This window comes from Poromitra crassiceps (genome assembly GCF_964638095.1).
Source record: "Poromitra crassiceps genome assembly, chromosome: 18".
NCBI lineage: Eukaryota > Metazoa > Chordata > Actinopteri > Beryciformes > Melamphaidae > Poromitra > Poromitra crassiceps.
The window spans coordinates 31,047,963-31,170,462 of NC_139636.1; the positions used below are offsets into that span (position 1 = coordinate 31,047,963).

General features: G+C 45.3%; 2 protein-coding genes across 2 annotated transcripts; one reads left to right on the forward strand and one right to left on the reverse strand.

Moving 5' to 3' along the window:
* Window positions 1-14,295: 14,295 nt before the first annotated feature.
* zfpm1 (zinc finger protein, FOG family member 1) lies at window positions 14,296-78,919 on the forward strand (the record flags this gene model as incomplete). Its single annotated transcript, XM_083654825.1, has 8 exons — window positions 14,296-14,353; window positions 17,719-17,775; window positions 27,747-27,880; window positions 67,029-67,131; window positions 70,614-70,892; window positions 73,992-74,225; window positions 75,173-75,415; window positions 76,272-78,919. 8 exons carry the CDS (start codon window positions 14,296-14,298, stop codon window positions 78,917-78,919), a joined length of 3,756 nt encoding a protein of 1,251 aa, XP_083510951.1.
* A 10,383-nt stretch (window positions 78,920-89,302) lies between these two features.
* On the reverse strand, window positions 89,303-119,569 carry trhr2 (thyrotropin releasing hormone receptor 2; the record flags this gene model as incomplete). Its single annotated transcript, XM_083654826.1, has 6 exons — window positions 89,303-89,380; window positions 111,682-112,134; window positions 116,979-117,102; window positions 118,150-118,301; window positions 118,722-118,854; window positions 119,187-119,569. 6 exons carry the CDS (start codon window positions 119,567-119,569, stop codon window positions 89,303-89,305), a joined length of 1,323 nt encoding a protein of 440 aa, XP_083510952.1.
* Between the last annotated feature and the right edge of the window lie 2,931 nt (window positions 119,570-122,500).

The window sequence follows — 122,500 nt, forward strand, 5'->3', positions numbered from 1 at the left end:
TGCTAGCTTGTTAAGGGGGCTAAATAGAGCTCCAAATTTAGGCCAAATTTTGGCAAGGGAAAAACCATTTTGACGTCTCACCTCAAGATATCTAATATCAAGATATCTCCCCTTTACAGAGAGGTTAACACAAGGGCTGCTACTGTCTATAGTCTATAGTGACCATAGTCTGTCTTTTTCATCATTACAATGGAGACTAAAATCCCTGTCAAACCATGCGTTGAGTGGGTTGATAAATAGTAACTATGTATCCTGGTTTCTTGGTTGTATGCATCAGGGAAAGGGGAAGAGATATCGTGCGGCACGCAGACAATTCAACAGAAACGTAGTTCTCCCTTACAGGCCGTTCACACCATACGCCGAAGCACCGCTCAAGCTACGCTGAATCCACAAGTTTCATTCATTCACTGTTAACAGGCGAGGCCGTTCACACCAGCCGCGCGCGTGCCACGCTCAAGCCGCGCTGAAGTGATCGTTCAGGATTCTGTTCTATTTTCCAAGCGTGAAGCGTGAAGCTGCCAGGCATGAAGTCAATGGAAGTTTTGAGTGAGGCACTGGTCCTTCGCTCGGCTCTGCATGATGCAGAACCCTGTTGCATGCAGCATTATGTGTACAGAAATTCTGATTTCTTTTTACTTTCTTTCTTCTTCTTTTATACATTTTAGTAAAACATTTTTTAATCTATTATAGATAGCTTGGAATTCTGAATTTCCTTTTGACTGGATATGAAATGTCTCTTCCCACATAGCCGTTATCTTCTCTTGATCTCTTAATTTATTCACAGCAGGAATGATGTTTCATTGTCCTGCAGCCAGTGCTATTGTTCCCAGAGAAGACCTCCAAGTAAACGCCTGATATGAAGACAACAGTAACACAACAGTAACACAACATTAACACAACATTAACACAACAGCAACACAACATTAACACAACATTAACACAACATTAACACAACATTAACACAACATTAACGCAACAGCAACACAACAGCAACACAACAGCAACACAACAGCAACACAACATTAACACAACATTAACACAACAGTAACACAACATTAACACAACATTAACACAACATTAACACAACATTAACACAACATTAACACAACATTAACGCAACAGCAACACAACAGCAACACAACAGCAACACAACAGCAACACAACATTAACACAACATTAACACAACAGTAACACAACATTAACACAACATTAACACAACATTAACGCAACAGCAACACAACATTAACTCAACATTAACACAACATTAACACAACATTAACACAACATTAACGCAACAGCAACACAACATTAACTCAACATTAACACAACATTAACACAACAGCAACACAACATTAACACAACATTAACACCCCATTAACACAACATTAACACAACATTAACACAACATTAACACAACATTAACACAACATTAACACAACATTAACGCAACAGCAACACAACATTAACACAACATTAACGCAACAGCAACACAACATTAACACAACATTAACACAACATTAACACAACATTAACACAACAGCAACACAACAGCAACAACAACATTAACACAACATTAACACAACAGCAACACAACATTAACACAACATTAACACAACATTAACACAACATTAACGCAACAGCAACAACAACATTAACACAACATTAACACAACAGTAACACAACATTAACACAACATTAACACAACATTAACGCAACAGCAACACAACATTAACTCAACATTAACACAACAGCAACACAACAGCAACAGCAACAAAACATTTGACAGTATTTCATCCAGCCAACCCGCTCAAAGATCATCCAAGTCATTACCGGACCGGACACTAGGGCTGTCAAAATGGACCCAAAATCATATTTGAATATTCCCTCTAAACAAAACATATTCGTTCAAATATATTTGAATACTTTTTTCTTTCTTTCTTTCTTTTTGCGTGCGTGGCAAGGCAAACCAATACAACCAGAGAGCTTATATAACTACTTGGTATATTTATTTGAACATAGACGTCTTCTTTTTTTCAACATAAACATTTTTTTTTTTTTTCATATTCAGTCAGCATTAGTACAGTTGTAGTAGCCTACACTTTTGTAATGTTTTTAAATAACCAGGCAAAAGATGTATGTTTTTATGTTGCCCCCTTGGCCTTTTTTTTTACCTGGTTAAATGTAAAATAATAACAATAATACAATATAATATTATTTTTGATATTAGAATATTCTTTTCATTTTAATATTCAAATATATATTCGAATACAGAATATTCTTTGACAGCCGTACCGGACAGAGCATTTTTCAATCGTCACATTTGACACCGTCACCTCAGTTGTTTATATGTCCATCTGAATCATTTCCTTAGTCATAGATGACAGTCAAGCCAGTTCTCTCTTTTTTCTTTTTCGTTTCGTCCACAGCAGGCATGAAAACATCGGCTTTGTGGGGAAACACGGAAATTAAAGAGATGATTAGACTGAAAGTAAACTTGGAATAGATTAGAGGCTTCAGCAATTTTCCGTTTTTCTGTTCTCCTCGCATGTGTTCAACCCCAATGTGTACTTCCTCCTAAAGCAATCAGGAAGATGAGGTGTGTGTGTGTGCGTGTGTGTGTGTGCGCGTGTGTGTGTGCGTGTGTGTGTGTGTGTGTGTGTGTGTGCGCGCATGCGTGTGTGTGTGTGTGTTCAGTGAGTTCGATGAGGGTGTGGTGGCCTGGTGAGTGAAAGAGGCTAGGTGGTAGCTGGTCCCTATCAGGGATGGCATGATACGCCAAAGCTTGCCTTTGTAATCTACAATGTGTCCATACTGCATGATATGCAAAATAAATTACCAAGAGATGAGAAGAATTATCTTTTGAATGACCTTGCAGGCTGGAGGGTTCCATATATTCTCCCTCACTGCTTAAAATTCTTGATATGCAAATACGTGTCACAGTAATCCCTTGTCATTGGTGGCTGGCGGTCTCCTTCCAGTACTGTGTGTGAAGCCATTGTCACCGGGCAAAGAATGTATTGCTAAACAGCGAAAGCATTTTTTAAGGTGTTGGACAAAATATGGCAAACATGTAACAATGTATGAAGCAAACATGTAACAATGTATGAAGCAAACATGTAACAATGTATGAAGCAGGGATACATGTGTTGCTAAACAGTGAAAACATTTGATACGGTTAGGTGTTATATCAGATCTCATCGTAACGGCCGATAAAGGCTTTGAAATGAAATATCGACATCGGTCCGAAATTTCTATGACAGGCCGATGCTTTAATTATGTCCAAATGCTCCATGCTTGACTAAATGCTTCACTAAATAATAACAGTTTTGTTTGAACCACGATGTTCCTTAAATAAAATAAAAAATATGTCTTGTTTTACATAACCTAAGTTGAAGTAGTTTTCTTATTTTGCCCAGTGAATGTGTACGTTTTGAAAAGCATTGTACTGTCTCTGCATCTGCCAGCATGATAAGAGGAGGCATAATAATAATGTGTTAATTCCACTACAGGAGAGACTTGATGTTCTCTGAAATTAGGAGGGGGGAAATGTGTGCATATCTGTATCTGTATCAGCATCGGAAATCGGCCAAACGAGTTTGAAAATATCGACACAAATATCGACACATTATTATTATGCCTCCTCTTATCATGCTGGCAGATGCAGAGACAGTACAATGCTTTTCAAAACGTACACATTCACTGGGCAAAATAAGAAAACTACTTCAACTTAGATTATGTAAAAAGAATATCAGCAAAAAGAAAATCCAATGTTGTGCATTCCTTTTCAAATATTTAATTTTTCTGTTTTTTAAAAGACACACAGACAAAACAAAACAAAACAAACGATACACAGACAAAACAAAACAAACGATACACAGACAAAACAAAACAAAACAAACGATACACAGACAAAACAAAACAAAACAAACGATACACAGACAAAACAAAACAAAACAAACGATACACAGACAAAACAAAACAAAACACACGATACACAGACAAAACAAAACAGACGAACAGACTCAGACACAGGGAAAGAAAAGAAAGAAAAGACATACATACATCATCATCGACATTCAATATAACTTTTTTCACCTGTCCCTTTTTTACACACAGATTAACATGTAACCCCCCACGCACACACACACACACACACACACACACACGCACGCACACACACACACACACACACACACACACACACACACACACACACACACACACACACACACACACACACACACACACACAGACAGACACACACACTGACTGACACTCATACATGTGAAGTTAACATGTTTATAGGAAGGATACAAAATGATGCCTCAGTCAAATCTTTTCAATGTGTGTCAATAAAGTTTACTGGGGAAAAAAGTGCAAGAAAAATACACATTTCAGGATAAATGGCATGATATGGCATCACGATACGGGCGCCAATGTATCGATAATGTATCGCAAGAGGAAGTACGATATATATCAGGATATTTCGATATTTTGTCCCACTCCTAGTTTGCACCCACTCAAGTGTATTGCCTGGCCAATCATCAAACCTACCTCATGACAATCATCAGACCAGTAGACGACTGCCAATACCATTACCAATCAATACCATTACCAATCAATACCATTACAAATCAATACCATTACCAATCAATACCATTACCAATCAATACCATTACCAATCAATACCATTACAAATCAACGCCTTTAATAATTTAAATAATTTGTAATAATAATTTAACAATAATTTGTAATAATAATTTAACAATAATTTGTTCCCCAATAAGCCGATTGGCTTTATTGTGTTTTTAACTTTGATGATTTTTAATTGTATGTATTCCTGACATCTTTCTCCAAACATCAGCCTGTCTGTCTGTCTGGAGGAAAGTAGGCTGAAAGACAACTCACCTGATGTGTTTGTTCTGTGACTGTGTGTTTCCAGGTGACACCAGGCCATGTGTCTCTGTGTTTGCCTCGGTCCTAAGTGCTTTCTGAAGGGCACTCCTCTCCTGTCCTGTCCTCTCCTGTCCTTCCATAAATGCCAGCTTTGTGAAGCTAAACGTGTAGAGTTGTTTTGTTGAGGCCGTCACAGAGGTGTTGGTTCAATTCTGTGGTGAATGTTCAGGTCTTAGTTGTTGGCGTCTGGCAACTATCCTGTGAGTGTCCATCTGTTCTTCCTGGTGAGCTCCAGTTTTTTAACACTGTAGTATATATGGCTTATTATGCTCGCTGTTTTCTAATAATGGAGCAGTTTTGCGATACTTCTCACAGGAATTCACTCAGCGACTATCTGGTTTCTTTGGAACCGTTGTTGTTCGTTAAAAGTCAAAAGATAGGAAAGTGCTCTTTTCAATCATCTAACTGAACTGCGATTTCACGACTTCCAAGTCTCTTGTCACGTGCTGTTTCTGTTATTTTGTCCACCCCACGTATCATATCTCACCCCGTCTGTTGTAAACATTTTAAAACGCATGCTTTCAAAAAGCAGCACACACGTTATAAACAGCATTGGAAATAGCGTAACTGTAGCACTTTGTGCAAATCCCCTTTCTCTCACGTGTGAGATGGCCGTCAGCAGGTGCCTCCTCTCCTCCAGCCCTATAGGATGTGTCGTGACATGGATGCTCTCTGAGCTGTCCAATCACACTCTTTGACACTCGCTCTCCCCCCAGGGCCCCCCCCCCCCCCCCCTCCAGGGGCCCCGCCCCCCCCCTCACCAGGGCCCCCGCCCCCCCCCTCCAGGGACCCCGCCCCCGCCTGAGTCTGTTCCTGCTGGGACAGCACTTCTCTACCTGCTGAGCTGTTATCCTCGCCTACACACTTATTCAAATGACCTCCATTACAGCCTTATAATGGCAGGTTTAATAATGCTTATTATTATTTACCAGGCATGGTGTGTGTGTGTGTGTGTGTGTGTGTGTGTGTGTGTGTGTGTGTGTGTGTGTGTGTGTGTGCGCACGTGCACATGTGTGTGTGTGCGCGTGCGCGTGCACATGTGTGTGCGCATGTGTGTGTGTGTGTGTGTGTGTGTGTGCGTGTTGGGTTATCATACAGTAGTTAATTATAATGGAGCATGGAGGCACACTATATGCATATTATCGCGGCCGTGTGAGAGAGTCTAATTTATTTGGGGTGAGGAGAGGGAGATATTGGGGGTGTCACATTAGCATAACCGCGCGCGGCTACTTTCTCCTCATTGAAATGAGCGGGAGCGCTGCAAGGTGCACCCTCATCACTTCATCCACATGTGATAAGCTGCTGCTTTCTCAGGCTGATCCATCTTCTGCTCTGGATGGCTGGGCTGCAGTCTGGAGGAGGAGGAGATGTTTGCGTTAAGGCTTCCCGGGTGCTGGTTTGCTCATGGCTTTGTGGAGCTATTCAGGAGCCAAAGCTTCTAATCAGTTTGAGTTGATCTCATCAAAAGATTTGTATGTATGGGTTCCTTCCCACGTATCCTGGAAAACCTGGAAAACGGTTGACACATTTTCCAGTCATTGAAAACGCATGGGAAGTGAGAGAAAGGCCCAAAAGCAGCTCCCAAATAGTTGAGAACCTTTTAAGCAAGTTGGTTCTCAGGGACCTGAGTCTCTCCATCTGTATAACAGAGATCGTGTCCATCAGCCACACCTGAAAAGAGGGTGAAGAGGAGGACTTCCATTCCTTCAGAATGAGTTTTTTTGGGGACAGTTGTCCCCAGTGTCAGAGATTGTTACACAGCTTTATAGGGAAGTTCAGAGAGGACTCCGAGCAGCCGAAGATGGCGAGTTCTGCCTCCGGTTGCAGGGCTATTTTTGTAGGACTTAGGGTACCAGTCCAACATACTGAGTTGGTGTTGGCCTACAATTTTGCTCGACATATTAACAACCTTATAATTGAGTTTGTTCTTGTTCGCTATTGACAGTGAGAAAAACCAAGCAAACAAGCAAAAAGTGAGAATACTGTGAACGATATAAAAGAATCATGTGTCTGTCCACTCATCACTGGAAAAGGATCTGTATAAATCTATGTTTCTTCACTAAACATTATAGATACTTAGAGGTGATATTGGAGGCACAATCTAACAAAGCTTTATTAGAATACACATTATGATCAAGCTTACTAGTGTGTGTTGTTTCACAGGGTTAGTGTGTGCGTGTGTGTGTGTGTGTGCGTGTGTGTGTGTGTGTGTGTGTGTGTGTGTGCGTGTGTGTGTGTGTGTGTGTGCGTGTCTTATCTGTTATCTGGTAGAGCAGAGTGTAGACAGTTAACTCCCGGCGTTGAGACCAGATGCCATCTCCAGACCGGCCGAGGTGAAAGGGGGTGAGCTTAGGATAGAGGGATGAAGAGTGAGAGAGAGCTTAAGGAGGAGAGGCAGAGGATAACATGAGGAGGGAGAGAGAGAGAGAGAGAGAGAGAGAGGATAACATGAGGAGGGAGAGAGAGAGAGACAGAGGATAACATGAGGAGGGAGAGAGAGAGAGAGGGAGAGAGGATAACATGAGGAGAGAGAGAGAAAGAGAGGGAGAGGGAGAGAGGATAATATGAGGGATAGAGAGAGAGACAGAGGATAATATGAGAGAGAGAGAGAGAGACAGAGGATAATATGAGAGAGAGAGAGAGAGGCAGATGATAATATGAGGAGAGAGAGAGAGATGGAGAGAATAAAATGAGGTGAATGGAGAGGTAGAGTTAGAGGGATAAGGGAACACGGGGGAAGAGAGAGGGAGAGGATGAGAATGGGGTGAAAGAAGTCAATGAGTGAGTTTAGAAGAGTGAGAGGAGTGAGAGAGATTTGAAGTGGTGCAATATAGATAGTGATAATATACCCTGCAATTACCACCCACCGCCACAGGTGTCACCCAAGAGAACAAAGCTGAAATCTTAGAGATGATCACTCAGTAGCCTGTAGATATACATGTCAATTATTATTGATCATTTATTTAGAGACCTACATCAGGGAGGACAGGTAGCATGATGTTCTTGCTCATAGGCCCTCCAGTCAGCATACTTCACAGCACGTTAGCCCGGCCACTCGGGCAGGGCCTGTGGCCCCCATAGAGCCAGCACGTTAGCCCGGGCACTCGGCCAGGGCTTTTGGCCACTAGGGCTGTGAATCTTCACTGGCCTCACGATTCGATTCGATTACGATTCAGAGGGCTACGATTCGATTCGATTACGATTATCGATGCATCTCGATGCATCTTAAATCGATGCATCACTTTTTTCCGCAATACATGATTTATTTTTTCTCACTTTCTTTTTTCTCACTGTGTGGCTACTTTTAAAATAAAAGTGCATTTGGAATGGCATTGTATTATGATCCATAATTAAAATAAACAACTGCATGTACTTCCATTATATTTTATTTGATTATTTAATTATTATCTTTTTTTTTTCTTTTCTTTTTATAATCGATTTTTGACATTTGTGAATCGATGCAGAATCGTGCACGTCCGCATCGGGATGCATCTTATAATCGATTATTTTTGACACCCCTAGTGGCCACCATAGGGCCAGCGCGTTAGCCCGGACACTCGGGCAGGGCCTGTGGCCATCATAGGGCCAGCACGTTAGCCCGGGCACTCAGGCAGGGCCTGTGGCCATCATAGGGCCAGCACGTTAGCCCGGGCACTCAGGCAGGGCCTGTGGCCATCATAGGGCCAGCACGTTAGCCCGGGCACTTGGGCAGGGCCTGTGGCCATCATAGGGCCAGCACGTTAGCCCGGGCACTCGGGCAGGGCCTGTGGCCATCATAGGGCCAGCACGTTAGCCCGGGCACTTGGGCAGGGCCTGTGGCCATCATAGGGCCAGCACGTTAGCCCGGACACTCGGGCAGGGCCTGTGGCCACCATAGGGCCAGCACGTTAGCCCGGGCACTTGGGCAGGGCCTGTGGCCACCATAGGGCCAGCACGTTAGCCCGGGCACTTGGGCAGGGCCTGTGGCCACCATTGGCCCCTCATTACCGGCCCTATCAGATGCATGGCTTCTCCTGCAGCTGCATCACATCCTGCAGACCTTCCTCTCAGGCCACATGATGTTGGCAGTGTGATACTTGTCAGGACTTTCCACTGACTGCATTCACAACCCAGAAGCCCCAATTCTCCAAATGTGAGAGTGAAACTAACCCCATGTAGAAGTGAGGAGCAGCCAAGATGTCCCCACTTGACAACTTTTTACTTTACTTTTGACTTTACTACAACGCTTGTGAGGACGTTACAGAGTATAGAAGTGCACAAATACACACACTTCTCCCTCTTTCTGCCTTGCTTTCCTGTCCTCATGATCTCTCCCTCCACATGGCCAACATCCCTCTCTCTCTCTCTCTCTCTCTCTCTCTCTCTCTCTCTCTCTCTCCTCTCTCTATCTCTCTCTCTCCTCTCTCTCTCTCTCTCTCTCTCTCCTCTATCTCTTCCTCACCAGCTTCCTTCCCAGAGCTCTTGGACTCGAGCTGCTCCAGCACTTTACTGCACGTCTGCAGAGAGAGTGAGTCACAGTGCACAACCATAATAAAGAGTTCACTTACTCTTGTGAACACTATGAACTTTACCTACTAAAAACATACACCTACTGTATAATAACCTTATTCTTTCCAAAGAAACTTCTAGACTTCTAGGAAGTTCTAGAAACTTCTAAAAACACCAAATGAACCTTTTCACCGTTTGGGGAAAAAGTGACACTTGATCTTACAAAGTGAAAGGCCAGTACAAGAAGTATAGATCATTTCAACTTGAAAACATAAACCTTCTTAAAGCAGCTACGAGCAAGATTTTTGATTGTTATTAAACAGTCTAAATTTAATATCGATGCCTCACATCTTACCTCTAATAGTAGACGAGACCAACGCCGAGTAGTCTCGCTTGAACCCCGAGTGAATCGGCCAGTGTTGTCTTGATGATTAGTCTGTCTGCGGCCGGGGCAGAACAGGAAGTGAAATGAAACGGTTTGCGGCAGCCACTTCGGCCATAACCACAAAATAACAAAATAACTTCCAAACAAACTGTTAGAATATAACGAGAGATGTTCGCGAGAGTAGCAAGCTCCTGGATGTAACGAGCATGGCGTTCTCCTTGTTTATGGTCTGTTGCTAGGCAGAGTGAAACGGTTGAAGGCAGGCAGCTGCCGTAAACCGTTTCGTTTCACTTCCTGGTTTATCCGGCCCGCCGGAACACAGACACAGACTCTATAATCATCAAGAGAGCAATCTCCGATTCACACGGCTTTGGTCTCAGCTACTATTATAGGTAAGATGTGATGCATCAATATTATAATTATACTGTTTAATAACAATTGAAAATCTTACTCGTAGCTGCTTTAACTCATTGAGTGCCAATGACGACAGCTGTCGTCAATTCAAATACTGACGTAGAGTGCCAAAGACGACGATTGTCGTCAATTGCGTTTTTTGACGGGGGGGGGTCCATCGAAGCCAGATCTATGTCCTGTAAAATTTTGGGACATGTTGAATGTCTATAACCTATTTTACCGAGCCATTAGGTGGCGACAGTGCTCTCCAGATGACAGAAATGTCAGGAATACAGCCTGAAATAGCCGTGATCAAAGACAAACCGCGCTCATGCTGCAGCCCAGAGCCATCATGTAGATGGCTCTAGGCTGCTTGCCAACAGCAATCAATCCGCGCACACAACTGAGCTCCTCTGCCTGTCTGTCTGTCTGTCTGCAGTTTCTCCACACATTACCCACCAGAAAGGCAGCACCCGACGCCGAGGGGGCCAAACCTTTAGCGGCAGGCCCGCTTGGCATTTCCTTGTTGCGGCTGTGAGCTGCCCAGGAGCCGCGCGGCGCAAAAACGGAGAGAGGGTCCTGACTGGGTGCGTGTGGGGAGGAGTTTGCAGCTGACTCGGGGAGAGGGGGGGAGAGGCGGGTGGGGCACGCATGCACCACAGAACTAAACCAGGTCACATCATCAGAAAATATTAGCTAGAGTCAGTGAATGTGCTTGAAATGCTGCATTTCACAAAAGGGTGAATATCTCAGCTTCCTGATAGAAATGCATATTTTTGCTGTTTTTGACCTATCTTCTCCGGCTCATAACTAAAGAACGGAAAATGGTATCAATAAACTTTTTTTTGCTGATGATACAATAGAGTCTCCTTGTTCTTTTTCCGTGTTCGGTGTTTACATAGTAATATCACACAATATTCTGTGGGCCTCGAGAAATCACTGAAAACGCTCTGAAACTCTGGCACTGGGAGCGTCCGTTCTCCAAAAGTGGCTGGCACTCAATGAGTTAATGGACTCGAGTTTATTTCCTGTTGCACTGTTTGTTAATTCAGTAGCTGACAGGAAATGAACTAGGGACTAGGGTCCAAACTGTTCCCTAGCAACAGAATTCCAGTGAAACCATCAATAGTAGGCAATTTAATTGGTTGACAAAATAACTAGATGCTTTATATTTGTAATATTGATATTTGTAATATCGATCGATCTATCTTCCCTGTTCCCCTCTGCTGTTTTACCTCTGTGAAGCTTCCCTGTTCCCCTCTGCTGTTTTACCTCTGAAGCTTCCCTGTTCCCCTCTGCTGTTTTACCTCTGTGAAGCTTCCCTGTTCCCCTCTGCTGTTTTACCTCTGTGAAGCTTCCCTGTTCCCCTCTGCTGTTTTACCTCTGTGAAGCTTCCCTGTTCCCCTCTGCTGTTTTACCTCTGAAGCTTCCCTGTTCCCCTCTGCTGTTTTACCTCTGTCAAGCTTCCCTGTTCCCCTCTGCTGTGTTACCTCTGAAGCTTCCCTGTTCCCCTCTGCTGTTTTACCTCTGAAGCTTCCCTGTTCCCCTCTGCTGTTTTACCTCTGTGAAGCTTCCCTGTTCCCCTCTGCTGTTTTACCTCTGAAGCTTCCCTGTTCCCCTCTGCTGTTTTACCTCTGTCAAGCTTCCCTGTTCCCCTCTGCTGTGTTACCTCTGAAGCTTCCCTGTTCCCCTCTGCTGTTTTACCTCTGAAGCTTCCCTGTTCTCCTCTGCTGTTTTACCTCTGTGAAGCTTCCCTGTTCCCCTCTGCTGTTTTACCCCTGTGAAGCTTCCCTGTTCCCCTCTGCTGTTTTACCTCTGTGAAGCTTCCCTGTTCCCCTCTGCTGTTTTACCCCTGTGAAGCTTCCCTGTTCCCCTCTGCTGTTTTACCCCTGCCAAGCTTCCCTGTCCCTCTCTGCTGTTTTACCTCTGTGAAGCTTCCCTGTTCCCCTCTGCTGTTTTACCTCTGTCAAGCTTCCCTGTTCTCCTCTGCTGTTTTACCTCTGTGAAGCTTCCCTGTTCCCCTCTGCTGTTTTACCTCTATCAAGCTTCCCTGTTCTCCTCTGCTGTTTTACCTATGTGAAGCTTCCCTGTTCCCCTCTGCTGTTTTACCTCTGAAGCTTCCCTGTTCCCCTCTGCTGTGTTACCTCTGTGAAGCTTCCCTGTTCCCCTCTGCTGTTTTACCTCTGACGCTTCCCTGTTCCCCTCTGCTGTGTTACCTCTGTGAAGCTTCCCTGTTCCCCTCTGCTGTTTTACCTCTGACGCTTCCCTGTTCCCCTCTGCTGTTTTACCTCTGTGAAGCTTCCCTGTTCCCCTCTGCTGTTTTACCTCTGAAGCTTCCCTGTTCCCCTTTGTTAAGCTTCCCTGTTCCCCTCTGCTGTTTTACCTCTGTGAAGCTTCCCTGTTCCCCTCTGCTGTTTTACCTCTGAAGCTTCCCTGTTCCCCTTTGTTAAGCTTCCCTGTTCCCCTCTGCTGTTTTACCTCTGTGAAGCTTCCCTGTTCCCCTCTGCTGTTTTACCTCTGTCAAGCTTCCCTGTTCCCCTCTGCTGTTTTACCTCTGTGAAGCTTCCCTGTTCCTCTCTGCTGTTTTACCTCTGTGAAGCTTCCCTGTTCCTCTCTGCTGTTTTACCTCTGTGAAGCTTCCCTGTTCCCCTCTGCTGTTTTACCTCTGAAGCTTCCCTGTTCCCCTCTGCTGTTTTACCTCTGTGAAGCTTCCCTGTTCTCCTCTGTTAAGCTTCCCTGTTCCCCTCTGCTGTTTTACCTCTGTGAAGCTTCCCTGTTCTCCTCTGTTAAGCTTCCCTGTTCCTCTCTGCTGTTTTACCTCTGTGAAGCTTCCCTGTTCCCCTCTGCTGTTGCCATTCAACAGCCATATAACAGGAAGCAGCTTGAGTGAGGTGTCCTCTCTGTAGATATGGACATTGAGCACAGAGTAAGGAGACCAAAAATCCCGTGTTTTACAGTTCTTCTCATGTTCCTGCTGTTTGCTCGTTCTCCTCTGTTTAAAGTGAACCTCTGAACGACCCTGATTTGCCGAGCGCGTCTCTCGCTCTATCGCTCTCTTCACTTTTCCACGTCTTCTCCCCCTCTTCCCGCGCCGCCGCCGCGCCCCACGCCGCCGATACCGTCCTGATTGAAATGTCGTTTCCGCGAGGAGCCAGAAGCAGTTTGTTAAAGCAGACACGAATTAATGATTGAATTAATTATCGGAGTCACATACCGTACAATTAATTTTGTGGCTTTGCCTCAGTCTTTTTTCCCTCCCTGCCCGTCTGCGCGCCGAGAATGTCAAGAAACATTTTCTAATTAATTTATGTGTGATTATCAGGGATAGTTTCTGGAAGGTCTCCACTTTCAATTTGTGAAAGGCTATAGCAGCAGAGAGAGAGAGAGAGAGGGGGGGGGAGGAGAGAGAGAGAGGGAGAGGGGGGGGGAGGAGAGAGAGAGAGAGAGAGGGAGAGGGAGGAGAGAGAGAGAGGGGGGGGAGGAGAGAGCGGGGGGGGGGAGAGAGGGGGGGAGGCTGCGAGAGATGGAGGTGGGAGTGTGGATGGGAAAGGCTGGCGTGCACATACAGTACGTGCTCACACACACACACATACAGTACGTGCTCACACACACACATACAGTACAGTACGTGCTCACACACACACACACACACACACACACACACACACACACACACACTCGTTGAAGTGAGTGCATGGTACACATGCACTCACTTCCTGTCACTCAGATGACATAACTTCATATTTTACTATGATTTACTCACAGTTCCTCGAATTTGAATCTGAACACGTGAATAATCTAAACGGTTGAGAATAGGAGCAGCGTCATTTTGTCAAAACTAGAGATGCTGCAACCATTAATCGATTAGTCGATTGACAGAAAATTCATCGCTAACTATCTCACCACACTATCATTGGAGAGCGGATGTTGCAGCGGCAGGACACATCACCCAGTTGGGCGTGTGAGTGCGGGTGAGGCTGCGTCTGCGCCGGGCGAGGCTGCATCTGCGCCGGGCGAGCAAGGCTGTGTCTGCGAGCCACGCAAAGCGGACGAGACCTCGAGCGAAAACAAACATGAGCGATGATGAGGAGAAGGAGGACGATGACGAGGCACGGAAGGCTAGAATGGAACGTGTGCACATGCTCGCTTTCTAGTTTTTATAATCGATTCATCATTAATTTAGGCCAGTGGGTCTCAAACTTTTTTGGCTTCAGTACCCCCTTTCCCTAACTTCTGAACCCAAGTACCCCCTTTCCCTAACTTCTGAACCCAAGTACCCCCTTTCCCTAACTTCTGAACCCAAGTACCCCCTTTCCCTAACTTCAGAACCCAAGTACCCCCTTTCCCTAACTTCAGAACCCAAGTACCCCCTTTCCCTAACTTCAGAACCCAAGTACCCCCTTTCCCTAACTTCAGAACCCAAGTACCCCCTTTCCCTAACTTCAGAACCCAAGTACCCCCTTTACCTAACTTCAGAACCCAAGTACCCCCTTTACCTAACTTCAGAACCCAAGTACCCCCTTTACCTAACTTTAGAACCCAAGTACCCCCTTTCCCTAACTTCATAACCCAAGTACCCCCTTTCCCTAACTTCAGAACCCAAGTACCCCCTTTCCCTAACTTCAGAACCCAAGTACCCCCTTTCCCTAACTTCTGAACCCAAGTACCCCCTTTACCTAACTTCAAAACCCAAGTACCCCCTTTCCCTAACTTCAGAACCCAAGTACCCCCTTTCCCTAACTTCTGAACCCAAGTACCCCCTTTCTCTAACTTCAGAACCCAAGTACCCCCTTTCCCTGACTTCAGAACCCAAGTACCCCCTTTCCCTAACTTCAAAACCCAAGTACCCCCTTTCCCTAACTTCAGAACCCAAGTACCCCCTTTCCCTGACTTCAGAACCCAAGTACCCCCTTTCTCTAACTTCAAAACCCAAGTACCCCCTTTCCCTAACTTCTGAACCCAAGTACCCCCTTTCCCTAACTTCAAAACCCAAGTACCCCCTTTCCCTAACTTCAGAACCCAAGTACCCCCTTTCCCTGACTTCAGAACCCAAGTACCCCCTTTCTCTAACTTCAAAACCCAAGTACCCCCTTTCCCTAACTTCTGAACCCAAGTACCCCCTTTCCCTAACTTCTGAACCCAAGTACCCCCTTTCCCTGACTTCAGAACCCAAGTACCCCCTTTCCCTAACTTCAGAACCCAAGTACCCCCTTTCCCTAACTTCAGAACCCAAGTACCCCCTTTCCCTGACTTCAGAACCCAAGTACCCCCTTTCTCTAACTTCAAAACCCAAGTACCCCCTTTCCCTAACTTCTGAACCCAAGTACCCCCTTTCCCTAACTTCAAAACCCAAGTACCCCCTTTCCCTAACTTCAGAACCCAAGTACCCCCTTTCCCTGACTTCAGAACCCAAGTACCCCCTTTCTCTAACTTCAAAACCCAAGTACCCCCTTTCCCTAACTTCTGAACCCAAGTACCCCCTTTCCCTAACTTCAGAACCCAAGTACCCCCTTTACCCGACTACAACATTGAGCTTAGAAGACTGCAAGAGAAAACTATAGCATCATGATGCAATGAATGAATGATAACTTTTGAAGAATATATCATTACAAAATACGAAATTGAGTGAAAGAGTTGCAATTAGTGCCTCCTGGGCAGATTTATCGTTTCATTTATTTTCACAAGTACCCCTTGTAGTACCTCCATGTACCCCTATGGGTACGCGTACTCCAGTTTGGGAACCACTGGTTTAGACACACACAAAAAATAATTAAATACAAAAATTCTCTCATTCCAGCTGGAAATATGTTCTTGTGTCTTTAGTCTTCTATGACAGCAAAGGGATTCTCTTTGGGTTGTGGACTTTTGGACAGGACAAAAGAAGACTTGAGGATGTCATGATGAGCTTTTTAGACCAAACAACTAATATATTAATCGAGAAAATAATCGTCAGATTAATCGACAATGAAAATAATGAGTTAGTGTAGCGAGCAGTTGCAGCTCGCTACAGCCCTACTCTCCACCACGAGTCACCACCACCTCCACCTCCACCACCAGTCAGGTGTCTGAACTCCAAAATGAAGTTTTTGCAAGTGAACTTTACTTTCCTGTCTGTCTTTGGTGAGGAGGAGGAGATGTTCTGTTTTCACCTCTTCGTCCTCTGAACAAGAAAAAACGGCTTCAAGTTTTCCCCCCTTTATTTTTTCCATTATTTTATCTTTCTTGGCATATTTGTGAATTTGCATGTTTGCGTCTTGCTCTTTATGTATTCTGCAGATAAAAGTTCAGCAGTGCAGTTAAGAGAAATTAGTTGGGTAAACAGGTAAATGTCAATGATAAAGTTCTGTTGAAGCTCATCTGATTAGCGGAGCTAACGCAGGTGTCTTATCTCAGCCTGAAGCAACAGAGGGTAAAATGGTCCTGAGCAGGAGATCCTGTCTATCTGAGCTGAGCCCAGCACGCCGGAGTCCAGGCACCCAGGGGTGCTGTGTGGAAGATCAGGGAGAGAGAGAGAGAGAGAGAGAGGTGGAGGGAGAGAGAGGTGGAGGGAGAGAGAGGTGGAGAGGGAGGGAGCGAGGTGGAGAGAGAGAGAGAGAGGTGGAGAGAGAGAGAGAGGTGGAGAGAGAGAGAGAGAGAGAGAGAGAGGTGGAGGGAGAGAGAGAGGTGGAGGGAGAGAGAGAGAGAGAGAGGTGGAGAGGGAGAGAGAGAGAGGTGGAGGGAGACGGAGAGAGAGAGAGAGGTGTAGAGAGAGACAGGTGTAGAGAGAGAGAGGTGGAGATATAGCGAGGTGGAGAGGGAGAGAGAGGTGTGGAGAGGGAGAGAGAGAGGTGTGGAGAGAGAGAGGTGGAGAGTGAGAGAGGTGGAGAGTGAGAGAGAGGTGGAGAAGACAGGTGGAGATAGAGAGAGGTGTGGAGAGAGAGAGAGGTGGAGATACAGAGGTGTGGAGAGAGAGGTGGAGATGGAGAGAGAGGTGTGGAGAGAGAGAGGTGTGGAGAGAGAGAGGTGGAGAGTGAGAGAGAGAGGTGGAGATAGAGAGGTGTGGAGAGAGAGAGAGGTGGAGATAGAGAGGTGTGGGGAGAGAGAGAGGTGGAGATGGAGAGAGGTGGAGATAGAGAGAGGTGGAGGTGGAGATGGAGAGGTGGAGATGGAGAGGTGGAGAGAGAGAGAGAGAGGTGGAGAGAGACAGCCAATTGGCCGTGTCTGCGGGTGGGAAGCCGGACAAGAGGGTATGTATCCTGGTCGCTGCACTAGCGCCTCCTCTGGTTGGTCGGCGTACCTGTTCGGGGGGAGGGGACCTGGATGGAATAGTGTGATCCTCCCACCTGCTATGTCCTGCCGGTGAACCTCCTCGCTGTCAGGTGATTGTATTTAAACAGGAGGCGTTGCTTGAGAGTGAAAGGAAATGGACAGATGGGATTAGTCTCTCTGTGTAAACAGGTTCATGCAGCTTGTCTCTCCTCTGGTGTCTCTGTCCTTATTTGTCCTGTGTCTCCCAGGAGGACCAGAGGTTTGTCCTGTGTCTCCCAGGAGGACCAGAGGGGAGAAGAGAGGAGGCAAAGCGTTGGCTTTTGTCATTCAGCAGAGGTGAAACCCCAGCTATTAGCGCGGGGTCGGAGCGCCACGCAGATAAAGATTTCCTGTTGTACGCTGTCCCAAAATCAATATGGCCGCCGCGATGCGCTCATTTGATATCAACAATAGTCTTTTTAAAAATCAATTAGGCCGGTTAGAGGACGTCGTCAGTGTTGGGTTACACCTGTTTCTCTTCTTCTCCCCCTCCTCCCTCTTCCTCTGTGATATCCAATCAGGCCGGCCGGCGCTGAGGATGCTCTTCCCGTATTGGTCGATGAAGGTCCCTGTGTGTGTGTGTGTGTGTGTGTGTGTGTGTGTGTGTGTGTGTGTGTGTGTGTGTGTGTTTGACGACCTGCTACTAAGTTAGGTTGACCTACACGCTGATGGGGTTGAGTTGATCATTGCCTAGTGAGTGAAGTCTCTGTGACACAGTAGACAGATTCCCACTGCAGGACTGGAATAACATCATGTGACACTAGAAGTTCAGTAAAGGTTTTATTTGACGCAGTCCAGAAGTGACATCAACACTCCTGCTCTGTTCTTCTGAACATCTATCCTGCCAACTCAGCCTTCTGCTCTCTCTCTCTCCCTCTCTCTCTCTCTGTGGGTCTGCCCCCCCCCTCTCTCTCCCTCTCTCTGTCGGTCTGTCCCTCTCTCTCTCTCTCTCCCCCCTCTCTCTCTCTCTGTCGGTCTGTCCCTCTCTCTCTCCCCCTCTCTCTCTCTCTCTCTCCCTCTCTCTCTCTGTGGGTCTCTCTCTCTCTCCCTCTCTCTCTCTCTGTGGGTCTGTCTCTCTCTCTCCCTCTCTCTCTCTGTGGGTCTCTCTCTCTCTCTCTCTCTCTCTCTGTGGGTCTGTCTCTCTCTCTCTCTCTCTCTCTCCCTCTCTCTCTCTGTGGGTCTCTCTCTCTCTCTCTCTCTCTGTGGGTCTGTCTCTCTCTCTCTCTCTCTCTCTCCCTCTCTCTCTCTGTGGGTCTCTCTCTCTCTCCCCCCCCCTCTCTCTCTGTGGGTCTGTCCCTCTCTCTCCCTCTCTCTCTCTCTCCCCCTCTCTCTCTCTGTGGGTCTGTCCCTCTCTCTCCCTCTCTCTCTCTCCCCCTCTCTCTCTCTGTGGGTCTGTCCCTCTCTCTCTCCCCCCTCTCTCTCTCTCTGTGGGTCTGTCCCTCTCTCCCCCCCCCCCCCCCATCTCTCTCTCTCTCCCTCTCTCCCCCTCTCTCTCTGTGGGTCTGTCCCTCTCTCTCCCACTCATTGGTTAATTGTGTTAGTCATGTTATTAATGATGAACTGATTGTTTTATTGTGTTGGCTCGTCAAAGACGCCTGGACGCCCCAGTGACTGCTGAAGTGTCCGTATTGATAAGGCTGTGTGTGTGTGTGTGTGTGTGTGTGTGTGTGTGTGTGTGTGTGTGTGTGTGTGTGTGTGTGTGTGTGTGTGTGTGTGTGTGTGAGTGTGTGTGTATGTGCACACACACACACACACACACACACACACACACACACACACACAGAGCTAAATGAGTAGTGCAGTGTGTATTGTGTGGAGCTTGGTGAACCACCTCAACCTGCCTTGTGTTTTTGGGAGTGCAGCATCATCTAGCAGCATCAGACAGACGTGCTGTGCTGATTGCGACCTGGAAAAGCCATCGAATGTCAAAAACCTCATTTTCCAGGCCTGGAAAAGTCATGGAATTAGTCAACTCTTGGAAAGTTTTGGAAAACTAATGGCATGTTATTGTGTGTCATGAAATTAATTGTGACTGTAATTTTCCGTGGATAAGCTTCCACGTAATGTATCATGATGGCAAATTGTAGCTGTTGACGTAAATCCACGACGTGTCCTGTTTGTCCAGTGTCCTAATAAGTTCTGGTGCTGATTCAGAGTCACATCACATGACATGGAAATTCTATTATGGATGCTGGAAAATTCCTGGAAAAGTTTTGAAATGGTCTCCATGAGAATGATGGGCTGGTATTAGCAAGCAGCATTTATTAGCTAACCTGCTGGGATTAGCTAACCTGCTGGGCTTAGCAAACAGCACTCATTAGTTTAACCTGCTGGGATTAGCAAGCAGCACTCATTAGTTTAACCTGCTGGGATTAGCAAGCAGCACTCATTAGCTAACCTGCTGGGATTAGCTAACCTGCTGGGCTTAGCAAACAGCACTCATTAGTTTAACCTGCTGGGATTAGCAAGCAGCACTCATTAGTTTAACCTGCTGGGATTAGCAAACAGCACTCATTAGTTTAACCTGCTGGGATTAGCAAGCAGCACTCATTAGTTTAACCTGCTGGGATTAGCAAGCAGCACTCATTAGTTTAACCTGCTGGGATTAGCAAGCAGCACTCATTAGTTTAACCTGCTGGGATTTAGGGATGTCGAAAATCATAATTTTTCTTGACCGACAACCGACACTCATTAGCCGACAACTGTCGGTTAACTGAGAAGATTAAAATGCGCTATTTTACTGTCTGTGCCCCATTAAACCTTAGGCCTACCAAATGCTTGATTTTTTTTCAGTAGAAAGCGTTTATTTTTACATCTACAAGCAGAAAAAAACACATTAACAAAACGAGAAGACAAGTTAAATCCTCCAGCCATCTAAACAAAAACATTCCTCGGATAGGCTATGAGGAGCTGCACGCATTTGCAGAAGGGGGAAATACGGAGGGAAAAAACCCATACTCACGCTCACAATTCTTAAATGAATTATCTTACTGCATGTGTCGTAAATAGTCTAATAAAACCAGCAGAAACTAATTTTAAAAGCTCAGAACGAAACGTGTCGCTAATTGAACGAATTTCCACTTTGAATAGCACATCAAGACACCGCCCCAAGCCTTCACGCTGCAGGGCGCACTGACGAAGCGCTTATTGCTCTCTCCTTCTGACATTCTCACTAATTCAACAGTGGTTTACCTGCTTTTGAGATGTGCAAAAAAATAGTTTGCTTCTCTCTCCACGCTTCTCCCTCTCTCTCTTTATCTGCGACGAGGGCTGTATGCTCTCTGTGTGTCCGGCTGCACGACATGACGACGAGTGCAGCAAGTCCGCACGCTGACAGCTGTCAGCATTGCGGGACTCGGGAGGATGAACAAATGAGGCAGGCTGTCCAAACTTTTTACCGATCTAATATGAGATGCAGAGAAATAATTATATATTAATAGCCGATGTGTTTAGAAGAGCATTCTCACTCTTGCTGTAATCGTTGTGGGATTATTACACCTGAGAGACAGACAGACCCGGAGAGAACTCAATTTACGGTAAAAGTGTGGATTCCTCAGTGAATCGATGTGGAAGACGCAGCTTGTTTTGAAACGCGCCATTGAAAGTAACCTCATGGTCTCATGACAGCGGCTGAAACACAGAAGGAGCATGACTGACTGGCTCGCTGTAGTCTGACTCTGCACAGGGCAGGGCGTCTTCTCCCGTCTGGTCAAAGCAGAGGGGAGGCGGGGGTGTGGCGCATGTGTGGAGCTGAGTTTATCACAGAGCACATCTCGCACGCGGGGGGAGAGGCGGACAGTGGCAGTGCACACTGCTTTTCCATTTGGAAAAGCCTTTCTCTAAATGAATGTTGTTCTGGCAGTGGCAGGAGCTTTTAATTCCTATATAATGCTGCTACAGTAACTACTTAGGCTAGTTAACATTGTTGCTTACCGCGAAGGAGGGAAAAAAAAACACCATATTGGCAACACGTTGTATGCCAATTTAATATGCAAATTAACCGTTTGACCGACATGCTTAACCGACCAATGACGTTGTCGGCGGTTAACCGGTTAACGGTTAACCGTCGACATCCCTACTGGGATTAGCAAGCAGCACTCATTAGTTAACCTGCTGGGATTAGCAAACAGCACTCATTAGTTAACCTGCTGGGATTAGCAAACAGCACTCATTAGTTAACCTGCTGGGATTAGCAAGCAGCACTCATTAGTTAACCTGCTGGGATTAGCAAACAGCACTCATTAGTTAACCTGCTGGGATTAGCAAACAGCACTCATTAGTTTAACCTGCTGGGATTAGCAAACAGCACTCATTAGTTTAACCTGCTGGGATTAGCAAACAGCACTCATTAGTTAACCTGCTGGGATTAGCAAACAGCACTCATTAGTTTAACCTGCTGGGATTAGCAAGCAGCACTCATTAGTTAACCTGCTGGGATTAGCAAACAGCACTCATTAGTTAACCTGCTGGGATTAGCAAACAGCACTCATTAGTTAACCTGCTGGGATTAGCAAACAGCACTCATTAGTTTAACCTGCTGGGATTAGCAAACAGCACTCATTAGTTTAACCTGCTGGGATTAGCAAACAGCACTCATTAGTTAACCTGCTGGGATTAGCAAACAGCACTCATTAGTTTAACCTGCTGGGATTAGCAAGCAGCACTCATTAGTTTAACCTGCTGGGATTAGCAAGCAGCACTCATTAGTTAACCTGCTGGGATTAGCAAACAGCACTCATTAGTTTAACCTGCTGGGATTAGCAAGCAGCACTCATTAGTTAACCTGCTGGGATTAGCAAACAGCACTCATTAGTTAACCTGCTGGGATTAGCAAACAGCACTCATTAGTTAACCTGCTGGGATTAGCAAACAGCACTCATTAGTTTAACCTGCTGGGATTAGCAAACAGCACTCATTAGTTTAACCTGCTGGGATTAGCAAACAGCACTCATTAGTTAACCTGCTGGGATTAGCAAACAGCACTCATTAGTTTAACCTGCTGGGATTAGCAAGCAGCACTCATTAGTTTAACCTGCTGGGATTAGCAAGCAACACTGATTAGTTCAGGTGCACGATAGCACTTCATATGAACCCATGAGCAGCGAGGATTAATTTCTGTAGTAGATTGGCTGATACAAGCGCTCAGTTGAGTCATTCATGCTGCCCTATAACAGGAACAAGCTATTACATCATGTCATATGTCATTAATAACAATTCTCAATCACATAAGTAACAAAGATATATGACTATAATATGATAGAAAATAGGCTGCGACATTGATAGGTTATCTTTTTTTTTACACTGGGAAAACAGCTTCTTGATGAATAAGATAAAAACGTCGTATTCAGAAGGTTAACAGGTCGGGCTTCCGGGTAGAGCAGCGGTACATTCCCTGCCTACCAAACACAAGGGTCGCAGGTTACAGTAACACAGTCCTCTCTCCCTCTCTCCCTCTCTCTCTCTCTCTCTCTCTCTCTCTCTGTCTCACTTCTCTCTCTCTCTCTCTGTCTCACTTCTCTCTCTCTCTCTGTCTCTCTGTCCATCTCTCTCCCCTCTCTCTCTCCCCTCTCTCTCTGTCTCTCTGTCCATCTCTCTCCCCTCTCTCTCCCCCCCCCTCTCTCGATGACACAGAGGCTTCATCAGCAGATAACAATCAAGTCCTGTTTCCGTGTTTCATCTGTGGATTCATTTTGATGTGTTTTTTAATGTATGTTTCTGAAAGGAAAAAAAAACAAAAAAACATGAGGCTATGATGAGGCGACTTTTGCAATGTAGTCAAATCTAACATTTGAGGATGTGGTGCCGCTGATGCTAATAACAGCTCAGGGAAATATCTGCCCCCCCGGGCCCTTAGCTTTCTGACAATGTGGCCCCCTGAAGAATATAGCGTTGTTGAATGGACTATGGCATAATATGGAATTATTTTTAAAAGTGCTACGATTATCAACGTAAATCAAGCACACCTCAAACCACGGCTCAGGAAAGGTTGTGTGGTTGTTCAGGTTGTCCCCCTCCCCCTCCATGACCGTGAGCGCCCCCCTGGCCAGATGAAAGGATGTGATGCAACAGGTGGTGAAGGGAGCAGGAGAACACGCGTTTAGCCGTAATAACTGACAAAGTAAACCCGTGTGCTCAGCCTGTTTCTAAGTTAAGTAAACCCGTGTGCTCAGCCTGTTTCTAAGTTAATATCTGTGTTGGCTGACTGAGGTCAGATCCTCACAATGGGGGTCAGCGGAGCTGGTCAAGCTGATAAGAGTCCATGCGGAGAGGATTGGCCAATGAGACGGAGGAGGACTTGGACATTGATGGAGTGCCGAGATAAGCAGGTTCAGACTGAGTGGCCAAAACCCCAGTAGCCTGATGGGAGATAAGGTACTGGCCGGACAGACGCTGGACTGCAGACTCATAATGGTCAGCTTGTTAAACTGGCCAGACGCTGGACTGCAGACTCATAACGGTCAGCTTGTTAAACTGGCCAGACGGGCTGACCGGCTGGGGAGTTTGTGTTTGGGCTGGCGCTTGAACCCTAAAGAGTTGGAGGGCTATGGGGTTTGGTGAGGGCAGACCTGCTGGATATATTATGCTTATTAATTCAGCCATGTATCAACAACAACAACATGCTAATTAGGGATGCACGATATATCGGCAATCATATCGGTATCGGCCGATGTTAGTCATTTTTTAACATATCGGTCGTATCGGTATCGGTCGGATGTTGCAATGTTAATATCGGTTATCATTATCAGCCAAATTCTTCACATCGATATGAAATAATGCAGTAAATCTATGATTTATGGGCTTTTCCAAAGGCTTTGCAAATAAAGAAATGCATAACTTTCTCAAATTCAGTGTTAACATGTGTTTTTCAGTATGTACAAAATGTGATGATCATAAAAATGTGGTTTTATACAGATCATATCGACATCGGTAAATATCGGTTATCGGCAATAACAGCAATGTTAATATCGGTTATCGGCATCGGCCAAAATTTTCATATCGGTGAATCCCTAATGCTAATGGCCCCGCCCCTCAGGAATATGCGTGAACCCGAGCCCCGCCCCCCATGCCCGGCTCATCCAATGAAAGATTCAGCCCACTCTGACCCGAGAACAACAGATCAGGTCAGCTCTTGTTGCGTCTGGCATCGCTGTCCAGCTCTCATGTGCCAACAGGGCAGGGCCGGTTACAGTGTGAGATACCAGGAGCATATCAATACCAGTACCAGCCAGCAGGGCAGGGCGGGTTACAGTGTGAGATACCAGGAGCATATCAATACCAGTACCAGCCAGCAGGGCAGGGCCGGTTACAGTGTGAGATACTAGGAGCATATCAATACCAGTACCAGCCAGCAGGGCAGGTTACAGTGTGAGATACCAGGAGCATATCAATACCAGTACCAGCCAGCAGGGCAGGTTACAGTGTGAGATACCAGGAGCATATCAATACCAGTACCAGCCAGCAGGGCCGGTTACAGTGTGAGATACCAGGAGCATATCAATACCGGTACCAGCCAGCAGGGCAGGGCAGGTTACAGTGTGAGATACCAGGAGCATATCAATACCAGTACCAGCCAGCAGGGCCGGTTACAGTGTGAGATACCAGGAGCATATCAATACCGGTACCAGCCAGCAGGGCAGGGCCGGTTACAGTGTGAGATACCAGGAGCATATCAATACCAGTACCAGCCAGCAGGGCCGGTTACAGTGTGAGATACCAGGAGCATATCAATACCGGTACCAGCCAGCAGGGCCGGTTACAGTGTCAGATACCAGGAGCATATCAATACCAGTACCAGCCAGCAGGGCAGGTTACAGTGTGAGATACCAGGAGCATATCAATACCGGTACCAGCCAGCAGGGCAGGTTACAGTGTGAGATACCAGGAGCATATCAATACCAGTACCAGCCAGCAGGGCCGGTTACAGTGTGAGATACCAGGAGCATATCAATACCAGTACCAGCCAGCAGGGCCGGTTACAGTGTCAGATACCAGGAGCATATCAATACCAGTACCAGCCAGCAGGGCCGGTTACAGTGTGAGATACCAGGAGCATATCAATACCGGTACCAGCCAGCAGGGCAGGTTACAGTGTGAGATACCAGGAGCATATCAATACCGGTACCAGCCAGCAGGGCCGGTTACAGTGTCAGATACCAGGAGCATATCAATACCGGTACCAGCCAGCAGGGCAGGTTACAGTGTGAGATACCAGGAGCATATCAATACCAGTACCAGCCAGCAGGGCCGGTTACAGTGTGAGATACCAGGAGCATATCAATACCAGTACCAGCCAGCAGGGCAGGTTACAGTGTGAGATACGAGGAGCATATCAATACCGGTACCAGCCAGCAGGGCTGGTTACAGTGTGAGATATGAGGAGCATATCAATACCGGTACCAGCCAGCAGGGCAGGGCTGGTTACAGTGTGATTCGTAATATCGGTACCAGTTTTTCACCAATCAAGAACTTTGTCGGCTGGTCGCTGATTCCGATGCCGTGTACCGTATAACATCGGGTCACCTCCAGTCTCGCTCCTCTCTTGTCAAATTCGATAATTTAGCACAGTGTAGTGGGCAGGAGGCGTCACTGCAGCTCTAAAGAGAAATGCGGCGCTTCTGGTGTGACTCCTCCCCCTACAGTCTTTTCTGATGTGTGATTGGCCACTGATTGGCATTAAAGGACGCAGCCTCATACTTCTCACTGCCCCCCTGCCCCCCCCCCCCCCCCTCACCACCCTCCTTCCTGGTCCCCGCTCTTCCCCCCTCCTCACCACCCTCCTTCCTGGTCCCCGCTCGCTCGCTCGCACCCCCCGGCTGTGGGAAAGCCATTTTATCAGCGTGTGTCCGTTGTTCTCTGGTGGGGAAAGATACAGGGAAGATAGATGAGTGTTTTGACATGGAGAGTGTTAGACAAACAGTCTTATCGGCCACGCCACTTTAGAGCGACCCCCGCCAAACAACTCGCCTGAACCCACCGTGGAGGGGGCGGGGCAAGGCAGGGGCGAGGGGGGGGGGGGGCAGATTTGGTGCATGTGCGTCTATGAGAGAGAGAGAGAGAGACAGAGCGATAGAGAGTCATAGAGAAAGAGAGATTTAAGAGAAAGAGAGAGGGGGTATTGTTTTTGCACCATGTCCAGGAGCAAACCCCTTAAGGCACGCCATCTTAACTGAGGGAGTTGCTATTACTCCCGTCCAGTCGCTAAATATCACTCAAACTAGCTGATGTCTTCCCAGATGTGTACAGAGACTCTATAGACTCTATATATAGAGCGAGCGCAGGCCTGTCCTATGGTTTAAAATAGACGGATAAGTCTTCCCTGCCTGGCTCTATCTGGCTCTATCTGGCTCTATCTGCTCTGAGGCAGCCTCCGACCACAGCCTTCACTCCCATCCTTCTACAGTTATCACTTTGAGGAAGTGCACCAGAAGTTTCCCCCTGTTTGAACCGGGCCCTGCAGCTCAGCTGGCACCACACTCCCCCTGCTGGCCAGTCCAGAGGGTTCAGCTCATGCTCAGTTGTCTACTTTTGCTCTTTCTGTTCAGATTGTTGTGTGCTGTTCTGTGCTGTGATGTGCTGTGTGTGTGTGTGTGTGTGTGTGTGTGTGTGTGTGTGTGTGTGTGTGTGTGTGTGTGTGTGTGTGTGTGTGTGTGTGTGTGTGTGTGTGTGTGTGTGTGTGTGTGCTGTATGCTCTGCTGTGCTGTGTGTGTGTGTGTGTGTGTGTGTGTGTGTCATTTTCATTTTTTTATTTTTTTTTATCCTTTTATCTTTTTATTCTTTTAGTAGCTATTTTTATTTATTTTTATTTATCCTTGTTTGATTGCTTTTATCATGCATCTGTAAAGCACCTTGTGAAGTCCTTGGATTTTAAAGTGTGCTATATAAATAGAATTTTTTATTATTATTATTTAAGATATTGGTATCATATGAAACTAGAAGACCCAAAGTCTTATATGACCTAATATTTCATGCCGTTCAATTTATATTCTTGAAACTTGATGAGCAGCATATAGGCCCTAAAAACGCTTTAAATGGTATGTTTAAGTGGCAGGTTTAATGAGTCAAATCCTCCCACATCACACTGGAATGAGTTCTAATCACATACAGTAGGTGGTGGACCACAGCTACTTTTTGAATAAAAGGCCAGTATGGGCTGAATATGTCAAAGCCAGGTATGGGTCTGAGTCTCCTGTGGGCTCATTTCAGTATGCATCTCTTATCTCTCTCCCTGCCTGTCTAGATGACCTGGAGTTCAGTGAAGGAGGTAACGACGGCGCGCTGGTGGCTCGCACAGATCTGTGTCCAGACACAACGTGGGGCCCCTACCCGGGAACCATCCAATCAGACGACAGCACAGATGACGAGGAGACAGAGGTGAGAGGTCAAACGCAATGCAATTAACCAATTGCAAAGGTTTAGTCACTGTTACCATACCACTTTTAGGTGCTTTTTTTATGCCTCCGCCCGCAATAGCCAGGCCGGAGGCATTATGGATTCGGGTTGTGTTGTCCGTCCGATGTTCGTTAACGCGATATCTGAGGAAAGCCTTGACGGAATTTCAACAAATTTGCCTCAAACGTCGACTTCGATTCAAGGATGAACTGATTCGATTTTGGTGGTCAAAGGTCAAACTTCAGGGTCACTGTGACCTCACGAACGCAATTCCCAAGTTCGTCAACGCGATATCTCAGGAACGGCTTGACGGAATTTCGTCCAAATTTGGCTCAAACGTCGACTTGGATGCAAGGATGAGCTGATTAGATTTTGGTGATCAAAGGGCAAGGTCACTGTGACCTCTCGAATACCATTTTCAAGCTCGTTAACGCGATATCTCAGGAATGCCTTGACTGATTTTTTTTTATTTGCCTCAAAACGTCCACTTCGAATCAAGGATCAAGGATGAACTGATTAGATTTTGGTGGTCAAAGTTCAAGGTCACTGTGACCTCCCAGCCGCTCGTTTCATGCTCGTTAATGCAGTATCTCAGGAACGCCTTGACAGAATTTCATCAAATTTTCTTCAAACGTCCACTTGGACTGACGGTCCTGTAGTGTGTGTGTGAGGTCATACAGACGATCCTGTAGTGTGTGTGAGGTCATACAGACGATCCTGTAGCGTGTGTGAGGTCATACAGACGATCCTGTAGTGTGTGTGAGGTCATACAGACGATCCTGTAGTGTGTGTGAGGTCATACAGACGATCCTGTAGTGTGTGAGGTCATACAGACGATCCTGTAGTGTGTGTGAGGTCATACAGACGTTCCTGTAGTGTGTGTGAGGTCATACAGACGTTCCTGTAGTGTGTGTGAGGTCATACAGACGTTCCTGTAGTGTGTGTGAGGTCATACAGACGATCCTGTAGTGAGTGTGAGGTCATACAGACGATCCTGTAGCGTGTGTGAGGTCATACAGACGATCCTGTAGTGTGTGTGTGAGGTCATACAGACGATCCTGTAGTATGTGTGAGGTCATACAGATGATCCTGTAGTATGTGTGAGGTCATACAGACGATCCTGTAGTGTGTGTGAGGTCATACAGACGATCCTGTAGTGAGTGTGAGGTCATACAGACGTTCCTGTAGTGTGTGTGAGGTCATACAGACGATCCTGTAGTGAGTGTGAGGTCATACAGACGATCCTGTAGTGTGTGTGAGGTCATACAGACGATCCTGTAGTGTGTGTGAGGTCATACAGACGATCCTGTAGTGTGTGTGAGGTCATACAGACGATCCTGTAGTGTGTGTGAGGTCATACAGACGATCCTGTAGTGAGTGTGAGGTCATACAGACGATCCTGTAGTGTGTGTGAGGTCATACAGACGATCCTGTAGTATGTGTGAGGTCATACAGACGATCCTGTAGTGTGTGTGAGGTCATACAGACGATCCTGTAGTGTGTTTGAGGTCATACAGACGATCCTGTAGCGTGTGTGAGGTCATACAGACGATCCTGTAGCGTGTGTGAGGTCATACAGACGATCCTGTAGCGTGTGTGTGAGGTCATACAGACGATCCTGTAGTGTGTGTGAGGTCATACAGACGATCCTGTAGCGTGTCTGAGGTCATACAGACGATCCTGTAGCGTGTGTGAGGTCATACAGACGATCCTGTAGTGTGTGTGTGAGGTCATACAGACGATCCTGTAGTGTGTGTGAGGTCATACAGACGATCCTGTAGTGTGTGTGAGGTCATACAGACGATCCTGTAGCGTGTGTGAGGTCATACAGACGATCCTGTAGTGTGTGTGAGGTCATACAGACGATCCTGTAGCGTGTGTGAGGTCATACAGACGATCCTGTAGTGTGTGTGAGGTCATACAGACGATCCTGTAGTGTGTGTGAGGTCATACAGACGATCCTGTAGTGTGTGTGGGGGCTCAGGGCTTCAATCTCTCACCTCCTGTTCCAGTCAGGAGCACAGGTGTGTGTTACTGTATTATAATATTATATCATGGAAACAGGGTTCCCACGGCTCCTTGAAATGTCCTTGAACGCTTGTGAATTAAAAAGAAAGATCAAGGCCTTGAAAGTTTTTGAAAATCTACATAAATGGACATGGGTCATTGAAAGTGCTTGTATTGATATGTTTTGTGCAGGAATAGAAATTGAAGTGTTTCATAATTCCTTATAGTATATATTCTTTATAATCCCAATATACCTGTGATGGCTCATAACACCGTATGAATCATATATATTCGAAGTCTCTGTGTGTGTGTGTGTGTGTGTGTGTGTGTGTGTGTGTGTGTGTGTGAGCAGAAATTGTGTTCTGAATCGCGCTGAATCTTTCAGGAAGTATAAAGAGCGCCCCCTACAGGTGACCTAACGGAGCCGGATTTTTTAATTCGGTTGAATTAGGGCTGACTAAATGGGCAAAAATGGCTATTCAGCACCATGGAGAGCTCTAGAGTGGAGCGGCACAAATGTGAGCGTAGTTTGAATCAGTCGGTGATAGTGATGCGCGGGCCGCAGTTATCCCACCCCGCGGGCGGGCGGGCTGGATCATACAAATAAACATTCTGATTAGTAGCGGATGCGTTGCGGGCGGTTGAAACGATGTATCATTAATGAGGAAAAAGAATATGAATTACGTTCTCTAGTCTATGAACGTATTTTAAGCTACATTTTTCGTCAGGCACATTCTTAGTCGACTATTGTAGATCCCCCAAAGGACCCACGGCCGTAAACAAAACAATAGCCATGTCCTAGGTTGCTAGGCTCCACTTTTAGTCCATATATGGTCAATGATGTCACCCTCAAAAAGGAGTCCCCGCTATAGACGTGTTTGAAGAGAAGACGCGTTTGTATTTTCCCATACAATGAGGCAATCCAGTAAACTAAACTTAAAGCTATAGCGTTAGCCGAGTAAACTACATGAGGGCAAGTGGTGGACTGGACATAATACAGCATGGAAGTTTATTTGGAGTCTTGGACAGCAGCGATCGCACCAACGGCAGCAGAAACCGTAAGTTAGATCCTTTTATAGCGTTGTGAAATGGCGGGTGAATGGCGGGCGCAGATCTATAAATAGTATGAAATAATTTGTGCGGATTTATGGCGGGCGGACGGTTCATGCATACACGCGGATTAGGATGGCATAAAAGCTCATCCGCGCATCGCTAGTGGGTGAACTCTGGTGCAGGCTGCAGCACACAGGTGAGCAGGCTGCAGCACACAGGTGAGCAGACTGCAGCACACAGGTGAGCAGGCTGCAGCACACAGGTGTAGTCCAGTAAAAATGTCACTTGACCTCACACTAATTGCAACAAAACCAAACTCAACTGATTTTGTATCCTCAATATGTCCTCAATGAAGGAAAAAAAGTGTTAAGGAAATGTATGAAGGGAAAATTTTGAAAATTACCTAGATGATGCTACCAAAAACCTTTTTTTATTTATTTTTTAACATTTATTTTTATTTTATTTTTTATTTTTTTTATTTTCTCCTTGAAGCAAAAAACACATACAGGATATAAGTGATGAGATTTATGGCACATTAAAAAAAAAAAAAAAAAAAGGCTTCCATAGGCTTCCATAGGCTACCATCATATTTAGGTCATTTTCAAAACTTTCCCTTCATACATTTCCTTAACACTTTTTTTCCTTCATTGAGGACATATTGAGGATACAAAATCAGTTGAGTTTGGTTTTGTTGCAATTAGTGTGAGGTTGACCCACATATTTGCGTAAAATGCCTGAGGTGAGCAGGCTGCAGCACACAGGTGAGCAGGCTGCAGCACACAGCACACAGGTGAGCAGGCTGCAGCACACAGGTGAGCAGACTGCAGCACACAGGTGAGCAGGCTGCGGCACACAGGTGAGCAGGCTGCAGCACACAGGTGAGCAGGCTGCAGCACACAGGTGAGCAGGCTGCAGCACACAGGTGAGCAGGCTGCAGCACACAGGTGAGCAGGCTGCAGCACACAGGTGAGCAGGCTGCGGCTGATGTTGTGCTGCTGGCCGACTCAAGTGAGAGCTCAAAGTCACTGAAGGGATTTCAATTGGAAAGGTTAAAGGTCAGGGCCGGGTCACAGGGTCGGATAACACACAGACGATGAATAAACACCTTATCAGCTACATGTGTGTCAGTGGCTGGAAATGAACAACTGTGTGTGTGTGTGTGTGTGTGTGTGTGTGTGTGTGTGGGGTGGGGGGGGGGCCGGATGGAGGCCTATCATTTGGCTGCGTCTGGTGCATCATGTGCGAGTCCATCTAATCATATGATACTGATGCTGCAGGGACTGACTTCCTGTCAGAGAGCGTGGACTTGAACACACGCACGCGCGCACACACACACACCACACACACACCAACGCACGTGCGTGCACACACAGTCACACACACACACACACACACCACACACACACACACCAAACGCACGTGCGTGCACACACAGTCACACACACGTGCGTGCACACACAGTCACACACACACGCGCGCACACACACACACACACACACACACACACACACCACACACACACACACACACACACACACACACACACACACTATTAATTTACCTTGGCTGTCACTACCTGGCTCTCTTGTCTTATCCTCGTTCATCTTCTGCTGTGTTTTGTATCTCCAATTACTGAACGTAGTTCAACATAACACAGAGTCCAACTCCAGATCCTACCAGTCTAATCCAGTCCAACTCCAGATCCTCCCAGTCTAATCCAGTCCAACTCCAGATCCTCCCAGTCTAATCCAGTCCAACTCCAGATCCTCCCAGTCTAATCCAGTCCAACTCCAGATCCTCCCAGTCTAATCCAGTCCAACTCCAGATCCTACCAGTCTAATCCAGTCCAACTCCAGATCCTCCCAGTCTAATCCAGTCCAACTCCAGATCCTACCAGTCTAATCCAGTCCAACTCCAGATCCTCCCAGTCTAATCCAGTCCAACTCCAGATCCTCCCAGTCTAATCCAGTCCAACTCCAGATCCTCCCAGTCTAATCCAGTCCAACTCCAGATCCTCCCAGTCTAATCCAGTCCAACTCCAGATCCTACCAGTCTAATCCAGTCCAACTCCAGATCCTCCCAGTCTAATCCAGTCCAACTCCAGATCCTACCAGTCTAATCCAGTCCAACTCCAGATCCTCCCAGTCTAATCCAGTCCAACTCCAGATCCTACCAGTCTAATCCAGTCCAACTCCAGATCCTCCCAGTCTAATCCAGTCCAACTCCAGATCCTCCCAGTCTAATCCAGTCCAACTCCAGATCCTCCCAGTCTAATCCAGTCCAACTCCAGATCCTACCAGTCTAATCCAGTCCAACTCCAGATCCTCCCAGTCTAATCCAGTCCAACTCCAGATCCTACCAGTCTAATCCAGTCCAACTCCAGATCCTCCCAGTCTAATCCAGTCCAACTCCAGATCCTCCCAGTCTAATCCAGTCCAACTCCAGATCCTACCAGTCTAATCCAGTCCAACTCCAGATCCTACCAGTCTAATCCAGTCCAACTCCAGATCCTCCCAGTCTAATCCAGTCCAGCTCCAGATCCTACCAGTCTAATCCAGTCCAAACCCACTTCAACCCAGAGTCCATATCCACGTTAGTCCTATAGACTAGATACATATATGTTATTCCTATAGACTAGATACATATATGTTATTCCTATAGACTAGATACATATATGTTATTCCTATAGACTAGATACATATATGTTATTCCTATAGACTAGATACATATATGCACGGTGACGTCACCCATTGGTTTGTGAACTCCCGTTTTGAAGCCTGCAGTTTGGCATTTTGATGGTGGCCATCTTGGTTTATTTGGAGCCAGAAGCAGCATGATGAAACCAGGGGTTTCCCACAGAGCCACAGCGCCGCCTGCTCTCTGTCTGTGATCGGCGAGCTGCTTGATCACTGGACAGGCCACCTGTCAATCACACCCCAAAGCATCGTCTGCTTTACCGTCTATTTTACAATCAAATCAAATACAATCAAATCAACTTGACTTCAAATGGGACCATAATAAATTAACATTATGTGAGAAGTACTATGTAGGCTCATTTTCCCATTTACTTCCATACAATCAGACTTTTTTTTTTGCAGCCAGTGGAGTCACCCCCTGCAGGCCATTAGAAAGTATGCAGGTTTAAAACACTTCCGCATTGGCTTAAGTTTTTAGCCCCTTACGTTTTAGCCTGTCTGTCTCCTCTCTTCCCCTCCCCTCCCCTCTCCACTATCTTCTCTCCCCCTCCTCTTCCCTCCCCTCTCCTCTCCTCCCCTCTCCACTCCCTCCTCTCCTCCCCTCCTCTCCTCTCTCCTCCCCTGCTCTCCTCTTCCCTCCCCTCTCCACTCCCTCCTCTCCTCTTTCCTCCCCTCTCATCTCCTTTGCTCTCCCCTCTCATCTCCTCTGCTCTCCCCTCCCCTCCTCCTCTCCCCTCTCCTCCTCCTCTCCTGCCTCCCCAGACGTCCGCCTGTCTTTTATCTCAGCATGGCGCCATCCTCCTGGACAACAAACCCCACTGATTGATTCCTGCTTGATAGTCTCTCATTTCTAAGATTTCCTTTATTATCAGTGATGTCCTGAGTATACAGATTATGTGTGTGTGTGTGTGTGTGTGTGTGTGTGTGTGTGTGTGTGTGTGTGTGTGTGTGTGTGTGTGTGTGTGTGCACGCTCACGCGCCTGTGTGTGTATGTGTGTGGCAATGCACGGGCACACACACACACACACCTACACACATGCACACTCACCCCATCACCTTGTGTTCCTCCCCTCCCTTCCCTTGCTCTACTGTCCTCTTCCTCCTCTCCTCTAAACTATTTGATGCTCTCCTCTAGGGGGCGCTGTGATATCGGCACGGCATCGCTATCGGCTGGTAAAGGCTCTGAAAATGAAATATCGGCATTCGGGCCCCAAACGAACATTTCTGCCGATATGACACTTTAATTATGGCCACATGCTCCATGCTCCACGTAGTGAAGGTGTCCATTTTGAAAAGCCTTGTGTTTATCTCTGTGGGACATCATCATGATAAGAGCAGGCATGATGATGTCTTCATTCCACCACAGGAGAGACTTGATGTTCTCTGAAATTGTAGGCGGAGACAAATGTGCGTATATATATCGGCAATAACAATCGACCAGAAGAGTTTGAAAATATCGGCGTAGCGGATATCGGCAGAACATCCAATATGGTGCATCCCTGGTCTTACATCCACGTTTTCTCTCTTCCTCTTCATTGTCGGCTCCCTCTCCTCCTCTTCCTCTTCCTCCCCCTCCCCTCCCCTCCTATCTACGGGCTGAAGGAGTGAGGAGACGGACGGTCAGTATCTGCTGGAGATAGTGGCTGTAATCTCACATTCCTCCTGTGTCTCTCCCCCTGTCACTCCACCTCCTCCCTCTACCCCCGCCTCCCTCCCTCCCTCCCTCCCTCCCTCCCTCCCTCCCTCCCTCCCTCGCCTCCCTCCATCCCTCCCTCCCTCCCTCCCTCCCTCCCTCCCCCGCCTCCCTCCCTCCCTCCCTCCCTCCCTCCCTCCCCCGCCTCCATCCCTCCCTCCCTCCCCCCCTCCCCCCCTCCCCATAGGTCAACAGGGGTCAGGGCTCTCCTCTCTCTGTGTGCTGGAGAAAGAGGAGAAATCTGCTCATCTCCTGCCAGTCCACTAAAGCCCAAGCAACACACTGCCACTATTCCCTATGTGAAGGGTTGTCTTCCCAAAAGTAGTGGGAAGTCAATGGAAATGGAAGTCATCACTATTGACACGTATGATTATATATATATATATATATATATACCGTATTTCCTCTAATAGTAACCGGGGCCTGTATTTACTGAGCCGCAGAGAGCCCCCGTCCTATATTAGAGCAGATGCCAGTAATCGAGTGAGGCCTTTATTTCTTAATATTAAACTCTCATGGACATACTCCTTTATTTTCATGACTTTTATTGCAAAATATTGCATAAAACCAAACAACGCAAATAAATATTGGTGGTCACTCAGTCACTCAGTATCCTCCTCATCTAGTATGTCGGTATCCTCCGCGTGGAGGATCATCATCAACATCATTCAGAACAACAAGTTCATTGTTGACCAGTTCCTCTTCATCTTCCTCATCCTCGGCTGCCTGTCTGTTCTCCTGGTCCCGCTAACGCAGCTGGGCGAGAGCCTCAGCGGCGCAGGGCTGTCCCTGCTTGAAGCAGTGGATGAGGTTGTCTTGACTCCCGTTTGGTTTTCACAGACTGTCCACAAACTTGGAAGGACTTTTTGATCAGATTCTTGTCCAGCTTGTCCCAGGCGGCAATCACCCAGTCCACAAGCAGGCGTCGAGCAGGCGCTTTTAGGTTTCCACCTCCAGCTGTCTTATCTGCGTCCCCAGCTATCCACTCGTCGTAGGCATCGTGCAGGCTCTGCTTGAAGGGCTGATTCCACATCACACTGTACCAAATGTTCCGCTGCATATTGCACAACGCTCTCTTTAAACTTAACGTCAAACTTTCGTCTGGTTTGTTTGGTCTCTGCGTTACGTCCGGTTACGTCACACGGTAGATGCGTTGTGTTTTACAGTACCGTATTCACCGTAGTTTTTGCTCCTTTGTTTTTTTGTTTTTTTTTACCCGGCCTGTATTGAGGGAGGGGCCTTTATTTGCCCGAACAGGCCGTGCCCCCGGCCTATATTAGAGCAGAGGCCAGTAATGGAATAGAGGCCACTAATAGAGGAAATACGGTATATATATATATATATATATATATATATATATATATATATATATATACACACACTTGTGTCACTTACTACCTTTTATTATTGAATCTGGACAGACATGGATGTCAAATATATTTGATGAATCTGGACAGACATGGATGTAAACTGCAACTTGACTTTTTGGTGGAGGCACACAACTGTGAGGCGCTTATTCCTAGTTTTTCCCAAATGCTGGAGATCTCTATGTGAAATGTTTGAGAGAAGAAGTGAACACATGGTGGATGAGAGGAGAAGTGAACACATGGTGGATGAGAGAAGAAGTGAACACATGGTGGATGAGAGAAGAAGTGAACACATGGTGGATGAGAGAAGAAGTGAACACATGGTGGATGAGAGAAGAAGTGAACACATGGTGGATGAGAGAAGAAGTGAACACATGGTGGATGAGAGAAGAAGTGAACACATGGTGGATGAGAGAAGAAGTGAACACATGGTGGATGAGAGAAGAAGTGAACACATGGTGGATGAGAGAAGAACTGAACACATGGTGGATGAGAGAAGAAGTGAACACATGGTGGATGTGAGGAGAAGTGAACACATGGTGGATGTGAGGAGAAGTGAACACATGGTGGATGAGAGGAGAAGTGAACACATGGTGGATGAGAGAAGAAGTGAACACATGGTGGATGAGAGGAGAAGTGAACACATGGTGGATGAGAGAAGAAGTGAACACATGGTGGATGAGAGAAGAACTGAACACATGGTGGATGAGAGAAGAAGTGAACACATGGTGGATGAGAGAAGAAGTGAACACATGGTGGATGAGAGAAGAAGTGAACACATGGTGGATGAGAGAAGAAGTGAACACATGGTAGATGAGAGAAGAAGTGAACACATGGTGGATGAGAGAAGAAGTGAACACATGGTAGATGAGAGAAGAAGTGAACACATGGTGGATGAGAGAAGAAGTGAACACATGGTAGATGAGAGAAGAAGTGAACACATGGTAGATGAGAGAAGAAGTGAACACATGGTGGATGAGAGAAGAAGTGAACACATGGTGGATGAGAGAAGAAGTGAACACATGGTGGATGAGAGAAGAAGTGAACACATGGTAGATGAGAGAAGAAGTGAACACATGGTGGATGAGAGAAGAAGTGAACACATGGTGGATGAGAGAAGAAGTGAACACATGGTGGATGAGAGAAGAAGTGAACACATGGTGGATGAGAGAAGAAGTGAACACATGGTGGATGAGAGAAGAAGTGAACACATGGTGGATGAGAGAAGAAGTGAACACATGGTGGATGAGAGAAGAAGTGAACACATGGTGGATGAGAGAAGAAGTGAACACATGGTGGATGAGAGAAGAAGTGAACACATGGTGGATGAGAGAAGAACTGAACACATGGTAGATGAGAGAAGAAGTGAACACATGGTGGATGAGAGAAGAAGTGAACACATGGTAGATGAGAGAAGAAGTGAACACATGGTGGATGAGAGAAGAAGTGAACACATGGTAGATGAGAGAAGAAGTGAACACATGGTGGATGAGAGAAGAAGTGAACACATGGTAGATGAGAGAAGAAGTGAACACATGGTGGATGAGAGAAGAAGTGAACACATGGTGGATGAGAGAAGAAGTGAACACATGGTAGATGAGAGAAGAAGTGAACACATGGTGGATGAGAGAAGAAGTGAACACATGGTGGATGAGAGAAGAAGTGAACACATGGTGGATGAGAGAAGAAGTGAACACATGGTGGATGAGAGAAGAAGTGAACACATGGTGGATGAGAGAAGAACTGAACACATGGTGGATGAGAGAAGAAGTGAACACATGGTGGATGAGAGGAGAAGTGAACACATGGTGGATGAGAGAAGAAGTGAACACATGGTGGATGAGAGGAGAAGTGAACACATGGTGGATGAGAGAAGAAGTGAACACATGGTGGATGAGAGAAGAAGTGAACACATGGTGGATGAGAGAAGAACTGAACACATGGTAGATGAGAGGAGAAGTGAACACATGGTGGATGAGAGAAGAAGTGAACACATGGTGGATGAGAGAAGAAGTGAACACATGGTGGATGAGAGAAGAAGTGAACACATGGTGGATGAGAGAAGAAGTGAACACATGGTGGATGAGAGAAGAAGTGAACACATGGTGGATGAGAGAAGAAGTGAACACATGGTGGATGAGAGAAGAAGTGAACACATGGTGGATGAGAGAAGAAGTGAACACATGGTGGATGAGAGAAGAAGTGAACACATGGTAGATGAGAGAAGAAGTGAACACATGGTGGATGAGAGAAGAAGTGAACACATGGTGGATGAGAGAAGAAGTGAACACATGGTGGATGAGAGAAGAAGTGAACACATGGTGGATGAGAGAAGAAGTGAACACATGGTGGATGAGAGAAGAAGTGAACACATGGTGGATGAGAGAAGAAGTGAACACATGGTGGATGAGAGAAGAAGTGAACACATGGTGGATGAGAGAAGAAGTGAACACATGGTGGATGAGAGAAGAAGTGAACACATGGTGGATGAGAGAAGAAGTGAACACATGGTGGATGAGAGGAGAAGTGAACACATGGTGGATGAGAGAAGAAGTGAACACATGGTGGATGAGAGAAGAAGTGAACACATGGTAGATGAGAGGAGAAGTGAACACATGGTGGATGAGAGGAGAAGTGAACACATGGTGGATGAGAGAAGAAGTGAACACATGGTGGATGAGAGAAGAAGTGAACACATGGTAGATGAGAGAAGAAGTGAACACATGGTGGATGAGAGAAGAAGTGAACACATGGTGGATGAGAGGAGAAGTGAACACATGGTGGATGAGAGAAGAACTGAACACATGGTAGATGAGAGGAGAACTGAACACATGGTGGATGAGAGAAGAAGTGAACACATGGTGGATGAGAGAAGAAGTGAACACATGGTGGATGAGAGAAGAAGTGAACACATGGTGGATGAGAGAAGAAGTGAACACATGGTGGATGAGAGAAGAAGTGAACACATGGTGGATGAGAGAAGAAGTGAACACATGGTGGATGAGAGGAGAAGTGAACACATGGTGGATGAGAGAAGAAGTGAACACATGGTAGATGAGAGAAGAAGTGAACACATGGTGGATGAGAGAAGAAGTGAACACATGGTGGATGAGAGAAGAAGTGAACACATGGTGGATGAGAGAAGAAGTGAACACATGGTGGATGAGAGAAGAAGTGAACACATGGTGGATGAGAGAAGAACTGAACACATGGTGGATGAGAGAAGAAGTGAACACATGGTGGATGAGAGAAGAAGTGAACACATGGTAGATGAGAGAAGAAGTGAACACATGGTGGATGAGAGAAGAAGTGAACACATGGTGGATGAGAGAAGAAGTGAACACATGGTGGATGAGAGAAGAAGTGAACACATGGTAGATGAGAGAAGAAGTGAACACATGGTGGATGAGAGAAGAAGTGAACACATGGTGGATGAGAGGAGAAGTGAACACATGGTGGATGAGAGAAGAAGTGAACACATGGTGGATGAGAGAAGAAGTGAACACATGGTGGATGAGAGAAGAAGTGAACACATGGTGGATGAGAGAAGAAGTGAACACATGGTGGATGAGAGAAGAAGTGAACACATGGTGGATGAGAGAAGAAGTGAACACATGGTGGATGAGAGAAGAAGTGAACACATGGTGGATGAGAGAAGAAGTGAACACATGGTAGATGAGAGAAGAAGTGAACACATGGTGGATGAGAGAAGAAGTGAACACATGGTGGATGAGAGAAGAAGTGAACACATGGTGGATGAGAGAAGAAGTGAACACATGGTGGATGAGAGAAGAAGTGAACACATGGTGGATGAGAGAAGAAGTGAACACATGGTGGATGAGAGAAGAAGTGAACACATGGTGGATGAGAGAAGAAGTGAACACATGGTGGATGAGAGAAGAAGTGAACACATGGTGGATGAGAGAAGAAGTGAACACATGGTGGATGAGAGGAGAAGTGAACACATGGTGGATGAGAGAAGAAGTGAACACATGGTGGATGAGAGAAGAAGTGAACACATGGTGGATGAGAGAAGAAGTGAACACATGGTGGATGAGAGAAGAAGTGAACACATGGTGGATGAGAGAAGAAGTGAACACATGGTGGATGAGAGAAGAAGTGAACACATGGTGGATGAGAGAAGAAGTGAACACATGGTGGATGAGAGAAGAAGTGAACACATGGTGGATGAGAGAAGAAGTGAACACATGGTAGATGAGAGAAGAAGTGAACACATGGTGGATGAGAGAAGAAGTGAACACATGGTGGATGAGAGAAGAAGTGAACACATGGTGGATGAGAGAAGAAGTGAACACATGGTGGATGAGAGAAGAAGTGAACACATGGTGGATGAGAGAAGAAGTGAACACATGGTGGATGAGAGAAGAAGTGAACACATGGTGGATGAGAGAAGAAGTGAACACATGGTGGATGAGAGAAGAAGTGAACACATGGTGGATGAGAGAAGAAGTGAACACATGGTGGATGAGAGAAGAAGTGAACACATGGTAGATGAGAGGAGAACTGAACACATGGTGGATGAGAGAAGAACTGAACACATGGTGGATGAGAGAAGAAGTGAACACATGGTGGATGAGAGAAGAAGTGAACACATGGTAGATGAGAGAAGAACTGAACACATGGTGGATGAGAGAAGAAGTGAACACATGGTGGATGAGAGAAGAAGTGAACACATGGTGGATGAGAGAAGAAGTGAACACATGGTGGATGAGAGAAGAAGTGAACACATGGTGGATGTGAAAACAGCTCACAGTTACAGAAGGACATCATTGTTGAACATGAAGCACGAAGCCAAATCAACCAAGGAATGGCTGCAAAAGCCCCGACTCCAGATGTGCTCACTTGGTACAGACGTATCCAGACAGCAGAAGATGCCTCTTATCTTTTATTAATTGAAGGTTGTGCACATTAGTTGTCCAGTTCTGTTCTTCGTTTGACGTTGCCGGCTGCCGGCTGCCGTGTATGAATGAAAGTGATTGACTGGGTTCCCTCACAGGCCTTAAGGAAATGAAAACGAGGGAATCTGAGAGAGGGTGTAGACTTGATATCCACGCTATGTTATCTCCATAGAAAGATTTTCCTTGTGGCTGGACATTGGTCCCCTACCTCTCCTTCCTGACCTCTATCTTACCTGTGCCACCTGTCTCCCACAGCCTTCAGCCATATTGGATCTCTGAAGCCCCCCCCCCCCCCCCCACTTGGCAGTCCCGCCCCTTCCAGCGCTGCCTCCTCTCACTCAACTCCTCTCTCAACAAATGTGCTTCTTATTTGGCCCGAGCAGATAAGCTATCAGTTTAATACGAGGCCTACCCAGCAACACGACGAGACCAGGCAGCGTTTTGAATGTGCGTGCTCGCCCTCCAGCAGCACATGTACACTACCCGCACACAAATATACATGAGTGTCCACATACACGTACACACATATACTTGAGTCATTTGTTTCTTCATCTGACAATACAGTTATAAGCCTTTTTGATAAGTGCATCTTAGCATGGGAGTGTATCATTATGTGTATCATTATAAGCCTTTTTGATAAGTGCATCTTAGCATGGGAGTGTATCATTATGTGTATCATTATAAGCCTTTTTGATAAGTGTATCTTAGCATGGGAGTGTATCATTATGTGGGTGGGGATGAGTTTGTCAGTTCTAAGAAATCAGGGTGGGGCAACAGAGAGAGAGAGAGAGAGAGACTGGATCTCATCTCTCTTGTCTCTCTCTCTCTCTCTGTCAAACAGATCTCCTTCATTAGATTAGCAGCGTGTTAACTGGCCTGTGTCATATGGAAATCCTGCAATTTGCATCTCTTGAGAAAGAGGCATAAAACCATTTATCTATTTAAATATATATTCGGTCTGATATGGCTGTTGGACTTTAGTTGGCTGCCGATTCCTCCCAGTTTCTGGTCGAGTGAGCAACCAGGTCCTCCTCGGCGAGCCTCCCACGGCTCTCCACCGCTCTCGTTCTGATTGGATCGCACACACAAATCTGATATTATATCTCTCTTCTTTCTGATTGGATCCTGCTTTAATTAACTGATAATGGAAGCGAAGCGCGCGATTGGGCAAAAGTTGCGCGCGATTGTTGCGGGAATTCTTTGATGGGAGGATGAGGACTGTTAGGGGGGGTGTTGGGGTTTAAGCGTTTTGGGGGGTAACCAACAGTTTACAGGGGTGTTGGGGTTTAAGGGTTTTGGGGGGTAACCAACAGTTTACAGGACTGTTAGGGGGTGTTGGGGTTTAAGGGTTTTGGGGGGTAACCAACAGTTTACAATGCCGGTAGTTTAGGGAGGTCTAAAGTCTGCTTGAGCGTAGAAGATAGACTTCAAGCAACAGAGTTTTACATCTGTTGTTGCTTTGGTCTGAAAGAACCAAGCGGGTCCGTTTCTCGAAGGGTCCAAACCTGAGTCGTTCCCACTCGTACACCACAGGAGCAACTCCTCTATTGTTCTCCCTCCCTTCAACACTCTCATCCCCCGCCCGCCCTCCACCAACCCTCTCCCCCATCCTGCAGCCTGAAGGCAGGATCCTAGAAGGAGTGGGAGTAGCTGAGTTCAAAGCGTTATCACGCGCCCAACCTCTTTTCATCATGTTTTAGAAACAAGCGTTTGCACTAATCCCCCAATAATCTCTCCAGGAGAACGGGGGCGATAAGGCGTGCCACCCACGGCTTTTCAAACAGGCTTTTTGGGTAGTCTCTCTCTCCTCTCCTGTGTTCCCCCTCTTCTTCTCCTCCCCCCCCCCCCACAACGCTCCACTTCCTCGTTCTCTCGTTCACCCTGGAAGGACGAGTGAAGGTGATCGGCGACTCCTCCATCGTTTCCTCTCCTCTTTTTGTGCGCGCGTGTCTCCGAGCCTCTGTTTGTTTACATCCTGATTCAGATCTTACATTCAGATCAGAAGTCATCCACGGTGTTCCTCTGCCTCTCTGCCTCTCTGTTTCTCTGTCTCCTCCTCCACGGTGTTCCTCTGCCTCTCTGCCTCTCTGTTTCTCTGTCTCCTCCGCCCATCAAATTACAACGTTAATTAAAACGCTACTCCTTCTGAAGATGACAAATCGCCGATTACAGTAAGTGGTAGACACCTTCCTTGGTGTGCACCACACCCCCCCCCCCCCCCCACACACACACACACACACACACACACCCCTGAAAGAAAACGATATGCGAGGAATGTGAATAAAAAGGAGTAGCGAGTTCAACCACAAGTTGATGGCCCATTGCTGTTAGGGTTAGAGCAATATGGCTGTTTGATAGGGGTGGGAATCACCAGATGCCCACGATACGATGCTAAAACGATACTTGAGTCACGATACAATAGTATTGCGATATCGCCGATATTGCGATATATTGAATATTGCGATATATTGAATATTGCCATATTTCGATATATTGCGATTTCTTACCTTTTCAACTGCAAATTATGTCCCCAAAGGAAAACTTTGTCAACATCTGGTTTATATAAGAACAATTTTCCAGTCTGTACATCTGATCTGACTTCAACCATTTTATTGCAGCAACATTGTCAAGTAGACAGACCAACAGCTTTCATAAAGTCATGTCATAGTTGCATGCACCTGACAAACTGAACTGTTTGTTACAGTCTACTTACAGTCCACCTTAACTGGATGTGTGTGTGGACTACTGTACTTGGTGGCATGGCATGGCATGGCCTGCAAAAAAAATTTTTTTTTTTTTTTTTGCAATATCGATACTTGGCGTCCAAATATCGATACAATATCGTCAGGCAAAATATCGAGATACTATGGTGTATCGATTTTTCCCCCACCCCTACTGTTTGAAGGCAGATATTCAATCTTTCAATTTCATCATCATCATCATCATCAACCTTTATTTAATCAAGCAAGTTCATTAAGAACAAATTCTTATTTTCAATAATGGCCTGGACCACTTTTGATGACAGCAAATTGCAGTATTCACTGTTTCCCCCAGAACTGTCTTCTTTCCAGGGTAGAAGGGCCTTTGAAGCATTCTGACCATTATGGGACTAAAAGGTCTCCAATCATTTCTCTGCTCATCTGATGTAAAAAAAAAAATAGATAAAATAAAAACATATTGACGAGCTGTGATCAGGGAGGAACATCATCTCACCACACCCACTGACTTGAATCATCAATACAATGCTAATATCAGCCTGGTATTCTGGTCTAACCTAACTAATACAGCAGCATAACCAACCCATGTACTTTTTATTGTTTCATGAAGTTTTTGGTGGCCCAATGGTTAGAGAAGCAAGCTTGTGACCGGAAGGTCGTCGGTTCAATCCCCGGGACCGGCAGGATTAATCTGGGTGGGGAAAGTGAAAAGGCAGCGCTTGCCCCTCCCTCATTACCACCACTGAGGTGCCCTTGAGCAAGGCCCTTAACCCCTAACCGCTCCAGTGGAGCTGATCATTGGCAGCAGATCAGACTGTGGTTGTACTGGTCAGCTTCCAGGTATGAATGTGTGTGTGAATGTGAACAGGGCACTCCTGAAAAACAGAGCATTGCTCTCAGTGAGATTCCCCTGAATAAATGGCCAAAGCCCAATCCAGTCCCCAGAATTCTCAAATAAATTCATCGACATGATACTATGACCCGCCTCTCACCTGTCATCTCAGACAAGTTGTGTTTTCAGTCTGAAACGGACTGCGACCCACGTGACAAACAGGTTCAGTTCAACTTTAAGGAGAGCCAGCTTTTATCTGTGGCAATTGCATCTGTGTGCTCCATATAGGCTACCTCTACTCTCTAGCTGTCGTCTTAACCTGCCCACACCATGGCAGTCACTGTCTGTCTAACCAGTCTGTCAATCTGGCCCTGACAGAGGAGTCTGTCACCCTGAGAGAGAGAGAGAGAGAGAGAGAGAGAGAGAGAGAGAGAGAGAGAGAGAGAGAGGTAAGGAGTCTATCACCCTGAGAGAGAGAGAGGGAGAGATTGAGAGAGAGAGGTAAGGAGTCTATCACCCTGAGAGAGAGAGAGAGAGAGAGGTAAGGAGTCTATCACCCTGAGAGAGAGAGAGAGAGAGAGGTAAGGAGTCTATCACCCTGAGAGAGAGAGAGAGAGAGAGAGAGAGAGAGGTAAGGAGTCTATCACCCCTGAGAGAGAGACAGAGAGAGAGAGAGAGAGGTAAGGAATCTATCACCCTGAGAGAGAGAGAGAGAGAGAGGTAAGGAGTCTATCACCCTGAGAGAGAGAGAGAGAGAGAGGTAAGGAGTCTATCACCCTGAGAGAGAGAGAGGGAGAGATTGAGAGAGAGAGGTAAGGAGTCTATCACCCTGAGAGAGAGAGAGAGAGAGAGAGAGAGAGGTAAGGAGTCTATCACCCTGAGAGAGAGAGAGAGAGAGGTAAGGAGTCTATCACCCTGAGAGAGAGAGAGAGAGAGAGAGAGAGAGAGAGAGAGAATGAATGATTGGAAAGAAGGGAGAAAGATGGAGCCTCTGAGCCTCATCCTCCTCTCCTCCTCTCTACCTCTGAGCCTCATCCTCCTCTCCTCCTCTCTACCTCTGAGCCTCATCCACCTCTCCTCCTCTCTATCTCTGAGCCTCATCCACCTCTCCTCTCTATCTCTGAACCTCATCCTCCTCTCCTCCTCTCTACTCTGAGCCTCATCCACCTCTCCTCCTCTCTATCTCTGAGCCTCATCCTCCTCTCCTCCTCTCTATCTCTGAGCCTCATCTCCGCCAGTTCAGGAGCCCGGCTTCCAAGAGTGCCTCATTTTCAAATCTCTTATCTCGGCCCGCGTTTTAAGTATCGCAGTTTAATATTTTTACATGTCATTTGCATGCAGCTCATCAACCTGGCTCCCTCTCTCTCTCTCCCTCTCTCTCTCTCTCTCTCTCCCTCTCTCTCTCTCTCTCTCTCTCTCTCTCTCTCGCTCTGTCTTTTTCTTTTCTTCTCAGTGCTGTGTGCGCCCGATATGCACGGTCGTGCACCAGCACGCCTGCACAAGGGAATATAGGCTTTCTGTCACTCCACTGCTGCCCATGTACACCGTACTGTATCTGCTGCCCATGTACACCGTACTATACGGTACTGTATCTGCTGCCCATGTACACCGTACTGTATCTGCTGCCCATGTACACCGTACTGTATCTGCTGCCCATGTACACCGTACTGTATCTGCCATGTGTGCAGCGTGTGAGAGCAGAATGTCAAGGAGTTTCCTCCATCCTCATCTGGTTGTTGGAGAAATGCTTGTGTGAGTGCAGAAGAGGGAGAGTGTACGTGTGCACGCGCGTGTGTGTGCTGTGTGTGTGTGTGTGTGTGCGTGTGTGTGTGTGTGTGTGTGTGTGTGTGTGTGTGTGTGCGTGCGTTGTGTGTGTGTGTGTGTGTGTGTGTGTACAAGAGAAGCGGATGAGAGTAGGTTTCTGATGTTTATCTGCCTTCCTTTTCTTCTTTGTATTTGTGGAGGATTCACACAGTGACCTCTTTGTTTGGGACAGTGAGGAACCCCCTCCAACCCCCTGGATTTGGAAAAGAAACCATTTCCTGTAGCGGAGAGATAGAAGGAGAGAGAGAGAGAGAGAGAGAGAGAGAGAGAGAGAGAGAGAGAGAGAGAGAGAGAAGAGAGAGAGAGAGAGAGAGAGAGAGAGAGAGAGAGAGAGAGAGAGAAGAGAGAGAGAGAGAGAGAGAGATAGGATGGGGGGTGCAGGCATGAGAGGTGGAGAGGGGTGGTGGGCTGTGGGAGAGACAGTGAAAGAGGAGAAGGGAGGAAGAGGGTGAATTGGATGATTGAGTGAATGATGTTGTGAGGAGTGAGTGAGTGATGGTTGAAAAGGTCAGCAGAGGAGCAAGAGGGCTTACTAAGTTCCCAACTAGGGAAACACACTATTTGAAATACTAACACTACTGTATTACTGTATATATACTATATACTGTATATACTAACACTACTGTATTACTGTATATATACTATATACTGTATCTACTAACACTACTGTATTACTGTATATATACTGTATATACTATATACTGTATATACTAACACTACTGTATTACTGTATATATACTATATACTGTATCTACTAACACTACTGTATTACTGTATATATACTGTATATACTATATACTGTATATACTAACACTACTGTATTACTGTATATATACTATATACTGTATATACTAACACTACTGTATTACTGTATATATACTATATACTGTATCTACTAACACTACTGTATTACTGTATATATACTGTATATACTATATACTGTATATACTAACACTACTGTATTACTGTATATATACTATATACTGTATCTACTAACACTACTGTATTACTGTATATATACTGTATATACTATATACTGTATATACTAACACTACTGTATTACTGTATATATACTATATACTGTATCTACTAACACTACTGTATTACTGTATATATACTATATACTGTATCTACTAACACTACTGTATTACTGTATATATACTGTATATACTATATACTGTATATACTAACACTACTGTATTACTGTATATATACTATATACTGTATCTACTAACACTACTGTATTACTGTATATATACTGTATATACTGTATATACTAACACTACTGTATTACTGTATATATACTATATACTGTATCTACTAACACTACTGTATTACTGTATATATACTGTATATACTATATACTGTATATACTAACACTACTGTATTACTGTATATATACTATATACTGTATCTACTAACACTACTGTATTACTGTATATATACTATATACTGTATATACTAACACTACTGTAGATACTGTATTACGATATTGACGACACTTTGCCATGGAAGGCAACGATGGACAATAGGAGCATTGAACTAGTCCAATACAGCCTTATGGCACAATGAGTCGCATTGGCATTCAACAAACATGATAACGATTTGCTAAAACACATCATGTGCGTTAAGTCACACATATGAATCACTCCCACATTAAATAATAGAAGACACTCACCACGATGCATTTCCTCAAGTCTTTTTTATGGGGCTTTTAGGCGGCGTTCACACCAAAAGCATTTTTTTCAGAACGCTATGAAAATCATGTTGAGAGCGCTTCCATTGTGCACAAAACACAGCACACGGAGCGTTTTTTTTTGTGCTCCGTTTGTTTTCCCCTGTAGTCGCGTGCAGCACAGATCAGAACACAACGACCACACGGACGGTAACCAGCTGGTTTTGTCTGTTTGATGTTGTTCACTGTCAACATGAAAGCCAGATTATTGCTAATTCTGGCAGCAGCAGAGGTTGAAAATCCCTCGGGAGGAGAAAAGGTAGGACGAGTGGAAAACACGAGCAGGGAGCTTTTCCTCTAATGTTCAACTTTTTTCAGCTTTAAAACGCCCACAGCGCTCCTCCCAAAAACAACAGACGCCACAGCGCTGAAACGCCAGGTGCGTTCATTAAAAGAGGAGCACGTTTAGCGCGTCCTTACATAGAGAAATGAATTGCAGAAAGACGCTGGAAGCTCCAAAAACACTTTTGGTCTGAATGTAGCCTTACTGAGTTTTTATTCTGTAATCCAATCTGGAGCAGTTTATCACCATTCTGACTTCTGTGTCACTCTATTGGGTGGGAAATTAATTTAAACTTTAATCCTACAAAGCTAAATCAAGCCCGTTAGAAATAGACAGAATAGAGGAAGCTAGCGTTTTTACCTTCAAAATAAAAGGCGTAATTATAACTGGGTAAATAAAAATCAGGGCCGTCGACTCACTACGTGTTAAAATTGTCTTTTAGTTGTCTGTGTTCTATATGTCTTCTGTGTATTTCGGTTTCTGTTTCTAAATATATCTGTAGCGTTTGGTTTGAACCAGTAAAACTATTTTTATACCCATTTTACGAATGTGTATGGGAAAATAAATGGTGGATGAAAATCTCTGGTACAGTGCTGAAGCAGGAAGTAGGCGGTCACTTTGCCTCTCTATAGTGGTTGGAGATAAGGGTGGTGTTTGGGGGGCATAGGTACAGGAAGGTGCTATGACGCCAGGATTTGAGGGGTGGGTAGGATTAGGGCTACGTACAGCTTTAGTCATAGAAATAATAGTATTATTCAATATACTTACAGTTTCCGGGAAACGAAAATGTAACGGCGGTGTAGGTAAAGTTGTATATATTGTAATTTGCATATTTACGTATTGTATTGTTTCTTGCTTCTTTCTAGCAATATGTTGATACTGCTGTTTTGTGCTCTGCACCTTACCTACGGGAATTTGTCTAACTTTTTATTGTTTAATTAGTTGTTGCTGTCATTGATGCTACTGCTGCTGTAAACGCCAGAATTTCCCTACGGGGATGAATAAAGTACTCTATCTATCTATCTATCTATCTATCTATCTATCTATCTATCTATCTCTCTATCTATCTATCTATCTATCTACTGTATATACAGTATCTATCTATCTATCTCTATCTATCTATCTATCTATCAATCTATCTATATCTATCTATCTATCTATCTATCTATCAATCTATCTATATCTATCTAATCAATATCAGCAAACCGAAGTATCGGCACTGCAGCAGCGTAGCCCCCAATCTAGATGATTTGCTTCCGTGTTTGACATGTAATGAGCGTGCAGCTATCCAGCTCATGCCATCAACAGTAGGCTCTTTCACACACAGATCGCGGCAAAAAAGCAGTTTAGGAGTCCCGCAAAGCCCGCAGCCTCGCCACAGAAATTGCTTTCACACAGAGCCAAGCAGCAAGCACATTCCCGTGCTGCAGTGTACTTTCAGGTGAAATCCCCGCTCCCGGATTGAAAGGCGAGCACCACTCGCATGGTGGGCGGACTCGCCTTAATATCAAAACGCATGCATCTGCTCCTCAGACCAACTCGCCACAGACAGCTATAGCCCTCTGAAGCTTATTATTATATCCGTTAATTTTACCTACTAATGTCAACATCGTTTGAGCATAAAGCCTAACCGCACGGAGCATTCCTCCTGGCGTCCCTGCAGTCATGATTGTATAGGCTACTTTTTTTACTTTCACTCGTGCACTTTCTTGCTACATGAGGTGATTTCCCCTGTCATTTTTTATGAATGAGCAGACCATTCGCACCTTTTCCGGCTCGCTGCGACGACGCTTTCAAATGGAGGCGGGTTGCCAGGTAACCCGGCGTTGTGACTACCTACCGTCGCGGGACAAAAGGCGTAAAACAATTATCCACCAACGCGCGTTCACGACTTTCACATCGGAGGCGCGAATCCTATTTTCCGTGCATTTTTTGGCTTTCAAGGCCGGTGTGAAAGAGCCTAGTGTCAAGTGTAAAGCATATGAAACAAACATGTAATGAGCGTGCAGCTATCCAGCTCAGGCCATCAACAGTGTCAAGTGTAAAGCATATGAAACAGCATGAAACAGAACACAGCACTGAGACACAGATATGTGATTTACATAAACAAACACTTCTCCCCTAGTGGGAGCTGCTGCACAACTGTAGCCGTTGACAGCTGTACCGAGAAATCTTAATCTCCTCATCTGCAGCGTATGGCAGTTGTGGTGTGTGTGTGTGTGTGTGTGTGTGTGTGTGTGTGTGTGTGTGTGTCTGTGTCTGTGTTTGTGTGTGTGTGTGTGTGTGTGTGTGTTTGGGGGAAGGGGGGGTATCTTTAATTGAAGTGTATATAGTGTATATGGCACGAGGCTGTGAGGTGGGGGTTAGACGACGGGGTTAGTTCAGGGAAAGTTCTCTCCTCCCCGTCATCGCCATCTTTGTTGCTGTTTCACCCCCAGCCCAGAGAGAGAGAGGGGGAGAGAGAAAGAGAGAGAGAGAGAGTGGGGAGAGAGAGAGAGAGGGAGAGAGAGGGGGGGGGAGAGAGAGAGAGAGTGGGGAGAGAGAGAGAGAGAGAGTGGGGAGAGAGAGAGAGAGAGAGAGTGGGGAGAGAGAGAGAGAGAGTGGGGAGAGAGGGGAGGGAGAGAGAAAGGGAGAGAGAGGCAGAGGAACAGAGGAACTCCATCTATCCATTCTGATACTGAAATGAAGAAATGAAATCAGCCTGGCATCATTTGCATTCAAGTTTTATCGGCAGAGGAGGAGGGCGTTTTCGGGGCTGATAAGGCGAGGGCGTCGCAGGCTGCGCTGGGGGTGGGGGAGTGTGTGTGTGTGTGAGTGTGTGTGTGTGTGTGAGTGTGTGTGTGTGTGAGAGAGAGAGCTGTGTGTGTGTGTGTGTGTGTGTGTGTGTGTGTGTGTGTGTGTGTGTGTGTGTGTGTGTGTGTGTGTGTGTGTGTGTGTGGAGAGAGGTGTGTGTTATGTGATAGATTTTTTTTCTAAAAAAAAATTATATGTATTTTATTATGAGGAAATCCATCTACTCTGCAGTCTACTCTATGTATTCTAAGTCTATATCGTCTGTAGTATATGTATAGATGAGAGGGCCAGACTTTGTACTCAACACATTAATTGTACCTCATAATCTTATCTTATGTATATGGAAATGTCATATTTATATCCACTTTTGTATTGTAGAATTATATTGCATTTGTTATTGCCTATTGTTGACTTTTTTTTGCAGTGCATTTGCATTTGGGGAAAATGTGTAACTGTTGAATTCTCCACCAATCAGCACCTGATCCCACCTGATGGCAGATCTGATGCATCAACATGTGAAACACATAGTTCCCTCCTTCTTGTTTTGAATGTAATGTATGAATACAAAGTGTCGATAGTGTCCTGATGTGCGCTGGAATTTAGATCTTTCTTCTGCTTCACACGAGAATGCGTGAATGGACTCGGGTGTGTGTGTGTGTGTGTGTGTGTGTGTGTGTGTGTGGTGTGTGTGTGTGTGTGTGTGTGTGGTGTGTGCACGAGCGGATGAGTTCAGCTCGGCACGTGAGTGAACGGCGTGCAAAGTGCAGTGCGTCTGTGCGAGCGTTTCCACACATACACACACACACACACACAGCGATGGCGAGGGCGAGGGGTTGGAGTGGGCTGATGGGGAGTGTGTGTGTGTGTGTGTGTGTGTGTGTGTGTGGGGTGGTGGGAGGGTGGATGGGGTGGTGGGGGGGGGTTAATATCAGACCAAATAATTAGATTGGCTATCGTCTCAGCAGCAGCAGTGTGCGGATCAGGCAGATTAAAGGCGTGTGCTCGGGGCTGGTTAATATTCATGAGGAGAGTCTTAGCCTCCTCTGGCTGACGGGGCTTAACGCCGTGCTCTCCATGCTGCCTGCCAGCCCGCTGATAGACGGCCATTGACGGCTAGAGAGAGAGAGAGAGAGAGAGAGAGAGAGAGAGAGAGAGAGAGAGAGAGAGAGAGAGAGAGAGAGAGAGAGAGAGAGAGAGAGAGAGAGAGAGAGAGAGAGAGAGAGAGAGAGAGAGAGAGAGAGAGAGAGAGAGGGTGATTATTACCGTATAGGTGCAGGGAGGGAAGGTGTGGCGCCCGCCGCACCCTCGCCTAGAAGTGCCTCCACGTTGGCTCTTCTTAGCATCAGAATGGAGCATGAAGGTGGCAGGGATGTGTTTGGGAGATAGATAGACGTTAATGGGAAAAATTCACATCGTCGGCACATTCAGGAGCAAAGTTCACTAAGGTGATGGTTTGGTGGCCTGCGTCTGATAATGTGTCACATTGACCCAATGAAAATATCAAGTCGTCATCAAGTTCTGTCCTCTTCCCTGCTGCTATACATGTAGCTGCTAAGACGTCCCGTTTCAGTCTGTCTCTCCTTTCCTTTCCTTTCCTTTCCTTTCCTTTCCTTTCTGCTGCTTTCTAGTCCCTGCTGCCCTCTGTGTGGCCCGCGCTGGATTTGCATTTTTTTTTTTTTACAGTGCACCTAGTCTCAACGCCAGACCCATGAGAGTTCTTACGCTGATACACTACGTTACTGCATGCTGCAGATCTCTCCCTGGGTCTGATACACTACGTTACTGCATGCTGCAGATCTCTCTCTGGGTCTGATACACTATGTTACTGCATGCTGCAGATCTCTCTCTGGGTCTGATACACTATGTTACTGCATGCTGCAGAGCTCTCTCTGGGTCTCATACACTACGTTACTGCATGCTGCAGATCTCTCTCTGGGTCTCATACACTATGTTACTGCATGCTGCAGAGCTCTCTCTGGGTCTGATACACTATGTTACTGCATGCTGCAGATCTCTCTCTGGGTCTGATACACTATGTTACTGCATGCTGCAGAGCTCTCTCTGGGTCTGATACACTATGTTACTGCATGCTGCAGAGCTCTCTCTGGGTCTGATACACTACATTACTGCATGCTGCAGATCTCTCTCTGGGTCTGATACACTACGTTACTGCATGCTGCAGAGCTCTCTCTGGGTCTGATACACTACGTTACTGCATGCTGCAGATCTCTCTCTGGGTCTGATACACTACATTACTGCATGCTGCAGAGCTCTCTCTGTGTCTGATACACTATGTTACTGCATGCTGCAGAGCTCTCTCTGGGTCTGATACACTACGTTACTGCATGCTGCAGATCTCTCTGGGTCTGATACACTATGTTACTGCATGCTGCAGATCTCTCTCTGGGTCTGATACACTATGTTACTGCATGCTGCAGATCTCTCTCTGGGTCTGATACACTACGTTACTGCATGCTGCAGAGCTCTCTCTGGGTCTGATACACTATGTTACTGCATGCTGCAGAGCTCTCTCTGGGTCTGATAGACTATGTTACTGCATGCTGCATATCTCTCTCTGGGTCTGATACACTATGTTACTGCATGCTGCAGATCTCTCTGGGTCTGATACACTATGTTACTGCATGCTGCAGAGCTCTCTCTGGGTCTGATACACTATGTTACTGCATGCTGCAGATCTCTCTCTGGGTCTGATACACTATGTTACTGCATGCTGCAGATCTCTCTCTGGCTCTGATACACTACGTTACTGCATGCTGCAGATCTCTCTCTGGGTCTGATACACTATGTTACTGCATGCTGCAGAGCTCTCTCTGGGTCTGGGACACTTCCCCTCAGAGGGCTGGTTATGGGAGGGAACCGTTCACTTGGCCAGTCATATGCCAGTGATGGCTTCAGTCCTCTCCAATCAGTAACGACTTTGCGATCAGACAACACGGGGGGCGCAGCCCATTTTTCGAACCGCTCTCTCATCGGTGCTACGACCTGTCACTCATTCAATTTCAACCCGCCTTCAAAAACCAGCAGTGGCTGTGAACTGGCACAGACTAATTTATGTAGTATGCGGAGCGCAGCGATTCAACGTAATATTTGAGTCTGGGGAGAGACTAGTGTGCCCCTGAAGGCAACATGCAAGCTACCCACTGAATAAGTGTCCAGATGTTCATGTCATTCTGGCCAATACTCTCAATACACTTCTGTTATAACATTTCAGTCTGGAATATGGAATATCTTTCAATTAGGGCTGTGCAATAAAATCGATATGGCAATATATCGCGATAATTTTTTCCGCAATACTGTATCGATATTTCACCATATTTCACCATATTGATTTTTTTTTGCACAGCCGTCTGTTCAGTGACACAATAAGAATACTTTTTATTTCAGTGCGTTCAGTAACACACTCAACACTCAGTAGTTTTGACTCAATTTGTCCACTAAGTTATCAATATAAAGTGATGTACCGTAAATTTCGGACTATAAGCCGCGGCTTTTTCCCCGTTTTTTGGCCCTGCGGCTTATATAACGGTGCGGCTTATCTATGGATTTTTTCAGAAAAAAAAAAAAAAAAAAAAAAATCTCTCTTCTTTAGCACTCTTTCTAACTATAAATCCACTTCTGTTTTAATTTCCTCTCTTGCCCTCTTTTCACCACACCGCGGACACTGTGTGCACTGTAAAAAAAAACAAAGGTGGTGTTGTGTTATGTTGTTTTGTTGAAATGTTAATAAATTGGAGCTTCCTCAAACAGCCATCTCTTTCCCGACAATCCCCTCTGTGCATGAACCCTTACATATGGTAATTAAACATTAAAACACAATAAAAAAAAAAAAAAAAAACATTAAAACACCTGCGGCTTATAGTCCGGTGCGGCTTATATATGTAACAAACAGGCAATTTTGCTGCTGCGGCTTATACTCCGGTGCGGCTTATAGTGCGGAAATTACGGTACATATTATTACACTACCTGGGTGGTGCACAGCTTGTTGTATTTTTAGCTCTATTTTTAAATTTTCAGTAAATTATGTAGAATATTGCAATATATCGCAATATGTATTGTATCGCAATGTATCGTGATACGTATGGTATCGTGAGGTCCTTGCCAATACCCAGCCCTACTTTCAATAATCTTTATGACTAAAAGGCTCAAAGTAATCTCATGTGTAAGAAATTACTCTTCTACATTGAAGTAAAAAATGTAAATAATTAACTCGGGGCGGCTTTAGCTCAGGAGGTAGAGCGGGTCGGCCAATGACGCAAGGGTTGGCGGTTCGATCCCCGCTCCCTCCCAGCTGCTGTCGTTGTGTCCTTGGGCAAGACACTTAACCCTCCTTGCTCCCGATGGTGTGTAGGCACCCTGCGTGGCAGCCTGCCGCCATTGGTGTATGAATGGGTGAATGTAGACTATCTACTCATTGTAAAGCGCTTTGGATAAAAGCGCTATATAAATGCAGACCATTTACCATTTACCATTTAACTCATTGGTTTTGGATTTATTTAGCTTCAATAATGCATTTTTGTTCGTGTGACCCTCAACACAGGCTTTGAGAATCCCGGGCCACTTACTGATACTTATGCTTAAATTAACCCACTCATATTCTGGTTTATTTCAAGAAAAACATTTCGGCTAGTGGAAATTCTAATTGACTGGTAACTTTAAAATCTAGCAGCCATATTGGCAGGTGGTCAAAAAAGTTAATTTCAAGCCCTGCAGGGAGAGCAGGTGGTGACATAGGAGTGAGTGAGAAAAGGATCAAATATTGGTGGTTAAGACTGAATAATGACATCACAATTGTTAATTTAAAATGAGTTATTCCTCTAAACCTGCCTTCAAATGCCCCAAAGTCTGGCCCTCTGGTCACGAGGACATTTTTTTGTGGCCCTCTCTATCATCAAAGTTGCCCATCCCTGATATATTACATGGTACATACTGTATTAGACACATCAAGCAAATAATTCAAGATAAATTACTTCTGCATTCTGGATGCTCATAAAGTCAGAAGTTTTTTGTTGTTGTTGAGCGACTGTAGTCTGTTAGCTGGCCGTCCATCACGTTGGGCAAGGTGACAGTTTGTGATGTGATTCAGTGCGATCGGAGTGCGACCAAGACAAGTGAAAAGGGTTTCGATACCATCCTGCAGCCTCTCCGTTCCCCTTAACTCACCACCACATCTCTGGCATCTGCATTCTCTACTGGCTTTGTTAATTATGCACACACACACACACACACACACACACACACACACGCGCGCAGACACACACGCACGCGCACACACACACACACGCGCGCACACACACACAGACACACACACACACACACACACGTACACACACACAGACACACACACACACACACACACGCACGCACACGCGCACACACACACATACACACACACACACACACACAGACACACACACACACAGACACACACACACACACACACACACACACACCAAACTGTGATCTGGCCCTGTGCCTCTAGTAGCATAGCACCAACAGCACCAAACCATAACAAAAGGTATCTCATGACACTTTTCACAGTTGGACTCATTTAGTTGGACTGCTGGGCTGCAGAGGTACTGCAGTACCTTGCATGACTCATTTAGTTGGACTGCTGGGCTGCAGAGGTACTGCAGTACCTTGCACGGGGGCTTTTGTTATTCAACTGTTTTCTCTGTTCTTTATTTGTTCTTTACAAAAGACTTGCTAGATTTGCAAAAAGTGCAATATAAATCCAGCCCATAAATCCAAAATAATAATAATAATAATAATAAATACTTCTACTACTACTACTACTAATAATAATAATACAGTAGTAGCTGTGGGTCCCCTCCACTGGCATCAGGATGGGGATGGTGGAGGGTCCATCCTGCATCGGTGTCCACAGCCCCTGCAGGATGAGAGAAGAGCCTAAGTCAGTAACAGTGTGTTGGCAGTTGGCAGTTTGTTGGCGTTGCAGTTTCATTCAACTATTTCAATTGTCTAGATCAGGGGTGCCCACACTTTTTCAGCTTGGGAGCTACTTTTAAAATGACCAAGTCAAAGTGATCTACCAAACATATTTATTTATATATATATACACTGAGTATACAGTGGAAAACAGTGGAACAGTGGAAAAACAGTGGAAAAACAGTGGAAAAACAGTGGAAAAACAGTGGAAACAGTGGAAAAACAGTAAAAAAAAAAAATCTCCCTCAATGCCATGCGATCGACCACACTACCTTCGCGATCGACCGGTCGATCGACGTATTGGGCACCCCTGGTCTAGATGTTGCTTCCTGGTACCTGAAGGACAAAGTGTCTAGATGTTGCTTCCTGGTACCTGAAGGACAAAGTAGATGTTGCTTCGTGGTCCCTGAAGGACACAGGGCTTTGGCACCATCTGTGGATCTGGATGTGGAGGTGCTTCTTGCGATACAGAGAAACATGGTCTTCTCTTCTGTCTGTTTCTGCGGAGCACATTCTGATTCTGACAGATTCCCCAGTGATTTCAGACGTTCCTGTATATCTAAGTATATCCTGCTACTGGAGCTCCTAAAGTGGCTCCTGAATCCCATGGAGTCTGAAGGCCGGCTTCCAAACGGGTCAGAAGAACATTTCCCTTCGTTTCCTTCAGGCTTCCTCTCTTCCTCATCTGCCCTGAGCTTTCTCTCTGTTGGCTGCTGCTTCGGTTCTGCTTGGGTTTGACTCATATGAGCTTTTGGAAGCTGATCCTGATATTTTTGGATTGAAAGTTGATATTTTGTGCTGATATGAACATTTTAAAATATACCAGAAAATACTAAGTTTTCAGTGATCCCAGAGAATTGTGTTCTTCTCCCTCTCTCTCTCTCTGTGTGTGTGTGTGTGTGTGTGTGTGTGTGTGTGTGTGTGTGTGTGTGTGTGTGTGTGTGTGTGTGTGTGTGTGTGTGTGTGTGTGTGTGTGTGTGTGTGTGTGTGTGTGTGTGTGTGTCTCTATCATAGTGAGTTGTGAAGCCGTGTCCGTGATGAATGAGCCTGAAACAGATGATCAGTACTTAGAGCTCAGACGGCTCCAGCATCGGGTTACAAATTAAAACAAAAGCAGCCGTATCTCCACATCTGCGCAACTTCCCCATGAAATACAATCCAGCTACGCTGTGCCTCCATCTTCACTGTACAACACACTGAGAGTCTTACTTCTGTCCTCTCCTGTCCTTCCTCTCCTCTCTGTCCTCCAATGTCTTCTTCCTCTCCCCTCCTCTCTGTCATCCACTGTCTTCTTCCCTTCCTCTCCTCTCAGTCCTCCACTGTCTTCTTCCTCTCCTCTCCTCTCTGCCCTCCACTGTCTTCTTCCCTTCTTCTCCTCTCCTCTCCTCTCTCCACTGTCTTCTTCCTCTCCTCTCCTCTCCTCTCTCCACTGTCTTCTTCCCGCAGACAAAGTCGATCCACCTCAGGTATTTGAAGTTGCGGCTCCCGTGAGCCGGCTCTTATCATCAGCATCAGTCATATCCTAATGAAGCAAAGGTTTTCACGTGAGGCAAGCAGACAATTAGATGGAGTGGTCGGGTGCAGATGACTGATACCCCCTGTGGATCAGTGCAGCCCGTCCTCCTCTTTACAGGTACCATTTAGGGACCAAGGAGCTGGGAGGAGAAGTGAGCTTTCTTCTGCTGGATCATTGGTGGACAACAAAAAACGTCCAGATACGTGTGCGCGGTGAGGTTTCTCGTCGTCCCGATGTAAAATGGTGTTTATGGAGTATCATGGAATTCTGACAGGTGTATTCCAGACAGAGAAGGCCGGAAGCATCAAGGGATTTTATAAATGTTAGAGATGCATGAAGAGATCAGCTGCATGATGATCAGCTGCATGATGATCAGATGCATGATGAGATCAGATGCATGATGATCTCATGTATCATGTATGATGATCAGATGCATGATGATCAGATGCATGATGATCAGATGCATGATGATCAGATGCATGATGAGATCAGATGCATGATGATCTCATGTATCATGTATGATGATCAGATGTATGATGATCAGATGCATGATGATCAGATGCATGATGATTAGATGTATGATGATTAGATGCATGATGATTAGATGTATGATGATCAGATGTATGATGATTAGATGTATGATGATCAGATGTATGATGATCAGATGCATGATGATTAGATGCATGATGATTAGATGTATGATGATCAGATGTATGATGATCAGATGCATGATGATCAGATGCATGATGATTAGATGCATGATGATCAGATGCATGATGATTAGATGTATGATGATCAGATGCATGATGATCAGATGCATGATGATTAGATGCATGATGATCAGATGTATGATGATTAGATGTATGATGATCAGATGCATGATGATTAGATGCATGATGATCAGATGTATGATGATCAGCTGTATGATGATCAGATGTATGATGATTAGATGCATGATGATCAGATGCATGATGATCAGATGCATGATGATTAGATGTATGATGATCAGATGTATGATGATCAGCTGTATGATGATCAGATGTATGATGATCAGATGCATGATGATCAGATGTATGATGATTAGATGTATGATGATTAGATGTATGATGATTAGATGTATGATGATTAGATGCATGATGATTAGATGCATGATGATCAGATGCATGATGATCAGATGTATGATGATTAGATGTATGATGATCAGATGCATGATGATTAGATGTATGATGATCAGATGTATGATGATCAGATGTATGATGATCAGCTGCATGATGATCAGATGCATGATGATCAGATGTATGATGGTTAGATGCATGATGATCAGATGTATGATGATCAGCTGCATGATGATCAGATGCATGATGATTAGATGTATGATGATCAGATGCATGATGATCAGATGTATGATGATCAGATGCATGATGATCAGATGCATGATGATTAGATGCATGATGATTAGATGTATGATGATCAGATGTATGATGATCAGATGTATGATGATCAGCTGCATGATGATCAGATGCATGATGATCAGATGTATGATGATCAGCTGCATGATGATCAGATGCATGATGATCAGATGTATGATGGTTAGATGCATGATGATCAGATGCATGATGATTAGATGGATGATGATCAGCTGCATGATGATCAGATGCATGATGATTAGATGGATGATGATCAGATGCATGATGATCAGATGTATGATGATCAGCTGCATGATGATCAGATGTATGATGGTTAGATGCATGATGAGATCAGCTGCATGATGAGATCAGCTGCATGATGAGATCAGCTGCATGATGAGATCAGCTGCATGATGAGATCAGCTGCATGATGAGATCAGCTGCATGATGATCAGATGTATGATGATCAGCTGCATGATGATCAGATGCATGATGATCAGATGCATGATGAGATCAGCTGCATGATGAGATCAGCTGCATGATGATTAGATGTATGATGATTAGATGTATGATGATTAGATGCATGATGATCAGATGCATGATGATTAGATGCATGATGATCAGATGTATGATGGTTAGATGCATGATGAGATCAGCTGCATGATGAGATCAGCTGCACGATGATCAGATACATGATGAGATCAGCTGCATGATGATTAGATGCATGATGAGTTCAGTCAGTTGGCACGTCAGTGGTATCGGCCGATAAAATGAAATGAAAATGAAATATCGGCATCGGCCCCAAACAAACCTTTGTGAGGATATGACAGGCCGATAACATGATGCTTTAATTATGCCCAAATGCTCCATACTTACTAAATAACAACAAATATGGCATGTTTTACGTCTCCTAAGTTGAAGTAGTTTTCTTATTTTACCACAGTGAATGTGTCCATTTTGAAAAGCTTTGTATTTATGTCTGCCTCTGCCAGTGTTGCCATTGTTGCGCGCTTCAAAACACAAGAATAAAAGGCAGAACATGTTGAAGGACGGCAGACAAGGTTTGCAAACATAAGATAACACACGATTAGAGTCGGCATAATAATGTGTTAATTCCACTACAAGAGAGACTTGATGCTCGGTGGGAAAAAAATGTGTGCATAATCGGAAACAGCAATTGGCCAAAAGAGTTGGAAAATATGAGCAGATCGGATATCGGCAAAAAAAATTGCAATATCGTGCATCCCTAGTTTTCAGCCCAGCTGAAGTGTAAACTAGACTGTTCCGGCCCTTTAGAAAAACAACATCGACAAACCAGAAACGTTTTTCGGTCCTGAAGTCGCTCCAGCTTCTGGAAAGTCGTGGGAGAAGTTGACTTCAGGGACAGTGGGGACGCTGCTATTAAAGCAGACAGTTGAGTGAGAAGAAAAGACTGAAACAGAGTCATCCATCACGTCTACCTTTCAGCCTGCAGTTGCTGTTGGCTCAAGGACTCCCAGGTCTGCTACTGGGCAAATGCTGCCTCCTGGTGTACTTTCAGCAGTACTGCATCAGCCTCTCATCTGCAAAACCCTCAACAGCCCTGATGTGATGTACACTATTCTGCTGCATCTATCATTGTTGCCATACTGGTCGGCAGCGTCGGCAAACACCAGTAGCAAAATTCAGAACTTCAGCTATTCCATGTAGCCTACATCAATGCTGTGTGTGTGTGTGTGTGTGTGTGTGTGTGTGTGTGTGTGTGTGTGTGTGTGTGTGTGTGTGTGTGAGTGAGACTGTTTATTTTCAATGCCTCATTTCTTTTCCAAATTTATGATAGGTTACTTTTTGCCGAATTGATTAAAAGGCGAGATTACAGCAGACTGGAATAGCAATTAGAATGGAAATTAAGCTTCTGTGTTTTCTCAGCAAAAGTTTCTTTCCAGACTGTAAAACGTCCAGTATGTGCTTATTCATTCTTTTATCTTTATTGGAAGATCTGGAGCAATAAATGGATTGGCTGAGATATTTGAACACCTGGTTTGTCTTCAGTGCCATATTAGAAGGGCAAAGTTGGGAAAATTCAGCTTTTGCCGCCAAGTTGCATCTACAGAGCTAGTGGTCTACAGAGCTACTGTAGTAGTAGGTACAGAGCTAGTGGTACAGAGCTAGTGGTAGATACAGAGCTAGTGGTACAGAGCTAGTGGTAGTTACAGAGCTAGTGGTAGATACAGAGCTAGTGGTAGATACAGAGCTAGTGGTAGGTACAGAGCTAGTGGTAGATACAGAGCTAGTGGTAGATACAGAGCTAGTGGTAGATACAGAGCTAGTGGTAGGTACAGAGCTAGTGGTACAGAGCTAGTGGTAAGTACAGAGCTAGTGGTAGATACAGAGCTAGTGGTAGGTACAGAACTAGTGGTAGGTACAGAGCTAGTGGTAGATACAGAGCTAGTGGTAGATACAGAGCTAGTGGTACAGAGCTAGTGGTAGATACAGAGCTAGTGGTACAGAGCTAGTGGTAGATACAGAGCTAGTGGTAGATACAGAGCTAGTGGTACAGAGCTAGTGGTAGTAGGTACAGAGCTACAGTAGTGGTACAGAGCTAGTGGTAGATACAGAGCTAGTGGTACAGAGCTAGTGGTGGATACAGAGCTAGTGGTGGATACAGAGCTAGTGGTACAGAGCTAGTGGTACAGAGCTAGTGGTGGATACAGAGCTAGTACAGAGCTAGTACAGAGCTAGTGGTGGATACAGAGCTAGTACAGAGCTAGTGGTAGATACAGAGCTAGTACAGAGCTAGTGGTACAGAGCTAGTGGTAGATACAGAGCTAGTGGTCTACAGAGCTAGTGGTACAGAGCTAGTGGTCTACAGAGCTAGTGGTAGATACAGACCTAGTGGTAGATACAGAGCTAGTGGTACAGAGCTAGTGGTAGATACAGAGCTAGTGGTACAGAGCTAGTGGTAGATACAGAGCTAGTGGTAGATACAGAGCTAGTGGTACAGAGCTAGTGGTAGGTACAGAGCTACAGTAGTGGTACAGAGCTAGTGGTAGATACAGAGCTAGTGGTACAGAGCTAGTGGTGGATACAGAGCTAGTGGTGGATACAGAGCTAGTGGTACAGAGCTAGTGGTACAGAGCTAGTGGTGGATACAGAGCTAGTACAGAGCTAGTACAGAGCTAGTGGTGGATACAGAGCTAGTACAGAGCTAGTACAGAGCTAGTGGTAGATACAGAGCTAGTACAGAGCTAGTGGTACAGAGCTAGTGGTAGATACAGAGCTAGTGGTCTACAGAGCTAGTGGTACAGAGCTAGTGGTCTACAGAGCTAGTGGTAGATACAGACCTAGTGGTAGGTCTTGAATCTTGAATCTTGAATCTTGAATCTTGAGGTACAGAGCTAGTGGTAGATAGTGGTACTGTAGGTGGAACTGTACTTCTACTGGTCCTTCTCCCATTGAAAACCCTGAGCATCTGGTTCATCACTAATGTGGATATAATGTCTTAAGACAAACACGGTAACAGAACAGCTAGAACAGTCTGGTAAGTTCAGAAAATGACATCACTTTACTGTAATGCAGCCTTTAAAACCAGGAAAAGTTATTATTACGTATTTATTATGCCAGATTACAATATCCAAAATATAAGACTATGTCTAGTCTCATCAATCACGATATTGATATCATATCGATGTATTGCCCAGCTCATGTAGAGGCTGCCCAGTCCCGAGCATCTGTTGAGAAACATGGCTGCTTCACAGGCTTTTGGATGTTTGGGTGTTGATATTGGTGTTAAAGTTATAGTATTCATTTGATAAAGTTTAGTCGACACAGATTTGGAGTTAAAAAGTCATAGTTATGAGCCGACAATGGCTCCAGAAGAGAGAGAGAGAGTGTGTGTGTGTGTGTGTGTGTGTGTGTGTGTGTGTGTGTGTGTGTGTGTGTGTGTCCTGGGAGCGATGGTCGGAAGGAATGCTCTCGGATCCTCCGATGAACAAAGGCAAGATTGTACTCTAGATGCACGTGTGTGTATGTGTGTGTGTTATGTATTCACAGACTCCCTCTCTCTCTCTCTCTCTCTCTCTCTCTCTCTCTCTCTCTCTCTCTCTCTCTCTCACTCTGTCTGGCTGTCTCTCTCTATCTCTCTCTCTCTCTCTCTCTCTCTCTCTCTCTCTCTGTGTCTGGCTGTCTCTCTCTCATGCCTGCACACATGTGAGCAGTAGATGGAGTCTTCCCAGTCTTTGCTGGTGTATCCGGAGAGGATCTCACTGTGGCTGAATAGCAGCTCGCCGACCTCATCTGATCTCCTTACTCGCCCCCTTTCTTTGCCCTCTCTCTCTCTCTTCTCCCCCCTCTTCCTTTCTTCTGTCTTCTCATTTAGATCATCCCTTCTTTCAGCCTGGGCTCCCCTCATTTCCTCACTGGCTTGTGATAGTCTTTCTAAGCCAGTGTTTGTTTACCACCACTGGCCATAGCCTGGACAGCACTGTGTTGCTGTATAGATTCCTAATTGACTGAAATGACGCATACATTTTTGTAGTTCTTTCATACATTTTTGTAGTTCTTTCATACATTTTTGTAGTTCTTTCATGGTTGACTTACTGTAACGCAGGCCAGATGTAGTCAAGAATGAACTCTTTAAAGAAAACAGAGAGCTTTGAGGTTACACAACACCTCCGCCATATTGGCAACAGTAGCTGTGTCTAATGTACAGTACAACAGAACTGTATTTACAGGCTTCACTTCTGAGCTGTTTAGATCATGTCGGCGTGTTACCTAGCTAACCACAGTATCTGGTCAGCTAACCATGTTACCTAGCTAACCACAGTATCTGGTCAGCTAACCATGTTACCTAGCTAACCACAGTATCTGGTCAGCTAACCATGTTACCTAGCTAACCACAGTATCTGGTCAGCTAACCATGTTACCTAGCTAACCACAGTATCTGGTCAGCTAACCATGTTACCTAGCTAACCACAGTATCTGGTCAGCTAACCATGTTACCTAGCTAACCACAGTATCTGGTCAGCTAACCATGTTACCTAGCTAACCACAGTATCTGGTCAGCTAACCATGTTACCTAGCTAACCACAGTATCTGGTCAGCTAACCATGTGGGAGCGTACCTATGTTCCCCGGGTCCTATATTCCCCGGGTCCTATGTTCCCCGTTTTTGTGGGACCGGGGAACATAAAACCCTTCCTAACCTCCCCCAGACCCTAACCCAAAACCTAACCTCTCCCACCCCTCACGCCTAAACCTAAGGTCGGCATTGCGGGTGGTCGGCATAGCGGATAGACACCCCAAATGTTACGGAGAGTGTTAAAAACGGGGAACATAGGACCCGGGGAACATAGGGATGACCCCAACCATGTTACCTAGCTAACCACAGTATCTGGTCAGCTAACCATGTTACCTAGCTAACCACAGTATCTGGTCAGCTAACCATGTTACCTAGCTAACCACAGTATCTGGTCAGCTAACCATCACTGTTTTGTTGTAAACATGTTTGCTTAGCACACTAGCTAACATATCTAGTAGCGTGAGTAATGGCTCGTAGTCGCATGGTAACATTAACACCAGTTGTTTTGCTAAATTAGCCTGCTGGCTAGTTAGCTAACTGACAGTTAGTTCCGGTTAACTGAGCTGACTCTTGTCAAGCTACAACTCGGAGTGTTTTGGAGTAGAAACTAGAACTGAAGACGAGACAAGGCAGTTTACTGTGTCTGTGTCACGACAGTAACCTAACAAGAATATAACATCGAGATAAGCAACTGCCAATTTATACATAGCAGATAAACAGAGAAAAGTGAATCAAAACAATGACACACAAAAACAACAAATCAATAAATCAGTCTTTGGATTCTAAGATGTTATTTGCAGCAATATTCATCTAACTTTATCAGTTGCACGGCTCCCTTACCTAACAACACATTTCATCTTCTCTGGATCTGTTAGAATAGGATATAGCCCTAGCATAAAACCTACTTCAAATCAGAGAAGTCGGACTTGAAATGGTCATGTCATGTAAAGTCACAAGCACACATATCCTGTATGTTTGTATGTCTGTATGTTATCATATGCCTCATTCAGCTTCATGTGTTTGTTCTAACTGTTATGATTAGTTGTAACTTTGCACTAATTAGTCAATGTTCCTTCATTCCTCTGTGTGTGTGTGTGTGTGTGTGTGTGTGTGTGTGTGTGTGTGTCTGTGTGTGTGTGTGTGTGTGTGTGTGTGTGTGTGTGTGTGTGCGTGTCTGCGTGTGCGTGTGTGTGTGTGTGTGTGTGTGTGTGTGTGTGTGTGTGTGTGTGTGTGTGTGTGTGTGTGTGTGTGTGTGTGTGTGTAGTGCCCCAGGTTGACTCTGGTATGTGAAGATCCAGACTGTTGGTTCAGCCAAGTCCCGTTGGCCTGCGATGCGACAGCTGCCAACTGCACCATCTACAGCCAAGGTCAGTTAAGAACATAAGAACACACAAGGTCAGTTAAGGACACACAGGTGTCATTAGAGTCTCACAGCACATCTTCAGCTACAGTTACGCTATTACAGCAAAACAAGCAACATGTCCACCTGAATACATTTCCTTCAGGTGTGATAGAATACATTCTTGTAGACCAGCTTATATATATAAGTGGACTTATAGAAGGAGAATACAGACTATGTGAATCAGAGACCTTATAGAAGAAGAGTACAGACTGAATCAGAGACCTTATAGAAGAAGAATATAGACTGTATGTGAATCAGAAACCTTATAGAAGAAGAATACAGACTGAATGTGAATCAGAGACCTTATAGAAGAAGAATACAGACTGTATGTGAATCAGAGACCTTATAGAAGAAGAATACAGACTGTATGTGAATCAGAAACCTTATAGAAGAAGAATACAGACTGTATGTGAATCAGAGACCTTATAGAAGAAGAATACAGACTGTATGTGAATCAGAGACCTTATAGAAGAAGAATACAGACTGAATGTGAATCAGAGACCTTAGAAGAAGAATACAGACTGTATGTGAATCAGAGACCTTAGAAGAAGAATACAGACTGTATGTGAATCAGAGACCTTATAGAAGAAGAATACAGACTGTATGTGAATCAGAGACCTTATAGAAGAAGAATACAGACTGTATGTGAATCAGAGACCTTATAGAAGAAGAATACAGACTGTATGTGAATCAGAGACCTTATAGAAGAAGAATACAGACTGAATGTGAATCAGAGACCTTATAGAAGAAGAATACAGACTGTATGTGAATCAGAAACCTTAGAAGAAGAATACAGACTGTATGAGAATCAGAAACCTTAGAAGAAGAATACAGACTGTATGAGAATCAGAAACCTTAGAAGAAGAATACAGACTGTATGTGAATCAGAGACCTTATAGAAGAAGAATACAGACTGTATGTGAATCAGAGACCTTATAGAAGAAGAATACAGACTGTATGTGAATCAGAGACCTTATAGAAGAAGAATACAGACTGAATGTGAATCAGAGACCTTATCGAAGAAGAATATAGACTGTATGTGAATCAGATACCTTATAAAAGAAGAATACAGACTGAATGTGAATCAGAGACCTTATAGAAGAAGAATATAGACTGTATGTGAATCAGAGACCTTATAGAAGAAGAATACAGACTGTATGAGAATCAGAGACCTTATAGAAGAAGAATACAGACTGTATGTGAATCAGAAACCTTAGAAGAAGAATACAGACTGTATGTGAATCAGAGACCTTATAGAAGAAGAATACAGACTGTATGTGAATCAGAGACCTTATAGAAGAAGAGTACAGACTGAATCAGAGACCTTATAGAAGAAGAATACAGACTGTATGTGAATCAGAGACCTTATAGAAGAAGAATACAGACTGTATGTGAATCAGAGACCTTATAGAAGAAGAATACAGACTGTATGTGAATCAGAGACCTTATAGAAGAAGAATACAGACTGTATGTGAATCAGAGACCTTATAGAAGAAGAATACAGACTGTATGTGAATCAGAGACCTTATAGAAGAAGAATACAGACTGAATGTGAATCAGAGACCTTATCGAAGAAGAATACAGACTGTATGTGAATCAGAGACCTTATAGAAGAAGAGTACAGACTGAATCAGAGACCTTATAGAAGAAGAATACAGACTGTATGTGAATCAGAGACCTTATAGAAGAAGAATACAGACTGTATGTGAATCAGAAACCTTATAGAAGAAGAATACAGACTGAATCAGATACCTTATAGAAGAAGAATACAGACTGTATGTGAATCAGAGACCTTATAGAAGAAGAATACAGACTGAATGTGAATCAGATACCTTATAGAAGAAGAATACAGACTGAATCAGAGACCTTATAGAAGAAGAATACAGACTGTATGTGAATCAGAAACCTTATAGAAGAAGAATACAGACTGTATGTGAATCAGAAACCTTAGAAGAAGAATACAGACTGTATGTGAATCAGAGACCTTAGAAGAAGAATATAGACTGTATGTGAATCAGAAACCTTAGAAGAAGAATATAGACTGTATGTGAATCAGAGACCTTAGAAGAAGAATACAGACTGTATGTGAATCAGAAACCTTAGAAGAAGAATATAGACTGTATGTGAATCAGAGACCTTAGAAGAAGAATACAGACTGTATGTGAATCAGAAACCTTAGAAGAAGAATATAGACTGTATGTGAATCAGAAACCTTAGAAGAAGAATACAGACTGTATGTGAATCAGAAACCTTAGAAGAAGAATACAGACTGTATGTGAATCAGAAACCTTAGAAGAAGAATATAGACTGTATGTGAATCAGAGACCTTATAGAAGAAGAATACAGACTGTATGTGAATCAGAGACCTTATAGAAGAAGAATACAGACTGTATGTGAATCAGAAACCTTAGAAGAAGAATACAGACTGAATGTGAATCAGAGACCTTATAGAAGAAGAATACAGACTGAATGTGAATCAGAGACCTTATAGAAGAAGAATACAGACTGTATGTGAATCAGAGACCTTATAGAAGAAGAATACAGACTGTATGTGAATCAGAGACCTTATAGAAGAAGAATATAGACTGTATGTGAATCAGAGACCTTATAGAAGAAGAATACAGACTGTATGTGAATCAGAAACCTTATAGAAGAAGAATACAGACTGTATGTGAATCAGAGACCTTATAGAAGAAGAATACAGACTGTATGTGAATCAGAGACCTTATAGAAGAAGAATACAGACTGAATGTGAATCAGAGACCTTATAGAAGAAGAATACAGACTGAATGTGAATCAGAAACCTTATAGAAGAAGAATACAGACTGTATGTGAATCAGAGACCTTATAGAAGAAGAATACAGACTGTATGTGAATCAGAGACCTTATAGAAGAAGAATACAGACTGTATGTGAATCAGAGACCTTATAGAAGACAAATACAGACTGTATGTGAATCATGTATGTGAATGTTCCAAGCATTTCATCTGCTAGAGTTATTAAGCTATTAAGCTGAATTAGATCAGATATTTTAACTGATCAAAACTGTGATTAATCACTCCCCCAGAGTGAGTTTATCCCAAATTCTGCCCCCATAGTCCATGTTTCAGTCCATGTTCATTCTCTCAAATACATGGAAAGATCACCATCTTACTGCCCAGTCATATTACAGTCTCTCTCCAGCCTCTGTTCAGCTTCTCTCGGGTATGTTTTTGGTCGGCCATGGTTTCAGAGTTGTCCAGTAAAAGAGATTATTTTGCGGTGCACAGATCAGTCGCCTGCAGCACCATCACAGACACGCCCACTTTCCAACTCAAACTCCTCCACATGCTATGTCCCGCCTCTCTACCCTGTCTCACTTGGGAATACATCACGATAAGGAATCACATATCCTGGGCACATGCCATTTCAGCTCCACTTTAACCTATATCGGTTGTGTGTGTTTCAGGTGAGGAGCTGTTCTGTAAGCTGAGCAGAGAGCTCCAGGCTGGTGAGAGCCTCCTGGCCTGGCTGTCTCCTCCCTCCTCCCGCTCCCCACCGCTGCACCCCACTTCCCCCCCGCTCAGCCTGGTGACCCAGAAGCCCGGCGCCCCCCCCTCCCCCCCGCTCAGCCTGGTGACCCAGAAGCCCAGCGCCGTGAAGGAGGAGCCTCTGTACCCGGCCGCCATACAGCTCCTCCCACAGCAAGCCGGCATGGCCGCCATCCTGGCTACCGCTGTTGTCAATAGTGAGTGTTGTATTGAAGGCTTCTTCTTCACACACACGGTTCCCACAGGGTTCCCACAGGTCCTTGGAATCCTTGAAAGGTCATGAATTTGAGGGGGGGAATCAAAGCCTGGAACGTTTTTGAAAATAGACGTGGATCATTAAAAGTGTTTGAATTTATGTTTTGTGCAAGAATAGAAACAGAAAACCTGTTTTCTCTATTCACTGACATGCAAACTCCAGATTCAGACCACCGCGGTCCAATTGACCACTAGTTGTCTGATATAGTTGTAAAGTGCCATTTGAACCACTAGATGGCACTGCAACTCTTTCACAACCACTATCATCACTAGAGCCATTTGCCCTCTCTCCATCCACTCCTAAAGTTCCCTCTTGGCCTTGTGCTGTAGCGATGTCAGTGAAGAGACGCTTCATTATTCACACAGATGACACGACTCAGGGTTGGCGTGACTCCTCATAACCTTTTGTGTTCTGTTGCCATGGATACCCATGCTGCAATGCTGTGTGTGTGTGTGTGTGTGTGTGTGTGTGTGTGTGTGTGTGTGTGTGTGTGTGTGTGTGTGTGTGTGTGTGTGTGTGCTTGTTCCAACTGTTGGAGCTTTAGATTGACTTAGGGACCACGGGTGTTTCATTGTGTGGGTGTATGGCAGGCAGGCATGTCGAAAGTGCACAATCTTAAGTGGCCATCGGCTTGTCTCTCAAAATGGACTATATGTGGTCCTCCACACAGTGTTGGTTAATCAAGCAAGTTCATTTAGCATTTTTTCCATTCACCTAAATGATGACAACACTATCATACAGTTTGTACAACAAGCACCAAGTAGCAACAACACAGGCAGTAATAATGTTTTCAGATGATCAACAAAATCCTTAAAGTACAATTGTATTGTTTGTGATTGTTTCTTTTTTGTTTTTTTTATAACCCATATGATGCGAGAAGCAGCTGGCCGGCCCCCCGTTAACTTCACATGATCTAATCTGGCCCCCATTCAAAAAAGTTTGGACATCCCTGGTGTAGGCCTGGGTTAAAAAAATCGATTCTCCGATTTTGAATCGATTTTTATTTTAATCCTTTGATATCGATTCATATGTCCAGAGGTCGATTTCTTTTATTATTTTATTTATTTATTTATTTTTAATAAACAGGCTAAAATATTATGCTGTGTGTGGTAGTTGAAACATAGTTTCAAGTTGACGTTTATTTATGTTTGTAGTTTAAACAAAAACTAATTTTTGAATCGATTTTTATTTTAATCCTTTGATATCGATTAATATCGATAATATTTTATTTTTTTTCCTTTTTTTTTTTCCTTTTTTTTTTTAATAAACATAGGCTATAATATTATAGGCTGTGTGTGGTAGTTGAAACATAGTTTCAAGTTGACTTTATTTATGTTTGTAGTTGAAACAAAAACATAAATACTGTAGGCTACATAAATCATCTTCATTAATATCTACTTTTAGAAATTATATAGGCTGAAATCAAATCACTGCATAATTGTGAAAGTGTCTTTATTGACAGATGAAAAGGCTGTTATTTACCCTTTGTCACCACCTGGTGAGTAAATATATGTGTAACTAAAACCATTAAAATTGACAACCGGTCCGCAACTTTTTTTCCCCATGTATCTACTTGGCGCAAAAAAGGTTGGGAACCCCTGTGTTACATAACTGGACACAGGTTACAGCTCAAAAAACACGTTTTGGTATCACTAACCAAATCGATATTGAAATTAATCGGATCGAATCGGATCGAATCGGGATTAATCGATTCGCAACCTTGTGAATCGGAATCGAATCGATTCTTGAAATTTGAACCAATACCCAGCTCTACCCTGGTGTATGGGTATACATTATATATTAGAGAACACGGGGATCTGTACCAAACAAAGATGTTTTCTTGAGTATGCCATATATTATCATTTCGATTTTGCCCTATATTACGATTTTGATTCAAATTCTGATGAATGGTTCAGCCCTATACATGTATGTATTGTGTGGACTTTGGTAACGTGTGAGCGTGTGAAGATTTCACTGTTTTCTGGAAATATCATTTTGTGTTATTTATATATATTTGGATTCGACTGTCCCCTGCCCACAGCAGTAAAATGTGTATGTCAGACATACAAATTACTATAAAAATCTATGTCCCCATATCTAATATCGTTTACCATTAAAACGTTTAAAACAAGCTTATATGCAAGTTTCTTTAAGCAATGACTTGACAAGATTATTATTTAGATCTTAGAGCCCAGTTCCTCATTGCGCGGCTCGCGAGACGCTGGCGGCTCTCGAAGCTTTAGTTGGCGGCTAGATTTTATCCCCCTGCTCACCCCAAAATTTCAATAAACCTTTATGGCTATTATATTATTACAATACAACAATACTGGTGTTGACAGTAATAGAAGGTGCCAAATCATTCAAAACAATAAGCATTTTGCTTTTAGGAGTATTGTGCCAGCGTGCAGCGCTGTTCCAAAACGTGTCAACGTGTGTCGTTCCCTGGGAAACGCACATCCCATAATACAACTGTTCGCATCGCATCCCATAATAGTATGATGATACTTGGGATGCCATTGCGAACATAGATGTGAACAGGTTAGCTAAAACCTCAGCTTCGCCAGCGACGGCCCCCACCGTTGCGGTCGGGGTACGTTTCGAAATCCCTCCAGGCCTGAAAGATTTTCTAGGGGAAACTGGTATATATATATATGTGTGTGTGTGTGTGTGTGTGTGTGTGTGTGTGTGTGTGTGTGTGTGTGTGTGTGTGTGTGTGTGTGTGTGTGTGTGTGTAAAACAATAAAACACAAAAAAATGGTAGGCAGATGTGTTTGGTTGGGGTGGCTTTTGGTGTTTTGCGGTAAAAGTGGCTCTCCTATTGACTTTGTCCTGCCAGTGCGGCTCTCATCGAAGAAATAGTGAGGATCACTGTCTTAGAGGGAACTTTGGTCCTAAGTCCCCCCCCCCCCCCCCCCCAATTTGAATACTTGGTTGAATAACACTTGATGCATGATGATGATTTGAATACTTGGTTGAATAACACTTGACGCGTGTTTCCGACCAGTCAGCTGACCACGTTTTCTCTTCTGCCCGCCCCCAGAGGACATTTTCCCCTGCAAGGACTGTGGCATCTGGTACCGCAGCGAGAGGAACCTCCAGGCCCACCTCATGTACTACTGTGCCAGCCGGCAGAAGCAGCCGGCGGCCGCCTCGTCCCCACCGCAGGACAAGGCCAAGGAGTCCTACCCCAACGAGCGGGTCTGCCCCTTCCCCCAGTGCAACAAGAGCTGCCCCAGCGCCAGCTCCCTGGAGATCCACATGCGCACACACAGTGGTGAGAGCACACTCTACATGTGCTGTAAACCAGCACACACAGTGGTGAGAGCACACTCTACATGTGCTGTAAACCAGCACACACAGTGGTGAGAGCACACTTTATATGTGCTGTAAACCAGCACACACAGTGGTGAGAGCACACTCTACATGTGCTGTAAACCAGCACACACAGTGGTGAGAGCACACTTTAGATGTGCTGTAAACCAGTGCTTCTCAAAGTCGGCTCCTTCAGGGAGTTCCAGGGGTCCCCAGCAAAAAGGGGGGTCGTTTATTTTCAGTATAAAAGCCTTTACATGGTTGTGCGTCAAAGCCCTCGCCGAATGCGCCGAGGGGTGCGTGCAGCTGACGAGCCTGTCGGTGCAGCTGACGAGCCTGTCGGTGCAGCTGACGAGCCTGTCGGTGCAGCTGACGAGCCTGTCGGTGCAGCTGACGAGCCTGTCGGTGCAGCTGACGAGCCTGTCGGTGCAGCTGACGAGCCTGTCGGTGCAGCTGACGAGCTTGTCGGTGCAGCCGGCGAGCCTGTCGGTGCAGCCGCGCAGCCGGCGAGCCTGTCGGTGCAGCCGACGAGCCTATCAGCGCAGCTGGTGAGCCTGTCGGTGCAGCCGACGAGCCTGTCAGCGCAGCTGGTGAGCCTGTCGGCGCAGCCGGCGAGCCTGTCGGTGCAGCTGGCGTGCAGCTCCTCAAAAATGTGTCTTGACGCAGCTGACGCGAACAGCGCAAGTATAATATAACTAGAGGTCCGAGGTCCTAGGTCCCAGGCTCGCCCCGCTAGGCGGGCATACGCAGCTCGGCCGCTGCATGGCCTCGCCCGCAGCTCGGTTGCTGCGTGGCCTCGCCACATCACTCACTGATTCTTTTTCTTTTTTGTGTGTGTTTTTATCATGGCTTCTCGAGTGACTATATAAGATGATTCCTGATAGATGAAGCATCTCTCTCGCTCCGCAGGTGAGCGGCCATTCGTCTGTCTCATCTGTCTGTCAGCCTTCACCACTAAAGCCAACTGTGAGCGGCACCTGAAGGTCCACACGGACACACTGAACGGGGTGTGTCACGGCTGTGGCTTCGTCTCCACCACGAGGGATATCCTCTACAGCCACCTGGTCACCAGCCACATGGTGTGCCAGCCTGGGTCCCGCAGCGAGGTCTATTCCCCCGGGCCAGGTCTGCCCAAGCTGCCCCTGACCACGGGTACGTCACCCTTCACCTGCTGAACAAGTTCCTCCCGAGCAACCTGCATGTTGTACATACCTCTATAGGGGTGTCAAAAATAAATAATCGATTATAAGATGCATCGCGATGTGGACATCCACGATTCTGCATCGATTCACAAATGTCAAAAATCGATTATTAAAAAAAAAATAGTAATAATAATAATAATCAAATAAAATATAATGGAAGTACGGTACATACATGCAGTTGTTTATTTTAATTATGGATCATAATACAATGCAATTCCAAATGCACTTTTATTTTAAAAGTAGCCACACACTGAGAAAAAAGAAAGTGAGAAAAAATAAATCGTGTATTGGGGAAAAAAAGTGATGCATCGATAATCGTAATCGAATCGAATCGTGAGGCCAGTGAAGATTCACAGCCCTATACCTCTATACTGCTTTTATGTAGGCAGGGGACACACTACAGGACCTTTTAGCCAATTGCCTAAGTCACACCCACTTCCAGGTTGCCCATGGGACCTTTGTGAATTCCTGCTTCGTTTCTCCATAGAGTCACGAGACATTTTTTTGGCGATATGAATTGCGAGTGACCATTGTACATTTGACTCGGTCTGAGTTTAATGTTTTATGGTCATTCGCGATTCATATCGTCGAGAAATCGGCTTGTTACCAGGCTTAAAACTCTTTAAATACAGATTTTAAAAAATGTCTATGGACAAATGGAGAATTCACAGTCTAAGGTCACATTAGAAATCTTGCGATGGTGGGACTTACAGGAGGCACTTTATATTGTTCTATTAACTTACAGTCTATTCCACCCAAACCACAAGCTACTGCTTCACTCCACTAACCCTGACTCTCTCCATCAGGTCTTAGTCCAGGAGACTCTGGGGTGGTGCTGAAGTGTCAAGTGTGCGGACACAACTCCGACTCGCCTGCCCAGCTCCAGCAGCACGTACGGACCCACCTGGAGGTCAGGGTCCCGGCCGAGAGGAGCCCCGCCCGTCGCCAGAGCACCCCGACGCCGGCCGACCACCCTCAGCTCCAGTCCTCTCCCCAGGACAGGGAGCCCCAGGACAGGGAGCCCCTGGCCTGCGTCCCCCGCCTGGACTCCTCCAGCCCAGGGGCAAATGGTGGCTCGGCCACGCCGCCAGGCTGCAGTCCTGATGGTCCAGCTGCCGAGCTGAGGATCAAAGAGGAGCCGCACTCAGACTCTGAGCCAGAAGAGCCGGGGCCGGAGCTGAGGGACGATGGAGAGGAGGAGGAGGAGGCTGGTGGAGAAGAGGGCGAGCAGGAATCGAGGAGGAGGCTAAAGCAGGAGCACAATGCCACCTCTTCATCTCAGACGTCCACCTCTCCCAAGAGTCCATCGGCCACGGCTGTAAAGGCAGAACCAACGAGTCCCACTCCTGGCTCTAGCCCCGCCCATGTGGGAGGGGCAGCCTCGGTGTTGCCGGGAGGAGCGATGTTTCTCCCACAGTACATGTTTAGCCCTGAGGCAGCCATCTTGCCTCAGGCCTCCGAGATCCTTGCTAAAATGTCCGAGATGGTCCACAGCCGTCTGAAGCAGGGCCAGGCCATTCCTCAAAACAACCCAGCTGCCTTCTTCCCCTCCGGAGCGACTGCAGCTACCGCCACGGCCACGCCACCCCACAAAGGGGCCACCTGCTTCGAGTGTGACATCAATTTCAATAACATCAACAACTTCTACGTACATAAGAGGCTGTACTGCTCGAGCAGGCACCATGGAGAAGCCCCGACTTCAACGTCAGGCCCAGGGGTGGCAAGGGACGCAGCCCGAGCCACGGTGCCTTCCAGTGGGGGGCATGGCTCGTCAGTGTCCCCTTCAGGTGGAGCAGCCAGCAGAGCTGCCTCAGCTTCGCCCAGTGAGTCAGATCCTGCGGTGGGGAGTGGAGCAACTGAAGCAAGGAGGCTGGTGGAGGTGAAGACAGAGCCCCCTCTGGGGAGAGAGGGAATATCTTCGTCGTCTGAAGGAGAGGGAGGAGGTGGCAGTGTGGGAGGAGGATGCAGGGGAGGAAGGGCAAGCGAGGGCAGCCAAAGCCCTGCCAGCGGCTCTGCGGAGGACCCAGAGGACGACCCCACCAGGACCTTCTGCGGAGCCTGCAACATCCACTTTAGCCGGCACGAGAACTACACCGTCCACAAGCGCTTCTACTGCGCCTCGCGCCACGACCCGTCCAACCAGCGGTCCAACCACATGGCCAAGGCCACGGCCACCGCTTTCCTTCCCCAGCCCATCCGCACACGCAAGAGGAAGAAGATGTACGAGATCCACATGGCCCGAACTGAAGCTCTAGCCAACGCTGCTGCCGCTGTCGCTAGCACCGCTGCCGCCTCAGCCCCATCTCCCTCTGCCCTGGGCCTGATGGTGAAACAGGAAGTGTCCCCCGGCGGGCCGGGCAGCTCCAGCCCCGAAGGAGACGGCCCGATCGACCTGAGCAAGAGGCCCCGGCTGCGAGAGGCTCCCCGGCGCAGTAGCGGCGGCAGCATTCTCCCCGCCCTGCCCCTCACCGACTACCACAAGTGCACCGCCTGCAGTATCAGCTTCAACAGCATCGAGAACTACCTGGCTCATAAAACCTACTATTGCCCTGCCACCACCCTCCAGCCCCACACCTTGGAGCAGCTCCACAGGCTCAAGAGACCAGCCTCCACCTCTCCCAAGAGCAGGCCTCAGCAGGAGCGCCCGGATCTTCTGCACCCCTTGGAGGCCAAAGCTCACCCCGCTGACTGGGTTCCCCAGGGTCAAGGCACCTCATCCAGCCCTCACCCCTCTGCCTTGCCTGGCTCTGATGCTACGTCCCCTCACCACCACCACACCAGCAGCACCACCACTCTCGCAGCCACCCCAGGAGCCGGAGCCAAAGGCCTAGGCGCCGGTTCACCCCAGGTGGTCTGCCCCTACTGCCCGAACAGGCCCATCACCTGCGACCTGGTGGAGCACTTCAAGAGCGCCCATGGCCTGGTGCTGACCGTGCAGCCGCCACAGGAGGGCCAGTCCCAGCCGGGCAGCATGGTCAGTCCCAACCCCAGCCTCAGTCCCAGGGACACAGCGGCCGCGACCGCCTCCACCACCCTGACCAACCAGCCCAAACAGGTGTCCCGAGTCCACCGGGACAGCCTCAACGGACAGGCGAGGAGAGACACAGCCTCCCCTTCCTCCCCGCTGGTGAACGGCAGCCCCTTGAGCGGGGGTGGATCCCCTCCGCCTGGCTCCCCACTGGCTCTGTCCCCCACCAGGGCCCACTCTCTGACTGTGTCACCTGTGCCTGAGGCCCTGAGAGACCCGGTAGGGTCGTCCCTCCACCCAGACAAGGCCATCCCCGCGCCCCCTCCTCCCCCCGTCCCAGGCCCCAAGACGCCACTGATTTCGCCCATCCAGAACGGTAACTCCCGCTTCTGTCGGCTGTGCAACATCAAGTTCAGCAGCCTCTCCACCTTCATAGCGCATAAGAAATACTACTGCTCCTCGCACAGCGCCGAACACGTGAAGTGAGCTGAGACATTCTCTCCTTCCAAGAAGCTCCGCTGCCCCCCTCTGTCCTGTATGCGTGCCAAGACGGCGCTCGGCTGGCATCACCGCGTATGAAACTGACTGTTACTCACCTGGCAGGGCGCCCAGCTGCCCCCGGGGGCAGAATCTACACAATGGTGTTACTAACGTATGGTAACTGATATTCCTCCTCCTATGGGTCAAAGTTCGTATTACACTAAGAGCTGAGATGGATGCTACCTGGCTTTCTACCTATCTACCTGCACACAGAGGTGTGCCCCCGTCCCTAGATCATTTCACCTACACTTTTCGTTGCCCTCCCGCGCCCCCCCATCCAACATCTACCACTCCCAGTCCTCACAGTATGTTTCATGATGGGACGTTAAAAAGATCTATGTCAAAGCCCTTCTCCCTCTTTGTTTATAATGACCTGTTCCAAGCATTTCTGACTGATGACGATGGCTGATGCTGATTATGACGAATCTTCTAGTCTTTTCCCCAGCTGTCGACGCTCCTGACCTAAACGGAGGAATCATTTCTCGTGTGTGGAAAAGACTTGATCATTGTTAATGTTTTTATGATCTGTGCATAGTGTATGATGTCTGAAAAAGAATTCTATGATGCGTTTGGTTTCAACACTGGCTCTTTTTGCTTACTAGAGAAGCTAAAGTGTTTTTAGCTGAAAACAACTATGTGGTATCACAATGTTACCAATTACAGAAGGATCATATTTCCAAATGGACAGTTTTGCTTTTCTTTCATATCCACAAATTTGTATTTTCTCTTTTAAAAATGCAAGGGAGAGGGAAAAAAAACCCAATGTGAAATATTTATCTTCGAGTCATCACTGATCCTCACTGATCCTCGAGTCCTCACTGATTTCATGTCAACGGAAAACTACCTACCTAGTGTCCTAGAGTATTTGTATTTTTTATTTGTATATTTTTCATACTGTTCGAAGGAACTGTTTGGATCTGGGTGTGTTGAAGTGTCTTTTGTAGATATGTAATATCTTCTCCCAGTAATCACTGGGATCACACTGAACCTTGTTATCACGTTAGCATTTTGTCTTTCCTTTATGTAGCCGTGTCTATTTCGATCCCCTCCATCGCCCGGCTAATTAGCTACACGATTAGAACCGCTTGCGACAGTGTAGTGTACGGCTTCACGGATCACAAATTTGAAGTATGCGCTTCTGATACTGGTGCTTTTATACTGGAGCCTTCCAGATTTGAAGGCATGCCAACACAAGAAGAGAATTCAAATGTTTCCTATGAGCTATTTGGTGTCTCGTTCTAGGGGACAATCCTCTCCTCCTTCCTTCAGATGTTATGTCATTAAGTTCCCAGTCTCGTACCGTACAATGTGTGAACTTAAAGGCCACACAGCTCTACACTCTTAATCGCAGCCTGCCGTTATTAATAGGAGGTTGATGCTATAGGGTTATACCAGAGCAATCTAGTAAGAGAGTGGCGTCAGCGGAGGTCCAAAATGCGTGACTCAGTAGCCAATGAATAGCCAGGAAGGAGGCTCGCGCTACTTTTGAATGCTAAAATAAAGCAGATGTGTACAATTTGATTCTTTAAACGTCGGACCCTTTCAAAGTACATCACAAACTGTCCATTTTGCTGCAACTCAACAGCGCTGCTTAATCCAGGACCTTACTTCCTGGAACTCTTGAGAGTAAAAAACTGGTCCATTGGAGTGAACGGAGATGTCGCGACTCTTTTATATACACGGCTCTGGGTTATGCTAAAAGATCTAGAAAACACATCAGCACCGGGTTGTCTCATTCACACATCTTAAAAGGTGTGATTTTCTTTTCTTTTTTTAAATGATTGTGTTTCTCTCCGGTAATGAAGGCATAGTGGTGTCACGATGTACTACAACACGCTTCACACAGTGGATAAACACATATACAGTAACCACTTCAACTGTGGGGAGACGCACTCTTATGTTCCTCTGCACTGTTCTAAATGCAATACAGTGTTAGACTGATGAGTTATTTTGAAGGCCAAAACCGACAACTGCTTATTTCTGTTTTACGGTTTCTCTTTACTCTTCTTTTCCAGGGCCAAATTTAACCAATATGGGTTTTTGAAGGCTGATGCCAATACTTTTAGATTGAAAGTGCTGATAGGATCTGATATTATCTTTGGAATATTCTTCTTCAACTTAGGTTATGTAAAACACGCCACATTTGTATTTTTTGTAACATTTTCTTTCAAACAATTGCATTTAGTCGAGCATCGAGCATTTGGGCATCATTAAAGCGTCATTTTACCGCCCTGTCATATCGGCAGAAATGTTGCTTCCGACATTTCATTTTAAAGTATTTATCGGCCGACACCGATGACATGCCGTTATCATCGTGCATCCCTAGTTCTTGTATTCAGGACGGATGGCCTGTATTTAGACCCCATCATGGGACACGACATGATGAAAGCCAGACTGATGAGCTAGTTTGAGGTGGTCAGCAGCAGCTCCTTACGGCAGAGTGAGGCAGCTTCACACTGGAACGATTTCTCTGATCATCTGATATATAAATAATAAAAACATCTTGACTAGCTGTGATCAGGGATCTGGGCCATATCCAATATGTAATCAAAAGCACCGTCACAGAACACATAAGGACGTTACATGTATCACCAGACTCAAGGTACAACAGTAGTGTTGAAGGCTCAATCCATGAAAACACTCAAACTCTGCTTACTTTCAGGTACTCGTCTTAAAAAAAAACAGGAACAAAAAACGGAATAGAGCAAGTCGCTCTGACTGACTGATTCGTTCAATTTCCAGACTGCAGTTTGAGTAGCATTGTTACCTACAGTCAGAATCAAGAATTCAAAAGAGATAAACTGCTATAAGCTCACAATGTTAACACCGTCCCCCCTTCAAACAAGTTTGACTGGCCTCACGATCTTTTCTAAAAGCATCTGTGGTCCGATTGAATGGGTTACAGTCGCCACTTTTGTAATCAGATTACTGTACTCCTGTTACATGTAATCAAATACTCCCCGAAACCTGCTTGGACGTTACTCTTCACCCCCCATGTGTCTGTCCTGCAAACCCAACATCAACGTGGAGGGTTTTTAACATTACTGAGGGCTTATCTCCTGCTCTGCACCTGTCCTACCTTACTTGTATCTTCTTATCTTCTGCTCTGCACCAGTCCTACCTTACTTTTACGAGTGTTTACAATTGTACTGGTCTGTCTCTCTCCATTCTTAAAGGGAGAGAAGGAGAGAGAGAGAGAGAGATGTCAGCTAGTCACAGTTTGAGGAAATCAGTGCTGGAAAAACCCTCCTTATGAACTGCCCCCCCCCCCCCTGTTTTTTATTGCACTGTGTTGTATAGAAATGTGCTGAATGTTTTAGGGACATTTTTTTGTCATATATTTATGTTGATACAGCACTTTTCCTCGTTCCGAAGCGCATCATCGTTCCAACGTGAAGGACTTCCCGAAAGATTTCAAACCCTCTCATGTAAAACCTTTTCTTTTTTTTTCAGTTGAAAGCTCATTTTGTGAATGATTCCGATGAATCCACAATTGAGAAAATTACAATGAATGTCAAAACTGTTTTATTCTTTTATTTTATTTTTGTATTAATTTCCTTTCGATTTCAAGTTTCACTACACTCTTGTCCAAACTATGCATGGGAAATAAAAAAGAAAGTCCTGAGAGACCGTGAAGAAGAGTGATTTTTCCCCCCCTTGATATTCTTTAGCTTTAGAAACACGTAGGAGGAACACAGTCTAAGTGGGGAGTCCTTGACTTTTAGCTTTGATTCTACATCCTCAACATGCGCTCATCGATAAATCACTTCTCCTCATGTGCTCTCATCACATAGAAAGCCTGAATGAGTCAGTTTGCCTTTTCCAATAGCGTGCGTGAGTAATAGTGCCTGTAAGAAGGAACATCTACAACTCCATGGATTCAAGGCTGCTCCAATCAATGGCAGAGTGCCTTTCTCCTCCTAATGTGCTGGATTACAAGTTCAAGTTCAAGTTCAAGTAGTTTATTAATGTCCCAAAGGGCAAATTGGATTACAGCAAGGCGTAGAGGCTTGAAACGTAAAAACATAAAGTGCAAACCATACATACAATGTCATAAATAATCAGGATGTAACAACATTTAGACATACGATGAGCCAATATAAAAGAGCAGGCCTTGTAAGCAGGGTGGGAATGACATGGAGGCCACGGCCTCTGTTGCCCCTCCCTCTGGAGGCCATGGCCTCTGTTGCCCCTCCCTCTGGAGGCCACGGCCTCTGTTGCCCCTCCCTCTGGAGGCCACGGCCTCTGTTGCTCCTCCCTCTGGCCGTGATGCCCTGAGATCTCTAAGGCCACCTTGGCAGTGCCCTTGCTAGCAGCCTGCTACTATCAGTTGCTTTAAACCAGGGGTGCCCAAATTCTTTCCCATGAAGGGCCAAAACTCAATCTGGGTGGAGGGCCGAGGGCCAAAAATAAACGTTGTGGAATTACATTAAAATGTATTGTGTTTTATAGAAAATTAACATTCTAAATCTAAAATAACATTTCAATATAATAATCTACTTTTTATCTGTTTGAAAAAGCGAGGGCATGTTTCGTTTCGTAGTGGCTGGCGACGTATATTGTACTCTTTCAAAACAGCCACTCTCTGTCTGCAAATGAGACAAACCGCTGTTGAATTTACTTCGGTAAAAAAATACTTGCCTTCTTGCCACTCCGTCCTAAACTTTCTTTTGTCAGTGTGCCACTGCCGTGATGATGATCTGTCCATCTTGCTGAGCTGGTGTAAAGCCAGTGACTGGGGAGGGATCAAATATCAGAGCTCACCCCCCAACCAGGTGATTCAGCCAACCAATCAGGAGCGATCAATCCTCAGACAGCAATGCCTCAAACCCGTGTGATAGAGTCGGGGAGAGAGAATACCAGCTGCACAAAATTAACGTTAATTAAAAAAAAATCATATAGGAACCCCCTTCACCAAAACATGCAATATCCTGGTTGCTAATGTGGTTCCTCCTCTGGTCGTTAAGGGCGCCTGTTCGGAGGGAGGGGAACCGGTTGGAATAGCGTGAACCTCCCACATGCTATGTCCTACCAGTGAAGCTTCCCCTGTCAGGTGAAAAGAAGCGGCTGGCTAACTGCCCATGTCTCGGACGAAGCATGGAGCCAGTTTCGGCTCTCCCCAGATCGGCAGAGGGTGGAGTAGCAACCAGGATAAATAAAAGTAAAATTAGCACTAAGGGGGATAAAAATGTGATAAAAAATTGTGAAAAAAATATATATATAAAAAATAAAAAAACATTTTCCCAAATCCGTGGCCCGCGGGCCCCAAATTGGTCAGCACTGCTTTAAACGCATCAGTGATCTCAGTTTAATGTAGCTGCCCTATGCAAAGGATGTGTCATTGGCTCATTTTAACACACATTTCAGAAAAATCACTCTTCATGATGTCAATAGAGCCATGGTCTTTGTGCCCTGGCATGTGGTCTTTGTGCCCTGAAACAATATGTGACGCCGAAGGCCACATGGCCTTTCCCAGAGCAATTTAGAGAGAGAGTGGCGTCAGCTGAGGACCAAAATGCGTGACTCATTAGCCAATGAACAGCCAGGAAGGGGTCTTGCACTTCTTCTGAATGCTAAAATAAAGCTGATAATGTACAATTTGATAAAAATAAAAAAAGAATCAAAGTACACATGAAGACACCAAGTCAGGATCAAACTCAAAACATTTCATAGGCTGGTTTGCCTGAAAACACAGAATTACCCAGTGAGCAATAGACATCTTTAAAGGATGGCTTTACCGATAATCAACCCACTTTGTATCATATATAATCTTGGTAAAAGCACATGTGCAGTGTTTACCTTCTCTCTCTGTTTACCTCATGGAGAAAAATCCACCTGCAGAAACTCCGCCCTGCCAGCTGCATTTTCATTAAGGCTCGTTAAGGCTCTCTGATTCTCCATGGTGTGTGTGTGTGTGTGTGTGTGTGTGTGACTAGGTTCTGTTTCCAAGCAACCGCCGTGTTGTGACATGAATGCATTATGGGAGGGGGTGTGTGCTACATATAGAATGTTATCAATAGCACCTTTAAGACAATATTTTGGTAGCGCTGTCGCCTCACAGCTAGAAGGTCCTGGGTTCGATTCCCACCTGGGACGCTGTGAGCGCTGAAGGAGTGCCGTCCGCATGTCCTCGATTGCCCACCGCCCGGGTGGGGTCGTCAAAAGGGCCGTTTTGTGTGGAGTTTGCATGTTCTCCCCGTGCCCCCTGGGGGTTTCCTTCATATAGGAACCCCTGACCAAAACATGCAATATCCTGGTCGCTGCGGTGAAGCGTCCCCTGTCAGGTGAAAAGAAGCAGCTGGCTAACTGCCCATGTTAGCCAGCTGCATGGAGCAAGCATGGAGGAAGCATGGAGCCAGTTTCGGCTCTCCCCAGATCGGCAGAGGGTGGAGCAGCAACCAGGATAAATACATTAAAATTAGCACTAATCGGGGATAAAAATTTGATTAAAAAAACAAGTTTTCTGAAATGTTATGTTTAAATATGCAAATGAGACATTCGCTAATTAAATATGCACTAATTTGCATACATTTCCAGAACAGCAATCTGAACATTGGGTGAAGCCAGGTTTGAAATTCTAGACTCATTTTGTTGACATATTAGAGCCAAAGGGTTTTACAGAGGGAATTTTTAATATATATTTTTATCACTCCATAAATCACAAAATACTGTCACACAAAAATCCATTTCGCCATGTTTTTAGGGATAAAATGCTATATAAATCAGGCTAGGAATGACAGGCTCTATGAACAAATCCCCCTGTAAAAACATTCAGAGTAGAGACATAAAGCTAGAACGTTTACTACGGTTTCTGTCTCCTACTCTTCTAAAAAAAAAAAGCATTATGTAAGGTATAATCAACTCCTAAGTGTGCGTTAATTAAGCAATAGATCACGACAGGCCATGGTATATGCTTATTATACCACACAGGTCAACTCTCCCATAAATGGCCCCTCACCCCATTTATCATTTTTGCCCTAATTTGCTCCACACAGTGTTCCGACCAGTGAGTGGCTCTAACTGTGCTATATTTACTGTGTATTATGCTAAATATACCACAGCTATGAGCCAATCAGATTGCTTGATTTGAGAGAGCCGTTTTATAAACTGTTTTAATGCACGACGTGGAGGCGAAGAACCACCCAACGCGAAGTAGAGCGGACCTGTATTATTGAATTATCGATATATCCTTCCATCCCCAGTATCCAGGGTTTCCGCAAGGATAAACATCTGTATCCATCATATCAGAGGTGGATGAAAGCCACTATCAGTCTGATATGTCAGCCGAAATGATCTGTTTGATGATGGGGTCACCACTCACCAACCTCGCTTTTCAACACTTCACACCTGGCTGCCACCTCACTCTACGAATCAATCTACTCCCCACCCCATTCACTCTACCAATCAATCTACTCCCCACCCCATTCACTCTACCAATCAATCTACTCCCCACCCCATTCACTACCAATCACTCTACTCCCCACCCCATTCACTCTACCAATCAATCTACTCCCCACCCCATTCACTCTACCAATCACTCTACTCCCCACCCCGTTCACTCTACCAATCTACTCCCCACCCCGTTCACTCTACCAATCAATCTACTCCCCACCCCGTTCACTCTAAGAATCAATCTACTCCCCACCCTGTTCACTCTACCAATCAATCTACTCCCCACCCCATTCACTCTAAAGGTCCTTACACATCAAGAGCGATGCGAATATACGGCACGAAATTGCGATGCGAGTTTTGACCCACCTGTCAATCACAGCCACAGATGTGTACACGTCGGAAGCGAATTTCTGAAAAATCGACCGTGGTTCGAAAAAATAAACACCGCAATAACGCTCAGCGAAACTTCGCCGTCGGTATGCACCGTTGCATTGACTGATAGGTTCGGAAAATATTATTGACGTGCGAATTAATCACACGAAAAAAACGTGCTCGGTGTGTAAGGACCTTAAGAATCAATCTACTCCCCACCCTGTTCACTCTACCAATCAATCTACTCCCCACCCCATTCACTCTACCAATCAATCTACTCCCCACCCCGTTCACTCGTGTGTGATCACTATTGGCCCATTTCCACGGCTCGTTTTCGACTCGCTTTTTTGTAGCTTTCCACCGGTCAAAAACCCGGGTTGAGCGAGCAGGTACCAAATGGTGACGTGAAACTCTGCGCGCTACTGATTGGTCAGAGAGAACGTCGTCATCCGCGTTCATCCGGTTCAGCCTGGGTTCAGCTTACACAGACCGCCATATTTAAATAGCCAAGCTACTGAACTGAGCTTTTGTCCCCTGCTATTTCTTCAAATCATGGCAGCCCGCAAACCCACTCCATGGAGTAATGACAAGGTGCAGACCTTCTGTGTTTGGTTGCACAAGACAGGATCCAGCGAGAGCTGGATGGGGCAACACGAAACGAGAAGGTGTTCCTAGAAATCTCGGCACTGATGGCCACACACAGTTACACACAGAGATGTGCGTGTGTTTACTCTAATTTTTCACACACAGTTACACAGAAGACTTCCCAACAGTGTAGGGAAAAAGTTAAAAACTGACTACCAAGCTGCAGGGACCACAACGGCCAGAGTGGGAACAAACGGAGGCATTGGAAGTGGTTCATCCAGATGGACGACATTTACGGCCATAGACTGGCTAACCAAGGCAGCCTGGACACACCTATGATGATGTTTAAGTCCATGATGGAGGGTGGTAAGTTCGCATTGTAGTTGTTTTGTGTGTGTGTGTGTGTGTGTGTGAGTGACGGATGGTACTGTGCTTGAAAACTAGTTTTCGTTATTTGGCTGGCTATTTGCTAACCGGTCCTATCTTAAACTTGTAGTAAAATCAACATGGTGTCGACAACGTTAGTGCTGTTGTCTCCTATTGTTTATGTTCAGTTGCTGTTACCTGTTACGTGGAGAGGTGCATAAAAGAGCTGGAAATAAACAAAGAAATTAATAAATACAACGTTTGTGCCTTAAAAGCACGTGAACCTGTGAAATGAAATGCAGTAAGGTTTAGGACGGGGCATGTTTCTTGCTTTTGTGCTCGGTCCAAATGAACAGAAAAATCGTGCTGGGAAAAAGTCAAATGAATGAATTTATTCGACAACTCAAAAAAACTACAATACACCAACAGGCATGCAGTATAAAATAACTCATCAAGGATATCACAATAAAGTGATTAAACTTATTTCCATTGTGGTCCTGATGTCTTGAATTTCAAATACTATTGTCGCTATGAAACAATGTTATGAAGTGTTATGTGGTGGAAATGAGCCATAATGTCTGATCACAGGAATGCCATAAAGCGGGTACCCGGGTAGTGCAGCGGTACATTCTAAAACATACTTTTTGCAAATAACTACTATACACACAAACTACACAAACGACTTTACACACTGTGTAAAGTTTTAATGCAAACATCCCATTTTTAGAAGAGTTCATATCGTTTTTAATGAAGTGTTGGATTTTGTGTAGTGTATGCGATATGTTTTTGTTTTTTGCGTGTAGAGTTTCGACAAAGCGCCATATTTCCAGAAAGCAATACAGAAGTAAAAAGATGTTGATGCTCCACTTTGTCCCCAGACATTTAGTGGACATTACGTGGGTTTGAAAGTTTTGGTGGCAGATGATCGATGCAGGGACTTTGCCAGTGGTTAGGATTTAATGAATTGGCGGCCCAAATGTACAGGTTATAGATGATTAGATTTTGGAAACATCTCCCAACAGCTTTATGGATGTTCCTTGTCTTGAGGCTTCAATTCTGTCTCCCTTTTAAAATTTGATCTAGATGAACAGCGAGACCTGTATAATCAGACCGAAACAGCGGGTTGTCATGTAATTATGCCAACATACCATAATAATCCCTCCTGGTCTGCAGGTACGCGGGGCCCTAATGACTCCAGAGGAATATGACGGAGTGCCTTCCCACTATTCCTCCTTGGCCTTCATAGCAAGCTTAATGAAAAGGGACTTTATCTGTAGCGTTCCTCTCTCTCTCTCTCTCTCTCTCTTCCTCTCCTCGTTTTTTCTTCGCTCCTGCTCCACACTCTACCAGGCTAATTAGAGATGTGCTGTGGACAGGTTGAAGATATGTCCTGCCTAATGTTCAGGAGGGAATGGCAGATAGAAGATAGCAGTGGTGATTGTGTCCTAATTAATTCATCTTCAGTGGAAGTCCGCCCAGTGGAATAAAAAGACGAGAGAGGGAGAGTCTCTATCATTGTGGGATATGGCCTCTGAATGAGAAATACATTTGAATAAGAATCTATCAGACAAATGCAGATGGAGAGAAGTTCCATACTTGATTAGAGAGCCGGGTTCATGGCTGCTTCAGATTCATGAGGAAGACGTCCTTCCCCTCAACCTTCAGATTCACGACGAAGACGTCCTCCTCAACCTTCAGGGTCGGGAATGAAAAGTTTTGTTGGTAGAAATGCAATGCGTTTGCAACAGAAAGTTCACAAGTTCACTGTTTCAAATCCCCCGACCAGCTGGGAAATGTGGGTGGGGGGAAGTGAATGAGTAGCACAGCAGCTACAGTCGAGGTGCCTTGAAGAAAGGCAGTGAACCCCCAACTGCTCCAGCAAAGCTGCTCCATGAGGTGACTGGCTACAGACTATAGATCTGTTCTCACTGCTCAGTGACTGGCTGCAGACTATAGATCTGTTCTCTCTGCTCAGTGACTGGCTGCAGACTATAGATCTGTTCTCACTGCTCAGTGACTGGCTGCAGGCTATAGCTCTGTTCTCTCTGCTCAGTGACTGGCTGCAGACTATAGATCTGTTCTTCTCACTGCTCAGTGATTGGCTGAGGCTATAGATCTGTTCTCTCTGCTCAGTGACTGGCTGCAGACTATAGATCTGTTCTTCTCACTGCTCAGTGATTGGCTGCAGACTATAGATCTGTTCTCTCTGCTCAGTGACTGGCTGCAGACTATAGATCTGTTCTCTCTGCTCAGTGACTGGCTGCAGGCTATAGATCTGTTCTCTCTGCTCAGTGACTGGCTGCAGGCTATAGATCTGTTCTCTCTGCTCAGTAACTGGCTGCAGGCTATACAGTATATCTGTTCTCTCTACTCAGTGACTGGCTGCAGACTATAGATCTGTTCTCTCTGCTCAGTGACTGGCTGCAGACTATAGATCTGTTCTCTCTGCTCAGTGACTGGCTGCAGACTATAGATCTGTTCTCTCTGCTCAGTGACTGGCTGCAGGCTATATATCTGTTCTCTCTGCTCAGTGACTGGCTGCAGGCTATATATCTGTTCTCTCTGCTCAGTGACTGGCTGCAGGCTATATATCTGTTCTCTCTACTCAGTGACTGGCTGCAGACTATAGATCTGTTCTCTCTGCTCAGTGACTGGCTGCAGGCTATATATCTGTTCTCTCTACTCAGTGACTGGCTGCAGACTATAGATCTGTTCTCACTGCTCAGTGACTGGCTGCAGGGTATAGATCTGTTCTCTCTGCTCAGTGACTGGCTGCAGACTATAGATCTGTTCTCACTGCTCAGTGACTGGCTGCAGGCTATAGATCTGTTCTCTCTGCTCAGTGACTGGCTGCAGACTATAGATCTGTTCTCTCTGCTCAGTGATTGGCTGCAGACTATAGATCTGTTCTCACTGCTCAGTGACTGGCTGCAGGCTATAGATCGGATCTCACTGTTGGCAGTGATTTTGAAAGGCCAACTTTCGCCCGTAACTCGGTGATGACTTCTTTAGCGTTTCAACATAACGTACAACACAATACAGCTGCTGTCACCAACATATCTTTCCATTTATGTTGTCAGACGACTGCGCCACTATAAAAGAAAGTAGAAAAGAGAAAAGATCGAGGGTCCCAAAATGCTAACTGGCTAACCAAGGCTAATTTCAAATCAAATAAAAATCAATATTTTCTGCGGTTGCTTTTCTGTGTCCTGATCATTCATGTGAATATGGTGGAGATCATTTGTCATGACCTTTTCACAATTATACATCACAGCCACACTTGGATGCAGCTACAGGCCAATATTCGATGCAGCAACAGATGAACATCCTGTAATCAGCTGTTGCTATTTATTAGTGCAGTGCAATCATCTCTCCATCTGATAACATCTGATCTTCATCTGATAACATCTCATTGATCTTCATCACTTGCTCTGTGGTGCCGGTTTATTATGATTCTGCCGCCGTGGCTCAGAGACTGTCGTGAACTGGAATGAGCAAAAACCATGAAAGCTGGCCCAATAACAACCTCTCTCTCTATCTATATATCTATATACATATATATATGGCACACAGAGGAGTCCTATGTCAAAGACATCTGGGATTTCATAAACACTTTGGCAGCACTATACCTGAAGGACTCTTCCAGACATAATTTATATCATAGGAGAATTTAATAATCTTCTCTACCCCTGGTGTAGGCTACAAGACACACACACACTCACACGCGCGCGTGCGCACACACACACACACACACACACACAACGCCTAGAGAAATCTCAAACCTAATCCAGCAGCTTTATCAAAGTAAGGAGAGTAGTTCCTCATCTCCTGTCATCCTCTTTATATTGTTTTTCCTGCACTCATATTTGTGAGGACAACAACACACTTTAGATCTTCTTGTTTCCATGACGTGGATCAGAAAGATGCAGTGAAGTAGAGTTCTGCATCAGGATGCATCTGTTTCAACAACACATTCTCTAACTTCTCTGCTCTTTCATTTTCATATTCTCTGGCATAATATACACACTGCATGGCATGTCATCATGTCATCATGCCGCCCACCAGGTCTGATGAACACACAGCGTTTCTCAGTTTCTCTCATGAGACAAAGACATCAAACCAGCAGCAGAAAGGAGATGAGCGCTTGGAGAAGGTTTGTGGAAAGAGGTGTGCAGCTAGTGCAGCAGTAGATTCCCTGCCTACCAACCAACATGAGGATCACAGGTTTGAGCTCCTGTGTTACCTCCGGCGTGGACGCGTGTCTATACAGACTCTCTGTGGGTGGGAAGCCGGGGCCCCGTTCCAATACCCATACTTCCATACTATTTAGTAGGCAAAAAAAGATTTAGTATGTCCCAATACATAGTATGTCAGATGCAGTATGCCAAGAGTACCAGGATGTTGTACTACATCAGCTCCTATTTCGGAGTATGCATCGATGCATGCTGCTTCAGCCAAACTTCCCCACAATCCTTTGCTCAGCAGGAAGTTATGTCTTCTTCTAATGTTTTATGGCGGTTGGCAAACAACTTTTTGTGCATTACCGCCACCTACTGGAGTTGCGTCGCACTGACTGAGCTGCGTGTTCATGAATGAGATAATTAACTTTAAGAAAGCCTTGAAATATGTTAAAACCAAACAAGCATGGTGTGTACCAAAACATGCATATCTTGATTCCTGTTTAGATCTCTGACTTAATGTTTTTGCTTTATTTATTTTATTTTGTTTATTTGATTGTCTGTTCCAATTTTGTAAATGTTTAGTCTGAATTTTTTGTATAATGTACTATTTGTTACTGCCAGACTTTGTTTATTGAAAAAAAAAAAAAAACTCAAATGTGGCGCTGCGGACGTCGGCGGAAGTGAGCAAGAGGTCGGAGTTCAGGAAGCTCACGTGACGACAGATGTAGTGTGTCCCAATAGTATGCATTTTGCATGCATGCTGCACACTACAATCCATACTTTGTGAGGGCAGCGGCAGTACATACTACAAGAAAGAAGTACAAGTATGGGTATTGGAACGGGGCCCGGATCTCATTCTTCACTCTTCTTTCAAATGCCAACTCATTGCCATCATAAAGCAATCACACACACACACATACACACACACACACACACACACACACACACACACACAGTGCTTAGCGAACACAGCCCATAACTTAATGAATAATGATTTCAAGCTTAATTAGATGGCAAACTGTCTGTGCTAATGTCAAATGAAGGGATAGGCAGCTCCTAATGGGCTTAGATGTTTGGTGTAATGAGGTCTAGTTACGATGTTGAGTCGAGCGTCACGATCGAGCGTCAACTTGAGAGAGAGTTGTGTGTGTGTGTGTGTGTGTGTGCGTGTGCATGTGTGCAGGGTGTTGTAAGGACTTGTACAGTTCACTGCATTAATTTTCCCATCATGGTCTCCACGGTTCAAAGATCTATATCACTACGCTGTCACCTCACTCATTAGTGGTTTCTTCTTCTTCTTCTTCTAGGAAGTCAGACTTCCCATGCATGAAAATAAACCAAACTTTGCACAAAGGTCCAGTCCCATGCCAAACTTCGTCAATGCGAATTTGGCGCCAATAGTCCTGATGGTGGCGCTACAGTGACCGTCGAAAGTTTCAAACTTTGAAAATTCATAACAAATCAGGCTTACGTGCTACGGCTTTGTAACTTTCACCGAAATGTGTGCCCAAATGAGGAGAAACGTTTGTACACTGCAACCTATGGCCAATTATGAAGTCTAAAGAGCGCAAAACTGCAAAAACTGTAAAACCAATTAAACCCTACTCCTCCCACATTTTTTCTTCAAACGACATCCTGGGAAAACACACATTTGGGGAAATTAAATTCTCCCAGAACTTTGCAAAATTACTGTTTAAAGTTCAGTTTAGAGTCTAGACGGTTTATTAATGTTACTGTTACAATTGCTTTATTTCATTAGCCATGTCGAAAAAACAATTCTAAAATACATTTTAGAATTCATTGATGAATGGTCAGCTATAAGAAACAATAAAACAAGTAAGAGATTTAATCAATTTAATTATTGTAGAAGCAGAACTTTACCCCTAAGTAATAGTTTGAAATGAATTTCGGATAATAGGCTACTATAGGCCTATAATATTTTAGTTAGGTGATAAAGAAACTGAACATCTCTCTCTCTCTCTCACACACACACACACACACACACACACAGTATGTAAGTTTACAGAGCCTGCCTGGGCTGCTGCATGCGTTACTATGGTAATTAATTGGTACTCAATAGTGCACAATCTACCTTTTTCACAGCAGCCCTTTTGTGTCTAAAAGGCCAGGCAGGAAGTAACACAGATGCAACCAAAGCATTAACTAGCCCCCCCAGCACTGGAACACCTAAATGGATTGGAAGTTGGAAATCCTCATTAATGTCCGCTTGCACCTGTGTTACTTCCTGCCTTTTAGATCCAAAATGGCTGCTGGGAAAAATGTATATTTCTCTCTCTCTCTCTCTCTCTCTCTCTCTCTCAGGGGTGGAGTCACCACACCTGCAATTGACTTCCATTCAAATCACCTGCAATCCAAATCTCTCCAGACTGAGCTGAAGCACAGCAGACTTCAGCGCAAAGAAAAGAAAGATAAGATAATCACAAAAGCAATATTCTACAGTTATGAGGATCAGAATCTTCTGTCGGCAGGTAAGGACTGCCTTACACTTAAATAAACTGTTTTTGATAGACAAATGCAATTGCCATTCAACATGTTTAAAAATAATGATGGTGATGAATTGGAAGATTCAAAATCACAAAATTCAGACAAATGTAAACACTTAAAGGTTGATTTCAGGACAGAATATTGGTTAGCAAACCTGAATGATTGTGGCAGGGCTGGAGCAGGAGCAGCAACTCTCCACTTCAGAAGCACAGTCAACAGATGTCATGTAGAGATGTGAGTTTATGTGATAAATTAAATAAGTTTGTCAAACATCTAAACTCATGTGTGTGAAGTTGGTGAAACTAAAGAAACATCCTTAAGTGTTTACATTTGTCTGAATGTTAAAGGGGTAGTTCACTTTTTTTTAAGTCTATATGTGCTACTTACCAATGATGCTGTTTGGTAGTTCCTTCCCAGACAGCACAATTCATGTTCCTCACAGTAGACAAAAATGAATGCAAGGTCAATGCTCCTGTATGTACAAGCTGACTGAGGCTAACTAAAGATGTCATCCACAGTGCACACACACACACACACACACACACACACACACACACACACAGTGCATACACACACACACACACACACACACACACAGTGTGTGCACACACACACACACACACACACACAGTGTGCACACACACACACACACACACACACACACACACACACACAGTGCACACAAAGTACATTTCACTGATTTGCACTCAGCTTGTTCATAGAGGAGTGTTTTTGAATGCAAGGTCAATCAACAACACTTATGTTAAGCGACCTCCACTAAATGCATTGATGAATTAATGCCCCACTTGGGTAGCGCCACCTACTGGCAACAGAAGTTGAACCTTATGTGACGATAAACAGCATTCCATTTACATAAAATGTACATGGTCTGCTCTACACGATATACAGCAGCCTGACATCATTATTTGGTCTTCTCTAGCGCCACATAGTGGATGCAGGAAGTAACATGTAACTCCTTTGCAGTGTCCAAAACGCATGAAAATCCATAGCTGTGTCGCCCGGGCACCGTTCAGCGGCGAGGCCTCAGCTGCCTGTAGCAAACCAGACGTGCACAAAGGGGCGGTGGCCCACAACTCATTTTATAATTATTCATTGTTATCTTGTTATCTTTGCAGACGTAGCCTTAATGTCACACTTTGACAGTAAGACTTTCCAGGTAGTTCCAGGATATTCCAGCACTTTCCAGGTGGTTCAAGGACTGTGCAACCTGCCCATGACCCTCCCCAGATAATAACCCACTGCCATGCACATTGTCAGCCCAATCCGACCTGGGGTGTGGGCATGAGATGGTTTCAAGGTGGTTTCCAGGACTTTCCAGGTGTTTTCTAGGATTTTCCAGGTGGGTTAAGTACTGTGCAATCTGCCCATGACCTTGGGCAGATAATAACCCACAGTCATGCACATTTTCAGCCCATTCCGACCTGGGGTGTGGGCATGAGGGGTTTTCCAGGACTTTCCAGGCATGAATTACATTTGATGTGAGGCCCACTTTTTCGTGGGCGTCATCTTTTTCACTTTGAAATCTTTCGATTTCTCTACGATTGCTTTACGTTCATCTACTTCACGTAAAGCACTTTGAGTTGCCTCTGTGTATGAAATGTGCCATGCAAATAAACGTGGCGTGCCACAGAAATAGCCCCTCGCCCGCCCTCCCTCGCTCCCTCTGGTTGCCATGGAGAAGATTAACAAGTTACTGTAAAGACCTGAGACATTGATTTCTTCTCTGGCTCTGTCTTTTGCCCCCCCCCCCCGAGCCAACATTATGTATAATCAGTAGCCTCCAGAGAGAAGGAGACATGTTCTCCTGTGTTGTCTGTTGCCAACTTCCCCCCCCTCCTCCCCGCCATGCCAGCAGAAGCTCACTGAAACCGAACTGCTTTGAAATGTCAAAGCCATCACCCACACGACATGTTTCATGTTCCTTCTCTGTACACAAGGGGAGGCATGTGTCATCATCACATGAAGGTTTTCCTACAACAACTACGCTGTATGAAATGCTCCTGGTTTCATGAGGTTTCTCCCCTAATGCAGTGCTAACTCCAACACCCCATTTACACCTGGTTTTTAAATTTGACCCGTATCCCGATAAGGAAAAACGCATGTTAATACAAGGTGTAAAGGCATCGTGATCAGAATGCACAGTATCACACATGCATCAGTATGTGTGATACTGTGTTATGCTATGTTGTGTTATGTGGATATTTCATGCCTCAGTGCGAGCAACTGTAACTTGTCCCAATTTCCCCCCGGGGATCATTAAAGTCTTTCTGATTCTGATTCTGATCAGAATGTGATCAGATCTTCCTGACCACATCTGGAGGTAGTCTGGCTCACATTGTACACAGATCTCTTTTTCACCCCATTTACACATTGTTTTTAAATGCAACCATTATCCAGATAACTATAATTTCTTTCAACATTTTATACAAACAATCTTGACCATAATGTCCATAATGTGTGTTTCATAACCTCTACTTTGCTGACAGTCTATGTTCATCATTACCCCCCATTCATCTCAAACACCATCTCATGGTGCAGTCTGTCCTCGTGGGTTCTACGCTCAGTCAGGTTTTTGGGCTCTAGCATTACAGTGGATGATGGATCCCTCTTATAGTGATCACTTTGGGACGGGTCAAATTGATCACTATAATTATGCGGATGATCATTATAACCGATTTTTTACTTTTTCTTTCTTTCTCGTGCAGATTACCATCTAATTTATATTTCTATATGTATTAGGCTACATGAATACAGCACATATAAAGTAATGAAATGGACAGCTTAGCTATTTACTGAATTTTGACTTTCAAAATGCATACAGTAAGTTAACCGATTCAAACACAGCGGTCTCATCTCACAGCTGCCACGATCTCTCCATATACAGTACAGACAGACATACATCAAGTGCCACTTTATTTTATTATCATTTATTCTATTTTATTACTTACTACCTCTGTTTGGCCTATGTACTGTGTGCCTTATGTACAGACATAAGTATCATTGTTGTGACTATGCACCTACTGTGCCTAGTCTTGTAAAGGACTGTACCTAGTCTTGTAAAGGACTGTACCTAGTCTTGTAAAGGACTGTACCTAGTCTTGTAAAGGACTGTACCTAGTCTTGTACTGTACCTAGTCTTGTAAGGGACTGTACCTAGTCTTGTAAAGGACTGTACCTAGTCTTGTAAAGGACTGTACCTAGTCTTGTAAAGGACTGTACCTAGTCTTGTACTGTACCTAGTCTTGTAAAGGACTGTACCTAGTCTTGTAAAGGACTGTACCTAGTCTTGTACTGTACCTAGTCTTGTAAAGGAGCCCCCCAGCATAAGAAGTTCACACGTGCACTTGTACAACAGAGTGACAATGAATATCTTGAATCTTGAATCAAGTATTGCAGCTGCATCTTTGTTGGCTCATTTTTGACGGTTTTTAAGTTCAAAATAATATGATTACTGTAGTTTTTTAAACGTTTTTGTGAGGAGACCCAAAACTGTAAGCAGACTCCTGATCACTATAACAGATTATTCAAACAGCTCTAGGAATGATTCTGTACCAAGCTCTTTGATCCATTATGTAAGCAGTTGATCACTATAAGCGGATTACACTGTTTTAATTAGGCTACTTTCTGTCATGTTCTAATTATTTGTGGGTGTTCTACTGGAGAAACATCAGTTTGTCCAAAGATTGCCAAACTCGTTTTATTCCCTAATCTTTGAAGGGTGATTTTGGAGCCCATCGCCATCATGAAAGTGTTTTCTTCTAATCTATTTTTCCTGCTTCAGAGATGTCTGTATACAAAAGCTTCTGTAAGTACGTGTGCAGAGTGGAGAGAGTAGAACCTCAGCAGGATCTGAGCTTCTCTGCAGTCTGCAGGCCAAACACACATCACCTGGATCATTTTAATGGGGAGCATCTTCTCTTCCTGCCTTTTTCGCCCCTCAGACAGGTTTACATTTGGAGAAAGAGAAGGAATTCTTCACACAGTCTGTTGCCAACGGTTACACATGTGCTGGACCTGTATTCGTATGGCAGCAGCCTCTGGGAGTCATTATGCGTTGACGATGGAGCTCCATGGCCGTGTGTAAACACCAAGGAATATGAAGTCATTTGACACAACAAGGAGCACCTGAGGGTGAACACACTGTTCCCTCGTGATGTCCTCATATCAGATGATACCTCCAGTGCTAAACAAATTCAAGAACAGCAGGATGAAGTCTAAATCCTTTCATGGCCCCTGCAGCCAGCAGAAGTAAACGGCACTAGTTGGGTTTCCACTCAAATGTTTTTGCAAATTTCAAGTATTTCCATCCACTACTGTTATGTGTTATGTCACGTTATGTGAATATTATGAGTTGTTAATGAGGGCACAACCGCTTGTGCTGTACGCCTCTGCTCATTAACACGATACGTGCTGTTGCCTTGCGGACAGCGACTGAGCTTTATGAAAAACATCTCTTCATTTCAAGCGTCTTGGTTCTAAACGACACCCCAGAATAGATTACCAGGCACCACTCTTCAATCAGGCAGACATAATCCACCAGGCAGTTACTGTAAGTGAATAAAATGTCAATTAAGTTAATTGTCAATTAAATGTTAATCCGTTAATTGTCAATTAAATGTTAATCCTGGGGTCTTCCCTACAAAGAACAAGTTAATTTACATTTTGGTCAAGTGAGAGTACTGTGAAAATGGTAGGCAAATGCTGCATCGTTTCATGGGGTTTGTATATGCACAGGTGTTGAAGTATATGTGCTAGTTGACCGTTGGCTGTATGTTCATGTGCAACTTTTTGGCCTTGGCACCGGCGACGCAACAGTCGGTCTTCGTTGTCGTTAGTTCTTTGCCGTTAGCTCGTGTGTCTGGAGCTTAACAGCTACACACAGTTCAGGATGCAGGGTGACATCACAACATCACGACAAGCACTGACGCTGTTCAGAAGGAAAAGGAAGGCTCTGCTCCTTATTAGATGCTTCATAACGTTGTCGGCTGTTTCTGGCATGAATGTCTACCACCTCCTGTATAAACAAGTCAAATCAACCTGTCTGTTCAAGGCCGCCCACTTTAGATCGATTGCTTCATTTCCTCAGCTGAGGAGGCAACACATCACTACTGCCACATGTGCTGCACCGTCATGGCAGATTTGGCCCGGTGGTTATTATGGAATTCAATATTTCTCTGATCCCTGTTGGACCATCTCCAAACACCCTCCTGATCCAGAGTTCTGCTTCCATGAAGGCAGCCAAGCGACACAGTAGCAGCCTTCTGTCATCTGCAAAGCCCTGCATGTCCAGTCTCTCACACATCAGTGACATGGAGCCTGCAGCTCATTTGTCTCTGAGCCATTTTGATTCATTAAAATAAAATAAAAGATCACAGAGAAATAAAAAGATGACAAAGGGAAAAAGATCAAATTCATGTAAAAGAACACGCAAAAATGCATTACATTAAAAGAATCAAATCAAGTAAAATAGAAAAATATATATTTTTACCCCATAAAAGGAATTTTTCTTTTAAAATCGGCGTAGGTGTATCATATTCTAGCTATGCGTGTGTGTCTTTAGGATGATTGAATGTATGATTCATGACCGATGTTGACAGACAATTCCCCGCAACGTTGATCACATTCCCAGGTTTGATCTGGCTAGTTAATCGGCTAGCTATGCCGCTAGCTACCAACTCGACCAGCCTGTCCCTACCCGCGCTATGAGCTCCATGGTCGGCCTCTTGAGACCCAGGACAGACCCCTCACCCCACCCACCCTCCAGCCTGCTTCTACCCAGACTTAGAGGCCCTTTCTCCAGGGGAGACCACCTCCGGGAGCCACCCACCTTCCATGAATCTGCCCAAGTGCATACCCACTATTAAGCACCCCTCCCCAGGCTCCACACAGACCCCCGCCCCACCAGGCCTTGTGCCCCTGGTATTCCAATCTAAACGTTGTGGTCCTGGTACTACTACCATCCTCCAGGCCCCTTGGCTAAATGTATGTAGCCACAGGCTCTGCATTAACACAGCATGTCTGCCACAGGCTATACATTAACACAGCCAACATGATCGACAAGCAAAAACCCCAGATGTATTAAAAGAGAGCTGCTTAATTGGCGTAGAGAATAATTTTCTGTGGAAGTATAATGCATTTTACATTTTCTATCTTAGAATTTTGAATAAATCATTACAATTACCCTTGAGAAGATACCCTTCTGCTGGCTGCTGGCGTTTGGTCTACTTCAATGGTCACGGGGAAGGATTGTGAAGCAAATCTGCTACAGAACACTGCAATCAGAAATATTGATGAACTGCGGACCAGTACAGTTCATAGTAATGCTAAACGCAGAGGCCTGGAGTACTCATCTACGATTTGATAGCAAAGAAGTACTCCTCTCTCTCCCGCTCTCTCTCTTTCCATGAACCAAAAACGAGTATTGTAGTTTATCGTCCTTGCTTTGTAGTTTTACTGGTGCTGGTATGTTTTCTTTCCTATTTTCTACTTCTTACAAGTGAGTCTCATGTAGTTGAGGTCCCTTTGTCTGCGTGTAGGTTTCTGCCGTTAGCTTGCTAGCTAGTTAGCGTTGTTGTTTTCACTGAGGCGGCAGGGCACTGTTTACAGCGACAGACGGGGAGGAGGGAGCGGAAGCCGCTCTGATTGACATGGTTGGAGCCAATGACAGAGTTTGTAATAAGCCGGGAGTGGACATCCGGCAGCCACTGAAACAGTCGCTCCAATGGGGAGCAGAGTAGAGCAGGGGAGGGTTTATCCCTGTTGCCTGTTTCCGTGCAGCCAGACTCCTCTCACAGTAGGGAGGCTGGCCAGCGAGACTACAATGGCCACGGCACGCCAAACTATAACACAAAACACACTAAATAAACTATAAGCTAAAGACCCAAGCAAACTGGTCCTGTAGCCTTGGACAATAATGGACGGGGCTGTACGTAGCAAAGAGAGGTACTTAACTGGGAGGAGGGTGAAGCGAACTTCACTCCTCCACTATTCCCACAGGGCGTCCTCTCTCTTTTCCTCGATCCAGTCCGCTGTGCTGTCTCACGCACCGCCTCGTCACCAGCTCCCGTCTCACTGGTAGTCCTGGCTGTCTCCGTCCCTCTGTGCCTTCCAAGCCCAGTCTGTCACTTGCTCGTGCCGGTTTTCTCTTTCTTCTCTCCGCTCTCCACCTGTATATATGACAGCTTGTGCCCAGGAACAAACCCACAGCTCACCCCAGGTGAGCTAATCACCCCAGGTGGAAGCATTCACACTAATCAACAGGTGAGAGAGAGATTGGATGGGTGCATTCATACAGTGAAGGAGAGATGACCCACAACCACACACAGTCACCCTGTGACATGCATGCGTGTGTGTGTGTGTGTGTGTGTGTGTGTGTGTGTGTGTGTGTGTGTGTGTGTGTGTGTGTGTGCGTGCGTGTGTGTTTCCATTTTGAACCAGCTAGTAGCCTTATATTATTATTATATTATTAGCCTTATATATATTGTTATTTGTTATTCGCAGTGGAAGTGGTCCCTGGGAAATTTGGTTTGGTACGTACTGTAGTGGTACTTGCTCTGAAAAGTTTGGGAACCGCTGCTCTACTGGATCATTTGTCCACCACTGCAGCAGTACATTTCTAAGAGGAAAGACAGTCTTGAGTTATTCGGGTCTAATTAACCAAGGTTCTGTTGAAGGTCAGGGAATGTACCTGACTGGAGGGAGGGGATGACAGGAAATAAATATTCTGACCACAAATATGTTCTTGTGGCAGAGAAACATTTAAGTCCTCTCGTGTGTGTGTGTGTGTGTGTGTGTCACTGATGACATCATCAGAGATGTCACAATGTCACAATGCCTATGTATGACATCATCAGTGATGTATGACTTCATTGATGACATCACTGATGACATAGGTCATAGGTATTTATTTATTTATTTATTTATTTTTAGCACAAATACTCGTTGCTATTTTATTGCAAGAGACCCGCCAGTTTCAAATGTGGCTCACCGGAGACTTAGGGCGATGTATGATGTGTGTGTGTGTGTGTGTGTGTGTGTGTGTGTGTGTGTGTGTGTGTGTGTGTGTGTGTGTGTGTGTGTGTGTGTGTGTGTGTGTGTAGTATCTCGAAGGTGTTTGCGAATGGAGGAGGAGTAGCAGATGTAGAAAATGCAGCCAACAGCAAGTGCAGGTCTCAAAATATAGATTTATTGAGATGAAAAAACAGCACTCAGAGGACGGGATCGAGAAAGAGCTTTCTAACTTTTCAATTCCTATGCTTCAGGTTATATACTCTCTGTTCAGCTTCAGGTTATATACTCTCTGTTCAGACTAAACCTGCTTCAGGTTATATACTCTCTGTTCAGCTTCAGGTTATATACTCTCTGTTCAGACTAAACCTGCTTCAGGTTATATACTCTCTGTTCAGCTTCAGGTTATATACTCTCTGTTCAGACTAAACCTGCTTCAGGTTATATACTCTCTGTTTAGACTAAACCTGCTTCAGGTTATATACTCTGTTCAGACTAAACCTATGCTTCAGGTTATATACTCTCTGTTCAGCTTCAGGTTATATACTCTCTGTTTAGACTAAACCACAACCTACTCCTGCTCCTCTCAACCAATCATCTGTCTCCTTTCTAGGTGAAAAACAGTTCATGAATGTGTGTGTTTTGGGCAAATATAGTTTAATGTGTCACCTGTCGTTCAAACTTGAATATTAACCATGATAGCCCTCTATTTCCTCAGAAGTGCAGGTTTCAAAAGCTTATCTCTCTCCTCCTCTGTTTAAGAGACAATGCTCCCTCTGTCATCTGTGTTTGATCTAGGTCTTATCCAGATGTCTAACCTTTATGACCTCTCTCCTGTCATATACATTCCTTAGCCTGTGCAGAGACAGGCTGGATGACTGTCTCAACCTAGCTACTAACTAACTACCCACTTTGCTCTTAGACTGTTTTCAAATATCTTTTCAGATACTGTGTGTGTGTGTGTGTGTGTGTGTGTGTGTGTGTGTGTGTGTGTGTGTGTGTGTGTGTGCGCACGGCTGATCCCACATCCTTCAACATGTAGCAGCCATCTGGCTGATCGAGCTAATGTGACTATCAATGAGACCCCACAGGCCTACGATAATGACTTTACATTTATGAAATGCTGAATGGTATACGTGTGTCCTCTGCAATGTGGAAGCGCATAGGATGTCCTCTGCTGCTTGGAGGCGTACGTGCGTGTGCTTTGACAAAAACACAAATGCATTGTGTCATATGTAAATTGTACTGCATTTATATAGCGCTTTTCAAGTACCGACCACTCCAAGCGCTTTGCAACACATGCCTACATTCACCCATTCACACACACACACACACACACACACACACACACACACACACACACACACACACACACACACACACACACACAGGGTGCTGGTGCAGACAGACAGAAGACAGGCAGCGCTCCTCTGCTGCTGGTGATGAAGAATGACAGTGAAGAAGATGTCATGTCACAGAGGAGTTTGATGGGAAGCTGAGGACTGAAGAGCATGTGGCCATGTGTCTAACTGACATGAGACAGGAGAGCTCATTTAGACGTGCTAATTAAAAGCAAAGTGAATCTGAGCGGCTGTGACAGACAGATGGGTCACCTTAACATCAATGTGACAGATGGGTCACGTTAACATCAATGTGTGAAAATGGAATGTGCGATGGAATATGAATCATCTTTTTTCTAAACACCTTTTTTGAGTCTTCTATGGCCGTGGAATTTGCTCCCATGTATAATTGGCTTGCAGGTGACTCACACAGGCATGCCGGTGACGCCAACAGCCTAAAGTTAAAGTGGTGCCTTTCCACTGTGGCAGCTTCCTATTAGCAGGCTGACTTCAAGCTAAATAGCTACAGCTTGAGATTCACAGGTGTTGCATGTTGGAAGGTAGCAATGACAGCCGGGGCAAACGCTAACGCAGTTTACCCCGCGTGTGCACCGGTGAACGATAGGGCCTGAAGTCCAAAGAAACAAATGTAAATTGAGATTGTATTTTGAAATTTGGTGACGATAGATCACCGACTGCTGTGACCATGATTTATTGACCACTGCATAGCTGAGGAGCCTACAGCCTACAGCTGAGGAGCCTACAGGAGGCCACTTGAGTCAAAGTCAAATTCTTTCCCATGAAGGGCCAAAACTCAATCTGGGTGGAGGTCGAGGGCCAAAAATAAACGTTGTGGATTTACATTAAAATGTATTGTGTTTTATAGAAAATTAACATTCTAAATCTAAAATTACATTTCAATATAATAATCTACTTTTTATCTGTTTGGTAATTGTAATAATTTGCAATTGGTTATATATATTAAAAAAAACATCTGCATTTGTGGCGAGCTTAAACATTTAATCAGTAAACACCCAGTTAAAAACAGTTGTATTTTCCTAGCCTAGGTAAACCCAGCCACCACGTGACCTGCTCTCTCAGTTCCCAGTCACTAGCACATAGTGACTGAGAACAGGTCTGAGAGCAGGTCACGTGGGGGATGGGTTTACCCAGGCTAGTATTTTCCACCTTTGTAATCAAGAGAGAAATTTGACTTAATTCACAACTTGAAAAATCCTCAAGGTACTTTGAAAATCAGCTTTATTGTCCATCTTTTGTAAACAATTTGCCATGACAATTTGACTAAAACATGCAATATCCTGGTTGCTAATGTGGTTCCTCCTCTGGTCGTTAAGGGCACCTGTTCGGAGGGAGGGGAACTGGTTGGAATAGCGTGAACCTCCCACGTGCTATGTCCTACCGGTGAAGCTTCCCCTGTCAGGTGAAAAGAAGCGGTTGGCTAACTGCCCATGTCTCGGAGGAAGCATGGGCTCTCCCCAGATCGGCAGAGGGTGGAGTAGCAACTAGGATAAATAAATTAAGTTAGCACTTAATTGCTAACTCAGGTGTTAGGATCAGAAGTCTTCTCAGGTATTAGGATCAGAAGTCTTCTCAGGTGTTAGGATCAGAAGTCTGGGATCAGTGGAAACTCTCTGCGATGCGTGCTTCCTCCTTTTCGGGCCGTGCCCTATTTCATCTTTGTGAAGCTGACAGCAGAGTGGAAATATTCCGAAAAGTGGCACAAAACCTTCTGTTGCTCAGCTGCGACTTGAGAGACCTTCCCAGCGGGGTTGAGTGACAGGTGGGCTACAGGGTGAGTAACACCCCCTGCTGGAGAATACCTAATGGAACCAACAGTGAGGAGCAGCATGCTTTGTCAGCCAATTTACAATACTGTACTGTGAGGCTGGTGGAGCACAGGGGTGCACCCTGGAGAGGTTGGCCCATAGCCACCTCCCCATCCCCCAACACACACACACACACACAGACACACACACCTACACACACACACCTCCAGCCGTGCTTCCTGTCTCACCTCTACCATCCTCTCCTCATCGCCTCTTCTCCATAGAACATCGAGTGATGAGATGAAAGTGGAGAGACGCTGTGTTCCGTTTCATCTCGTCCTCTCTTTCTCTCGCTCTCATGTGGCTGTGTTGTGTTCTCTTTTTACACTTGATGGTTGGAAGCAGGGGGATATTTGATATATTTGATATTTATTTGAAATACTTAAAATGAGAGACTGCCTCAACTTTCTTTCCTTTGACAGCTACCTCTGGTCAGGCAGGAAAGGACGAGGGAAGAAGGCATCATGACCTGAGAGACACGGTTTGGCAAAAGTTTTTATTGAGTTTTGGCAAAATACTGAAAGAAAGCCACTCTGCACAGTGCGCGCTGCACTGCATGTGCATACTATGAAACCAAAAGCACTCACACATGTCCATTATAACAACCTCATAGCGATACATCATAGCGATACAGATAAAACCACTTTGAAAAATTTGAAAGTTTGAAACTCTGTGACTACAACACATTGATAAGAACAACGCAACAAGCCAGCAGCTCTCCAGGGCAACACGCACGCACGCACGCACGCACACACACACACACACACACACACACTCTCACACACACGCACACACACACACGTACGTATATAAAAGTGACATAAAGAGAAGAACAAATTCAACTGTCAATGCCAAATACACATTTACATCAGGACAATGTGCATTTTTTAGCTCGCTATTGTTTTGCTTTGACAGGCCAGTAGAGAGCGCTATCACAAACTGACTTGTTTTGACATTTTTCAAACGTGCATACCAGGAAATCTTGGAAGAAGAAAAACAGGCTCACCTGGTAGAGCGCGTATCACAAACGCTTAAAGAGCATGGTGCAGGTTGGAGACCACATTGCATTCATATGTGGAACATAGCAATGGGATTTTGGGGGGGGGGGGGGGATCACACATAGCTGCATTTAGCTGCACTTAAGACTAGTTTTTGTAACCAGTAGGGGGCACTGTTCCATTTCATGGAACTCCCTGCAGTGATGTCACAGGGATGCATACTAGTCACCTTTAGGTGACAGTCACATTTTTCAGCCCAAAATAAGAGGATTTCTGAGTGGTTTTATGTCTGCCCTGGTGTCTGTCACCTTTTTTCACTCTCCATGACTTTGCATCCCTGTGTCAGCCCCAGCAGAACATTCTCCTCTTGTGATGTCACTCCTGTTGTTATGTCACACGCCCATTTATAGAATGCCACCTCCATATTTATACCGTGGAAGCCTGTGGTTTTTGTTTTGTTTTTGTCTTTTTGGGGTATTTTCATTGTAATCATAAGCCCAAAATGGAAATTCAGATTTTTTTTAACATGCTCGTCCTTTGCGCGGCCGCCCCGGGTTCGAATCTGAACCGTGGTCCTTAGTCTCTTACAACAGACGAGTTGGCTTCCGCAATTTTCAAATGCTTCCGCCATACCGTCTGTACTTCGTGAGGGAGAATCATGCACCAACCGGAATGGGAAGCAGAAAGGCGGGTCTTCCGCTCATTAGTCCAATCAGAATTTTTTAAAGGCGGGTCTTCCGCTCATTAGTCCAATCAGAATTTTTTTAAGGCGGGTCTTCCGCTCATTAGTCCAATCAGAATTTTTTTTCGTGGACACACGTGTCGTGATTGGTCGGATTTTGTCGAACTTCCTTCCAGTCTGAAGGTTTTTTTCCCAACTTCCTTGTGCATGTTCTTGGGGTGTAACGTATAGCTGCATTCGCCGGAGTGTTTTAAGAGACTACGTGGTCCTTTGCCATATGTCATCCCTCTCTCTCTCTCCCCACCTTTCCTGTCTGCCTATACTGTCCTGTCTGTCTACTGTCCTGTCTGCCTATACTGTCCTGTCTGTCTACTGTCCTGTCTGCCTATACTGTCCTGTCAAATAAAGGCAAAAGTGACCACAAAAGAGACCAGGCAAGCCTAGTTAAGCCAGACCCAGACTACTGCCACACATTGTTAATCTTTTTCAATAAAATCACCAGCAATTATTATAAGTCATCCCCAAAAACTTTCACTTCTGTGTGAATATCTCCAACTGGCGAATCACCATGCAAATGTGAAGAGTGCTGAATAATATGACAATTGGCCATGCAAATTCATGCTGAAAACTGCTATTATGGGCTGGATAGCAGGCTAGCATTCACCAGGAAGCCACTTTAATCAAATGAGCACAACTTTGCAGTCTGGTTGTTATTACCTACAGTACATCTAGGGGGCATGGGAAGCGTTTGACAGCTCCAAAATAATTCATTCATCATAAATACAATATGAAGCACACAATGAATCTATAACAGTCAATTCATGGTCAAGGGAAGTCATCTCATTCCTCATTCCTTGGAAAAAAATGCAGTAAAAACGTTCCACTGTTGAATTTCACTAAACGACGACATGCAGCATTTACAACAAAATGCTATCTCTATGTTCTCTAAAGTCACATTTGGGAGTTAAATGTTTGCTAACATGTAAATAAGTGAGTCTTTTACCAGAGGAATTTAGGAGAAATGGACACTAACAATTCAGAAAAAGTCTGTTAGAAATATATTTTGAGATATTGTCCTGTTGGTCAACTTACCTGCTGGGTGAGAACGGAGAGATCCGGAACAGTGGTTCTCAAAGTGGGGTCCGGGACCCCCAGGGCTCCCTGAAGATGTTCCGGGGACCCCCAGCAAAAAGGGGGATCATTTATTTTCACTATAGCTCCATCCATAAGTAACTGACGGAATGTATGTCTATTTTGGAAATGGGTTTCAAACACTTTTTGTCATAAAACATCTCACAGCTAGCCGACAGTTTGTCTCCTCTTGTCCTTCACCTTCACTGCTTGGGAAAACAGAGAAAGCGGTTCTCATGTTCTCACTGTAGAGATGCTAGAAGTTCTCATGTTCATGTTCTCATGTTCTCACTGTTGAGATGCTCGTAGGCGACTATCACTCAACATGAAGGTGTTACTGTAGCATGGAGCACTGAAGCCAATCTACCAGGAAGGTATGTTGTCATCACTTTCAAGTGTAAGTTGACCAATGTGATGTTCTCCCAAATACGTTTTTTTTTTTGGAATATCAATGCAATTGATTGCAATTGTTATTGCAATCGATTGCAATAACTGCAATTTATGGCTGTTTAAACTCGACGAATGTTGACGTTACTGCTCGAGGCGGAGGCAGCCATTACTGTTTTGCCAGCGGCGTTCCTGATTGGCCAGTATACCGCAGCGTCCTAACCAAAGACTTGCAGCGTGTCCTCGGATTGGTGTGCAGCTCACATCACTCAACAGAAGAGGCACCCACATTGCCACCCAAATTGGCTCTGGACAAAGCCAGATGTAGGGGCCCGCTTGCGCTGGCCAAAAGCTTAGTATAGAACCGATTGCAAGTGCCTTCAAATAAATGGCCAAACATGCAGCAAGATGCTCATCAGTCTCTGCAGCTTGAAGCATCTCTTTTCTGTTTCAGTTGAATTATCAGCCATTTGAGCTGGCTGGGTGGTGAACTCTGTGTCATCAAATCAAACGCCCGCTGTGACCCTTTACAGCCAACAGGGGGTTGTCTAGTTAAATCGGCAGACAAGCCTTGGACTGTGTTTCAGTCTCTGTACGAGGATGTGAGGAAACGATTGGTAGTCTTGTATGATGATCAGGGACTTGTTGCTGATGATAATCATGTTGATGATGATAATGCTAATGATGATAATGGTGCGGGGTGGAGGGTACGCGGCCATCACAAATATATATACATGAATACATTTTGTACAGAGTTTTAGCATTAAAAGTCCAAATCTCTCCAATTAATCCTTGCTTTGCTCATTCTTGTGAAAGAAGCATTGATAAAAGGGAGCTAGGGCTCTGTTTCTCTCTGTCCCACTGATGACATCATCAGTGATGTCATAAATTCACTCTCACACACACACACACACACACACACACACACACACACACACACACACACACACACAAGGCTATAGTTCAGTGATGTCACTGATGACATCATCAGTGATGTCATAAATTCCACTGACATCATAAGGGATGTCATAAATTCACTCACACCCACACAAGAGTATAGTTCAGTGATGTCACTGATGACATCAGTGATGTCATAAATTCACTCACACACAAGGCTATAGTTCAGTGATGATGTCACTGATGTGACTGAGGGAGAGGGAGAAAGAGTGGGGAGAGACTGAGGGAGAGAGGGGGAGAGAGACCGAGGAAGAGAGAGAGGGAGACATTGCACGCACAGGCATAGGACAGGCGAGGCCGTGCAGCGGGCGACCCTAGGAATCGAGCGTGCGTAGCCTGCGAGATGCCTAGTATATATCTATGTTTCTACACCACTATCACTATCACCCACTATTGTAGACCTTCAAGCAAAGCATACAATTCAGGAATATACAGTATATATACAGCAGTATATATATATATATATATATATATGTATACAGTATGAGAGAAAATGTAAGACTGAGCATGCATGTTTCTACACCACTGTATGAATCATGCTATCCTCCCTTTTCTGGGTTTCAGCAGGAGTGAATGTGATCTCATCCTTGATTGTGTTTTTTCTTTCTTCGATCCAGCAATCTGTGTCTCTTCTTACTGTGTCAGACTTGTCTCTTCTTACTGTGTCAGACTTGTCTCTTCTTACTGTGTCAGACTGAGTCAATAGGCTCTTTACACCTCACATCAGTGGCCAAGGACGACTCCATATCATCTTTTGAATCACTGAATGAGTGGAGGTCAGCAGGTTTCTTCTCTCTTATATCATGACCTAAAGAGGATCCGACACATGAGTCATCCACAGCTTCCGTGTCATTGGATGAAGAGAGTTCTGTAGAACCCAAAGCTTTCTTTTCATTTGATGAAGAAGATAGTTCTGTAGAACCCAAAGCTTTCTTTTCATTGGATGAAGAAGATAGTTCTGTAGAACCCAAAGCTTTCTTTTCATTGGATGAAGAGAGTTCTGTAGAACCCAAAGCTTTCTTTTCATTGGATGAAGAAGATAGTTCTGTAGAACCCAAAGCTTTCTTTTCATTGGATGAAGAAGATAGTTCTGTAGAACCCAAAGCTTTCTTTTCATTGGATGAAGAGAGTTCTGTAGAACCCACAGCTTTCTTTTCATTGGATGAGGACAGCTTTGTGGAACCCACTGCTTTTTTGTCATTGGATGAGCAGAGTTTTGTAGAACTCACAGCTTTATTTTCATTGGATGAAGAGAGTTCTGTAGAACCCACAGCTTTATTTTCATTGGATGAAGAGAGTTCTGTAGAACCCACAGCTTTGTTTTCATTGGATGAAGAGAGTTCTGTAGAAGCCACAGCTTTATTTTCATTGGATGGAGAGAGCTCCTTATCACCCGCAGCTTTCCTGTCATTGGATGAAAGGACTTCCGTGGAACCCAGAGCTTTCCTGTCATTGGATGAAAGGACTTCCCTGGAACCCAGAGCTTTCCTGACATTGGATGAAAGGACTTCCGTGGAACCCAGAGCTTTCCTGACATTGGATGAAAGGACTTCAGTGGAACCCAGAGCTTTCCTGACATTGGATGAAAGGACTTCAGTGGAACCCAGAGCTTTCCTGACATTGGATGAAAGGACTTCCGTGGAACCCACAGCTTTCTTATCACTGGATGAAATCATTATTATGGAACCCACAGCTTTCTTGTCATTGGATGAGAAGTTGGATGAGAGCTCAGTAGAATCCAAGGTTTTCCTTTCACTCGATGTGTCAACATGGACTGAGTGGGATTGTGTCAAAACGACAGATGTCCTATCATTTAATATTGAAATATGTAGATGTTTCTTTCCCCCCTGTTTGATAGGTATGAGGGTGTCAGTCACATCTAAAGCTCCTGCGGTTGGATCCACATCCTTCCTATCAGTAGATGGCGAGGTTCTAACAGGATCCATACCAAACCCATGGATGGTGTCGACAGGGTCTTCTACTTTCCGGCCGTTGGCGGTGGTAGTCTCAGGATGATCACATCCATTCTGCTTTGTGACGGCACCGGTGGCTCTCCTTGCCTTTTCAACGGTTCCATTGTCATTGGGATACGAGGTCCGTGCGTCTTGGACGGTGCTGTAGCCGGTTTGGATCGTTGTCATGGTCCTCTGGTTTCCCTCTGGCCGCTGACAGTGGTACAGCCCGCGAAAGGCCGAGCGAAACTTCTGAGACATGGCATTGTATATGACAGGGTTGATGGCGCTGTTGGCATAGATGCAGGTCCGACAGAATAGGATGAACCAAGCATCCAAGTAGGGCGTCGACACAAAGGAGTTGATCAAAACCAGGGTTCGGTAGGGCATCCACAGCAGGGCAAACAGGATCACCACCACAGCCAGCATCTTGGTCACCTGCAGACAGGAAGCAGAAGACCGCTACATTAACAGTGTTTTATGGTAAATGGCCTGCATTTATATACCGCTTTTATCCAAAGCACTTTACAGTCACTAGGTACATTCACCCATTCACACACCGATGGCGGCAGGCTGCCACGCAGGGTGCTGGCACACCAACCGGAGCAATTTGGGGTTCAGTATCTTGCCCAAAGACACTTCGACATGCAGACTGGAGGAGGCGGGAATCGAACCACCGACCTCTTTTATCCAAAGCGATTAGTGGAGGACCCGCTCTACCTCCTGAGCTACAGCCGCCCCTATCATTGTCAAATAAGTTCTGATACCTTGGTATAATGGCAGTTACAAGAAAAAGGAGCTTCTTGGATATAAGGAGCAAGATTTAATCACGAAGTATATAGTACATGTGTACTGAAACAGTTTAACAAACAATGTACATCTTAAATAATCAGGGGCACAAAACGCAATGCGTTTCAACCTCACTGGTCTTCGTCAGTCTGTAATAGCTATTACAGCTGGGGGTCAGGGTTTTTTAAGGCCCACAATAACCCAACACGTCATTAGAGCCAGTCCGCCCGCCTGCCCCGCCCACACCTGCAATATGTTCCTGATTTGCTGACCCAGACCGCCTGCGGTCCCCAGTGGGTTCTGGGGAGCCCATGCACCAGTAACTTCTATCTCATGCCAGTCTTCTCAGTGATGTCTCAATCATAAGTAATTGTGGTGAAGATCTATTGATGTTAAAATATTACAATAGGACCTTTTAGAATGAGTGATGCAGTCAATAGCACTTCACTTAATAACATGGTTTCTACAACAGCATTGACAATTGCTGAAGACAAATATGCAGAGTTTTCAGATGACCCCTGAAAGCATAATGATATTCCTCCAAAACAATCATAGACTGCAGAAATGCATCATGGGTAGATAAACATGCCTGAACAGGCAAAGTGGTTGTAGGAAGACCAGAGCACCCATAATAATACATCAGACACACGCACGCACGCACATGTGGTGCACAAAGTGAAAAAGACACAAAACAGCACAGGCAGCACAATACAACAAAATGGACAGCAAGGCCATTCAGACCCAATGAAATAGCTCTCAAAGTGGTTCGAGGGGGGGGGGGGGTGCGCGTGTGTGTGTGTGTGTGTGTGTGTGTGTGTGTGTGTGTGTGTGTGCACACGTGTAAAGCATCCCTCTGCACCTCCTGAACTACCCTCCACCCCCCCCCCCCCCCACCCCAACCCCCACCACCTATGTTGGTGACCATGGCGACAGCTCAGAAAATTCCTGAGCCCTGGTGAAACGGAGAGAGCCAGTCAGCCTAGACTCCAGTGATTAGCCTTATCAGTAGCCAACAATGCACACACCTTCCCTACGCCAGCCTCACCCCTCCCTCCCTCCCTCCCTCACCCCTCCCTCCCTCCCTCCCTCCCTCCCTCTGCATTCGTTTTCACCCACCGCCTCCGATGTGCCATAATAATTCCATTGAAGCATGGCTGCCCTTTTACTCGGCTCAGATCATAGCAAGAAATAATAAATAAATAAAAATAAAAGACACTAAAGTGGGGCAGGTTGATAGCGGGGTATCATGTGCACGTCTCTCCTTGGCTAAATGCTATTTGAGATAAGGCTCTGTGTCCCTGCCTTCAGCAGAGAGCCGGTGTGACAGGCAGCCACCTCAGCAGGTACAGCAGATTAATAATATGCGGCACAACAAAGCGTTTAATTGAACAGGGAGGAGGCGGGTTCCAATTATCCGAGTGCTGCGATAATGAGAGAAGCGTCCAGGTGAGGATTTTGAATGCATATTATTACTGTCATGGCTTCCAGGGCTCCAACATGACAAACATATCAGGGGCTTCTTGCTAGACGCAGGGCATCCATCCCAACTTAAAGCCCTTCCACTCGCTCACAAGTTGACAGCAGCGATCCACTGACGATGAAGACCTGCTTTGTTCAAAGAAAAAGCAGAGTTCAGTTCTTTGGAGAGGTTTAAAAGATGAGCGGCAGAACCATGCCATATCCATCATGCTGTACAGCAGGGATGGGCAACTGGCGGCCCGCGGGCCACATGGGCCGGCTTAGGGGGGTGAAAGATGTTCAGCTCAGGCTGTGCTCGGGTTTGCGCCTTAATGGGTAAGGCACTTTCCTTACCTTCTGAGGACTGGGGTTCGATTCCTGGTCAAACCAGATACATTTGTGACAAGCATTTTTCTTATTTTAAAACACTAGGGATCTCGCGCGCTACGTGTGCTCGATTCCTAGGCTCACCCACTATGCGGGCTCGCTAGCTCGGCCGCTGCGCGCAGTGCGCGGCCTCACCCGTCCTGCAGCTCACCGAGCTGGCCCTGCAGCTCGCCAAGCTGGCGCTGCGCGGCCTTGCCCGCAGCTCGGCTGCTGTGTGGCCAATGAGACCAGCATTACTGATTACGTCAGATTTATGACATCACTGATGATGTCACAGTGGGATTTATGACATCACTGGGATTTATAACATCGCTGATGATGTCACAGTGGGATTTATGACATCACGGATGATGTCGGGCGGCTGTGGCTCAGGAGGTAGAGCGGGTCGTCCACTAATCAGAAAGTTGGTGGTTCGATCCCCGGCTCCTCCAGTCCACATGTCGAAGTGTCCTTGGGCAAGCACCTTGCGTGGCAGCTGGCCGCCTTCAGTGTGTGAATGGGTGAATGTAGGCACATTGTAAAGCGCTTTGGATAAAAGCGCTTTATAAATGCAGTCCATTTACCATTTACCATGTCACAGTGGGATTTATGACATCACAGTGGGACAGAGAAACAGAGTCCCAGCTCCCATTTATATACTGATGATTAGGTTTAGGCAAGTACAACAATGTGGTTGGGGTTTGGTTATGGTCGTAATTAGATAAGAAAACCATAACCCTAATCTTAACCACATATTTTTTACTTGCAGCATGTTTTCAGGAAGAAGCAGTTGCGGCAACCAACCAATCAAATGAGTTTGGGGCGTGGTCATCCCGGGCCCATAGTCGGGGTGAAACTCTCACGTACTGTAGGTACAGTAGGTACTGTAGGTACTAGGTACAGTAGGCGGTTCCGGTTGCAGCCATGATTTCTGGTCCATATCGCCGAGCCCCAATCCCAAGCTACTGTCCATCCAACCAAAGAATTCACATTTCAGATGCTCAGTGCTGATATCCACTCGCCCTGAGCAGCAATGACCAAACAGACCCAACTCTCTTCCTTTAATAACATACACTTGAGGAGATCACAGACATGATGGGGGGGGGGAACACTCTTAGAGATTAAAACTGTAGGCTATAGTAATCTCACAGCACACTGTATTAATCTCCAAGCACTAAACTGCCATTCTTTTGGTATACGCAAGTTTATCAAACTGGATCAGATTGAATCAGTCTCTGAAACGATGAATGAAAGAGCATGAAGTGCCTCTTGAAGAAGTGAGAGGGGAGAATCATCTGCGGTATTAAGCACACTTCAATGTAAACCCCAAATCACATTATGCAAAGCTGCTGCTCTCGAACGCAGCCCCTTGAACACATTCGATTAGGATCTACTCTCTACTCTACTCAGTACTCACCCACGCCCCATGCACACACACACACACACACACACACACACACACACACACGCACGTCCTGAGATCGCCGTGTTGCTATCGTACCCGGACCATCATTTTTGCCTAATACGGGCCGGTGTCATGCCGAATTTTGCGCCCCCGCCGCCAAATGCATCCCCACCTCACGGGAGCATATTGCAATGATTTATACGGAAACTTAACTGTTTACAAATTATATAATTGTCTCGGTAGACGTGATCTCCAGGCCAGGGGGGTCTGTCCTGGCTCATGGAGACTGACTTTGATGCATAAAATCTGGCTACAGGTGACCTCTCGAGGCCTGGGGTCTCTCCTGACTTTATGGAGGGGGATGCAAGTCTCGGCGGTTTGTACCTGCCGAGATTTGCATCCCTGTTTTTAAGTTAAAACAGCCCCAAAATGTGGCGGGGATGCAATTCTCGGCGGGGATGCAGAACTCAGCATGACCCCGGGATGACCACGCCCGGAACTCATTTGATTGGTCGCCGCCACTGCTTCTTCCTGAAAACATGCGGCAAGTGAAAAAGCTGTGGTTAAGATTAGGGTTATGGTTTTCTTATCTAAGCACGACCATAACCAAACCCTAACCCTAACCAAATTGTTGTACTTGCCTCACTGTGATCAAAATCTCACTGTGTAAATATTTTGTGAAAGCACCAACAGTCATCACTACAATTTTGTCGCAATATCTGAGGTATTTTGTCAAAAAATATTGTGATATTTGATTTTGTCCGTAACGCTCCATCCAATTGTTGGAGACAACAACAAAAATCTGTCCAATTTTCAAAAGAGCAAAAGGCCATAATAAACACACAAGTACTCCCTTCTGCGCAGAAAAGACCTCCTCCAAACCCTGATCAGTGGATGAAGCCATACAGAGGTGAAGGCTTTCAACACCAAGAGCCTGAGAGAATGTATTCTACATCCAGGCTACGCTGCAATTGTGACTTGAGGGTCTTCTCAGTCAGAAGCCTCTTTCAGTCCACCGCCTGAGGAAAAGAAGCCATTACTCCCCTGGCTCTCTGAGGTGATGGACAGCAGGAGCAGCATCGCCGCACTGTAAAGAGGGAATCATGACCCCTATAATCCCTGCAGATCACACACAGCCAAGAGACCAGAATGGGGTCAAATGTGACTAAAGCTTCTCAGGGCAATTACCTGTGAGAAAAAACAGGATGGAGTAAGAAAAGAGTGGAGGGAGGTAGGGGGTCATTATGAGATGCAGGCAACAGACCTGTTTCCTGGAGGAGAGCGCGCTCTTTGGCCAGCTCTGGTGACCCGCCTTCCCCGGCTCGGAGCCTTCACGACAGCTGCGACGCAGCGTGGTGGCGCCGGTGTCGGAGTGGCTGGGGAGAGGGCTGGAGGGACACAAGCCACTATATGAGACCATTCATCCCAACAGACAGCAACAGGCATTGATTGGTTCATTGGTTGGTTGATTGAATTAGTGCGAATGAACATGGAACTAGAGTTTAATTAATATACCATATTACAGGATTGGCAGGGTTTCTTGCCGGTCTGAAAAGCCTGGAAACTAGGTGCAAGGCTGATACCAATGTTTTTTTATTAAAACTGCAAATACTGTTGCCTCAATATATTCAGTATATTTGAATTTGACCATTTTCATGCGAGAGGATTTCCCCCCAAAATTACAAGGATTCAGAGTTGTATTCTTGTCTCTACCTGAGGTAGAGGATCGTTCATGAGGCCAGACTGGTTACCTGAGGTAGAGGATCGTTCATGAGACCAGACTGGTTACCTGAGGTAGAGGATCATTCATGAGGCCAGACTGGTTACCTGAGGTAGAGGATCGTTCATGAGACCAGACTGGTTACCTGAGGTAGAGGATCGTTCATGAGGCCAGACTGGTTACCTGAGGTAGAGGATCGTTCATGAGACCAGACTGGTTACCTGAGGTAGAGGATCGTTCATGAGACCAGACTGGTTACCTGAGGTAGAGGATCATTCATGAGGCCAGACTGGTTACCTGAGGTAGAGGATCGTTCATGAGACCAGACTGGTTACCTGAGGTAGAGGATCATTCATGAGGCCAGACTGGTTACCTGAGGTAGAGGATCGTTCATGAGACCAGACTGGTTACCTGAGGTAGAGGATCGTTCATGAGGCCAGACTGGTTACCTGAGGTAGAGGATCGTTCATGAGACCAGACTGGTTACCTGAGGTAGAGGATCATTCATGAGGCCAGACTGGTTACCTGAGGTAGAGGATCGTTCATGAGGCCAGACTGGTTACCTGAGGTAGAGGATCGTTCATGAGACCAGACTGGTTACCTGAGGTAGAGGATCGTTCATGAGGCCAGACTGGTTACCTGAGGTAGAGGATTGTTCATGAGACCAGACTGGTTACCTGAGGTAGATGCTTGTTCATGAGACCAGACTGGTTACCTGAGGTAGAGGATCCGTGCTATCAGGCCATACAGCACAATGGCCAGGAGCAACGGGACCACGTAGAAGATGGCGAAGTCGATGAGGTAGATGGGCAGGTAGAGCTCCCGTTTCACCTTGTATCCACACTGCACATGTCCGTCTTGGCTGACCTGGATGCCATACAGACGTTACAAACCAGCTGCAATAATATGGACTAGTGTACTGTAGCAATTCACCAGGCTGTGGCTCTGGGGCTAAGATGCATTATGTTATATCAAATTGGTCATTCAGTGGTGTTTTACACCCACGTAACTAACATCAGTTGTCAGATTATAATGTCTGATGTCATCACACATTTTTAACAAAAGCTTCTTCTTTTTTTTACTTTGAGAACAAAATTGTTATTGGTTAAAAAGAAAAAAAGGCGAACAGCATGGCTAATCAATAGACTGGCTCATCAACACATGAAATGTCTTAAAAATGACACAATACACTGGATGGGGGCTTTAAATGTGCAAAATGTATTCCTCTGACCTGAATGTTGACCAGGAAGAACCAGAGCATGCAGTAGACACAGGTGAAGATCTGACCTGAATGTTGACCAGGAAGAACCAGAGCATGCAGTAGACACAGGTGAAGATCCAAATGCCAGTGATGATCCGCTTGGCCCGGGACACTGTGCACAAAGTCTGAGCCCTCATTGGATGGCAGATAGCAATGTACCTGTAGATAAGAGAGGCAACAGTTGGTCTTACCGCAATGTCATCCAAGTTTTTGCAGCTCTTGATATATTTAATGTGTTGCGTTTAGAGGCATCGCACCAGCTAAGAGTACTGGCAACATATGTTTAGTAGGTAGATCGTATTGTTCAAAAACAGTTACAACTTATAAAGTGCACATATACTACTGTAAAACCTGTGGTGCACATACACAGCTTCTTCATCCCTGAGTTACAGTTGTTGAATACCAAACTGTCTGTAGTGCAGGGTAGACACACACACACACACACACACACACACACACACACACACACACACACACACACACACACACACCTCTCGATGGTGAAGGCGGTGATGGAGCAGGACGACACGTTGATGCCCAGGTACTGCAGGTAGGTGATGCCCAGGCAGCCGGCGTGTCCGAACACCCAGGTGCCCGTCAGGCTGTGCGACACGTTGGGCAGCCCGGCCGCCAGCAGCACTGTCAGATCGGCGATGGCCAGGCTGACCAGGTAACAGTTGGTGGGGGTCCTCATGTGGCGCGTGGTGAGCACCACCACCACCACCATGATGTTCCCCACGATGCCCACACCACACACCAGGAGCACCAGGAACACAGACACCGTCTTGTACTCCAGTGACTCCGACACGCTGTCGCCGGGACTCAGGGACATGTTGGTCGGGGCGTCGATTCTGGAGCTCGCATTGTCCGCCATGTCAAGTCAAGTTAGGTTGACTTGTATAGCTCTAATTCACAAGCATTTCTCAGAGGACTTTACAGAGAATGTGTCTAACTAAATCTAGCTACAATCAATTAACAGAATTGAACAACTTATATAGCTTTAAAAAAAAACAAGCATAGAAGAGAAGAGAGGGAAGGGGAGCGAGAGGGCAAAGAGAGAGGAGAGAGACAGAAGAGGGAGAGGAGAGCAGAGAGGAGAGAGACAGAAGAGGGAGAGGAGAGGAGAGAGACAGAAGAGGGAGAGGAGAGCAGAGGAGAATGGAGAGAGTGGAGAGAGAGAGAGATGGAGGGGAGAAAGAGAGAGAGAACAGAACCAGAAGACACAAACACTCCAACTACTCTAATCTTAGCCTGAACAACTGAGCAAACAAACAATCTAGCTAATCTACAGCCTAACCCTATCCTGACCTACTTGAACCTACACTAACCTTAAGCTGAGCTGCCATGTCTGCTGATGAGTGACTGTCAGTCATTCAGCCTATTTGGTTCAAGTGAGGGGGATGGGGGCCACAATTCTGAAATTGGTGGTATAAGTTGGAGGACATGTTGGTTCTGAGGGCAGTTTTCTCTTGTGTCACTGTCACATGTCTTCAGTTAAAGCCAGGTCATTTACTAGCAGCTGTTGCAGTTGCTTTGTTTAAACAGGCAGCAATATTTGAGTCAACGTTGTGCAGCTTTAGCATCTCAGAAGTTTGCTGAAGACAATGAATCAGCAAGTTGCTTGTTTGATAAGCGAGAAAGTGAAAGGAGCTAAGTGTTTGCTCCAGGCGGGCTGTTATTTTGGCTGCCGTTCTATTTCTCCTTTCACCATTTCCTTCTGTTTGATTTGGATTGATCTCATGTTGACGAGCAACAATGTTCAGGTGAATTTCCTCCTGGGCTCTGGTCCCATTCTCCCCTCAGGCCCTCACACTGAAGAGGCCTCCAATGTTCTCCCCTCACACTGACTGAAGAGGCCTCCAATGTTCTCCCCTCACACTGAAGAGGCCTCCAATGTTCTCCCCTCACACTGAAGAGGCCTCCAACGTTCTCCCCTCACACTGAAGAGGCCTCCAGTGATCCACCTGCATGGGAATACAACATGAACATGGTTACTGTAGTAGTTCTGCCCTATGGACTTCACGATCATATCGAAGTGTCACTCACTGACTTTATATGTGTTGTGCGGGTGTGTGTGTGTGTGTGTGTGTGTGTGTGTGTGTTTGCGTGTGTGTGTGTGTGTGTGTTTGCGTGTGTGTGTGTGTATGTGTGTGTGTCTGTGTGTGTCTGTGTGTGTGTGTGTGTGTGTGATATATGTGTGTGTGTGTGTGTGTGTGTGTGTGTGTAGGTGTGTGTGTGTGTGTGTGTGTGTGTGTGTGTGTGTGTGTGTGTGTGTGTATGCTTGCGTGCGTTGGCCTTACCAACCAAGCTCAATCTTTCCATCTGGCTTCCGAACAGTCATGCTCCTCACTGTATACATCATGGTCATGAACAGATTACTGAAACCATGTCTCACATCTTAAATGGTTGCCATGCATACAAAGGGCTTTACATATGTAGGCACGATAGAATAGTGGATTTGATATCAAAAGATATCTCCTCTATTTTTAGATCTTCTATTTCACTCTATAAGCATTCCACCGTGAAGCCGAGCATGTTCAGTCTGTGTAGTGACGACTCTGATGTGTTCTCTAATATTCCAGCTAACACTCCTGATGTTGTTGTCGTGAATGAAAATCTCAGAGAGGTGTTTGTTCTTGAGGTTGGCTGTACCTTTGACCACAGCCTAGAGGAGGCCTTCATAACCAAGATGCTAAAATATCAACAGCTGGAGCAGACCATTTCACAGCTGGGCTACAGGTGTAAACTTATAGTTTTCATATTTGGTAGCCTGGGTCATGTCCATAAGCTGGTTGTAAGAGGCCTTCAGATGGCTGGTCTACCTAAGAGAAGGGCCAAACAGTTAGCAAGGTATTGTTCAGTATCTGCTATTATTGGCAGTCGCTCAATATGGAGAAGGCGCTGCTTTTTGTACCCTTGAAATTGGATGCTGTCCCTTATCTTGTATTACAGTATAACTGTATGTCAATCTGCCTTTGTCATCACCCTGTGCGGTATTATATCTTCTTTGTATGCATTATTGTGGTCGCCAATTAGGCACTCTTGTATCTGACCAACTCCCAACATCTGATTGCATTACTAGTGTTTATGTCCTTTGTACTCTGTATCTATGTGGACATAAATAAATCATTTAAATGTGTGTGTGAGAGAGAGTGTGTGTGTGTGAGAGTGTGTGTGTGTGTGTGTGCGTGCGTGCGTGCGTGTGTGTGTGTGTGTGTGTGTGTGTGTGTGTGTGAGAGAGAGTGTATGTGTGTGTGTGTGTGTGCGTGTGTGTGTGTGTGTGTGTGTGTGTGTGTGTGTGTGTGCGTGCGTGCGTGCGTGTGTGTGTGTGTGTGTGTGTGTGTGTGTGTGTGCGTGTGTGTGTCAGGAAGCCGTTCACGTCAAAAAGGAGTTGCTACTGTAAACGCTGCCAAGTAGGCCTAATTATTAAGTGGGGAGCAGATTGAGAGCCAGTGCTCAAACCTGCAGCTTTAATTAGAGTCAGGGTCGATAGGATTTGATCGGTAATATTCAAATGAGACATTTTGGTTCAAAGCATGCAACATACACATTTTGCTTGAGGTGTGAGCACACTACATCTAGTGCTGTGCAATAAAATCCATACGGCAATATATTGGGATATTTCTTTCCGCAATACTGTATTGATATTTCAGAAAAATATCGTGATACGTCGCCATATCTATTTTTTGCACAGCCGTCTGTTCAGTGACACAATAAAAATACTTTTTTTAATTTCAGTGCGTTCAGTAACACACTCAACACTCGGTAGTTTTGACTCAATTTGTCCACTAAGTTATCAATATAA